Source organism: Lycium barbarum, chromosome 1 (assembly GCF_019175385.1).
Source record: "Lycium barbarum isolate Lr01 chromosome 1, ASM1917538v2, whole genome shotgun sequence".
Classification (NCBI taxonomy): Eukaryota; Viridiplantae; Streptophyta; class Magnoliopsida; order Solanales; family Solanaceae; genus Lycium; species Lycium barbarum.
In genome coordinates, this window is record NC_083337.1 from 161,966,687 (window position 1) to 162,088,667 (window position 121,981).

Consider the following 121,981-nt stretch of genomic DNA (forward strand, 5'->3'; position numbering starts at 1 on the left):
TCATTTTCGTAGAAAAACTATTTTCCAAATATTTTAACTAATCGATCAAACATGGAAAAATTGAAAAATATTTCTGAAAAATGTTTTCCGTCCTGCCGAACACGCCCATATATGAGACTTATCATTAGTACTTTTTTTTTATGAACATAGGGTTTTCTTTTCGGACTTAATCAGAGGTTAAAGATCACCAAAATGTGGTGCTTACAACAAGCAAAACGTGAAGTGTACACGTCTAGGTTGAAAGTCTACCGAAGAAATTGCCATCTCTTGATACATATATATGTGCATGGTTATTTGTAGATTTTGGGCAGCATGTCGACTGTTGAAAAATAGTACAAAAATTAAAGTGTTGATTAATTCTTTAATATATTAATTATCTGATATTCAAAATATATTAATCTGATTAATTCCCATTTAGTTCTCTATCAGAGATTTCTCCTTTCACCTAGAAACGAAGACCCGGAAAAGAGAAGTCAACAGTCTTATAAATCATTGTCCAATTATTGCTTGAGCTCTTTTCGTACATGTCGGGTTGAGCAAAGATATTTTTTCGTACATATCGATAAAAAATATCTTTGCTCAACCCTACATCTACGAAAAGAGCTCAAGCAATAATTTGTGAGTGGTTTCCACTTTTCCTTGATGTTTTCCTATGTCATGATAATTTAGCTCACAAATGACACGAGCTAATTGACTACACTAAATTAACACTACGGCATTCATCATCTTAAAGAAGAAAAAATTGTATTTCGAAGAATTACTATATATGTCTTGTAGTCTTAAGTAAAAAAAATATTTAATATACTAAATTTCTCTACGAATTTATAAGTCTTAGCCATATGAAATACTCCATTAAAAGTAATAAATATAGAAAGTGAACTTAAAACTCTTAGCGGTCGTTTGGTAGGTAGTCAAAATTATCCCGGATAAATTTATATCTTATACCAAATATGATATAAAAAATTAGTGCTGAGATATCTCAGCTTATACCATGCACCAAACGACCCCTTAAAGAGTCGCCAGCAATTAAATGGGGACAAATATTACTGCAGAAACCAAGGCGACGGTTTTGTCCCACTGTTATAAATTAAAAGTTGGGCGTCATGCAGATGACGCATGGTAAATGACGTTCATCCACCTTACGTCAACTTTGCAAAGTCAGTTTAATTTAACATGTACATCATAAAAATGAAAAAGAAACTCTATCCGCAACTCTTCTAATTGCTTAGTTCATGGTGGCAATTTTACCCATGCGTTAAATTTGAGGCGCCTTTCAGAGGTTTGGAATAGTGGCGGATCCAAAAAATTTATATCATGGGTGCTCAATAATTTTTAGTTTGAAAATTGCTACATAGAGTGGGTGCTCAGTTAATATATTTGAATGAAATACTAGATTTTGTATGTAAATAATTGTGTTAGTCACAAAAAGCAATTGATAAATCGAATTTGGCCTCGAAAACGGAAGTGAACATACAAGTGAAATGATCCTACCTCCCCGCATTACTGATTGCCACGATCAGAACACCAAGATCAAACAGAATAAGTATACTCCTGGCCCGCCCCAGATATTTATATCCAAATTTGCAAGATTGCCCTTACTCGGGGGTGGTCTTTAATTTTTGCCCCTCAAATTGTTGGTCTTTAATTTTTGCCTTTCGCCTAATATCCCGAGGTTCTGGGTTTGAAAGAAATATAAGCTAATAAAAGGTCTAAAATCCTATATTTTCTTGAATAAAGAATATTAATGACTTATAATATATATTTTGTTTTATAATATATTTGATTAGAACTTACAAGTATGGGTACATAAAATAATAAAAATATAATAAGTACAAATTAAATCTCATTTAATGTCATCTTGAACATTGTTGCAGTATTTGTTTCAAAAATTCAATTTAATTGTGGGTAATTTTTTTTACTCTCCTTGTATTTCCATTTTTTTTTATTGGAGTTGTGTACATTTTGATTCTTACTTATTAGATTATGTAAACTTTATAAGAATTGTTTGTCTTGATTGAAATATCTATTTTGTGATATTTAATTAAGTAATTAAGGAAATTGCTTTTGCTTTTTTCTTGAATATTTATGTACGTGCAATGTGTTAATATGATAAAATTGAGACATTTCTTAAAAGTTTCAAGTCATAATTCTCTACTATACGTAAGTCAGAGTGAATAAACTATGATTACTGATTTATTGTCCTGCACTTTACCGAAACCGAACTTACAAATATTGAACCACAACGATTGTGGTCATAGTGTAATGTATCAATCAAGATGGATCAATTCTACTCTAGGACAGATACGATCATCACGAACGACAAAATAAGAATAAGCTATATACAGAGTCAACCCTGAGTGTAGGCGTCAGAAAGTCTGCTATCATTTCATTACTCAAGCACTCACAGGAAAGTACTACTCAAGTTAAGACCCAAATATGCTAGTATCAAACAAGTCAAAACGGGTCTTTCTTCTCTCTCTTTTACTACTCCTTAAAAAAAATTAGTCCTAAATAAAAGATTATCCGGTTCAAAGCCCCCCTCGGGAAAGAATCGAGGTCATAAGAAAACCCAAGGAGTGGATGATCGAAGCCGCTAATGAGAAAAAAAACTATAAAAGAACAAATTAAAATCTTTTTGAATTTTTCTTGGTTTTCTATTTTTTTTAATATAAATATATAAGGCTAAGAAATAAAAAATATTGTGGCATAATCATCCTTGACCTCAAAAATCGGAAGTACCCACTCCACACTTAAAAATATGCATTATCCTCGATGCATGTATAACATAGGAAAAAATTAAAACAAGGGTGAGAAATACTCCCTGAGACCCTCTAGGGCGTAGCTAGCAGAATAATCCTCAATATTAAGGGTCGGGACAACCCCACACTTAAGCCCAAACATGCTCCTTAGCTTTCAACTTCAGGTACTTAGACTTCCCCCTAATCTGCAAAATAGAAACAAAAGAAAATGTGACACTATAAAAATAAAAATCTAAAATTATTACATATTGGGTTGCCTCCCAACAAGCGCTTTAGTTAACGTCACGACACGACGCCATCACGTTCACCACTTTTCCTTTCACTATGAGGATATAAATTGTGCCCCTAATTTTGCATCAATTTTTCTACTCCGCTCATGGGGCGGTGGTGTGAAAATAAAGGAACCAAGCAATAGGTGTTGCATTTTGCACTTCCTCGCCCTTAAGTGAGAAATCTCGTTGTCTTTTCGGTCTGACAAATTTCAGGATGTAAGGCTCTTGTTCCTCATCTATACACTTTTTCATCGGCGTGGAGGGCTCGATTTCCATGTCGCCAACCAAACATAATATAGAAAAATGTTTAAAATGAGGACCAACACACCCCAACTCCAAAACTACATTATTTTTTACATCCTCACTAATGCATACTCCCCCAACCTCGACATCATCAACAATATTCTGGTCGAATGGTTGGAATTCCTCTTTCTGCTTCACAAGTTGGCCAGTATCCACAACAATTGGTGGTTGGGCATCAGACAACTCAACCTTTTTATTCATTAGAGCTTGCAGGTCATGAATATCTGAGCCAAATTGGTCTATCTCTTGTCTGAGCTCAGTTCTGCCTTCTATCAATTGTGTCGCCATGTCTGTAAGTCCATCACGGAGAAACCTATGAAATTTCATTTGTTGAGCTTGTTCCGTTAGCCAAGGTTGACTCACTATCTCTGCTTCTTCAAATCAATCTCCTTGCAAGAACTCACTTTCTTCTTCTGTTTGAGGTTCGTCTGGGGTATTAGCTAAGCCTGTAACTTGTAGATCATTACATGTTTCAGACTCAGCCTACATCTCTATGAGATTTACACGAATCCTCTCTATGGCCTTTCTGCATTTTGCTCTCTTATTAATGTGTCGTGCTCCACTATTTGTTTCATCATATCTCTAACCCGAGCAAGACTTTGTGCGTCCTCCACTTCATTACTCCTGTTAACATCGCAAACAACAAGAGAATTATAATAGGGGCTCGAGGATGGGGAATGAGAGTTAGGACAACCATTCCAATGGCCATGTTGACCACCACATCTACTACAAACATTACACACAAAGGATTAGGTAGGTGCGCACAACCCATTCCCGGAAATATTATAACAGTGTTCCACAGGTGGGGTCCTCCACACATCAGACAAGGATCACCAAAATAAGAACAACCAATATTCAACCAAATTTTATTCCAAGATGCCATGTCAAGAAAGATAACAAAAATATTATATTAAGAATAAATATATTAAAAAAAAGCTTGTATAGACAAAAAGAAAATTCTAATCTAGGTAAACAGTTAATTTTTAAATCCCCGGCAATGGCGCCAAAAACTTGTTGCTCCCAGACGCAGAGGGACTTATGATTAATTATTTACTAAATTAAACTAATGCTAATTATCTAAACAAGAAATAAAATCCAAAGTTATATTTATAAATTAACTAAAAATAAAAAGAAAGCAAATAATGAACTTAAACCAAGAAAGATCAATTTTTTATCGAAGAAGAGAAAGATCTAGGGCTATGACCACTAACAATCCAGTTGAGTCTTTAAACCATTCTACCTATCAATTTCCTAAGTTACTAGTTGACGGGTTGATGTTAACTTTATGATATTCTCTCGAACTACTCACAAGCCTTTACATGCTACTGTAATGCCTATATCTCTATAGTTGCGAGAGGTAACAACAACGCATTTATTTCTCCGTAACCAACTAAGTAGGGCTAAAAGGTATATCTCTATCCTCAGTAGCGAAATGATTAAATCGAACAAACTCTATTTATTCTTATTACATATGTGAATTCCCTCTTTCAAGTTCAAATCACGCACCACAGATAGTTCTCAACTATTTCGTCAAATAATCAAACAATTAAGATCAAGAATAAATAATTAGCAACTCAAACATGGAAATCAATAGATATCGTCAAACCACAACTTTCATGTTTGAGCCAAAATCCTAGAACTAAAGAGTTTAGCTCCACATAGACATGAAAGAAAAATAACAAATCATCCGAATAAAAACGTCAAAATAAGTATTACAAAGAAGAGAAGGTAAAACCCTGTAACTACGGCCTCCACGGCGGCTCTAAGCTCTCTCTAGGTCAAAAGTTATGAACTCTGGATTTTAAGTTAGCCAAAGTTATGTAAAAATCCTGTCTTATAAACTATTTATAGGTGTAGAATAAAAACCCAAACATATTTTCCGCGTTCTGCCCATTTTTTTCTTCTCAATTCAATCTTAATTGCAAAGTGTACTCCATGATTGCTTAATCATTGCCATAATTTCCTAATCATAAGCCACCACTTTGTGTCTCCTTTCTTTTCCCTTCTCTTTAATTCGCTTTTGCTCCAAAGCTCTTCATTTTCACACCGCTTTATTCCTACATAGTAAAATATATTATAAGCACAAACATAATAATTAATCCTCAAAAGACAATTAAAAGTATTAAAATGTGAGGTAAATAATAGCTAAATATATGCAATTTTGACCGAACATTAGTCAATAGTACTTAAAACGTCAAGAAATTGACGGAAGTCTCCGGAGCAGATTAGACAATGCACCTTCCACTAGCTAACTGGATTGATGAACAAAAAGTGAAAGTTAGATGATCATAATTGTGACAACACCCACTGTTGGTCCTCTTTTATTGAGAAAAGAACAAAGGAATAAAATGGAAAGAATTGAGGTCCCGGAGGAAATAGAAGAAGATCAATGACTAGGTCATAGCTAGCCCCATTGTCTGGTATCAGCTGTTATATATCTCACGTTCTGTGGCGGTAATTCAGTAGGGATAGAGATGTTAGGTTGTATATCCAGAAAGAAAATATGGTAGAATTTGATAACCCATCAAATTATAATTCTGAATCTTCCTCTGATTATAAATATGTATGTATACTATATTAAATTGAGGCTTATATAAAAAAGCAAAATTCACTGGTACGGTTCTAGTCTCTTATATAATTGCTTGATTCGTCACTGATCAGGTCGATCAGGTCATTGATGCATTTTTACTGGAAAACACTCAAGAGTTCCTTCCTGATTTCTTTTCTATATTTTCCTGTTATTACGAAAGTAAATATAGCTGAGACAATAGAAATGTATTTCAGAAGCAAGAAGATTTTTACTCCAAGAGGTTAATTCACTGGCAGCGGATGTTTAGTAATTTAGGTGTGTTCGGTACAGAAGAACATATAATGTTTTCCATGGAAATTGTTCTCTTGAAATATATTTTCTAGAAAAATAAGTGGTTTCTTACTTATTTTCTTGTGTTTGGTATGTAAGCAAAAAATATTATCGTAAAATCATTTGTATATAATCTAGACAAATACTATTTGAAGGAGGGGGTGGTGGTGGTGGTGGTGGTTAGGGGAGTTGGGTGGGGGGATGGGGTCTATATATGGGGTGAAGTTACGAGGACACAATCAATATGAAATGTTACATGCGGAACTTGTTTTTCCTTCTACTTCCACTAATGAAATCATTTTCTTCATTTTTAAGAAACTAGTTTTCGTAGAGAAACTATTTTCCAAATATTTTAACTAACCGATCAAACATGGAAAAATTAAAAAATATTTCTGAAAAATGTTTTCCGTCCTGCTGAACACACCCATATATGAGACTTATCATTAGTAACTTTTTTTATGAACATAGGGTTTTCTTTTCGGACTTAATAAGAGGTTAAAGATTGCCAAAATGTGGTGCTTACAACAAGCAAAACGTGAAGTGTACACGTCTAGGTTGAAAGTCTACCAAAGAAATTGCCATCTCTTGATACACATGTGCATGGTTATTTGTAGATTTTGGATAGCATGTCGACAGATGAAAAATAGTACAAAAATTAAAGTGCTGATTAATTATTTAATTTATTTATTATCTGATATTCAAAATATATTAATCTGATTAATTCCCATTTAGTTCTCTATCAGAGATTTCTCCTTTCACCTAGAAACGAAGACTTGGAAAAGAGAAGTCAACAGTCTTATAAATCATTGTTCAATTATTGCTTGAGCTCTTTTCGTACATGTCGGGTTGGCAAAGATATTTTTTATCGACTTTGTTGTTATATCGATAAAAAATATCTTTGCTCAACCCTACATTGCGCTCAAGCAATAATTTGTGAGTGGTTTCCACTTTTTCCTTACTTGATGTTTTCCTATGTCATGATAATGTACCTCACAAATGACATGAGCTAATTGACTACACTAAATTAACACTGCGGCATCCACCATCTTAAAGAAGAAAAAATTGTATTTCGAAGAATTATTATATATGTCTTGTAGTCTTAAGTAAAAAAATATTTAATATACTAAATTGCTCTACGAATTTATAAGTCTTAGCTGTATGAAACACTCCATTAATTAAAAGTAATAAATATAGAAAGTGTACGTAAAACTCTTAAAGAGTCGTCAGCAACTAAATGGGGACAAATATTTCTGCAGAAACCAAGGCTACGGTTTCGTTTGGTTTGGTCCCACTGTTATAAATTAAAGTTGGGAGTCATGCAGATGACGCATGGTGAATGACGTTCATCTACCTTACGTCAACTTTGCAAAGTCAGTTTAATTTAACACGTATATCCTAAACCAGCCATATATGCCCGTGAAGTTGACAAAGTCAATTTAATTTAACACGTATATCCTAAACTAGCATATACCTAAACTAGCCATATATGCCCGTGAAGTTGACAAAGTCAGTTTAATTTAACACGTATATCCTAAACTAGTCATATATGCCGTGATGCACGGGCCGAACATGTTTATTCACTTTAATTAGTCTATTTTTAGGGTTTGTATTTTGTAAATAATTTTTAAAAATTTCATCGATGTGAAAAAAAAAATTAGTAAGAAGGTGAGGGAAAATTAATATTTTGATTCTAGATTTTTTTTAAGAGGACGAACAATAACAACACAAATTTGTTCCAAAAGTTATATAAATTGCACACTTTAACCAAATACTTTTCTATCCCACTTAGACATTTGTCAGAGTCTCTCTCCAATAGACTATTTTCAAGAATATTTATTAGAAAGGGTTAATTTTATTTTGGTTTTATAAATGAACAAATAATTTGGACACACACATATTATATTTTTCAAGAACGCGAAAAGTCAAGAGTGAACAAGTAAAAGTGCATGGAAGAAGCAAATGCGTCGGAGAATTTAAATTGAAGTGCATACGTCTATGGAATAAATATTAAGTGCTATGACATATTAGAAATGTCCACGTGGGATTAAAAAATAGTCGGGTAAAGTGTACACGTTAGATAGCTTATGGTACAAGCATTCATTGCGTGTACAATTTGTTAAGCTTTTGGTACAAGTTTGGGCAGCTGTGTTCGTACCCCCAAGCCACTTATATATATTAGAAAAGAAATATGGGAAGAAAATATCAGCAAAAACGTGAAAAGTCAAAAGTGAATAAGTAAAAATGCACGGAGGAAATAAATGTGTCAGAGAATTAAAATAGAAGTGTACACGTGTATACATGAGAAGAGAATAAATATTCAATAAATGGCATATATCCACGTCGGATTTATTAATTCTTAAAGAATGTGAAAAGTCAAAAGTGAACATATTAAAGTACACGAATGAAATAAATTTGTGTAGGAGAATTAAAAAACTGAAATGCATACGTCTATACATGAGAAGGGAATAAATATTAAGTACTATGACATATGTCTACGTGGAATATAAAAATAGTTGGATAAAGTGTACAAGTTATATAGCTCATGGTACAAGCATTCATTGTGTGTACAATTTGTGAAGCTCATGGGAAGAAAATAATTATTCAGCAAAAACGTGAAAATTCAAAAGTGAACAAGTAAAAGTGCACAGAGGAAATAAATGTGTCGGAGAATTAAAAATAGAAGTGCACACTTGTACACATGAGAAGAGAATAAATATTCAGTAGTATGACATATATCCACGTGGGATTTATTAATTTTTAAAGAATGTGAAAAGTCAAAAGTGAACATATTAAAGTGTACGGAGGAAATAAATTTGTGTAGGAGAATTAAAATTGAACTATATATGTCTATACATGAGAAGAGAATAAATATTCAGCTAGAATACGAAAAGTCAAAAGTGAACAAGTAAAAGTGCACGCAGGAAATACATTTGTGTAGGAGAATTAAAATTGAACTACATATGTCTATACATGAGAAGAGAATAAATATTCAGCTAGAATACGAAAAGTCAAAAGTGAACAAGTAAAAGTGCACGGAAGAAATAAATGTGTCGGAGAATTAAATTTGAAGTGCATACGTCTATACATGAGAATGGAATAAATATTAAGTACTATGACATATGTCTACGTGGGATATAAATATAGTTGGATAAAGTGTACAAGTTATATAGCTCATGATACAAGCAGTCATTGCGTGTATAATTTGTGAAGCTCATTGTACAAGTGGGGGCAGCAGTGTTCGTACCCCCACGTCACTTATATATAATGAAAAAATGAAAATGAAACTCTGTCCGCAACCCTTCTAATTGCTTAGACCTCATGGTGGCAACTTTACCCATGCCTTAAATTTGACGCACCTTTCAGAGGTTTGGAATCAGTGGCAGATCCAGAAATTTTATATCATGGGTGCTCAATAATTTTTAGTTTGAAAATTGCTACATAGAGTGGGTGTTCAGTTAATATATTTGAATGAATTACTAGATTTTGTATGTCAATAATTGTGTTTGTCACAAAAAGCAATGGGTGCTTAAGCAAGCACCCATAGTCCACTACATAGGTCCGCCACTGTTTGGAACCCTTTTGTTGATCACTCATTGATAGTCGAATTTGGCCTCGAAAACGGAAGTGAACACAAGTGAAATGACCCTACCTCCCCGCATTCCTGATCGCCACGATCAGAACACCAGAGATCAATCAGAATAAGTATACTCCCGGCCCGCCCCAGATATTTATATCCAAATTTGCATGATTGCCCTTACTCGGGGGTGGTTTTTAATTTTTACCCTTCGCCTAATACCCCGAGGTTCTGGGTTCGAACCCAGCTCAGTCCAAAAAAATAAAAATTGTAAAGCAGATTTTGTAGCAAAATTAGGCCTATTCGGGTAAAAGTTAGGCCTTAAGGCATAACCTCTGCCTTAAGGCAAACTTTTGCCCACAATTAGGCCTTAAGGCAAACCTCTGACTTAAGGCCTAGCTTTATGCCCGAATAAGCCTATTTTTGAGCAAATGTTAGGCTTTAATTAAGGCAGAGGTTTCACGAAAGCCTTACCTTGCGAATATATATATTTTTTTTTAACTGAGTGGAGGTTCAAATCCAGAACCTTGAAGTATTTTTGGCCACCTTTTAAAGAGAAGGGCAAAAAATTGAAGGCCAGCAATTTGAAGGGCAAAAATCATAAACCTGTGCGTTTGAAGGGCAATCCGACAGACTTTTAGTTATGCCTTAAGGCAAAGTCTGCCGCATAAGGCAGACTTTTTGCAAAAACTTTGCCTTGTGAATTTTACTTTTATTTTTATGACTAAGTTGGAGTTCGAACACATAATCTCGGGGTATTTTAGGCGAAGGACAAAAATTAAAGATCAATAATTTGAGGGACAAAAATTAAAGACCACCCCAACGAAGGACAATCGTGCAAATTGGCTCTCTCATTTAACCAATTTGATTCCTATTGCTTGAAAAAAATAAAAAAATATAGGCGGCTTCTCTAAACTTAATGTTACAATCATGCAAATACAAGCTAACTAGTCCATGTGTAAGTATTTTATTAATAATATTGATCAGTAACATAAAATGTTAGGTAAGTGACAGCCATGATTGATTAGAGACACTGTGAATTTTTTTATATTATATATACAACATATATATAAATTTTATAAATAACATATGTTCATTCACGTTTGGGCCCTATAAGCGGGTCATCAAACCAAATGAGAAAGGTCACTGGGCCATCTATTTGCTAGACGGATTTTATTGGTCCTTCTTTAAGCTCCGGAGGGCATTCTATTTTGGGAAAATGACACTACATGGCCATCAAAAATTTGTTTGACCCATGTTTGGGCTTAATGTCATGAGTTGGCCGTTCGGTCCAAACTATTGTCAAGGGCTAGCCCAATAACCTATTCGCCACAAAAAGATCAGACTTTTTTGTGGCGACTTTTTAAAAAATCATATTGGGCCTTCAAAAAATATCCCAAAATGTGTATAACATGTGTATAATTAGTAAGTATACGTTAATGATATTATTTCTGTATACATGCGATACATTTTATATATAACAATGATACAGTTTCTATCCATATGCTGAAATTAGTTGAAAAAAGTTTAGAAATGGAATTATTTAAAAAGGCTAAAAAAATGGGGCAATTTGCAGGATTGGCCTTCGCTGGGGTGGTCTTTAATTTTTGGCTCTCAAATTGGTGGTCTTCAACTTTTGTCCTTTGCTAAAAATCCCTTGATTTCGGGTTCAAACCCCCGCTCAGTCAAAATTTTAAAAAAAATTGCAAAGCCTTGCGATTTTTTTTTACTGAGCTGGGATTCGAACCTATAACCTCGGGGTATTAGGCGAAGGGCAAAACTTAAAGACCTCCAATTTGAAGAGCAAAAATTATAGACCACCCCAAATGAAGGACAATCCGCGCAAAAAATGTCTTTTAAGCTTCTTGGGCCATCCGGCTGTCAACAGTTTGGGCCGGATGGCCATTTGTGTACTTTTCCCCTACTTTAGTAGGAGTGAACGTTAAGACAGGCCATTCCTTTCGAAATGCTTTCTAGTAATTGCTAAACAAGATCCACAATTCAACTATTGACAGCTCCGTTCTTATGGAAATTCAATTTTTTGGCTGAAACTTGAATTTTGTTTGACTTTGTAAAATTTTAGAGGTATTTTGCCATAAGTGGCATGCGCAAAAGAACTCAACCTCCCTACCACTCTATCTACAACCTTGCTGCTTTCATGCTTCATATTTAAGCGGTATTATCTTAGCATGTAGCAAGCAATTAGAGGACCTTTTAGCTATTAACAGGATATATATTACTGTCCTTTGAATTGTTAAATCTTTCTAAGAGGTTCATGATTGTATAAGGAAATTAAAGGAGCCTTCTCTCAATTGAAACCATGCAACAACTCAAAAGAACAGACAATCTAATACTAGGAAACAAAAGGTAACGAATGTCTGGCCTCTGGGCACTGAAAACTCATTGATTGGTGAAGAATCAGAATGATCCAATTAATGTTTCCATCTATCAGTTGATTACAGAGCCCCTAATTGGATGATATATAATCAAAGAAAGATCTAGTAGAGGAGTAGAATCAACATGTTTATACTGGTGTTTGAACAAGCACTTATGTAATTGCATTTGAGGTAATTATCAAGGAAATATAACATTTTACATGATACACATTTCCTTTTGGTCCATTAAAAGAGAATGATACTTTAATTTTATTTTATTTTAAAAAACAATTTAATAATCTTCCAATTATATACTTAATGACATGATCTTTAATCAAACAATTGACTATAACAAATTTTAGATCATAACTTTCTGAAGTGTATCTCACTTTCTTAAACTCTAAACTCAATCAAATATTATCACATAAAATGGAACGAAAAAATAATTATGGCAGTATTTAATTAGATGGCCTCTAACGAGGCATGATACTAGACGAATAACTCATGCACAAAATAAATCAAATCAGACTCTTACGAAAATTGTGAGGCCCAGTGTGACCAAATAACTTGAGAATGGGTTGGTCAATCCATTTTTACCATTGAAGAGGCAAATATGAACACTGACTTTTTCTTTTTCTTAGTGAAATTTCACTAGCCCCTGGATGTGAAACAGTCCCAAACAAGAAAATTGCAAATGAAAAAATCAAGGATGGGCTGTGTCCTCGTTAGATGGGTAATGACAATCAATATTATCCATTTTGACATCTCCTGACACGTCATCAACTAGGATACATATGAGAAATGAAATTGGTCGAATGGGGACCAAAATAATTCTTACAAATCATGCAGATGTCACGTGTCAACCATCATCATCTCATATCGGATAACGCTATTCTTCATTCTTCTTCAGTCCCTAGCAATAAAGTACTTATCATCTACTCTCTTCTACTTAGCAAAGTTGGAATCTTTAATCAAGAACCCACTCACAAAATACTACTAGTAACTCAAATTCATCAACCCCACTTGACAATTTTACTCCTTAAATCAATTCATTGTTGACTCAGAAATATACAACAATGTCGGCTCTTTCAATTTCCCCCTCAACTTTTCACTGTTTCCATAGTTACCCACCTGGTTCCTCATCCTACTCTTCTTCTTCAGCTACTACTCCAAATTTGTCGCTGATATTGTCAGCAAGCAGTTCAGGATTTTTAAATTCAGCTTTCAAGAAGAGTGAGATTAATGTTGCTGTGAAGGTGACAAAATCCATGGGGATTCGAATGTCTTGGGATGGTCCTCTCTCTTCTGTTAAACTCATTCTTCAAGGCAAAAACCTTGACGTAACATTCCCTACTCTCTTCCTTGCTCCTTTTGTTATATGCTAAACTCAACTTCATATCAACTATGCTTAGTCGTTTCCATAATTGATTTTCAATCTACCCCTCTTTACCTGATTCATTACACTATTGCTATTTAGCTAGTTTCCTTATATTTTAGGAGTAATTATTGTTAATTATATATATATATATATAAAAAAAGATTATGACTTATTAGTAATTCCTTAGCCTTTTAAGTATGTAAATTAAAGAATCTGATGTCTCTATATCGTTCTAATTTTATCGGATCTACTATCTCTTGGAATACATACAGACCTAGCAAAATACAATGGAAGAAATGACATACCAATTTGTTGGGATTATATTTTTATCATGTTAGTAAAAAAAAAAAGAGTAGATCCTACAGTTTCTAGGAGTATTCTAGTCTTGTCCGAGATTTATAAGCCAGTAGAAAATTTTGGAGAACTTCTAGTACATTTTATTTTTATTTTGAATACAGTGGGTCTTAGATGAGCCTAAATGGAGTGATGTAGTCAATGAGGTTATGCTTAACAATAACTACTACTTGGCCTCAGTCCCAATTAGGTTGGAAAAAGAGTTTAATGCCTAAATTGAGATTAAAATATAATAGTTAGTTCACAATGCAACGAGAAGTCTTAGTAGATTAATTGTTCAAATGGAAATTGTTTCCTTGCTTAAACGTGTTCGTGGATGTGAAAAGCGGTCTCTTATTGTTGTGGTGCAACTACAGTTAACACCTGGCGTGAAGAGTTATGTGGAAGAGAAGTTGGGTAAGGCAGTTCAAAAGCACAGCCATCTAGTCAGGGAAGTGGATGTTAGGCTGTCTGTTCGAGGTGGAGAGCTTGGAAAAGGCCCAAAAATTCGAAGATGTGAAGTGTGCACCTAAAACTTGAGTTTTATGATAATGGGTTTCTTCTATTGTTCTTATTGTTCAAAATATACTTAACGGGCTTTCCTGAACTATAGGTAACTTTATTTACGAAAAGGCATGGAGTGATTCGTGCAGAGGAAGATGGGGAGTCAGTCTATGGAAGTATAGATATGGTATCATCAATTATACAGAGAAAATTGCGGAAAATTAAGGAGAAGGATTCAGACCATGGTCGGCACATGAAGGGCTTCGATAGGCTGAAAGTCAGGGACCCTGAGATGATGGTAGTTCCAGAGGATCTGGAAACACTTCCCCAAGAGGAAGAAGTTGAAGATGACAAAAGCGAGGGCCTTGTTAATGAGGTTGTCTCTGAACTTATATGTTTTGCCAAATATTCTTCTTGCACTCAATATATTGGTTACTGCTAGTCTGACATGGTTTTTTAACTTCGACTTGATTGAATTCCTAGCAACAGCTTTTGTCCTATTCTTCTTCCATGATACGCATAGAGTACTATAGAGTATAGAAGAAAAAGACATCTGATTGTACCATGATATATAAGATGGTTATCATCTTTTTGTTTGATGTTTGATGCTGGAGTAGACTTAGAATTGAAGGGTGGAATAGCATTTGTGTATCACAACCGAGGATGTTAATAAAAAGTTCATTTCATGTGTCAATTTGTTTAATTTTAATTCCAGTCTTTAGATTAGTGCTTGAAGGGAAAGGACTGGTAGCTGTTGTGGAGGTATGATTATAATCTTCAATCCCTCCTTTTTAAAGGGAGAAAAAGCTTGTAAATTTTATGGTAAAGATGGTGCACCTAGAAAGCATTTGAAATAACATTTAGAAATTAAGATTTGGTGGCCTTTATAGCAGTATGAATCTTCGAGCATGTGCCTCGATGAGGGTAGCAGGTAGCAGTATAAAATAACTTACAGGAAAAAGAATATGATGTAATGAATTATCCTAAAGGAAAAAGAAGTGTTTAGAGATGCATAATTCTAATTGTTAGGAATGCCAGTTCATGGTCTTAAGGTATGTGATAGCAGATGCATCGGTCCATTTATCTCCCAAGGGCTCCCTTTTTCATTTGGTCCATTTACTGAACACTGAGCCATGTACCTTAGGTTCATCTTTCCAATTACAATGTTATTTAATTTACAGGTTTAATATCCATACCAGATACAATAAGGTTGACCTTTATCTATAAGTGTTTCCTTGTATGACACGCCCTTTTCCGTTCTGTTTTTATCATTCGTCCTAGGATTTGTTGATAATTACCAACAACCGTGTTATAGGAAATTTTCCGCTCCAAACTTTTTCCATTTGTTTTATTTGTCATAAGTTTCAAACTTCCCAAAGTCATTAGCAACTGGGTTGAACATTAGTAACTGGGTTGAACCTTATTTGGGGGACCTGATCATTTCTGGAATCGGCAACTCGCTATCTGCAGTGGCCTTTCTCCAAAACTGGCCTTTTCACCTTGAAAGCAACTATTGCCTCTGGTAATTTTGGAAGTTTTCGTCTTCCTGCCATGTAGGTCTAAAAAGTCCATTAGCCTTTCAGCTATTGGTTATGCATTTTTTATAATGAAGTTAGAGCTCTAGCTGCCCCTTAGAAACTTGAAAGTTGAAATCCTCCCACTGCCTATCAAATGCCTGTCTTTATTCAACCCAAACTGAGTTGCTCATGCTGTAGCAAGATATTCTTAATATCTGATTTAAATGCCTCAATGGCTTCCTCACTCACTCAATACTAAACGATACACCAAGTCGTTGGCAGACTTCACCCTTGAAATCCTTGCTTGAGATTATTGATCTGATTGTCAAGATTTACTGAATTCACTTAAATGAGTATAAACACCATTCTAATGGTGTCCCCAAACCCCACTTGTGGGATCACACTAGGTATGTTGTTGTTGTTATAAACAACCATTCTAATGGTTAGTAATGTTTCAGATACAAGTTTATTGGGTCTTTGCCTAATATTTCTGCAACTCTGCTATGTATGTTTAAAGCAAGCTGTCTCTCGTTTCACATTTTCTTTCAGATTGTTCGCAAGAAGTTCTTTGACATGCCACCTTTAAGTGTCACTGAAGCAATTGAACAGCTGGAAAACGTTGACCATGACTTCTATGGTTTCCGGAATGAGGAAACTGGTACTGAGAAATGACTTTAAATCTTCATAAGCAATTTTCTGACTGCTTCAATGGTAATTTTCCGTTTTATTTGGTTTATGATTTTTATGCCATGCTGCAGGTGAGATTAACATTCTCTACAGACGAAAAGAAGGGGGTTATGGTGTTATTATTCCAAAAGAAGATGGAAAAACAGAGAAGTTAGAGCCCGTGGAGGTTGAACAAGAGAAAGAACCGTCGCTGGCAGAATAGATGGACTCGGTAAAAAGTGATAAAATTAGTCACTGAGTACATTTACTTAACATTATGTTCACTTGTTGAGAGTCAAAAGAGAAACAGTTGTGCTGAGGATGTTTTGCAGCTATCGTCTGCAACTTACTACTATCTTTCAGAAACTGTAAAGGTGAATTGAGAACATATCGCTAAAAGAGCTTCCTCTATATATGGAATGTAGATGTTTCTACCTTTATGATTTCGGTAAACTTTGTAATTATAACTTGAGAAAGAAAAAGGGGGAAATGCATGTCCGCGCACTGAATTTTACGTTCTAGTATGTGTGCTTTCTTGGATCTCTGTTCATTGAGTCGTTGTGCTCTCTTTTTTCTTTTAAATTCCATATCAAGATATTCTTTCCCACTTTGGGATAGTCGATATTTCAGGTTAAAATCGTTTAACTAATAACAAGCCAAAAAAGGTCGCTAAATTCCTTGTGAATTGTACGTAGTTCATCTTATTTGAGAATCATTAAGTGAATGTTTAATAGGATTCATGGAATTACACACGACTGACTGTTCACTGTATATTGGATAATCTCATCTATCAGGTACTTCTCTCCATTGCTGTGTTCTATTTAAGGACATCCATATTAATAATTGACAATTATGCCGACCGCTGCTATTAGGAGTTTACTTTTGGACATTATGTGAAAATTATAAATGTTATACACGTCTGTCAAGAGAGGCAAGAATGGACAGACATTAACACAGATTGAAGAGATGTATATAGTCGGCATCATTTAAAGACAGGCAGAATACATAATTTAATGGTACAAAGAGCCTAGACATTGTATGTATATTCATCATAAGAATCCAAATTGCCTTAGCTTTCATGTAAGTAGTAAGCTTTTGTTAATTAGTTGCTATTCTGTACCACTCAAGTGTTATATAAACTTGAAGGGAAGGAGTTTCTTCCAAAATCCTAAAGCCAAGTGTACAATGGAGGACATGAGGAAATTAGTATTATTGTTATTATTATACTTGGGATTGGTTTTTGGAGAAATTAGTACTAATGATCATGGCAAAAAAGAGAAAAAGTGTAGTTTTCCTGCAATATATAATTTCGGTGACTCGAATTCAGACACTGGTGGAAAATCAGCAGCATTCAAAGAGATGCCCCCGCCCAATGGTCAGACTTTTTTCGGCAGGCCCGTTGGGAGAGTGTGCGATGGTCGTCTCATCATAGACCTCATAGGTACTAACCCCCCCCCCCCCCCCCCCCCCCCATTTAGCTTCTACAGTTTGATAGTTTAATTCACCTAAGAAAAGGAGCTTTGGTGCAACGATAAAAGTTGTCGTCATTTAATCAGAAGGTCACAAATTCAAGTATTGAAACAACCTCTTGCAAATCCAAGTGGTACAGCTTTTTGCAGGACCCCACAGAGAGAGAATAGTGTGGGTTACCCATTATTTTTACGATCACTAAAAAAATTACATAATTAGATCGCTTAAAATATGTTATGCTATCAGTCCACCTAAGAAAGGGACCTTGGCGCAAATAAAAGTTGCCGCCTGGAAGGTCATAGGTTCAAGTCGCTGAAACAGCCTCTTGCATAATCACAAGGTAAGACAACGTAGATTCGATGTGGTATGGATCTTTCTCAAACCTCGCGCATAGCGAGAGATTAGTGCATCAGATGTCCTTTTTAATAATTAGTAAGGTATTTACATAATTAGGTCACTTGAAAAGCTAGTAAGTGATAAGTTTTAACCTGTTACAACAAATTAAAGTACAATAATAGTGTAAGAATCAAATCTTTACACTGTCCATACACATATTATTGCTGGAATCCAAAGAACATACAATAGTAGTTATATCTTGAATGGACTCATAACAAGAGAATTCGTGGTTGGTTATTTTTCTGGTGTGCAGCGGACAGGTTGGAGTTGCAGTACTTGAGTGCCTACTTAGACTCGATCAGTGCAGATTTTAGGAATGGTGCAAATTTTGCAACGGCAGGCTCATCTATACTCCCTGGTGGTTACAGTCCTTTTTACCTTGGTCTTCAGATTTCTCAATTTCTACAATTCAAGAAACGTACTATTTTTCTTAGTGATTTACGAAGTGAGTTGCCATAATTTCCTTTTTCTTTACGTCTCCCATCCAAATTACTTAGAATGAGTGTATATATCAATATATCATTGATATTATTATTCATGCAGTTTCAAACTCAAAGTGGTCTTCCTACAAAGTCAACATTCCAAAGCCAGAAGATTTCTCAAAGGCACTTTACACATTTGACATTGGACAAAACGACCTTTCCTATGGTTTTCAACATACCCGTGAAGCACAAGTCAGAGCATCCATTCCACACATCTTAGACAACTTTACTCAAGCCATTCATGTATGTTCTTTTTTCTTCTGGAAATTTCTTACAATCGCATCAATAATGCAGCCTCTGGAACTGGAGGAGGAGTTAGGATTTTAAGTTTAAGGCTCTGGATTATAAAAAGAACAGTTTATTGGGTTCTGAGTAAAATATAGTAAGTAGATTTATAAACAGATATATTGGGTCTAGACCAAAGTTAATGAATTCTGCCGGTTTCATAAATAGAACTGTAGCTCCGCCGTGTCTGGAACTGGAAGTTTACCCCATCGAAAAAGGAGAGCCCCTCCTATAGCGGGACGACTCTCCCTCCTAAATCAAAGGTAATCATTTTGTAACAGCTAATCTCACTAGTGATATTATCAGTTTTAGCCTACCGCCCCTCTACATCTTTAAAATGCGTCATTAGAGCCTAAGGCTTGCTTTTGTATAAACCTAACATCTTTTTGCGTTTAATCTAAGTGGGGTTAGCCTTAGATATTACACATTTGGGAGACACAGTTTTTTTACTAATGGTTCTTTGATGATGATATGAACAAAGCTTAAGTGAGCAGTGATTATTCATATACCCGACGTCAACTTGTTTGAGACTGAAGTATAGTTGTTATTGTTGACTGTTGGGTTCTCTTTTTTTTTTTTTTCTTTTTTTCTCATATCTTATGATTTGTGCAGCAACTTTACAATGAAGGGGCTCTGAATTTCTGGATCCACAATACTGGTCCCATTGGATGTTTGCCCTATAGTGTGATAGATTACCCATTGAAGCCTCAGGGCTTAGATGCCATTGGGTGCATAGAGAACCAAAACAAGGTGGCTCGTGAGTTCAACAAGCAACTCAAGGACCGGATATCACACTTAAGAGCAGAGCTCCCTCATGCTGCATTTACTTATGTTGATATTTATTCAGCTAAGTATCAATTAATTAGCTCTGCCAAGAAAGAAGGTACTAATTACTTATGTTTTTCTATTACTTTGTTAATAAACTCTGCTACTCTTGAATGGTTCAAAAAAGAACCAAACATAACCTATGTTAATTTCTTCCTAGAAGTGGCAACGTAGGAGCAGCCCGTCCTTTACGCGAGCATTAGTGACTAAGTGCACGAATGAACTCCTGACCTCTAGATCATGCGGGACAACTTTATTGTTGCTCCAAGGCTCTCTTTCAAGTAAAAAGGATTGGAAGTTGCACATACTACTAACACAGGCAAATTTCTTTTTACACTATCAATGATTTAACCTAATATACTAATTAGTAACCATTTTTTATCAGGTTACCAATTATCAATACTTATCATAGAGATTTACCTTCATGAGTAAGCTGATTGTATAATCAAAGGCGAAACCAAGATTTTAACTTTATGGGTTCTGGATTTAGAACGACGACTTCAAGTGTTAATAATTGGGTTCTACAGTTAATATTTGTATATATTTAATGATTTTTAACACAAATATACTATTTGAGCAAAAGCTATTGGGTTCAGCCGAACCCGTATCCATAACTTCTTCCTCCACCCGTGTATAATATCATTGAATTAAAGTAGATATTTTGATGGGCAAACAGGTTTTGGAGACCCATTGAAATTCTGCTGTGGATGGTACAACAATGGCACTGAAGTTGCATGTGGGCAGACAGCTACAGTAAATGGCACAGAACATGGGAAAGCAAGTAGTGATCCCACAAAGTACATTAGCTGGGATGGGATACACTACACAGATGCTGCAAATGTCTGGTTAGCCAAGTCCATTCTCAGTGGCTCTTTCTCAGATCCTCCAGTTCCAATTGAACAATCTTGCAGTCACTCATCCACCAGATTTTAACAAGATGTGGTTTTGTCTGGCCAATCATCCTGCAATTTCCAAGATTATTACTGCCATATGTATAGCTGCATATGCATATATTATATTTGTCTACCACTGAGAAACCATTAGGAACTTCTCAATCGTATCTTCAATGTATGATCACTTTAATATGTTATCTGCTACTCCATTGTCTCATTTGTCATATGGTTGTTAAAAGAAAAATGAGAACATGGAACATGATCTGAAGTTAATCTTTTATTAGTACTACAACAACTATTATGCCTCAATCTCAAGCGTATAAGCTGTAATGAAATTAAACAACTCAACAAGTCAAACACATCATTGCTACTTGCTTAACCAACCCAAGCACACGATACGTTGGGAAATTTTGGCATAATAAGTATATCATAAAACTAAATTTTAAAATAACAAATGTGATACTCCATAAGATTCAAACAGCACCGTCAAGTCTTCCACAAAACCGAGAACTGTTCATCCTATATGGTCCCTTAATCATTTCTAGCCAGATCATGAAAGAAACTTGTGAATGAAAGCTGATTTTCGAAATGCCAACAAGTCCACAGCTTTCTACTTCAGCTGATTCCACACGGATGCAAAATGTTATAATGAACTATAAGGTTAATTTCAGTAACAAGTTCATAGTCACTCGTTCAAGGTAAGGAGAAAGGACATCTTCCCTTTTCCCCAGAACATCACATCAGTATATACTCAAGAATTTAAGCTATTCATAATTTATAAGAAAAGGTTTCCGGGTAAAGAAGAAAGGAAATCTTGAACTTCATGTAACTCCCTGTCTGCACAATATATTTACTAAACTACTCTAACTCAACCAATTTTAGAATCTGTACACATCCTAAAACTTTCAGCTCTTTTAACCACTTAGCGGTTGAAGGGCTATTGGAGCATGCTTCACATATGAAAGGTGAGTTGCTAGTAGTATGCATTATGCAATCAAACTCATTTTCTTGTTTTGGTTTCTATTGTTGGTGACACTTGTGAGCTGCCACCACCACCACCACCAAGAGCTGCTGCAGCAGATTCCACATGAGTGAGAAGATATTCATAGATCTTCTTTCTTATCCTATCGATGGTCTCAGAATCAATTTTGGGACTTTCATCATCCTTGCTAGATCCAATCTCATCTAACCAGTCGTTCACACTCTTCAGCTGGGATAACATGCCGGCTATTTGACCATTATCTGATAAAGCTGAGGCATCCACATCAGCATCCAAGAATCTTTCTACAAATCCCAGGAACCAATCTTGGGACGCCACTCGCAACATCTCAGCTAAGTCAACGGCCTCTTCAAGACCATCTCCTTTGACCCAATCCGCTGGAGGGGGAGATTTGGGCTTCTGATTAGCAGATACCCCATCTGTTAAGCGCCGTTGAGATCCTGACTGAATCTTAGAACTGACTGTCGGGCGGGGTTTGGGTTGAGTTTTTGCAAGTGTATTTTTGGTTGAGTTGTCAAGGACTAGCATAGGTTGATTTAAAGCATTAGTCTTTGAGCTTGGCAAGGGAGCTGAAGGAGCAGTTGGACTTGAAGTTGCTTTTTTACTATACACTGAGAATGATGACAGATTGGTAGCCAATGCAGCATTGACCCATAGAGTTGCTTGTTTCCGTTTTTCTGAAACAGCCTTGAGTGCTTCTTCAGATGGGGTTTCTTCCTGATCTGATTCTGAACCAGCAGCTGAGATGGTCTTGGATAAAGTATCACCAACAAGGTGTACATTCTTCAAACTCGCATGCAGCGCCAAGAATTGCTCAACAGCAGGCTGTGCATTATCTTCCTTTGCCGAGGAGCTCAACTCAGAATATGTGCTGAACAAATGAAATTAAGCATTCAGCAGTTGTTGGTTTGCATAATAAAAGGATAACTTTAGTTAATGCTCTCATGAATTAACAAACTATAGAGCTACCACTGTTTGAAAGTTGAAAATAAACCCTAAACAGAACCATGGTATTTGCATAGAATGGCAAAGTAATCCTTAAACCCACACAATTTGATTTAAATTGCTAATCAGTCAAAAAGATGCAGAGCAAACGGAACAATTCCTTCCTCCAACATGTTTCCCCACACCCAGCTGAAACCTTATCCCTTCCTGGCACTTCCGTTGGATAACCAACGAGCATTATTGGCTGGAAGGGCCCATTGGTTGCTAGCAGGGAGTATTCCTTCCTTTTTGTTAAAGATTAGTAACTTAAAAATGGTATGGTCTGCAATTAGTAGGTGAAAACTGGAATCGGCTGGATTGCATTCTTCCGTCCCTTCTTTTACCTCTTTTCAGTATTTCTGATTGGAAATAAAACCTTCTCAACATGATTATCAGTTGTCACAAAAAGTTCAACATGACTCAGTCAAGAAACCCACAGCAATATTAAGTAATGGTGAATTCCTTCTAATTTTGGAAAACAGACATTTACATTATTGAAAAAAAACATTCAAGGGCATGAAAATCAAAATATATTTATCCCATATCGTCGTTCTTTAAAATCTATTCATGTCAGATTTCAAGCACCCTGATTGAGAAAATGCAATTGCTAGCATGAAACAAGAAATTTATAGATATCAACTCCAGTTTTACAGGACTAACATGTAAAATAGAAATTGTAGACACAAAGATCAAACCAGAAAATATTACTGAAAATTGCAAGGCAAAAGTTCTTAGGGAGGTCTCTTTTCTCATTCAATAACAAGAAAATTTCGTTATATTTGGAGTATAAATCCAGCGAGACACATTTCAAAGGGCTGTCTACCCCTGCACCCATTTCACCATTAATAAGGAGTAAAAGGAAATTCTCACTTTTGGCAATTGCCACCAAATACAAGGAAATTAATTTTTTTACAGGATTCAAGCATGCGTTCAAATGTGACGAAGGTGGCGAAACCATAATTGTGACATCTTAACCATCAGAGTATCCCACCTGAAGTACTATCCAACTTCATAGAAGGGAAAATAAAATTCTATTTGAACTGACTCTGAAATACATGGGCAAGGGCAGAAAAGTTCATGTCTCAGGAAGTCATTATTAACACCTTTTGAAGGAAGAATTAACCGATCAATATGATCAAACCAGATCTCACAGATGAGCCATTAGAAAACTATACCATTTTCGTCAAAATCTACCACGAATAAGTATGGATTTTGATGTCATGATAAGGCGATCTTCCCCCTATTTTCTTGATCGGGCAATTATTTTTTCCTTATTCTTAAGCTGAAGTACTGAAAAGTGAAGGAAACATCGGAACATTGACTTCTTTTTTTCAATAGGTAACAGGACTACTGAGACTAAAACAGCAAGTATAAAAGAATCAGTTCTAAGGCAGGATTTCATTGGCTTAACCTAATCAATCCTCCTAACATTTTCAATAGAACATACAGAGTATTAATACAGTCTGGCTCATCCAGTTGCATGCCAACTGTCCTGCTTAGAGTCAAAATCCTAAACTGGAGGACCAAAATCACGCATATGAACTGAAGCTATAACCTATACCCAATGAGTAGGTTGCTGAATAGATGAAAATAAGCTAGTTGAGGAATTTACAGTTGAAGTCGTCGAACCATAAATAGACACCCGATAGTCCCTTTTGGAAACTAGTCTCTCACCCCTATGATATGTGACAAGATTGTTCATTCTTTGTATTTTAGGCAAGAACTACAAAATGAGAAATTGACAGTGAACTGTTCTTACCCGAAAGAGGGTATATTCAGGTAAGGCTGTTAATCTTAAAAATTCTGTTGTCCAGTTTACCTCCCACAAACAATATCGGAACAGGCAACTAAAAACAGCAACACGATAATAAGATTATCAAGTTTAATGCACATAATCCCATTCAATGCTACACCATAATTGCATATCCATATCATATGACAGTGTCAGGCTCAAGATTCTTTCAGTTACTCATTGTATAGTCATTTCAGACAGGGTAATGTACAAAATTGTAAACTTATCCAACATCAAGGAAGTAACCCCCTATCACTTTTTTTCTGTTCAGAAAAAGATTTATCCCTTTCTCCCCACAACACCAATAAATATTACCTTATCAATACACACACACACACAGAGGCCTAGCTCAAGGGTCTTAACTTGAAGTGGATTACAGCACTTAAAATTCACCTTTTACTATGCCACTAAAAAAAAAAAAGGAAATACCTTAAATTCCTGCTTACCAAAAAAAAAAAAGGGAAAAAAGAAGCAGGAATACCTTAGACATCTGAGTAAGCTTTCAGTAGCCGAAGCCACCTGCATAGCCTCAATGGCTGCTATCTGTGCAGCATCTCTGTGCCTCATGACTTCCTATAACATGAAATAATATTTTTCCGAGATTAAATAAATACTCTGATCTCCGATAATGCACTTTTTTATTTATTTTGATAAAGGTAACAGTCCGATGATGCACTTTAATGATCCAATAAGAAAAGATGTCATGAGCAAATACATCGGCCGCACCTGCCTACTCAAAATAAAAAACTTTTAAACTACAGGACCATCAGGTGACTAGAAAAAGTGGGAAAATGGAAATGCCTTTCAGAAATATGTGACTAAAGTCACTAAACAGTACAGATACTATGCAAACTTAACTCTGAAACCATAGCATATAAACGTGATAGAAATTGCATTATCATGGTTAGAACTGTCTTTAATGCTAATGGTTGTAGATGCAATATACACGAATAACGCTTTAGGACAAAATGGAGAAGCCACCAAGCTGTAAAGAATGCAAGCACTTCAGAGTTCAGACTGTCATACCTTTCCAATCTTTGCAAGAGAGGATGGGAGTGAAGACCAGGCAACATTTCCATCTGCTAAAATTCTATTACTAACAGCAACTTTGACCAAGTCTTGTAAGCCATTATTGGCCTCCCCGGGTAGCTTTTTTCCCTTGGATGTTTTCTGCTTACTTGATTTATCAGCATCAACAGGCTCTCCGTTTGTGGAAGTCTTCTTTAGCGATGTATGAGCCTTAATTTCCTCTTTGGATGATTTTGCAAGTATTCCCCGGTTATCTTCTTTACTTGTCAATTTTTCACTGATTGATTTTCTTGGAACCTGCACCATCAAAACATTCAGATAAAGAGTACCAAAATCTATTAAAGGCAACAGAGTCAAATAGTTAGATGACAATTTAATTGATCAAATTTCACTTCAAATTGTTACAAGTCAACCATAGCCTATGCCTTGAAGCATAAAAGGAAAAGTGGATATATGTTTTATTCAGTTTAACCCAATACCGAAACCATCAGAGACTTTTTATAGCAAGGCAGAGAACAAAATACTTACAGACGTGCTCCTCGGTTCAGGCTTCAAATCATGCTTGCTGACCCTCAATCTGGGACTCTCTCTACTCTTCAAATCCATATTCCCTTCCCAGCTTTTCCTCAAGGCTTTAGGCTCCAATTCAAGCCCTTGAAGATAATTCTTCAACGGATTCCCACCCATCACTCTTTTCGGTGTTGGACTCGCCCCTCGAATAGAACTTGACTTCTCCAATCCAGGTTTAGTTGTTGCTTTCTCCAATCGATCCAAGCCCTTAACCTTTGCTTGTTGCTTAACCCCATTCGAAAACTTCTCAAAAGACGTTGGTAATGAATAACAACTTGTAGGCGAAGTCGGTATTGATCTTGAGCTACCAGAAGATTTCACTCTCGTTATGGAATCCTTCTTTTCAGATACATTTAATGCTAACTTCGACAGGTGAGACTTCGACCAAGTCAAAATAGGCTTCTTCTTTTCCACTTTTTCCTCTTTGGTACCACTAGTATTTGATCTAGAAACTGCAGCTTTACTGTCTTTCACCCCACCATGACTATTGCCTAATGCTTTTGAGGGTGACCTAGTTTTATCTCCATTGTTATTGAGGAACCCTAAAGAATGAGTTGCTACTATATCTTCAGGAGTACCAACACAAGGGTGTCGACCGGGGACCGGCCTAACCCCTCTAAGGATAGGCACAGGTGAGGCAGCTTCAAGCCTTTCAACATGAATAAACTGACCTAATTGAATCTTATCACTTAAAATAAGATCATCATGTTCATCAGGCAAAGATACATAAGTGGCATGAGAAGAATCTGATACCTTTAGGTAAAAACCTTGGTTTGGAAAAAGCTCACCACCTGCTAATGCTGGCACAATGCTAACCACTTGTAATAAAGATGACCTGTGCTCACCAGCAACTTTCACATCTGTGTTCATATGCTGAAGAAGCTTCAATAAAACACCAGGTACTAAAGTAGCCATACCCCAAATCTTCAATAAGCATTACCAGGTAAAAAACACCAAATTCAAGAACTTCAAGATTTCACAAAGGAAATCTAGCAAAAGGGCTTTCTTTCTTTCTCCCAATTTACAGATTAAGAAGAAAAATTACAGCTAACAACTTTCACACCCACATATATGAAGTTGGTTCTTCAAGAAGGGTTCAATCACACAAGTAAAACAGAAAGGAAAAAACCAACTCAAACAGATCAAAAATCAAATCTTTGCTACCAAGAATAGTTAATAAAATGAAGGGAATATGGTCAATGTAACCCTATTGAGATTTACTACCAAAAGTACAGTTCTTTAATGGGTTAATCCAACAAAGAATCCAACTTTCAGTGATTCAAGAACTTGGTACCATTAATGGTCAAGAGAAAGAGTGTATGAAAGCGAGAATGCCAAAAATGAATCAAGAAAAAGAAGGGTAAACTAAAATGGGGTTTGGCGTTTATACATTTAAGAGCCAAAATCTATATAAAAGAAAGTGATAAAATAGTACTACTCCATATAAATTATTTGCAAAACAGTATAAATATATGCTGTAAAATGTATTCACGTAATGAAAGAGTACAACTGAGGAAAAGGGTTATTAGCATTGATTGCTCAGTACAATTTGTAGAAAGCAGTTATATGGAGTAAAAAGGCAACTTTTTGAAGGGCAATTAATATGATTACAACCACTTGGCGTAGCAGATGAGACTCCTTCTCTCTCAATCAGAAGATTCGAGCTCTAGTATAATAAACTTGTGTTTCCCCTCAAATGGGTCCTACACGTTGCAAATCCTCATAGATGAACTCTAATACGAATATCGAACACCGGATAAAAAAAAATATGATTAGTTAAGTGTGAAAGATAAGGAGAGAGAAAATGAGAAAACTTGAGAAGTGTCCAAATTAAAAGTTGCTTCTGAATCTGAACTAAGAGGTCCTCAAAATGGGCAGAGAAGATTGTTTTTTTGTAGAGTAATATAAGGGGGAAGTGAACAAAATTGATGCCAGATATGAAGAAATTATCATTCGTCACATGATTGATACATTTCAACTATTGAATATGGTCCTGTAACAGTTGCTGACACCAATTTCATAAAAAAGTACAAAATATGTAGAAGCCAGCATTTTATAAGTTTTATCCAATAATAATGCCTTCTTTTTTCTTTTTTTTACTTGCAAAGAATAATGCTTTCTGTTGGGATAGGTTTGTTTTCCAGAGAATACGACAGGCCTAAGAATTGGGAGCTAATGGGAATCTAACAAGAAGAACATCCTTTTTAAAATTTATTTACTCAAATTTACCAGATGGAAAATTCGAAAATAAGAAGCTTATAGTTAACTTAATAATTTGTTTTGTTTTTTCTTTCTATTTTTCTCTGGACAGAATAGAAAAGGCAAAGAGTTCCCTTTGGCGATACGATTACGACCACACTGCACTATCTTGTGATTTCACTATCAAGCACAACATCAGTCCAATAGCTAATAGTTTTAAATTTTATCGTTATAAATTATAATCTTGGCTATATATATTCGGGTATTTTTTTTAAATAACTTACAAGCAGGCGTTTGAATCTAAAGTATAATCTAGCGGTCAGTAAAATCGTAACAAAAATTACAAAAGATTAGAGTTTGCATTACGATATGCATGGCGTAATTTGAATGGCTTTTTCTCTTTTAACTATTGCTTTCAAAGATCTTACTCTCTGTTTATACTTAATCAATGTATGAATTTTAATTAATACGATATTAATCATTGAGTGAGTTTATTTTTTAGGCAGCTGTGAATGCTAATCATTCATATCCCAATCATTAAGTGCATTTTTTAATAATCACTTAATAAGTCTAAATAGATCTAAATGATTGAGATTTATAATAGAGTCTTAATATCATTATATGTTACCAATTTGAATTTTTTATAAAGATGACATTTCACTACTACTCAATTTATTTTCATTGCTAATCGTCGCCAACCACCATCACCATAATCAGCTATCACTACTATTAGTTACAATTTACTGTCGTCACAGTCAACCACAATTACTAAAACAGTCATCAATTACTATGGCAATCACCATCATTAGCCACCACTATATATCACCTATTATATATTATGCGTATCGTTATCAGCTATCTGTCACTATCATCCAACAAAATCATCAACTGCCACCACCATTAATCCCTATTGTCAGCTATCATCACCACTAGGTATTACGTATCCACAACCACCACCAAACCAGTCGGTTCCCACAACCATCGTTTGACATCGCTGCCACCGACCACCATATAATTTTTTTAAAAAAAATCTTTTATTGATATAGTATGAGTTTTAATTAGTATTTTATATGAATTTTATATTTGTTAATTTTTAAATAAAAAAAAACTAGTTTTATATATCTAAACTTTGAAATACGAACAATCTTAATCATTTATTATTTTGATCTTAATACAACATCTTGCATATATTCAGATGTATTTCAAATTTAAACGTTTAAATGTGAATACATATTTGAATATCGTCTTAAAATGAAATGAAGCCTTAGTATCGATAGTCAATATTACTCAACGCGGTAACAGAATGTGCGAGTAAATTTACTCCATAGTTGCATTAGTGGTAAAATACCGTACCCATAAAATAGTCAAAAATATACGCACGTAAGTATATCCAGACATCACTTTCATTTAAGAAAGAAAGAAGAAAATTGTTACAAACAGATGTTTCATGCATTTTTTAAAATTATATTGTGTAGGTCATAGAGCATTGTGTGATTGTATGCAAATGGGTGCATGTGCTATGGTTAAGGTATTGTCGGTTTATAGAACTGTTTCAGTAGTTGGAGATTCTTTGCAAGTATATGAAGCACTGGCCTTAGTTGGCTTCTACGTGGACCCTCTCTCTTCTATAATTTTTTTCAAAAATTCCGAATTATTATCTATCTCTAATTCATTTCCTTTTTGTTTGTTTACTTTTCATGCTGAAAATAAACTTAAGAATAGCATTAATATCCTTACTCTCCTAGTCTTAAATTGTTGTTTTGTTTAAGTGTCCACTTCTCGAAACTGCAATGCAAAGTAAAATAGAAATATCTTTATGTTTTTCTTGAGTTAAAACATAGTAGATACTAAGTAATATATTAGTGAGTACATCAAAGATTACACCAAGTCACACTCTTGTTTTTTTTTTTAAATATAAGAAATTACTAAAATATTTGACATTTTTAAAAACTTTGGGTTGAGTGTACGCCTGCAAATGGTGGGGGAGAGGAAGATGGAAAAGGGCAGATATTTTAGTCCTTTTAGCAGGAAATTTTGTACCCACGTTCTGCAAGTTGGAGCGACAAAAATGAATAATAATTTAATGAATTTAATTATATACTTTGTTAGTGTAAGAATTTTAGTTTTACAGTACAATTTTTAATTGTTGTAATAGGTATTTCGTGTTATTTTCAAGATTAGAATTCTCATCTCAAGGAAATTTATCAGTAGATATCATTGGAGTAATTTGATAGTATAAAAAAATTATTTCTATTGATGATGTAAAGGGCAAAATTCGTGGACACCAAGTGGACTTATCAAAAGATGATACATGGTGATGGTGACAGGTTAGATTTGAGTCAGTAAGCGAGGGGCTTCGGGAAAACATAGACAATTCGGAGAAGTAATTTGATAACCGCGACCGAAGACAGAAACTATAAAGGACCCGGAACAGCATGTCAACTCACCGGTCAAACATCATTCAATGCACAATCGTTATAAGAAATCCCAAGTCTTCCTTGAGTCTTCAACGTGCATTAATAAGCCACACCCCTTAATTACCTTTTATTGTAGCATTAATATTGATAATTAAGAAGGCATGATTTGTGGATCATGCATCATAACTCTAGTATAAATAGAGGTTCTCATTCCATTATAAGATATCTAAAATCTAATAGAGAACAAATACTCTTGAAGCAATTTCTTATTCTTGGCCCTGATTGTTCTTGAGAAGGCTTTGACGAATAGCTTGCCCGGATACTCTAGCTCATCATTTCGTCAAGGCTCAGACTATTTACTTCAATTATTATTTTGTTTTATTTCAATAATCTTGCTTGTTAGTACTAATTTATCTCATATTTTTTATTACATTGATCCACGACGTATACAAATTCAACTGTACTAATTGACGAGTAAACAGATGATGCATATAACTTAATCAAATTTAGAGCAAAAGAACTCTGTGTGTGTATGTATAGATTAAAATAAAAAAAATGATCAGTGGAGCATTCAAGTTCATGATTACCAGCGGAAAAAGAAATTAAACTCGAGATCTGTCAATTACTTCCTTGTTCTCTCCGTCGTTTATTGGATTAATTAGGAACTAGCTACTTCACATTAGATAAGATCTGAATAAAAAATGTTGGATTTGAGATATCCAAACAAACAGATATTACTTAATTAAAAATTTCACAAGTCACTCTCATTAATCAAGTAGATTTTTTTTTTTTTTTTTTTTTTCAAAAAAGCCCTCATGCCTTCGAGGGGCTATAAATCAAATGCTAAAGTTCATATATTTTGTACTTCTTGAATGGCATGGGCAATATTTCTCTACAAGTCTACCCTAATTCTTTAACCATGTGTGTGTTAGCTATTCTTCTATACGGTAGGTATATTGCCTGTTACATCAACATAAAGAATGAATTGTAGTAATATTTAATTACGTGCTCGTGGAGAATATGAAAACAAATCAAGATTAGTTGTAGCCTGTAGGATTTACAAGAAATGCTTTTAATTATAACTGTGGTGTTGGGCTAATTTTCGCCCAAAGATACAAAATAATTCTCATCAGTATAAGTATCCGGAACTCTGTCCACCAAAACTTAAGTTGGTATAAAGAAATTAAATCTTCAAACATTTTATTTACATTAAAAAAATTAATTAAATTTTAGTTTCCTATATGTCACCCACTTGTTTTTTTTTTTTTTTTAGCGGTTAAACCATTATCGTAAGTGCACAAAAAATGCCAAATATATATAGCTAGTAAATAAATGGACCAAGTACCACAAACATTGAAGGAGTAGGAGTAAAGCATGCTTCTGTTCAGACTAGGATATCCGAACAAGTTTTAACTACTTTTTGCAAACCAAATATCACTTAATGAATTTAAGTGCATACCATATTCTTTGCTTCTATCTAAAGTAGCTAATTTTAGAGGAACTGAAATGTAGACATATGGATGGGTGGTGACTGGTCTAAGGAGGGAATATTAGGAGAAGGAGAATGTTCTTTTTTTTTTTCAAAAAATAGTTTACTGTTTTCTAAAACTGCTTGAGCAAATTTAAGTGATTCTTATGAAATAAAAATAGTTTAGAGATTTGGTTGCAATAAAAAATAAAAAAAGTGACCATTCGTGAAATTAACGGTGTTCATAGGTCAGCTTTTGGTAAAAACCAAACCGATAGTTTTTCAATTATTAAAACCAAACCAAATGAAATACAATACACATTTATAGGTATGCTAAATTGTTGTCAGTTTGGTTTGTTCTTTCGATTCTTAAGAAATTTACTTGTATTTATTTCTTTCTTTTTTTATTAGAAAAGAATTTTTCTTTCTTTGCCAACTCATAATAATTATAATCCTTTATTACCCTTCTATCATGGTGACTATATATATATATATATATTATTATTATTAATTTTTTGGATTATGGAGAGATTGTTTTGAAATTTATAAGCTTTAATTAGGTGAATAAAGTTTGTAATAAATGCAAAGAGGTCTGGGTAAAAATTTCAGGTTGTTTTTTTATGTAAATTGGTTCGGTTCATGTCGTATTTTTTTTTTATTAAAGAAATTGGCTTAAAGATGTCTATTAAAGACAAAAATAATGGTAAAAATAAAACTTTGATGAAAAAGACCACAGAAGTTTTTTAAATTTATTCACAAAACTTAATATATTGGACACATAATTTGTCGGTTTTGTTTTTTCTTCGGTTTATCTTTAATTAAACCAAATCAAATCATACAAAAGATTATCATTTTCTTTAAATTTAAAACCAATAAAAATAAACCGAAAAGATATCAATTTATTTAATTGATGATTCAGTTTTTCACCAAACCCTAAACACACCTACCTACAGTAACCGTTTGACGAAAGAACAAATTTTATAGTATGTTGATAAAGGAGGACGTGTGTGGCTCTGCAATCTAATTCTTACTTGCTACATGAATTCAGAATGATCACATGCACTCTTTTGACTTTTTCATTGCCGGCAGCTTAATTAAAGGCTGGAAAGAATGTCATATAGGCTGCCTTGTGGCAAAAGTTTTTGCATCACTAATGAAAGCTTTTTACTCTGGGACCATTAGTATGTTGTTTAATGTATTTGAATTTTGTACAAAATGTAAAAGTAGACATTTACTTATAAAACATTTATGATAAGTATATCACATATGGTATGATGGAACTTATTAGTAGAAGAAAATTGAACGACACACTCCTAGCACATCGATGGTACTGTTTTATCCTTTTACAACCATAACATGCTTGATATAATGTCCTAAAGCAGATCTGGAAATTTAAATACTTAACGCAGCTGCTATTTACGGTATACCAAAATAAATAATTTAATTAAAATGAACCAAAAATTAAAATGTACACAATATCACTTAATTAGAGTCGGATGAGCTCTTTTAATGAGTTCAACTTAACCAGTATTTTCGTCTCAAAATCTAATTTATTTGCCATTTATTATTTTTGGCTTTTATCAATTTCTATGCTCATCATTATTGAAAAATTATAAAAGTTACTACAACAAAATATTAAATTTTGAACTCATAATTGTGAATGAATTTAAAGTCGACCAACTTGTAGAGAAATATAGCAGAAGAAAAGTAAATCGGGGAGACCTTCTGCTAGCCCAAGATCGTTAACTAAGATCGGAAGATTCAACTAAAGAAGAGGAAGCTTTGGAAAGGAAGTGTTTACTTGAATTGATTTGAAGTGGGCTATGTTGGGTTAACTTGGCTTGATTATAAATGTTCAAGGCCACCCCTATTTATACTTATCTAGGGATGGTTCTAGATAGAATTATCTAGATATATCTACAAAATATCTAGTTAGCCTTATCTTCTAACACTACTCTAGAATATCTAGATTTTTCTTTAAGATATTTATCAAAGATACTCTACTAGGATATTCTAGAATCATTACTAAATATCTAGGATTTTTTGTAGTTCCAAAAAATCTACTTTATAATTTCACACTCCCCCTTAAAGTGAATTTTTGGAACTAGCCCAAGCTTGTCGCGAAAGAACTCGAATGAAGCTTTAGGAAGTGACTTGGTGAAGATATCAGCAATATTCTCCTGACTTCGCACTTCCAAAGTATTTATTGTTCCATCAAGAACTTTTTCTCTGATGAAATAATGTTCCACCTCAATGTGCTTAGTTCTTGCATGGAATACCGGATTGTTTGCGAGCTTGATGGCACTTTGATTGTCTCCGAAAACAGCAGTTGGCTTTGATATAGACAGATGCAAATCTTCAGCAAGTCTTTGGAGCCATACACATTCTTGAGCAGTAAGAGCTGCTGCTTTATATTCCGCCTCCGTAGAAACTGAGTCTTGCTTCTTGCTGCACCAAGAAACACTTATTCCACCACAAAGAAAAATATAGCCTGATGTTGGTTTTCGATCATCCAGATCACCACCAAAATCGGCGTCAGTATATCCAGTTAATACCAAATCATTCTTCTTTTGGAAGAGTAGGCCCATATTTGATGTTGAGTTGATGTATTTCAGAATCTCTTTGCAGCTTCCAAGTGAGGCTTTCTTGGTGATTGCATAAATCTGCTGACATATCCAACAGAAAAAGCAATATCTGGCCTTGTAATAATCAAATACAAAAGACTTCCAACAAGAGCTTGAAAAGGCTTGGGATCTGCAAGAAGTGAGCCTTCTTCACGCCTTAACCTCGTGCTAGTCTCAAGAGGAGTAGAACACTTTTTGCTTTGTTTTATCCCAAACCTCTCAACAAGCTTCTTGGCATACCCTTCTTGGGTAACAAAGATCCCTTTACTCGTGTTTGTCACCTCTAAGCCAAGAAAATGACGTAGCTCTCCCAACTTCTTGATATCAAATCTTATGGAAAGCTCCTCTTGAAGCCTTGCAACTTCATCATTATTGTTTCCTGTTATTATCATGTCATCTACATATAACAGAACAATAACATGCAAGTCTCCATGTTTCTTAACAAATAAGTTAGGATCTGAATGTGATGCAGCATATCCACAAAAATATAGATATTGTGCAATTTTTCCATACCATGCTCGTGGAGCCTGCTTGAGTCTATAAAGTGCTTTCTTAAGCTTGCAGACATAATCAGGATGTAAGTTAGAGACATACCCGGGTGGTTGATCCATATAGATATCTTTGTCAAGTTTCCCGTATAAGAAGGCATTCTTCACGTTAAGTTGCCATAATTTCCATCCGTACGAGGCTGCCATGGCTAGTACAACCCGAACTGAGATCATCTTAGCCACCGGACTAAAGGTTTCTTCATAGTCTTCACCATACTTTTGAGAAAATCCTCGAGCAACTAGCCTTGCTTTATATCTGTTTATGCTGCCATCTGCTCTTCTTTTAATTTTGTAAACCCATTTGCAAGATATGGGTTGTACATCTTTGGGCTTTGGTACAAGGCTCTAAGTTTGATTTTTTATTAAAGCCTCCATTTCATCATTCATAGCTAGCTCCCACTATTTGACTCCTTTAGCTTCTTCAAAGGAGGAAGGTTCTTCATCGTCAATTGGTCCTACAAAAAAGCAAGAATATGTACTAACAAAATTTTCATCTCTGAAGCGGGCTGGCTTAACAATAGTTCTCCTTGGTCTTTGTGAATCACGTGAATTATCTTCTTGTTGAGCTTCATATTGTTAAGTTCCCGGGCTCCCCCTTTCTCTTAGCTCCTCTGCAACTGTACTATCCGAGGAAACACTTGTGATGGGTAAGTTTGGAACTCCAGGATTCAAGATTTTAGAACTCCCTCCTTCTGAAGCTTCTCTATAATACGAGGAGACTTCATTAAATACGACATCACGAGAAACAATTAAGCGATGAGTTTTCGGGTCCATGTACTTTCAACCCTTTTTCCTTTCGTCATATCCAACAAAGATGCATTTCCTTGCCTTGGCATCCAACTTGCTTCGTTGAGAATCTGGGATATAAACATAACAGATAGAGCCAAAAACTCTTAGGTGTTTGATGCTAGGCTTTTCTCCAAACATTAATTCATAGGGTGACTTCATGTTGTTTGGAGAAAGCGGCATCCTGTTGATCACATATGTTGCACATTTCATACCTTCAGCCCATAAGGCTCTAGGTAATTTTTATGAAGCCAACTTTTACATGTCTCAGTTAAGTTTCGAATCTTTCTTTCTACCACTCCATTTTGTTGTGGTGTATCAGCACAGGTGAGTTCTCTTTTAATACCATGTTGACGACAAAAAGAGAGAAATTCTTCAGAAGTGAACTTACCACCATTATCAGTCCGCAACCGCCTTATTCTAGAACCGAACTCGCCTTCAACCGTTTCTTTGAACTCCATAAACTTGCTGAAAACTTCTGACTTATGCCTCACAAAGTAAACCCAAGTGAATCTAGTAAAATCATCAATGATAATTAACATATAAGAATAGCCGGAGAGTGAAGGAGTTCTTGTTAGCCCCATCAAATCACTGTGAATTAGTTCTAGAGAAGCATTGCATGTTGACAAGGATCTATCAAACGGAAGACGGTGTGCCTTTCCGTATTGACATCCTTCACAAATCTCTCATCCACCAAAGTTGCTTAAGTTTGGTAATCCTTTTACTAGATTGAATTTCACCATAGCTTTTAATTTATCCATGCTAAGATGCCCAAGTCTAGCATGCCACAGATATGTATTATCATTGCTATTCATCTTCTCAATATATGAACTAGAGATAGATAAGACATATAAATCATCAACTCTCTTACTAGTATGAATGATATCTGTCTTTAGTTCTTTGATATTTTAAAGGAACTTCACGTTATGTGGGCCAAATAATAGTTAACTTCCAGCATCTACGACATTTGCAACTGAAAATAGATTTTTCCTCATACCTGGAACATGAAAGACACTGTTCAGAGTGATAGAGTCCTCCTACTTCTCATTGATGACAACAGAGCCATCCTTCGCTACATGATGAACTAACTTATCTGCTGTTACAATGACATGACAACCATTGTATTTTCGAAAGTTGGAAAAGTTAGATTCATCTCCGGTGAGAGGTGCCCACATCCTGAATCCACAATCCAGTCTTTTTCAAAATTGATGGAAGCTATGGCATCTACTGCTCGAGTCTCAGCTACAAAGCACCTTCCCCAGTCTTCTTCTTTTTCAGCAACTTTCTCAGTTTGAGCCATATTACTCTCTTTGACTAGGCAATATCTTTTTATGTGTCCTATTTTGCCGCACCGATAGCATTTGGGAGGCTTCTTACCGTGATTGTTAGAAGACTTTTCCTTCTTTCATGGCGAGCTTGAACCACCTGAGGAGCGAGAGTACAACGTATCTCTTGCTTTTCCTTTAAAATTCCTCTTATCGGCTACAAGAGCATTTCCTTCACCTTCTTTGACAAATACACCAGGCAATTGTTTGGCTAATAGCTCCTGTGACGATAACAAATTCTCAAATTCCTCCAAGGATGATTGTTGAGCCCATCCTTGAATTGATGTAACAAAAGGAATATATGCTGACTTCAAACCACGAATGATAATTCTTCTCATTCGTGCTTCAGAAATAGCCTCGTCCGGATTTAATAGAGATATTTCAGAACATAAGTTTTTAATCTTCAAGAAGTACTCAGCAATAGAAAGATTACCTTGAATGGTGTTGGCCAATTCGTTCTCCAAAATCTGTAGCCGAGCTTCATCCTTCTTGTTGAACAAACGATCAAGGGTCCTCCATATTTCATGAGCTGATTTACACCTTATAATATGATCAAATAAACTGGGAGAGATGGACCTCTTCAGGATGAACTCCGCCTTGGCATTAATCTGCTTCCACTTCTTACGTGCGTCGTTATTTTCCGGTGCATCGGCAGGAGGATTTGTGTTACTCCCATTGACAACTTCCCACAAATCCTCGCCAACAAGGTAGGACTCCAAACAGGTCTTCCATACCTTGTAGTTGGACTGGTTCAATAATTCCATCCCCAGTCCATTAGCACGACCACACACATCCATTTAGAAAAAAACAATTGAATCGACCACTAACCCAATCTTGAAAATATATCCAGAAGCCAACGTATGGCTATGGCTCTGATACTATATAGAGAAATATAGCAGATAAATCGAGGAGACCTTCTGCTCGCCCAAGATCGTTAACTAAGATCGGAAGATTCAACTAAAGAAGAGGAAGCTTTGGAAAGGAAATGTTTACTTGAATTGCTTTGAAGTGAGTTATGTTGGGTTAACTTGGCTTGATTACAAATGTTCAAGGCCACCCCTATTTATACTTGTCTAGGGATGGTTCTAGATAGAATTATCTAGATATATCTACAAAATATCTAGTTAGCCTTATTTTCTAACACTACTCTAGAATATCTAGATTTTTCTTTAAGATATTTATCCAAGATACTCTACTAGGCTATTCTAGAATCATTACTAATTATCTAGGATTTTTTGTAGTTCCAAAAAATCTACTTTATAATTTCACACAACTCAAGTTTAAATTATGAATTAGTCTTTTCAATTAATTAAACATAAGCAAATCATGAAAAAATATATACAAGACACATGTCTTACGTTCTTTACTTGATATAAATAGCTAAGGATTTTTTTATTTTTATTTTTTGGTAGCAGCGGATCCTGCTAGAATTAAGAAGTGTTCGATTGTAATTGAATTCATATATAATAGTCTGGTCGGATATAAATGACCTAGAGATTGAAGATGGCCTAACAAAGATGTAGCGCTACAAAATTGCTGTCTTACATTAAATATTCAATGAATTTGTAAGTAATTACAAAAAATATCCCTTCGTTTAATTAAATGACTAAGGATAAAATCAATTCAAAATGGATAATCACAGACCCCCTTCTAACAACTATAATATCTTATTCAAATCAGAACGTTGATAGTCTGCTCCTGTCAATTGATCAAGTTGTACATTAAGGCCGGAATATTAGTTTATAAATCATTAGTTAGGAGCTGAGACTAGGCTCCTGATTTTATTCCAGAAAGCAATTAACTGTTAACATTTAGTTTTGGTAGATTTCGTCCCTTATAATCACAATTATCAGACATCGTTCGTTGACTAGAGAATATTACGTCATAATCCCGTGAATAAACATAAGAGTAAACTTGAATTCACATCTACTGTATATATATTTCTTAAAATAATCCTCCACATATATAGGTATGGAGGATTTTTTAAAACAGTCTCCCTATCTCCCAAGGTAGGGGCATGATATGCGTACACTTTACCCTCCCCGACTCCACTAAGTGGAATTTCACTGGATATGTTGTTGTATATAGGTATGTGGGGAATGAGATCATCATATCGTTGCAGCGATGTATTCTCATGATTTTTTTTCTTCTAAAATTAAATAATTCGACTAGAATTTTTTCTGTATCCATTCAAAAAATGTCAAAATGAGTAACGATTATTAACATATTACATAGTGCTTGCAAGAATATAGATAAAGGATAAATATAAGCAAATATGGTATTTCATATCCCTTGAGGGGAAAAAAAAGGCAATAACCGCATAATTGGTCCTCTATATTTATTATGAAAATGGTTTAAACTCTGTGCAAAATATAGAAAAGGTAAATTTGAGTCCCTTTATATTATGTGCACTAAATAACTGTTTTAGTTCAACTAATTATGGCGGACCAAAGGATTAGATAACCATTAGCTTAATGCCGACCGGTGGAGTTGATGACTCGTAACCTAATGATATTTTACCTGCTCTAAAAGATGTTTTAACCCATAATTATTTTTTAGAGAAAATAAATTAAGAATAAAGTGCCTACTGAACTAACTAATCAAATCTGAGAAAAGTGGTTGTACCAATGATTAACGTAAAGTTAGTTAAGATTAAGCATGAAGCTTCTTTTTCTTCTTATCTTTACTAATTGGTCATAATTAGCATCTCCCAAAGCTAAAAAGATCAAGATATTAGGTAAGTAATTAACTAAAGCGAATCTTCATTGTAACGACGCCAAGATTTTCGTTTGAAAAGCAAACAAATTATTTTAGTAGTTTAAACTATAACTAATAAAGTACAGTAAAATAATTCTCTACTTCTGGGTTCAAATGCTAAGACGCTAAACGCAGGGTTGTAACCAAAACTTCATAAGTACACTCTGTTGCATACAGTGATACAAAGAATAATTTTAATTGTGCATTTTATACATATTGCAATAGTGTAGTAGCGGAATCAGAAATTCATACAAGGTGATTCAAAAAATAAAATAAATTAAAGTGTCACATCTAAAATCTGAATCAGTGACATAAGACAATTTTGAACCTTTTAGTCATGTATAACCAAAAAGATTTGTTTTTGCTCTATTCAAGCAATACAATTTTTCCTCGAAGGAGATTTAATTGAACCCTGTTGGCTCCTGTTAGCTCTGCCACTACCAAGGCCATTCTAAATCTATTTAAAAACCTTTACACAATCGATAAAAGGCAAGTTTACGCGACATTTTTTTATATAATGTGTAACCTGGTTCTAAAATTTACATGATTTAATTTTCCTCACCTTTTTTAAAAATAAGCTAGGAAAAAAGAAAGCGATTAAAAATCAAAATGAACATCCAAATTAAAATCTAAAATACACGATTAATAAAGAACATATGTAGCGTTCTTTGACATCAATACTTTGGAGGGGAAGAGTCAATTATATGTTTGTACTTTGCACTGGGCAAACGTTTACCATGGAAGTGAAACGAGAGAAAAGCTTCTCAAAAAGAGATTTATTTTGTACTTTCAAGTTTTTCTTAAATGTTTTGATCCTCCATCGGTGATTAATTTCGAAAAGATTATAATGACAAAGGCTACAAATCTAAGTGCCGATCCTCATGTTGCCTCATCAAATAACATAAAAGTTGGCCAATTGATAATGACATGTAAGAAAGAAATTTCTGCTATTAATGCTTCGGTTGAACTTGGACCCTATGCAGTGTTTGGTTTTCGTTGCATAAAAATATCAAGAGGTTCACACAACAAAAGGGGTGAGATATACATATGCACGGATGCACCGACTATTATGCTTCCTATTTTTTGGTCAATATTTTAGCTTCCCAAATTAAGTAACTAATCATGGAAAAAGAATGTACTACCTCCATTACATATTAGTTGTCCACATTACTAAAAATATCCGTCCCAAATACTTGTCCATTTACAAAACCAAAATAGAATTAATTAATTTTTTCTATTTTGTCCTTAACATTAATTGTTTTTTAAAGTAACCACTATTAATTAGAGTGCAATTAATTGGAGAGATAAGAGTAATGTAGTAAAAATACAACTTTATTTATTATTTCTTAAAGGGTGTGTAAAGGAGAAAATGAACAAGTAATATGAGATGGAAGGAGTAGTTCTCATTTCTTGACTCAAAAGAATTTAATAGTAGTATAATAGAAGGATAATTAGAGGTCTCAGGTTAGACCAGGTCTTGGGTAATGAAGTTGTTTTTGTTAGGAAACATTTTACTTCTCAACTATATAAGACTTCTTGTTGCAAAAGTGGGCTAAAGGTACTGAACACGGAATGAGGAATAAAAAAAAAGGATAAAGAATTTGCTATATATTCCTCGCGCACATCCCTTAGTAGGTTTTTTTTCTACATACCCGAGAATGGAAATTTTATTTCGGGGTTAAAAGAAACACAAACTGGTGCTTTTAATAAATAGTACAGGACAAGGACACGAGAGCATTAAGACCTATGGACCATTATTCCTATAGTTCTCATAGTGACTTGTACATCAATACTGATATTATTTACTATTTTGATTTGATGAAAATTGCTAGTATTGAAAATCTAAATCAAGGTACATTCCGTCATTTCTTTTAAGAAAAAAAGTGAATTAAATCTAGTCCAATAAACGCTGTAAGTTGGTCAGATACTCAGATTGATTATTGACAAGCAAAAAGTACCAAATATAATTTGGATAGATGAATTTCTCTCTCCCTCAAAAACCCAAGTAGCAATATTATAGAGCCCCACAAAATGACTTGCTTGTTGTCAATTTAAATTTGGAAAACAGCCAATCATCTCTCATTTATTGGAATACATGATGAAATACTTTGTTTTATCATATGAATACTTTTTTTAGAGCCGCGCAAATCACTTGAATAGTACTTCCGCCTTGTTTTTTGACACTCCAAATGCCTATCTCTAGCTTCTCCTACTGTCACCACTAAAGTATATTAGAGATCCCTAATATTAGATAATTGTTTAAATGCACACGGAGTATTAAAATACATTATGAAACTAAATTAAGCATTTATGATATTGAGGATTCGTATAACCGACTTCTAACACAATTGTTGTTAATTTGATACGTACCCATAGAGGTATATTCAATGTAAAGTATTTAACATCCAAGCATAAGGAGGCTAACTAATACTAATAGTTTTGTCTAAGAAAGAAACAAATCGAGCACTAAGCTAAAATGCATTAAATTACAATGCTAACTCCTACTACTATTGGGACATAATGAACGTCAAACATGAATGATCACTTCAAGAAGGGTTTGGCTTATCAATCATGATCCTTGTCCTGATATTGATGTTTCATTTTCGACTCGTCTTATAAATTCATATTTCTCTAGTGGTTGAGACTGATGGCCTTTCTTGGACACTATTGGACAGAGATTTCTGTGAATGAGAATAGAGTTTTAGCTTGTGGGATTTCCTAAGAGAACGCATTACGTTTTGGTTCTAAGAAAATAATTCCAAAAATATCACAATCTCAATATACCAAAGTGCTTTCTCTTCCTTATGGTCGAACTATGAAGAACAGTAAATCTCTCAACATAACTTTTTTCCCCAAAAATAAGTAAATTTTAACACCGAAGTACAAAATAATTGCTGAACGATGGGTATAGCTGAATTATTTTTTTAATCATTATTTACAAGAGAAAATTAGGATCCAACTTTTGGACACAAATTGTCACCTTTGATAATAGTAAAGAAATTGAGTCTGTGACAAGATTGAGACGCTTAACCAAGTCCAATTGTTAATAACTCACACTATTCTAGATACAGCAATAAAGAAACTAGTTAAGACTCGTTTGTATTGGCATTCCACGTGCTATGTTTCTGTAATTGTTAATCCAATACACAGTAGTTACTTCAAGAGGAATGAAACTCAGAAGCTAATGTAGGTCCTCTATGATTTAATAAAGGATTTAAGTTACATAAGAGTTCAAAAATTCTTGTGCATTTCAATATAGTTCAACTTGGAACAGCAGGTTATTTATCATTGGTTATCAAATAGTAATACTTAAAACTTATTCACTCTCAGCCATCTTTAGTAATTGGACAAAGGCCCACCCCCATCAGAGTAAAAGTAAATTGTGTGTATTGCATTGCAATAGCGTAACATCAAATTTTGGGAGCCCAGCCCAAGATCAATCTACTCAAGCAGTGAACTGACTTTCATCCCTGATTTGCTTATTGATAAACTTGCAGTGTCTTTGAGCTAACTGTGCACAAAAGGGATTACCCTCTCTCCCATCCTCTCTCCCTTACTCTGAACTAGACACTGTTGAAATAACATTAGGTGAGTTAAATTGATGTAAATGTTAAAGTTGTTAACTTCCCTTCACTTCAGTAAAAAATCAACAGACAACAGCTTATACTAATTGAGACAACTCTTTACAAGTCTAAATGACAAAAAGTTTCAAGAGAAATACTGTTCTCATGGATTCTTTCTCAGGTTTAATTTACAGTAACATGTTATTTTCACATTACGAACAGATGGATTTACTGAAGAAGCTAATTTTTATATAACTATTCAACAACAGTAGGAGTGTAGCACATCTTTTACTTGGAATTCGAAAGAAAATATTCAGCTTCCTTTAACTGGAATATCCAATTCATTCTTTTAGCAAGTAGAAAAAAAAAATAGACCAAGTAGCAACAACAATCGACAAACTCTAAAAGTTTCCTTGTTCTACCATCAACTAATCATCACAGATCTATTCTGAAAAATTAGAGGCAAAATGAGTCACTTGGAGGGTCAACTGCTCAACTGTATTCTTGTAGGTGCTCATAAATTAATTACTTCTTCAAGACTCTCAAAAATAACTAGTATAGTCACCAAGTCCAGCTATACAGAGGAAGTAGCTCTGTAGCTGCACCTTGAAGTAAACAAAAGAACTGATGCCTCTACACCTTGAATGAGAAAGGCCCATTATCATGCCTACCAGGTAAGTTCTCTACATACTTGTGAGGAGAAACCCAAGCAAAAAAATTTGCTACAGCATGCAACAAACCTGTTATTTCACTAGTTTTCTTGCTCGCCGGGACGCCGATATGGCAAGAATCTGTGGTCTTTCGAAGCATTCTTGCGCCTTTTCTTCTCAATATATGCTTCCAGTTTGCCAGATGCTTTGAGTTCCTTGTATTTCTCAATAAGTTTGCGCTTCTGAATTTCAGAATTTTTAAGGTAATAAGGTTGTTTCCCTTGCTTAGCAGCTTCTCTCTCTTTCTTCTTGTGCTCTTGCAGAATCTCTTTCTCAGTGTGCTTTGTTCCGGCTGATTTCAATTGTTTGTCAATCCAAGAAATGCGACTTTTCAGTTCACTTATCTCTTCTGGATCATTTAATTTCCTCAGCTGTTTCTTCAGCTCCTCTTTTTCTGCTGGAAGATTATCCTCGTAAAGAAAATTGTATCTCTTTTTGAACCGTTCTACGTCGAGCTGGCCAGTTAAAGACTCAAAGCGAGGGTCACGCGTGGCCTTTTTAGGAACTTGGATAATTTCCCTAAATCTGCTCACTGGCTTCTTGCTACTCATCTCCATTGGCCTGTTCTTGTTTGCTCGGCTATTTTTTCCTTCTGAATTAAGCTTCCTATACACTGTATCTGACCCATCAGACCGTGCTCTCTGCAATTCCTCAAAGGTCACATCAGCAAGCTCCTCCTCTATTTCCTTTGCGTCCTCATCTTCAGACGAAGATTCATGTTCATCAGAGTCTTCAAATTTGATTTTACTTGAACTGGCAACAGCTGGCTTGTCTTTTCTCATCTCAACAATTTGATTCCGCTAGAGAAAAAGAACCTGAGAACTTTGCTGTAAAGAGAGTGAGAGGATCATTTAGAACCTCCATGATAGTGGCATATACCACAAACCTAACAAAAGAATATGTACTATGTCGGCATACAAAAAAGCCAATGCCAACTTTACATGACTAAAATGTAAGTAGTATATGCTCAAATTTAAGTTTCTTCTTTTGACAATGGTTCTCCTTCAAGCTCACAAGATACCTTGTCAGCTCGACTAATCCACAAATCACGAATGCCAAGTCTAAGCCTACCATACCACCAGAGTATTGTGACATGTAACTAGGATGTGAATAATGACATCTCCATGTTATTAATTTTAACTCTCAACTTCTTAGTTGTCCCCTTGGGGTGTTTAAGTCAATTAGTTCAGCAGCTAGTATTCATTTAAAAGGAGCAAAACTCAGACTTTCAAAACAAATAGTCTAATACATAACTCTAAACCCCAGAAAGGTCTACCACTCATCTTGCTAATTTTACTGATACGAATAATGTTTAAAGCAAAAGGGCAATAGAGAATCAGTTTTTTTTTTTTGCAAATTTATCGTCCTTCCTACTTTACACATACAATTTGGATATTCAAACATTTAACAGAAATACATACATACAGTGCAGAGCAAAACAAAACTGGTTAAGGTTTCATAAGAAACCAACTCAGATAAGGAAATGCAACAGAAACGCAGTTACATCGATCCAATCGTTTAACATGCGAAAGATTAAAAAAAAATATTGACGTGCTTCTTCTCTGGAATATGTAAGTATGAATTTATTAACAAACAAAATAAATATCAAAAAGAACGAAACATGATCCTAAAATTTCACACTTTTCTAATTCCAAAAATTGACGAAATTAGCAACAAAACCTAAGTAGATACTCTTTAATCACACTCCAAAAACCACACTTACAGTTTTGGATCTTAAGATTAGAAATTAATTAGTACCTTAAAGAGTGAAGAGCCGTCGAGGAGCAAGTGAGAGAAGCTTTAGGGTATTGTAGTTTACGGGTTGTCTCGGCCCAATTCAGACTTGGATCTTAAGTACAAGGTCCAAGTTCAAAAGACCAAAGTTTTCTGCTTTTTCTACACCTGAAAAAAACAGGTAGTATAAAAATAATATTCTCCTTCGAACTTTTATATAATGGTAAAATTTATTTAATTTCGTTTAACATATTTATCTATAATCTTTTCTATGTTGCATTATAAAGAAAAAAATCATGAATGTTTTGATTATATCTCTTCTACAACCTATTTATAATTTAGGCAGAAATTAAAAAAAACAACAAGATATAACCTTTTTATTGTCTATCATGGTTAAATGCTAAAACGTTTTGTACAGAAAGACCGTCTTATCTCAGCCCATGAAGTTATCTCATAATCAAAGTTCAGGTATGTTGCGATATAACTTAATTTTTACCAAGTTTTATGCGTTAGGCAACACAACCAATTTTTTCTCATGTAAATGGATAACATCGCCTTATTATATGATATATTACGATTTTCCAGGAAATGACGCATCCCCAAAAGTGTTTGATCTTGAATTTTTGTTCCCACTTAACAAAATCTTTAAAATATGACCTTACCTTGAGAAAATTCGCTAGGAAGAACTTTTGTTGCTTATCAGACATAAGTTCTAGCTTTTGCCTATAAGACAGAATTTATAATCAATTGAGCAGGTTCACCGTTCCTGAACTTCTAGCTTATATGCAAAAACTAATTTATGTCCACAACTTATGTCCGATGAAAATTTTTCTAAAGCAGAGGCTATTTTTTAAAACTTAATAAGTGGGCCAAAATTAAAGACGCCTCTTATGGAGGCCATTTGTGGCTTAACCCACAATAGCATATTATTGACTTGTGTTGAATGCATCTTTTTATCTATCTTGAACTATTTTGTGGAGAGTTAAATGCTTTTTATTAAGGTAGTAATCCATCGTGATTAACCATTAGTCAAATGCATAGTCTACGAAAAATGATAACAGAAGGGAATGATTCCTACAGTTAGCAAAGTTCCCTGTTAAACAAGAAAAAGAAACATAATCCAAAGATTAAACTGTGTCTTCTGCTATTCAGTGCCTCCATCCCTTTGAATGGCCATCCTCCATATAGGGCTCAAGAAAACCAATAAACTGCATATCCAATGGAAATTTCTTAGTCTCCACCAGCTAGTTTTTGAAAAAAAACCAACCTCAGCTACTTTTCACTGACAAGTGATCAGACACTCGTGGAAATTTCGTAACAACTGTTTTATGTTATATAAACTTTCATGAATGGTGAAACAAGAACATGAGCACTAAGCGTAGTATACCTTACTTCCATCTTTGGACCACCGTGCACCATAACCATTAGCAACCCTTATCTCAAAAACAACCCCATGTGGTGGAACAACATGCACATTCATCCAGCAGCAACAAGTTATCAAGTCGCTGATGACATCAAGGGCAACCCTATTTTTGTCGGAATCTGGAAAGTGAAAAAGATGAGACAGTAGCTTCTTACGAAGAAAAACTAATCGCACAAAGAGAATTCTTGCTAGCAATATATGATCTTATTCTATCTCCTTCTCCACAACAGAGAGGTACATCCTGCAGTGCATAAGCTTACTCCACGGAAAGGCAAAAAAGTCACAGATCAGGGAATAAAGAGGCTAAATGCACCCATGTACAATATATTAATGATTTGTCTCATGGGTCAGGTGATGACAGGAATTGCCTTCCAGAAGCAAAATGATACTCGCAAAAGAAAAATAACAAACATAGCTCAAGCATCAGAATCTCACATGCAACTCAAGAATATTTAGATTGAAGGGCCCTGGAATGAGGAACTAACCACTTCCAGAAAAACTACCCCAGTAGCTGTCGCTGCTCCTGTTCACATGCTTTGACAATGCCCTCGCTCCATCAGTCAAGGTACAACCTTTAGCCTGTTGCAAAGACAAACATTAGAGTTACTCCCGTATGCAAATATGAAGAGATCTCTTTTGTAATGCTCCTGCTAGCATCTGTCTAGCATTCAGTAATGCCAGAAAATAAGTAAAACCAATTGGCAGACAACAATGGAATATCCTGGGAAGAGGTTGCAACAAACAAGATCCATTGTTACTCTCCAAGCGTGGGATTTGGATGTGTGCGCTTAACTTCATTGACTGTTTTTCCAATTTTCTTCCTCTCTCCTACTTCTTTTAATAGGTCAACATTTTATCCACCATCCCTCAACCTATCCCCTCCCATAAACACAAAATATTGGTAACAAAAAATGGAGGGCAAAATTGCTATATTTTAAGCATAGGATCGGCATCAGCAAAGATTCCCAAACTATTTTAGTATAACAAGTTCAACTCCTGTCCTCTGGTTCTATCAAGTGGACCTTTGAGATTCTATCTAACTTGTCTTGCCTTACTGTTTGCTTCTATTAGCCAAGAAATGCAGCAACGAGCTTTATGGAACTTCAGAAGCAGCGAAATACAGTTTTTTCTCATCTAACTGTCATCTCAATTTACTTATATTAGAACAATGTATCTCATATCCTTTACTTTCGACAATCATAATAACATAAAGCAGCTTATTCACAAGCAAGCAAAATTGTTCCCAGGACTATTTCACAAGGAGAAAAACTAACAACATAGTCATCAGGTCATATCATACATTTGGATTATGTGGCAACAGAAATGATGACATTAGAGTAGATGCTGGTGGTGGAAGTGCCTCAGAAACTGTTCCAACTGTGCATACAAATCCTAAAAGCCTCTGAACACCTGCATAGCTGAGTTCCTGAATGAAAATAGAGACTCTGAATTAGGACTTGACAAACATCTCGGCTATCTATATATGCATCTGAAACAAATTTATGAAACTTTTCTTTTATCTTGTGAAAGAACTGGCACCATTACAAAAATAGTTGGCTTATGCATATCACTCTCTTGGACTAAAAAATAAGTTCCAAATACTTGCGGTAGTCTTCAGACAGAAGGGAAGGTCAGGAAAGTATTAAGTCGTCACTTTCTCTCGCGGAAAGTGACTCACTTTGGGGACCAGCATAGAAAGATCCTTATACAGGTACAACAAGTTATTGACAAAAATATCTCAAAGAATCATTTCTAACTTTCAGGAGAACACAGCTGTAATGGTAGCAGTATGTCATTTTGACATAATCTAAATACTGTACCTCCAATGTCAAGATAAGTAGAGCTGAAAGCATACTCACAGAAAGCATGGAGCCCAGATAAATGGAAGGCTGAGAAACCAGCTTCTTAACACCGATAGCAAGAACACCATTTGACCTTTCTTTCTCTTCTGAGTAAAATTTCCGGTAAACTTGGACACCTGCAATTTGCATGTTTATACAACTTAGCTTTCATATAAGGAACATCCATCATAAAGAGTTCCTTATTGATTATCCATTTTACTCATTGCAAGTATTAAGAAGTTAGCTACTAGCAGAAAGTAGCAAAGCCCAGTATATAATTAGCCTCACCATCTTTTCCTCCATATTTACAGATAAAAAATGGCTCTACCAAGTACCAATTAACAGAAAAAAGAGAAATGAAGGCTTTCACCTCACATATCAGTTATCACTTGAACATATAACTTTCTAAAGAGCAAATAGGTCTCAAACGGTCCAATTATATTACAGTTTCTCTGGTAGATTTCAAGAAACCAACTATCACTTGGCTTTTAAATTCTAGTCGCAGATAGCGCGATTAGAAACCAAACTAGGGATGATAATAGTTATTTAACAATACCTCTTTTTTTTACTCTCACATCATTAGAAACAGCAACACATTTACAGAGTTGAGGTAGTAAAATGATGAGCATCAGATGTATGGTGAAAAGAATAGGAGAGATTGAGAAGGGAAGCCAGGATATTTAAGATAGGGATGACAAACCGTGTACCGTCACTCATTACCCTATAGGTGAATTGCCAAGGAACGATTCAGGGAGGGGAACCCCCCTTTACCGTGGACAGTGGATCAAAGATAAACAACGATCTAACAGAAGATACTACTCTTAGATTCCAACATAAAATATTTGGTAAACATATAACCATAAAATATCCTTAATCGTCTTCCAAACATATTAAAAGTCCCTACAAACATGCAAGATATATGGAGTGAGAAGTAACATCCTCACCACCATACAGTAAGAGATATCTACCTTCTTCAGCGGTATCAACTCCAGGAAGAACTTCTTGAAGACTCTCTGCTTCTAACATCTCGCGAAATGAATGGTAATGATGGACATCCTGCAAATGGGCATCTGTTCAGTCGACTATAACAAGTAACCAAGTGATACACAAAAAAGAAATAAATGTACATGGCGAAAGTACCTGAACTTGAAGAACTAAACATTTGTTGACGAGGATGAAAGCACCCGGTTCAATTCTAACATCCAAAAAAGAAATCATCTGAGAGAGGAAAAAGAAGAACATATTCTTTTAGAAGATCAATGTATCAAAAGTACTTCCTGTCATTTTTAAGCAAATCCTTCTTTTAGAATGAAAGAATATTTCTCGAAGTTGAATCGTGAGGGTTCTGGTTTCAACACATTTGAAAATAAAACAGGACTAACTTTTCGGCACTGTACTAAAAGTGGTTTTATCATGAAATGCAATATCAAAAAGTCACGGGAGAAAAACAGTGAAATACAAATGTTACCTGTTTCAAAAAATAAAAGGTGAAATACAAGCAAACACGTTAAGCAAAAACTACTAATAAAGAATGTCCCCGTGATCTAAAACATTAGAGATGAAAATTCTTCCGGTGATGGAAACTTTGATGAGGGTCAGTATAAAACAACCGTACATGACTCCTTGGGCATCCTCTTCAGAGCATCTAAATTATCGCATACCACAGAAAATCAAACGCTAACCAAAGACGGTTTTTTTTTTTTGACAATGTATTCTGAAGATAGTATTTTGGCACATGACTTGATTGAGTGGACTTACTAAGGCACACGAACTTAACTGATTGGAGACTTTGAGAATCAGCATTAAGCACAACAAGTTTAACGAGGAGAGGGCAGAAGCAGTCAATAGAGTAAGCAAAATGCATGCAAGTCATACTTATTATAATGTCCAACAGCACACCTTCCTTCAATTGTTTTCTTTCCATCTGCAAATAATTTCAAACACCTATAAAATAATTCAACTATGAAATCAAAGGGAAAAATGCATTACAAACTAAAGGAAATTAAAATCTATAAAGGGCAGCCCGGTGCACTAAGCTCCTGCTATGCGCGGGGTCCGGGGAAGGGCTGGACCACAAGGGTCTATTGTACGCAGTCTTTCCTTGCATTTCTGCAAGAGGCTGTTTTCACGGCTCGAACCCGTGACCTCCTGGTCACATGGCAACAACTTTACCAGTTATGCCAAGGCTCCCCTTCAAAATTAAAATCTATGACAAGGTGAAAATTAATTTTGATATGAAAGCAATAGATCCGGATATTTTTATACTTCTAAGCAGGGAGAAGTAAGGCTCCTGAACATGGATTTCAAAGTCCACAGATTTTAGCACCTGTAGTTAGCAACATCCAATATATATTAACTTCAGAATAACGTATGAGTAACTGAAACAAACGGAAGAAACTCTATTACATGCTTAACTCACATTGAGCAAATGAGAACCTTTTTCCTTTATTAAACTAGCCCAGTCTTCTTCCTTTTGCTTCAAAGAACTACTTTCTTGCATTTCTGCAAGTTTGTTTTCTGTCCTTGGCAAGGCTTCAGAAGAAATGGCCTCATATAAGGATGCTGCAAGGTGCTTGTATAAAGGATATAACGGAACTCCTACGGAAAGACCTGTCTTAAACAGACAGAACAAGAGAAAGAATTATCAACTTGATAGAGTGTCAACTATCCAAAATCTGGAAAAAGTAGTACAAAATAATTCTCATTGCATTAGTCAGCACCTACTCTCGGAATAACACCCTAAAGTGATAGCCCTTTTTCCTATATAAAAGCAAAGATCCGTATAGACAATCCCATCTAGTTGGCTTAAACTAGTTATCGGTGTTTGAAATAAGTGACATTTTGGAAACCCGACTAAAACTGCAAACAAAGGACAACATTTTTCTTTATCCGAAAAAGGAAAATTCTTAATGTTTAGTATCAAGTTGTTCATGACTGAGTTAAACCAACTCCTACAGTTATGGCAACAATTAGGTTTAAACACTAGAAAAGAAAACTGTCAGCTAAACGCTTTATACATCCATTGTATGCCATATTTTTTAATGGCAAGGTAATCACATGTCAATTATTTAAAATTCAAGGATCATGCGTTTGTATTAATAGAGGGCATAAAAAAAATAAAAAAAAAACAAGTTGCGTAGCAAATGAGTTAGTTCCAGTTCAGTTGCTCAAAATGTGGTACCACAAAAAAGAGTAACAGAGATAAAACTCAGGAGAGGCGAGAGGCAGAATTACCACTAGTGGAATTGGGAAGTAGGTTGGAAGAATTGTCTTGTAATAGGGTGGAGCAGTAGTCTTTGTAGAGATCCAAGTCAATTTCAAGAGTGCTGTCTATGGAAGAAGCAAGTGTGAACCTCAGCAACTCTTCTATGCAGTCTTTCAGTTGCAGTGACGCTCCAAATCCTGGTGATGTTGGTTGAGATTCCATGCTTATCGACTTGTCCTGCTCTATAATCTTGATTTCATTTGACTCTGTTCATATGATTCTTCCTCTTCAAATAAGGAACACAAGTGACGACGTGATTTGTCTTTTATGGAACTTTGGAAATTGATAATCTAGGAAACCTTTGACTTTGAGGATATGCTAGTTAACAAGATTCTCCTTATATTTGGACTTTTAAGTGATTTACAAGAATGACCTGGCCGGTCCTTAAACTTTTGACACTGCTTGCCCATAAAAAAAAAAATTCGCTAAGTTTTGACTTTAGATCATCAAGATTTGCCCACGAAGCATCCGAGGTCAAAAGTTCACGGCAGCCCATTTTCAAATTATGTAATTTCCTGTTCACTTTTAAGGTTTATTTTTTAAAAAAAGATATTATTTAATCCTTGAACTTAATATAAAAATTCAGTTTAACAACTAATATAATTTATATTTATTTATTTTCTTAATAATTTTTATTTCAATTATTTATCATCCTAAATAAATAATATCATTCTTACAATGAGAGGTGTATTACACTTTCGCCACGTCATTGTCACATCGTTAGCACGTGTTGCCACGTCAAAAATTACTAACCCTTCAATTTTTATTTTTCTTCTATTATTTTTTCTCTTTCTTCTTCTTTCCCCCACGCTTCCTCTCCTTCTCCCTCTCCCTCTCCCTCGCCTCCTTCTCCTCCATCGTTTGAAGCTCACCACCTGCCGGTGGTGGAGCTATTAATAACCTAAAATAAATGATTAAATACCAGCAATATGGACATCAGATGAAACCCCACTACCCCCTCCTTTTGTTCTTTGCCGCCACCCCTCCCTTTCTTCCCAATTTTCTCTATTCATAATAATCTTCCTAAATTAGCTTACATACAGAGAAAAAATGGAAATGAGATTAATTTATCACTGGATTATTTTATCACTGCTTCCACTTGTTTTTCTGTAATTAAGAATGTCATTGATAGTTTTAGAGGTAATAATTTGTTAGGATAACATTTTGTCATTATGGGTGTATTGATGGTGATGGATTGAAGGGTTGTCATCATTTGGGAAGAGAAGGATCTGAAAGTGGTGGAATATGGTGAAGTAAAAAAGTGGGGTTTCGAAAGGGGTTATTGTTGGGGGAAGGTGCGAGTTGTGGGTTTGGTTGCTGATGATGAAGAAATGCAACGATGGAAGAGTGTACAGAGGCGGAGCCGTGTAAATGGCAATGTGATTCGACGCATGTTTCCAAAAAATGGTGAAAATTTCATCTCATTCCTTCTCAAATTCGTCCAAATTAATTATTTTGGTTTTTATTGTTGGCTATTATGATTATTATGTGCAATCCCATTTCTTCCATAATCATTCTTCCATAACTTTATTTTTAAAAGAAAACAAAAATCAAAATCAAGAAACCAAAAAATAATGAAAATGGTAAGAAAAGAATGATGAGAATATAAATAGAATGAGAAATTTGTGAAGAAGAAGAAGGAGGAGGAAGGTGGTGGGGGCGAGGCTGTGGGGTGGATGGGGGTTGTGAAGAAGACGAAGGTGGTGGGGCAGGGGCTGTGGCGTGGGGTGTGGGGCTGTGAAGAAGAAGATGGTGGTGGGGGCGGGTTTGTTTGGTGAAGAAGAGGGTCGGGGCCGGGGCTGTGGGGTGGGGTGGGGGTGCATTTTGATTTTATTTTTTAGTTATATATCATTTTTATTTTATTTTTTAATTATATTTTTTATATTTTTCACTCTCTTAATTTTTATTTTTATTTTACCACGTCAGCATTTGAGGTTGTATTTAATTAAGATGAAAGTTGTTAAGGGAGTAAATAAATACAAGTTAAGTCTAGTTGCCAAATTGAATTTTCATGCCAAGTTCAAGGGTCAAATGATGTCTTTTCTCTTGTTTTTAAGTCTTTTTCGTTTTTAGTTATCAGGTTTGGGCATGTGGTTAAATGGGTTTCATTTTTTTTTAGGGTGTGAGAGTAGAGACATGCCACTTACCCCCTGTTTGGATGGTGGTTTCCCGTGGTTCATTAATGTACGGTTTTTTACGAAATCATGTTTGTTTCTATTATTCTTAAAATTATGTGATATGATGTTGTAAACCCGTGGTTCATTTCATAATTATATAATCACGAAAAGTCTCAATTTTTATAATCACGGATTTGGTAATTTTTTCATAGTTTCGTACATCATTTCTCCATTATACCCACCCTCTACCTACCACCCCACCCCACCGTCCACCATCCATCCTACCCCCACGCTACGACTCACCCCCACGCCACCCTCCACTCACCCTTACCCCACCTCCGCGCTACCACCCACCTCTACCCCCAACTACCCCACTCTTCTGCCACCCACCCCCACCTACTACCTCTCACCACCGACCAACCCCATCCCACAACCACTCACCCCCACCCTACCACCCATTACCCCCACCCTCATCCCATAACCACCCACCTCACACCACCCACCCCTACCCACTACCCCTCACCACCACCCAATCCACCCCACAACCACTCACCCCCACCTTACCACCCACTCACCCCGACCCTACCACCCACTACCTACTTATTTTTTAAAGTTCCTATTTTATTCTTTACTTGAATTTTATTAATATATATAAACTAATTTTTAATTAAGAGTTAAAGATATTTTAGTAAACTTACGAGTTATTATACAGTACCATACAATCAAACCAAACAATACAAATGTCATTAAACCACAACAAACGATACAGTCTATCCGAACATTATGTTCATTAATACAGTATAATACAATACAATACCATACTGTACCATATCATACTGTACATTAATGAACCACGGGAAACAACCATCCAAACAGAGGGTTAAGTAATGTGCGGAATTTTTAACCGGATTTATCGCGTGAACGTGACTTTTAAATGGGTTGGAGTAGTTTCATCCAACTTAGAATTGTTTGCCACCTTTCACCTACATACAATAGTAAAGAGTAGGGAAAAAGAAATATTTAGTGCTTTACTACAATTGACAATACTTGAACACGTAGTTCTCGAAAAAAATTGATAAATAGATAAATCTCTTACTTCTTTGAATTTCATACATGCCATAGGGGTTTGTCCCCAAAACTGGCTTGTTTTAACTTAGAATATAGAATCTCCTATATGGCTATAGAGATCCCTTTGATCTCCTATATTTACTATTCTAGTCCTTACAATCTTATCAATCTGTACAATTCTCCAAGCTAATACCTAATTAGCTGCTATTTACCTTACTAAACCAGGATTAGTATCAGCCTTGTCTTCTTTAACTGTGCCTAATTCGAGCATATCTACTGCTGCAGAAGAATGAGGCTTGACAGAACTATCAAAGTCGCGATGATGATGATTCTGTTCATGGTGTGCATCGAATGTCCACACGAGGACTAATGCGACCGTTACTACTGATAGGAAAACAAGTCCTCCCCATGTCATACGCACGTTTTTCTTTAATGGTTCGCAATGTTTTTCAAGGATATCGGAGAACGAATCATACAATGTGTTACATTCTGCTAGACTTTCCATTCCGGGGTATACATTCAGTATCTTTTTAAGAGCAGTTGTGTATGCCTCGATGTTATTGAAGTCTCTACGAGAGATCAAGACTCCACCTTTGCAGTTTGTATCAGTGCAAGCCAATATCTTGATTATCTTCATATAAGAAGAGAAAATTCTGTCAAATCAAAGGTAAAGAAAAAACTAAGAACACTAACTATGGGAAAAGAAAATGGTAAATCATAGGCCTTTGAGCTATACCTGAGGGAGGTCTCCTATCCTGATTGCGCTAGATGGACAGTTCTGATCAGGCTCGTAGTTATACTCTGGTGGACCAGAGAATGGATTGCATATCTGTGCAACATTTGCATAATGTGTAGATAGCTCTTGATTTACCTGCAAATTTGCATGTTTTGTATACTCGTAAAGAAAACTTCATTGTTCAATATCTTTCATGAGTTGCAAAACCGAAAAGCTACTCAAAGCAAGATGGAAGAACTTGTACATATGTTGGTAACTTTTTCTTGTATTGGTTTGATTGATAGCCTAATTCCAAATTTGGTCCATGTTCTTTCAAACTTAAAATATTTAGCCTCTAAATAATTAAAGAATTGAGTAAACTTAAGTGTTTTTGCTAGCTGAATCACCAAAATGAAGAAGACATTCTATAACTTTACAGGCTTTTGATGCTTTCTTGGATTTATTCATCACTGTCTTTATCATTCTTCTACAGACCATCCCTTACAACCTGAAAATTTGTTCTTATCCTAGTAACACCCTCTACAATTCCATGGTCACTTGTGAAATATAATTATTACTTCTTTTGCTGTGGTATCATTGGATAAAGTCAAAGGGAAACAACAAAAGGAAAAAAAAAAATCAAGATTACCGTGTTCACTACTCGATGAATCCCTTCACTGACTTCATATAGGATTGATTCTGCAGAGAGTAATTCATCACAGGGAAGGATTGAACTCAAGCTGTTGTTGTAGGGATTTATCTGGAAACTTTCTAGAGCAGTGCATGTGTCTCCAGCAAAGCTGCAATAAACAGATGCAATTTGATCGTAAGTATATATGCCAACAAGGCTATACAATATTGAGATGAACTAGAAAAGTTGAGAAAGTAGAGGTTGTTTTCATACCTGTCAATGAAGAAATAGATCCCAAAAAGTAACCAGCACAGAATCATAAAGATCCAACACACTGCAATCAGCCTGCATGGATCAGAAAAATGTTTCAAAAATTAGAAACTAAGGATTGTTGCCAAAGAATCTGAAGTGTTTAAATATACAGGAGGCTAAGATCATTGACATGATATACTTACAGGTGAAAAGATCTCCGAAATTTGAGGATTCCAAATACTGCAATGAAAAAGATTTCAGCTTTAGTCAGAATTAGATATTTCATGATAGCTCTACTAAAGAATTACTACTATTTTTTTCCGGATATTAGGCTCATTTTCTTCCTCTTTGCAAACTAAATAAGAGACAATGCAAATTTTGAAACTTCCCTTTTCTTTCCCTTACTTTCTCTAGCTCCCAAACAATGGGTTACTTTGTACTTCCTTAAAGTTCTTATTTCAAGATTCTTTTAAATAATACGGAATGAGGATATAATATAGAACAATTGGAAAATTCAAGTTGGATTTAGTACACTCACAAGTTGGATTTAGTACACTCACCTGTTAGGGCAATTACAGCAACCAAGTTGAGTGAAATAACCAGTATAGTTACTACATACCTGCCAGCAAAAGGTAGTATGCATGTCATCAGTCTTTTTATTTCCAGTCACATTAACAGCCAAATCTACTTCCTTCTAGGGATCACAATGAGCGCAAACTTGCTGACTTACTTATTTCAATTATCATGAAATTGCATGGCCTGGAAAGCACAGCCGGATCTACGACAGGTTGTGTTGGTTCAACTAATTTTGTTGCTTTAGACTCGAAATACATATTCATATGCAGAAAAAAATATGTACATATAATACGATCACACTCATTCTGAATGTACTAACACTAGATTCTGGATTCAGGAGGAAGACTTACAATGTCTCGAGGCCTTTCTCAATTAAATGCTTATTCTTCATGGCTTCCCTATGTATATCAGCAGCCTGTCTGTCAAGACTATTAGAGGTGGGAATGAGGAAATTAGCAGCCTCATCACCTATATCAGTAACTGCTAAGTCAATGCTCATCTCTCTGAAGGCTCCAGTAGTAGTATGTATAGTATCTGATGCTCCATCTGCTGTATCAATTATAATGTCCACTACTGTATCTGCTCTTGAACGAAGTTTTGCACTGCCTCCTAGTACCAGGCCTGTAGCTGTTCTGCAATGATAGTTAGAGTGTCTCAGTTTTTTCAACCTTCCACAATGAAATGAAACCGCTTTATTGAAGGATGCGGTATAGACGGGGCCATATACAGTCAGCACTTTCTATAACAGTCATCCCCTATAACAATATTTCACAATATAATAGTTTGTCTTTTTTTCTTTGAACTGATTTTTCATCTCATGTTATATTATATATTCTCTACAGAGTCATAAAATATACGGACAATCTACACCGTTGTAGAGAGGTTTGACCATATATAATTTTTTTTTTAATCCAAGAGTTAAAAGGCGATTCCATTTCAGGGCTCGACTCAAAACCTCTGGTCAAGTAGAATGATACTTACCATCCCATCACAACCTTTGGTGGTGGGGATGTAGTACATGCAGAAATAAGAACCTTAGGTTAGTTTCTTTAATGGTTAGTTGAATTAAACACATGATCTTTCGCAGTAAAGTTACAAAACTCAGATTATTTGGTGGAAGAAGTGTTTGAGGGGGGCGGCGGATTTAAGTGAGGTAACTTACATAGCTAAAATTGTCAAGAAAATAGCTGAGAGAGTAAGCCAGATATAACAGTGTTTATAACAAGTTGATCTCTTCTGAAACTGCCTGTGTTTCCTTTTATAGCAGGGAAATAGTCCATATCCTAAGCCACACAAGAGCCATAGCACTGCAATGGCATAGCCATATATACCTGTAAAAATGGTGGACTGCACAGTAAAGTTAAAATTTAGTGCTTGAAATTATTTCAAAGTCATACTAACTACAGTTATTCTTTTTCCCCTCCTAGTGTATTAATAATAAAACGGATTTTTCCAATATATAAAATTAAAATTCCAATGGCTTGGCTACTCTAACCTTCCCGACCTCAATATCAAATCAAACATTTAATAAGCAATGTAATATATTTACTGTTATATTATGTGATTCAAAAATCTCAACATCATGTAACCATATACCAAAAAATAACAGACATATGTTTCTGAAGTAATTAGTACAACTTGCATAAAATAGGTGAAAGATATTCTTTTTTAAGTATAAAAGTAGCTAAGCTATAGAGTAGTATTATGATGACTCTGCTTAAAAATGCGAAAAGTTATAAAGAAAAAGAAAAAAAGCAATTTAATGACGTTTCATGTTTATAAGACAAATGTATAACATAGAGGGATATTATTATATGTCAGGGATCAAGAGTTGAAGAACATTAGGAGCAAACTCACGCTCCAATAATGTTTATTTGTAATGTCAAATCCTCCTCTGTATTTCTTGAAATTGTCCAGAGGATCTATTCTCACTGTATCATCGGATTGCTTGGCTTCTGAAGCATAATCTAATTCAACTAATCTTCTTTCTGCATAATCAAGAAGTCATTTTATCAATTAAGGGCATTTAATGAATATTAAGCTTTGAAAAATCATACAAAACCAAAATCTTAGCTAAAATTCATCCCCATTATTATTATTATTATTATTATTATTATTATTACTTTGTGTGTGTGTGTGTTAATGGGTTTTTGATCCCATGAACTTTGGATTAGCTCCCACATAGGAATGAATGGGAAATGAAGGGTCTTTGTCCCACATAGGAAGAAGGAAAAGAATTTGTTATGCATAAATTGAAAAACACTCTTACCATCCGTTTGAAGAGTTGAGGAGGGGGCAAGTCTCTCCCTCCATCATTCTATTATTTGAAAATCCTGTTTTATTTCCTTCTTATCTCCTAAAGGTTTAATTATCTATAGGTGGCAAGTTGGACACGATACAAGCTTTAAGTTGACAAAACTGTGTAACTATACCTTGTACTTGTCACGCTTCCCCTCAGAAAAATTCACAAAAATTGGTGGATGGATTCAAGATTTAAACTACTTTTGAGGAGGTTAGTTTGGACGAGAAAGAATGAATAGGTCCGGGGTTCTTCCTACATCAATTGGTTGGAAAGGCGAAATCACGTACTTCTGAGGAGGTTTGACTGACAGAGCTTGGTTTTTCTTCCTTGACTCGAGACCTCTTTCACTGAGAACTAATTCAATGTCTTTACGCAGGTGAGCAGTCCTATATTATGCCCTTCAATGACATTGTCTTTCGACCGTACGACATTACTGGAATTCCTTTTTGGTGATCTAAATCATCGTATGTAAGATAGCGCGTAGCATTTCGCTAAGAACCAAGACTCACGATCTACTAAGCTTTATATTGATTCAAATCCCCAAATCGAAGCGATGAAATTCGTTCATGCCACGACGATCTATATGGAAGGGCAGTTTTGTTGATGCATTCCTCTTGAGAATGAAGAAGAAGAGAGATCTTCTTTTTCACAGGAAAATTTGGTCACGTAGATTTTCTATTTCGCAGGATTTCGTTGATTGCTCTGTACGAATTTACAATAGAAAAACTCCTATTCGTTATAAGATTACTGAAGGAAAGGTTGGTCATAAATTTGGAGAGTTATATTTTAAAAGTTATGTATCCATGTCTGCTATTTATTATAATTTTATTAAATTTTTACACATAAATTGATGTTCTGCGTGGAAAGTTAAGGGTTCAATTGAACCCCCACATGTCATGCTACATCCGCCACTAACAAAAATTATCACTTTTCAGCCCTTATAATTACAAAAATAGTCATTGATCTGGAGTTTCAAGTTCTACCGGTGAAAAATAGTCAATATCTTGAAGTGACTAGTAACTATTTTCCAAAGGCGGGGCCAAAAATGACTAGTGAAGCTATTTCTACCTCTCCCTTAATCCAGATTACTACATTCTACATCTCTGCATCTCTACAAGCCCGTCAAAGAACTAATAGTCAGCCATACAGCCAAAGCACTGGCCTATAGGCTCAAAACGAAAAATCCAACAAAAGAAAAAAAAATAGTACAAAAGAAAAAAAGGAAAGAGAAAAGGTTGTTACCTGGTCCGGCTGATAATCCTTCAAGATGAGTGAAGTTAAGGATAAGGAGGACAGCAACTAACAATAGGGATATATCTACTTTCCTTCTATGCATAAACTCCATCTTCTAACCTGTCAAGTAACTAAAAACTATAGTTAATTGGGATATTTTTCTGTTATCCAAATTACATTTTATTTAAAAAATTTAGTTCTGTTATCTTATCGCGAAATAATGAGATACACCTTTGGAGAGTAAGGTAAGTTAGTTTAGTAATATGGACTTTTTATTATAGAAAAATACTACTAGTATTACTAATGACAACAACATGACAATATCAACAAACTTCATGAGAACTTGACACAGAGGGTGGAGGTACGCTTTGAGTTATGGGTTCAGTTACGCATACGTATTAAAAGAATCACCCACTAAATATATACAAAAATTAAATTTAGAATCTAGTATACTAGGAAAATTTAGATTACTGAAATCGCGAAGTTAAAATCCTGAATCCCTCCAACATGAAAAGATGACCAATGTAAATTAATGTACTCAAAAACATACCTTCTCGATCGTATAGTTGAAAAAGAGATTGAGGGAAGAAGAAGAGAGTAAAATAATAGAGTTTGCAAGGCACTTATTTAATGAGAACTACAGAAGAAATATAAGGATATTTTTTAAAGAGGAGCTGAATGTGCACGGGGAATTAAAGCTCTTCTAAACGAAGACAAAAAGGCAGTGTGTGAACACTTTTAAACTGAGAATATATAATATAACTTCCAATTCAAGTAAGGAACCATCACTTTTAAGATGAATGATCCTTATTCATTATGAACACTATTATCCTTCTCCAAGATTAACTAAGATTTCAGTCCTTTTAGTATTATGTTTTAAGTCCAACTAACTTTTAAAAAGCTTAACCGACCAAATACCCGCGCAAGACAAAGGTTTTCTTTTTTAATGAAAGAATATTCTCGAATTAAAAATTCGTTTCTGATCAAATTGCTTTTAGTACAAAATATCACGGTTCATTCAGAAGGGAAAGTACCTCATCTTGACATTTAATTTCTCCATTATTTAATATATTTGAATTTTCTCGAATTTCTATAAAACATAATGAGAAATCAAGGAACTATGAAGAGGCGAATGTGGACGACTTTAAGTACTAATAATTGAATTGTAAATTTAGAATGTGTACATATTTAATAATTAAAAATACCAACATAGGGGTTAGAATAGAGTGATTAGATTTAGCCGAACAGGTAAGTTGCCTTCTTGCTTCGCCCCTGGAACTATAAGAGCTTCTCTTTTTTTATCTTTCTCATAGCGTCTCATCAAATAACAAAGGATTCTTGATATTTTAACTAATCATTAATGGTGCTCTTTCGATGTTGTCTTGGAAGTGCATGGAACACTTCCATTTTTGTTTGTTGCAATTTATCTAGAGAAAACAAATAGAAACAAACATAAAATTAAAGAATTCTTACCAGATAAATAGCTTGCAGTTTGTTCAAGGTTTCTTCTATGAAAACTCAAGCTAGAAGAAGCCTTGAGTATATATGTTCCCAAAGTATAACGATATGAGTATATTTGGCTCAAAGTATAACGAGGGGTACATTTGACCCTTTTTCGATAGTACAGGGGTATATCTGGCCCTTTTCCGTTTAATTTATTCAGGTACACAAATATTCCAGCTTTGTCTACAGAGCTTCATAAGAAAAAGGAAAGTTCAATTTCTTATGAAGAGGAAAGGTCAGTAAACCAAATGGTCTTTTCATTATTAACAGTGTACAGTGTACATACAGCAGCCTCTCTAATTCTTCAACCCCATTTTGTGAAATTTGTATAGAAACAATCTACAAAATTTAGAATTTTCAACTTAGTTAAGTCACCCTTTTGGAAATTTATGAACAAGTTTACGTACGAAATATCAACTCATCCAAAAATATTTACTTATACGGGATTTTATATAGGATTTCAAAAATGAAAAGAAACTTGGCGTAATAAACTTGGATAAATGTTCCCCTTAAGTTTCTTGGTTATAGCCGTGCACAAGGATCTAGTAATATATATGAAGTGAAGAAAAGGGGTTGCTTAGTTTACTCCAAGTATGACAAACAACTCTTTAGTTAGCTTTGTGTTTCGTCCAATCTAAAGTCTAAAGTCATCGTCTTATTTAAATGACAACTTCTCCTTGCTTAAAGAACTTTGTCGATTGTCAACCAAGAAATAGGGACAGAATAATATTCTCTTTTCTTTTCTTCTCCTTTTGGTGGGTGGTGTGAGGGTAAATTTTTTAGTGATTGTCAACCCCAAAGAATAGATCAAAAAACAGAATTTTGGGACTAAGAAAAGAGATAACTTTAAGTACCACGCAAAGATGAGGTTCAACATGAAATTATGTGCAAATTTGACGGTGATGAATGGAATATTTAGAATATAGCCCAAATATAAGAAACAACAGAGTGATGAATAGAATATTTAGAATAAAAAACGTGTCAAATATCAATAACAGTTCATAAAATTAGCCCCACATTTTTCCTAAACCTCGAATGTTGTACAGAATTTTGAACTTAAAGATTTGAGTATTGCGAGACCTACCTTGTACATATGTCTACTTTCAGAAGGTACAAAGAGATTGGTACGTAAATATTCATAGTCATGTTCTCAATACTCGAATACACAAACTCTGGAATACAAAAGCGATATATTTTAAGTACCGTAGAAAGAAAATAAATCTCATAGGAATTTATGTCATATTCCATGCCCATGTGTCTGAATATATCTCTATAGTAAGGGGATTTTTGTGACGCAATTAATCCACCATAAAGTCCATTAAAATTGGCGTGATACAATCTTATAAAAAGTCATAAACACTATTCTAAAACATGGCTAATATGATACTATATGTTGTGTACATTGAAAGTGAAGATGTCCAATCATACAATTCATCATTGAAGACTGAAATTTTCTACTATCAAATTTTCCGATATCTTAGACCAGTTTTAACAAATACTGTAACTGTCGAGCACTGGAATAATAGCTTCCAGTTAACATTGGTCTTGTCAACAAATAATGGAGAAAAAAATAAAGAAAATTACTCTGTAATAAAAAGGAAAACGAATAGAGCATTAACGAAACTCAGAATTCTGGTTCTTACAGATATCAATGGTTAATGAAAAATTCAGATTTACAACAGTTACCATCTCAAACTGAAAAGAGGTGAACATCTTAATCCCACTGTCTATTCAGAAAAAAAGTAGTAGATTGAAAAATTCAATTAATACAATATCTCATCAGATACTGGCAGAACAGTAATTCCGCTAATGCTCTGACTGCCATGAATAATAGACGTTTGAAACAGTAACCATGCTGTTGTGTAGAAATAAATAAACAGAGTAAGATTCTAAAATTGTGCTGCAAACCTCAAAGCTCCAAGAGGCTATTAAGTCAAATAGTTGCACGAAATGCAATTCAGATGTATCTGTGGAACTATTTTTGCCATGTAGGCAGCTTATGTGGATGCTTACATGGAAAGGAGGCTAGCTTATGTGAGAAGGTTCTAGAGAAATATGGAGATTTCTCATAGAAGACCTTAGAACCTTATGGAATTGCATGGAAAGTCCTTGGAATAATTTAGTTGTATAGAGATTTTTAGAATAGGGGTTTATTTGTAAATATGTAGGGACTTGTACAATAATTATTATTTACATACTAATCCCTAGGTGAGTAGTATAAATAGGAGGGTCATTCATTTGTAAATCGTCAAGCAAAAATTAATCAAGTCTTCTATAATAAAAACCTTCCTTCTTCATGTCTTATTCACTCTAGGCTGACTTGGCATAGCAAGATCTGAGCAAGTTGTGCAAGAATGTGAGCGATTGTCAAGTGTCGTACGTGTGTTTAGTTGAAGACTAAGGACGTGACAATACGCATATAACGACGCGTGTATGTTATGGAGTCTACATTTTTGTTTTGGGCTTTGTTTTTGTAAGGAAATACTAAACTAGACTGATTTTACAATTGTCGAACCAACAAAGAGATGAGGCGGTGGTTGACTTTGAGGATTGCCCAGTTGTAGATATGACATTTGAGCTCGGTACATTTAAGATTCTAATGCTTAACTTTTGGTATATTGTGAATGCTTTTGAGAAAGTATTGAGTTTAAAAGTACTTTATTATTGATTTTATGGAAAAGGGTCAAATATATTCCTCTACTTTAGTTTATTTGTTAAATTTATCCTCCGTTAGTCAAAATATGCAAATATACCCCTCTGTTAGCCAAAGTATACACATATATTCTTGGATGGATGGAAATCCCAAATCAGCCAAAATTATCCAATTTCAATTAAAATTATCCGATCCGTCTATTATAACCTGACCCGCAACCCCATCTCCTCTCCCGCTTGCTCCATAGCCATCATGGCCGGCGAGCTCCGGCCACTATCACATCATTTTAGCAAATGACACCCACATCTTCACAATGCAAGACGAAATAAATGATTACCATGCTCTCCCAGAGGTACATAGAAATCAGAAACTGCAGCTGCCTGCAAGATAGAACTTAGCACTAGGACCAAGGCTTCTAAAAGATACAGCTATCATCCGAAGAATCTGTTTAATATATCATTCATATTGATTTAGGAAAACAAAAGAAATAAAAAAAAAACTAGCAAAGACACTGCTAGGATCTGAAAAAGTAATATAACCAAAATAAATCAGCTTGTACATTAAAAGAAATGCACAGCAATATTGAAAGATCAGAAAGAAAAAAAAAACAAGTACCTCTAAATATTACGTGTCTTATATATCAGACAAAAATTTCTCCTTTCCCACTATGCTTAAAAATGTTATCAACAATGTATATTTCAAGATGAGTGTTTCTTTCTGGGTGATAGTGGCCGAAGCTCCGGTTTCACGAGTTCACCAGCAATGATGGCTATGGAGCAAGCAACAGTGAGGGAGAGGAGATGGGGTCGCGGGTCGGGTTATAATAGACGGGTCGGATAATTTTAATTGAAATTGAATAATTTTTGGCTGATTTGGGATTTTCATCCATCCAAAGGGTATATGTGTATACTTTGGCTAACAGATGGGGGTATATTTGTCTACTTTGACTAACAGAGACCGGAGGATAAATTTAACCAATAAACTAAAGTAGAGGGGTATATTTGACCATTTTCCCTTGATTTTAACTATCTCTGTCATCCTTAAAGCTTTCTAAATTCATTGCTTTGAATTATGAATTAGTTGTGGTGCTTAGGGATGATGAAGACTATTTATAATTCTATCTACTGAGGAAAGAGACACTTCGAATGATAAGATAAGTGGGTTTCTTGGTATTCTGCTTTTCGCTCAGCAATAGTGTGTGCTTGTTTGCCTCTTCACTTCATGACTATCTGAAGCTTAAAAAATATAATTATGAGTAGAACCATATTTTAGGATATACCAAAAAAAAATAAAAAATTAAAGCCCCATAAGGTTACCAAATTATTTCTACAGTTTTAGTTTTAAAATTCTTGAATTTTTTGTCGATAAGTGTCTTATGATTTGGGCATAAACTTTCCAAACATTGGAATTAAAGAGATATGCCTAGCAAAAGTAAAATCTGAAAAGAAAAGAAAAAAACTAAGGCCATTGTGTAATTAACAAAAAGAGAAGTAGGGCAGGAAAGATCAGCAAAGAGAAAGAGGTGCACCTATAAATAGAGTTGCAATATTGATTTTCTATTTTTTCTTTGTTGTTAACATTGTACTGGGTGTTTTTCTTAATTTATTAATTGATGTTCTATTCTATTATATGGAACTAGATTTGGAATATTAAAATTTATGTGTTTGACATTGTACTTGATGTTTTTGCTAACGTTCTTTGTTATGAAAGCAAATTGCAACATTATGTTGATCGTATTTCTCATACAATAGACGAGGTTAATCTCAAGACCTCCCTCTTCATTCGAGTATATTCTATATTGTTTTATACAGTATGGTAATGATTCTTATTTCACTTTTTTAATAAATCAAATATATTCCAATTTCAGTGGTTCGGGTAAATAACATTAATGAAGTGATATTCAGTGAGAAATAATGAGAAAAGAAAAACATTCCCTCAGTTTAAGTATGTATATGTGTTAAGATATGTATCTGTCAGATGAAGCCTGCCAAATGAAGCTAGAAGTTCAATATGAAAGTATATTGTTCGGAAGTTTAATACTAAGACTAAGTTGGAAATTACTGCATATTTGAACTTGAAACTCCATAAATCCTTTGTGTAGTTGTGGTGCAAAATACAAGTCAAGTGGACACCCATGATGATGAGCATCATTGGCGTAAGTACGGGCAAAAAGTTGTTAAAGGAATTCAAATCCAAGGTACATCAGAACTACCGATTTTGACTTGTGAAAATTCGCTAAAAATAGTGTATTTCTCCTTTGCCAGAAGATACTATAAGTGCACAAGTGGTGGTTGCAATGTCGGGAAGCATGTTGAGAGGGTCTCGCGTGACCTGAAGTCAATGACCACCACTTATGAAGGAAATCACAACCACGATGTTGCTGCAGCTCGCCACAGTAGTCATGTTCATTTAGAGGTCCCCAATACTCTTCTAACTCCAGTAACTGCTCCTGCTCAAAAGGCCCGAGCCTCCACAACTTCATAATGATATGGCACGATTTTACAGGCCACCTTCAATGGGCTCATTTGGTCTGGAAAGGAGGCAACAGTTTTTTTTTTTTTTTTCCATAAGCCCCTAGCTTGGACCTGTAACTAAATGTTTGTTTGAATCTTTTCTGAATTATTTATGAGATATCTCATAGTTTACAGACTGATATAGACATATATTTGTGGTCCTATATATCACTCTTTCTATCAAGAGGCATATGAGTGCACAGAGGCTGGCGGAAGATGCGACTTTCCCATTTACGTTTCTTCCTTCACAATATTATGTTATTGAATATAAGCGGCTTAAATCCACCTGCATTTGACGGCAATATCTTTAGTATTAGAATCACACATTTGTCTTGGTACCATTTGAATGATAGACTTGATGTGTTTAGCGACAGATATTTTGAGTGCATTGATTCTTTATCAATTTGAAGGAGTTGAGATTTAAATTTGATTAACTTGAGGGACTTCATGCTATTCGGTCTGAATTGGTTGTTTTCATATCGCGCGGGTACGTATACTAATTTGGTTAATACACAGTTCTTATGTTGAGCTCAATCTAGCTCTTTTAAAGTAGGCGAGAGAACTCGAACTAAAAAGACACAATGTCATTCATAAAAAGTTTGAAGCAGAAATGGGCAGTTCATGATTTACTGTGATCCCTTAGAGACGGGTTTTTTCTTAGAGGAACACCAAACCAAACACGTCAAAATACTAAACTTTTAATTAACAATAAGGAAAAGAAGTGAAAGGCAAAATCTTCCGTCAAACGGCAATGGACACGAAATCTCGAAGCCAATCACCGTAAACTTTCACCTCTTTGGAGCTACATAATAGAGTCAAAGTTGTATAGTTAACTGCAAAAGGAAACCTAAAGTTGCACCAAACAGATCTACATACGGATTAATAGGGTATGAACTTCTCAGGTTTCGATCATGGGCTCAGGCCCAGAGGGTTCTCCTTGCGACTTGCCAGACGGACGAACACTATTGAAAAGAATGTCTTTAATTACCTGTAAACCAACGATAAACACATGGTGTCAAGGCATTCCTATCCAGCAACGGAAATGTTCACAGAACTCAAGCTAGAAGAATGATATGCAACTAATGTAAGAATTGAACAGTGTGTACCTGCGACATTAAGCCATGAACTTGCTCAACAGTAATCTTAGCACTATCACGTGTAATCTTAGCAAGCTGAGATTCTTCCTGCAACTCAGAAGACCAACACATTAAGTACCACTATGCTACCAAAGTTGCATGATGCATGTTGTATTTTGCAATTTAGTAAAAAGCATGCACAAGTAACAAGGTAAAAAGAAAGGCAAAAGACTACTGAAAGTTGAAGTAGAAATATCATAGAATTCAATCAATATCCTGAAGTTGTATATCAAGACTAGGCAACTACTGCATAACAAGCCCAATAGCGCAAAAACATGGGGTGAAACAATGTGGCCTTACTGCAGCAAATTACTGATTTTATGCTTCGGAAAACACACAGGAAAAGGGTATTGCAGTACAAGAAAGTGAAAGGCTCCACCTGGTACCTCTATCAAGCTCATCCCTTTCTACAAGTGCTCCTAATGCAGTAATAGAGATAACAAAAATTGTGATTATCAACAGCCAGACAATACGTTGTTGCCTAGTCATTTGTGATCCTCTATCTTCTTGCTCACGACAATGGATCTTTAACTTGTCACAAGTGTTCAAGGATACTGTAACTTCCACCAATACTTTTGGACAAATGGTTACATGCCCCCTAAGATAGACTTCGGAAATGGGGAAAAATGGCTGATTCAATGCTTTCGGGATCTATTTTCCTTGGTATAAATATTGCATGTGGAAAGGGAAGTAGAGAGAAACATAAAGACTGATTGAAAATCAGCACCCGAGGTCTAAGACTGATATACCAAATAAGTAATCACAAAGCTTATACTCAAATTTCGCAAGGTCAGTTGCTAATATAAACCTCTTAACAGAAAAAAAAAAAAAAAAAAACTCAAACCCCTAATTTAACAATGAAAATACAGGCACCTGTTGGTATTAAACAAATATATTCAATAATGATTGCAGGTCCTCTCTTTACACCTAGTTCTAGTTCAGAGATCCGACATTTGGCAAGTGACTATTTTCCACCACTCTTAACCAAAGAAGCACATGCCTTTGTTCCACAGGTCTACTATAAGAGGACCAAAACCATTCATAGGCAAAGATAGGATCATATTGGTACATTATCATAATGAACTAGTTTTCTATTTGGGATGATATTTCAAACACATTCAGAAGAGAAGGAAACTTCTCCTCTGTCCACTATACCTTTTTTTTATATCCCTGTTAATCTAGTAAGAGAACTCTTCGTTCTTACAATCTTGGCCGTTTCTCCCTTTCATAAGGGTTTCATGTACAGCTGTTGCTAAGAGTTGCATGAACCTAATCCATAATCAATCGACAGCTAATCATAGTTCCACATTTTATTTTTATTTTTTTGATGACATGGGAACCCGCAGCCGCTACCCTTCGGGTACGCACAGGAATCATAGTTCCACATTTAAATACAGAATATATCTTTTTTCTTCTTGTACTGCGCTACTTTCTCCTAGTTGATCTTCATAAGCACGCAATAGGTGCTACAGTATATAGATTTTAGCGAACTCTCATCATTGAAAAAAGAAGAAGTAGAGAAATGAGCATGTACAATTGGAGGCAAACATATATTTTGTTCCCTTTGCATATCCTTGCATTTATTAATTGTAAGCAGTTTCATAGTCTAGCAAAATATGATCAAAACGCATAGTATGCTATCATCTACAAAGTTCCAAAATAGCCACTCTGTAAGCACAAAATATTATCTGGGTTTGATAATGTCTAAATAGGAATCACAAGCCAAAAAGATTTGAAGATAAATGGCTTCAACAACAAAAGACCAAAGAACTGTCAAACTAAATGTTCTTTTTTTTATTGGTCAAACTAATATTCTCAAACAAAGTAAGAGATAGACTTGTAAGTTATATGCATTGTCAAGACTCAAGAGAAAACAAAAAAGAAATTACCTCCTTCTTCCTTTGAGGGGGTGCCATTAAGGGCCCAAAACGTGAATGGGACAGTTGATTTTCAGCTTGCTCCAACTTTTCAGCTGCATGATTTAATGGGATCAACTAATTTTGAGGTGTTTCAATATCTTGTAAATTCATATGAAGGCATCAAATAATTATGATGATAAAAGGAAGTGGAAAATGTAGGCAACAATGATATTACCAAGATCAGATATCTGTCCAGCAACATAGTCTCCATTTCCAAGCAAAGGAGAAGAAGAAAGTGTGTTTACCCAATACTTGTTCCATAGTAGGTCCAAGAGATGGCAATCGAGAGAGGACTTAAAATACGTAACATCCAATGAATAATACTGCAAATTCAGAGAAAAGTTGGTGAGTTAAGAGGCCAAGTAAAGCTGAAGTTGAAGTCCTAGATTTTAACATAAATGTGTGAGTGCATGCGCTCAAGCCAAAGAGGTAACCTGCTTGCAATGTACTCCAAAGTCTTCGATTTTGTTCAAAGGAATGGTCTGGTACTCTGAGATGGGGTCATCTGGAGGCTTATATCCGTCAGGATATGTTCGGAAGGCACCAATATCAACTTTTCCAGCAGAAACAGTTCTTGTTGGGTCAATAACAACTGCAAGAAAGGGTTCCTGATATTGCTGGTTAAGCATTTGTGTAGTTACATCAATGCCAGAGAGCCAGCATCCATAACCAGGATGGGAATGGTACCACCCGACCACATTTTCCAGCCGACCAGCCTACACCAAAAACTCTGAATATGAGAATAGTCTGAACAAACTACAGTGACAAGCACACTCCAATTCAGAAAACCAATTCACACACAATGTATAAATCCTATATAACAATGTATAAAGCTTAAATATAATCAGCTCAAAAGCATTTCTAGGTGCAGCAAGATTGAATTTTCTGCCTATGAAAGATTTTTGACCTGAAGCTCAAAATAAACTGCTAAGGTTACTAAGTCCTGAAATTATAATTATAAATAAAGACTCCAAGAAGATGCTTAGAGAAACACATATGAAGCAAGGATCATCTAAAAGCATTGACTTTTTGCTGATGATTCTCTAAAAATGTATGTGAAAAGCAGTCGTGGCACGTTCGCAAGAATCTCATGTGTATGCGCATGATAATGGAAGTAACCTGCGCAACATATTACAGACTACTAACAGGTTATGACTATGTTGCTCAGATCCTTCAAAAATGTTGCCATGTATGTGTCGGACCCTCCAAGGGTTATACTCCCTCCGTCCCAACAAAAGTTTTGCTTTAGCTCATTTCACGTCCATTAAGAAATTAATAAATACAAGGTATAGTTTACCAAGCTACCCCTTTTTTATTAAATGTTTCTTGAGAATTGAGCACTATACGAAGTAATTCTTCACTATAAGGGTATAGTTGGAAAAGATACAAAATTTTTGGCTTGAATTCCTAAAGTGACTGTTATTTTGGGACAAATAATTTTTGCTAAAACGACACTTATATTGGGATGGAGGGAGCACATTTTTAGAGGACCTGACAGGGGCACAGTGGCATTTTCGGGGGACCTGAGCAACAAAGGTTATGACCAAAGAACTAGGAATGAGTGCCCCTAAGATGTCATTCCGAAGCAACGGCATGAGCATGCTAACATGTAATTGGAGCGACCAACAAACTCTATTAACTTCAGAGACCAAACAACAATCTGTTTGTAGCAGCATCCTGACCTCGAATCAAGCAGTTGAGCCCGCTTTTATGTAATAAGATCAAAAACACAGATCACAATAACCATATTATGTTGTAGGTTACAATAAAGAGGAAATACACAAATACTAGCACACCAACGAATTAAACCCTAATTTTAGACAATGCAACAGGATTTTCTTCTCAACTAAACAGACTTCCACTTAAGTCACATGGTACAACTTCCATCAATCATATATTCTGTCAAAATGCCACACAACCCTCTAGGAAAATCAATTAACTTAAGCTTGGCAATATCATACATTATACCGGGGTCAGGGTGAAGCATTATACATAATGTATCAACCTTGTGTAAAAGGTGTCTAAACACAAATATTGGACTAAACCGGGTAACAAACTCAAAATACGGGCTACACCGGAGTAAATATTTTCTCCCAGTGGACATAGAGCATAATTTTCCCTAATTTTTATATCATATTAACCTACAGTTCTCCCCCTTGCTGAACCCGTTTTCAATATTCATTCAATCTGAAAAATTCATCGTAAAATTGACTAGTTTTACAAACATAAAAATTACTAACCTGCTTATTGGTCTGTGAATACTCAACCATATATTCATAAGCATCAGCTTGAGCATTAACCCTAGTTTCAGTACCTTCAACAGGAAGGGCAAAAGCGTCCATAACAATAATAGCATCACCATCAGTCTTCCCTTGCATTAATCCCATTACTTCAATCGTACCACCAGAACGCGCGTGTACAACCATCTTTAAAAGTGCGAGTGCAGAGATCTTCACGCGCTTGAAGAAGTGTGGGTCACTCGCCCACGGCTTCTCACGTTGGAACTTCGTTTGCGCCACCTCGTCGTAGTGGAATATTGCGTCTGATGCCGCCGCGTTTTCAGGTGACGCGCCTGACGGCGCGTTGTCCATTGTGACGATGTTGTTTTCTAATTCCCAGGTTTGTTGTGCAATCGCTGCTGATGATGCGTAGGAATTTAGAGCGTCCATATTGGAACTCTTTGGAGAAGGTGCAATTGTTGAGCTCTTTGGTGTAATCTGGTTTTATGAGTGAAAAATCTACAAGGGTTAATTAGAAGAAAGGTTTTTCTTTTTTCTTTTTTTTTTAATTAAAAAAAGGTTTGAAAAGAAGAAATTAAAGAAATTAAGAAAGATTAAATTACTTAATGGGATATGCTTCAATCTGGTTTTATAAGTGAAAAATCGACTAGGGTTAATTAGAAGAAAGGTTTTATAAAAAATAAAAAATAAATAGAAAAAGGTTCGAGAAGAAATTTAAGAAATTAAGAAAGATTAAATTACTTATAGCCTATTATACCAAGCTTATTTTTCTCCACGAGTATTTTTTTTTTTCAATAAGTGCTTATTTTAAAAGAAGTGAGGAGTTTGGCCAAGATTTTGAGGGAACGTCAATGCTTCTGGGGAGTAGTAGAAACAATTTTTCAGAAGTTAAAAAGAATAATTTATGCCCAAAAGCACTTTTGAGAAAAATACATTAATTAGAAGTACGTTTTAAAAGTTTAACCAAACACAAATTGTTGCTCAAAAGTATTTTTTAAATTAATTGGTCAAACACAAACTGTTTTTCGCCAATATTAGTTTAACCTGTTTGTACAATGGAAATTATATACAAATACTAGTTTGTATATATTTCTATTCTAACAAGGTGTTAAATACTTACAAAAATACTCCCTCTGTCCCATAATAAGTGTCACCTTAACCAAAACACCCATATTAAAAAATCAATAATGCAATGTGAAGTTTACTAAACTGCCCTTATATAATAAAAATAAATTACTTTTTTCTCTTGATAAGAGCATGCATGAGTAATCCTTTTGATATTGGAAATCCAACAATATTAAGGGTAGAGTTGGAACAAACTAATCAATTTATGTCTTGGTTTCCTAAGGCGAGACTTCTTATAGGATAATTTATTTATTTTTTAAGGTAACACTTATTATAGGACGGAAGGAGTAATATAAGGTGACATTAAAAGTATTACAAAATTATACCAAAGACATTTTAATTTGTGAATACAAAGTTCATTTGTGTGAAATTTGGAAAAGTAACAAAAATGGTCCCTTATGTCTCGGTAGATTTAAAGTAGTCTGTCAAATATATTGTAAGTTTGTAAAAGCTGAACATCTTTTAATTATGTCAAATATTTAACAAATTTCGTCCGTTAGATTTCACTAGTTATTTGACCTTCTCCGGACCAAAGTTTAAAGTTCTTTTTCATTGAACCAATTTTGAGGTTTTGAAGTAAGTTTGAAATTTTAAATCTGATTTTTGTGTTTATTTTGAAGTGGGTGTTGTTTGAATGAAGTAGTATTTAGAGGGCGAATACAAAATTTAAGATCATTTGGAGTTGATTTAATTTGAGTTGATTTGGAGCTGAACCTTTTCTTCATGACAATATGCTATATCATCTTCAATGGATGTTTAAATACCTCACATGGTGTTTAAAATATTCTGCGAGATGTTTAAACTTCTCTTCACACTCATATTTCAAAACATCTCTTAGGATGTTTCAAATATTCCGTGAGCTATGAATGTTTCAAGTATTCTGTGAAAATGTGAATGTTTCATACATTAAATATCTCTCGAGATATTTGGTGTGGAATAGAAATATTAGAGTTCACTGCATCCGAGTTCATTTTTGCAATTTATAATTGAAGAATTTACTGGTTGAGTCATATTCCAAAACAAGTATGTTAACATTCATGTTCCACTTATATTTCACGATGGTTCAACTTATTAATCAATCCTTTATACTATACTCTTTTTTTGACAAATAAGCTAGCAATCGTCGACGTGTTTCAAATTAAAAAAAAAAAAAAAAAACACTCTATTAGATAAAAACTCTTTTTTTCTTTCTTTCTTTCTTTTTTTTTTTTTTTTTTTTTTTGCAATTCTTAATCCGACATATATGAGAACCCGAAATATTACTCTTGCATGTAGACAATGCTTATAACACTCTGCCTCAACTGTTGAAATGAGCTGCATGGAAGAATAACTTGGATTAATGCAAAGTTAATTTGTTATAAATACAGTTGTGTAACATTCAACATTTATAACACCTTTATAATAACGGAACTTGTGTGAGATTAATAGTAGAACATTTATAAAAGGTTTTAGTTCAGTACTTCAGTTGCATTAATTGTTGTAACTTGCAATATATCTTCGAATAAGATTAAGAAAAACAAGAGTAACACAATATGCAGGTTACTATAGCTTTGCTACTTTTTGCTGTAGTTGGGACTTTGATGAAATCAGTAAATTCAGAGAGATACATTGTTGGAGAAGGCTATGGTTGGCGTTCTGCCCCTTACCCTACTTACTACGAAGATTGGGCTAAAACTGTCAAGCTAAAACCTGGAGATGAATTAGGTATAAACTTTAATTTCATGTACTTCTTTTTTTAATGAAATTATTTTATCTCAGAAAATTATTTGGTTATCGATCGATTTCATTGCTCGGAAGGATACAAAGGTACTGACTATTAGGGTTGTACATATATCCATTTTCTGGTTCAGTTTATTCATTCAAACCAAACCAATTATGTTGGTTTTATAACTGCATAAACCAAATCAAACTAACAAAAGTTCAGTCTTGTTTTTTCTCGATTTTTTAGCGAAGGGGTGTCAATTGATTCCCTTTAGACAAAAATAGAACACTAACATCTAAACAGCGTACTTTGAATATGATTCATGACTTTATTGAATAAAAACTTATCACAAGCATATATATATATATATATCTGGACCTTTTTGATGACCCATTATATACTGTTTTATTTGTAGAGTTTAGATTCCAAAAGCCTGACGAAGTGCTGGAGATTGGGAAATACGACTATTATGCATGCAATTCCAATACTCCTTCCAGGCATTATAAAGATAGTCCAGCAATAGTATTCTTATTGGTACCTGGAGATTATTACTTCACATCCAGCAACAATAACAACTGCATCAATGGCCAGAAGCTCTATGTATATGTACCAGCTCCAGAAGATGATGGTAAGATTAACAACAAGGGTTAGATGGAAGGTGGAATGTTAAGAGGATCACTAGATTAGCATATTTCCTTTAGACAAATAACCAAGAGGCAAATCTAGAATTCTAGATCCAGTGAGTTCAGAATGAATGTGATCTTACTATATGCATGCATTTTATTCCTTTTTTTTTTTTTTTGGGATAGTTCGAGTCAGAAACAATAAGTTCGGCTGAATTAAATAAAATGCCGATATATCGTATGTATTACCAGAAAATCATTCCCTGGTTTATCCAAAAAGAATGTTAACAAATAATAGAATAAATGGAGCAGCAACTAAAACTAACACATGTATGGGCTTAAAAAGAAAAGAAAAACTACGCTCTCTACTCTTCTGGCCAAAATTTCACAATCTTCCGTAAGCCAACATTAACACCATGTTCATCAGACTGTATCTCCTATACGAATCAATAGTATGTCTTTTCCGATGCCTGTGAGACCAAAAAAAAAAATTTGTGAAAAAACAAATACAAACATGCCCTCACTCGATTAAGTTTCAAACTATACTTACATGTAAGCATATCATCCACATGAAATGAATCTCCTTCCAACGACAATGATATCATGGTCCCCGCTAGATATCATCCCCGACTAAATGTAGCAAGACTTCTATGTAAGTAAGAGTTTGAGCTATGCTCCAATCAATGACTCAAGGCGTCAGAACCTACTTCAAGCCCAACAACTCCTTCAGTTGTTCTTTACCACTGCATGTAGAATCCGCCAGACAACTCTGGATTAGTAACAATAACAAGTACATACCATAACACAGAAATGAGAAATCTAACACAGAAATCTAATAAGGTGATTTGAGTTACTCTTTTTAGTTCATAATCAAGAATTCCAGGATGAAGAAAACACATTCCTTCCCTTTTACTAAACCACAGGCAGACGGGAGTAGTTTACTTAGACAAATTGAGTGAGCTCGCCTTCTTAAATATAAATACTTAGTCCTCGCTCACATTGGCTATTAAATTCGCAAGAGAGGGAGTTTACACAATATTATGTTACAACTTGCTAATACCAAAAAATAGAGTGGTCTCTATTTAGTGCTGCTAATGGAGACTGAAAGAACTAGTTAAAGCAGGCATAGAGGCAGAGTTATTTTTCCTGTCAAAACTAAAGATGATTCTCAATCATTTCTCTTAAGATCAATTCAGAACGTTAATATTGATAAACCTATATCGTACAATCATTTTATTTCCATTTGTTATCCTCCGTCCTTTATCAATAACACTGACGTTTCCCTAAACACTTGAGTCCCTTTACCAAATAACTTGAACTTACCCAGTCATAACATCACGTTTATGCACCGAAATCAACAGGCCATATTTTGCGCTAATTGGTCATAATTCTGCATTTGGAAAACACTCTTTATTTCTTTTAGGATGAGTGGGTCATTTACAGTTCCTGGGAATAACTCTATAAGCTATTATTGACGGATATATATAAAGCAAAAAGAATCTATTAGAACAAAGCAGTTTCAGGTTCGGCCACAGGATTAGACTACAATAACTGTCTGGTCATTGGACCTGTCAAGTAGGCGATCTTTTTCTTTTGGATCATAAGTAAAAGATTAGTTTAGAAATAAGCTTCTCTGAGTCAAACAGCTTCCGTCCTCATGTTATTTTACCTTCCATGTCAAAATAAATAACACTAGATAATGTGTAGAGGTAATGTTAATTTATAAAGAGACCAGCAGACTCAGAAGTACCTGTTTGAAAATGAAGGAATTATCTCTTCAAGGACATGGACCATAATGGAGTTAGTGGTCTCATCACAAGAGCTTTGCCTGTCCTTGAGAACTGTAAGTGAATAAAAATAGCTAGTCAATCACAACAATTAAAAATACAAAATTTCAAAACTTACCAAGGATTGGAAAACAAGAAAACTGGTGAGAGGCACATATATTTGTAAAGGTTCATATTTCAACGACTATCAGAGGGATTTTGAATCATGTCAAGGTGATAGCGAAATTGCATTAAGTCTGACACTTCCCTGACAATCACTATCATAACTTCTATGTTTCTTTCTTTCTTTTTTCTTTTTTACAACTAGAGAAGACTTTTATTAATTAACAAATGTATCTGTACAAAACCACCGGGAACTAACCAGTACACACTTCACTAAGAAAAAACAAAAGCCTTTGATGTTTCTAGGACTCAATAATAACAAAGTACGACAACAACATACCCAGTGTAATCCCACAAGTGGGGTTTGAGGAGGTTGGGGTGTGCGCAGCCTTACCCCTACCTTGCGGAGGTAGAGAGGTTGTTTTTGATAGACCCTCGGCTAAAGTGATGCATATCAAAATCAAGTACGGAAAGGAAATACAGTAATTAAGAAGCCATGCTAAAAAATAAAGGAGAAAAGAATAGTAGCAACAAGCCAACAACGAATAATATGGTAACCAGAGCAAAGGAAACAGCAATAACAAAGTAACTTGGAGAAATTTACAAGCACTTTCCTTTTAGAGATTACGAAAGAAGCAGCATAAGAAAAGAGTTCAGTGTTCAAGCACCTTCAAAACTTTTGGGATCTGAAGTATTGCCTTGGAGATATGATACATCATCCTTAGATAACTGTAACCCATCCAACTGAGCAAACTTATTCAACATACAGCCGATAAGACTATAAGCAACCATACTTGTCTCATCAGAACCTTCCTGGATAAGAAGATACTGATTTCTACTCGAGTTTTGTCTGTGAAGTGATACGTTTTTTTCTTCTGAACAGTCTGCCAATGTAAATTTTGGTGGTCTGCATCCCACGTTCCCTACAGTTCCTTTTTCCTCAGAAAATCTATTTTGATCTCTAGTTGACGTAGATCTGCATGAATCCCTTCCTTCCTGTTGGCCTATGCTTCTTAACTGGTAATCTATACCACTCATACTATTTGCGTCTTCAGAATCCTTTGATTCTAAGAATGATGAGGAATTGTCAAACCAATTGGAATGAACCGAATCTATTTCATCAGTATACATTGACTCGAGTTTGACACTCGACTTGAGTTTTGGTGAAAGCGGAGAGGATAAACCATCATCTCGACTAGCAGTGGTTGGCGACTTGGAATTGCTTTGGTTTATCTCGCCGACACTTTCTGCTTGGCTGTATGAGACATTAGGATCAGACCTGCAATTTCGAGGAAGATCAGAAAGATCTGCATCTTCATCACCACCTTCATAATAACTTTCCTCTACATTCTCCATGTAAGCTATCGCAAAATCTTCACTGACAATACAATCAGTGAGTAAATCCCAAACAATTTGTTTTATCTGAGCACTAATAATCAGCACACATTCTACTTCTTCTTCTACCTCCTTGTTTGAGTAAGTTTTCCTAGATGCATGCCTAGATGTTTTGTTAACAATAGCTAGACTTTCTAGTAAACTTTCAGGGATAGACTGCATGTCGCTGCACTCGAGAAGATATTCAGTCAACAGTTTCTTCACTTTCACACGCAAACGACCACTTCCTTTGACAGCTTCATCATTAGAATCCAGCACAAGAGGCAAATTTCCCAGCTCTGCGAAACTAATTTTATTTTTATCATCTAGAATCCTAATTGCTTTTGCTATATCATTCTGCAATGCTTCTACATCTGATGAAAGTTTTTGGAAAACCATCTGAGAGGGACAATAATCAAGTTCTGGTTTTAACTTTAAGGCTGCTACGGACAAAGCCTTGGCCAGGGGTTCTGGTGGCTCATCCCCTTCTTCATAGTCTGATAACATTTTCAATGATTTTTTCCTGATTTGTTTAACTAAACTTTCAATCTTCCAACCTATTCTTGGAGGTTGTATGTTGGGGATGTAACCCGTGACATTGCTCAGATTCCTACGCATTTTACTCAAAATTAGAAGAGGCAGCTCCTCAAGTCTATCTAGTACATAAATAGCAGAACTGCGAAAGGATTCTGAGGTAGAACAAGAAGCCCCATGATTAACACGAAAGTATTGAGGATCTTTGAGGAGTTGAGAAATTTGTTTAATTCGACTTTGACTGGAATCATCATTCTTATGGAGAATTTTGGGAAGAAATTGCTTGATTATCCTTTTCATTTGCCAATTGGTTTTCTCAATAGTAATTGAGCCACCAGTTACAGTCTCTGCAATACAGCATAACCCCTTGTTGTTCATCTTATCAAGCATGGAATAAATGCATCTCAAATTCTCAGCTGAACTAGAGAGCAATGTGGCTGGCGCACCATGATATGTCCTTTCATCCGTATACACTCCAAATGCCTTTGCAACAGAAGTTCTAATGTTCTCATAATGTAACTGTAATTAAGACACAAAGAAAATATATCAGCAAAAAGAAAATATATCAGCTTAGTGGGTGAAAACACTTTGGGATTGAGTTTTACAACAACAGATAATGTTCAATACAAACAAAGAAACAGGTTTTCCTGAAGGTTTCCCTGAAATAGGGAGTGTGTGATACTAACTCTTTTGATTTAAAAGTTACATGTTAGCAGTATCATTTGGATTATTTTTTTTCCAAAAAAGAGATATAGTCGGAAATGTTTTATCAACTTTGAATTGAAACATGTCATACATCAGAAGCATTAAAAAGAACACTTACATCATCTTCTCTAAGCAATGATTCAGGTAAACTCCTGCAGATACAGACAAAAGAGTAGAGGTTTAGTTTGAAGTGCAAACATTATTTGCAAACAACATGCAATCTATGCTAACACAACATGAAACCAGATAACAATATGCATAAACAAGTTATCAGATATAAGAGCAACCCATGTACTAAGCTACTGTACACTTTTAATCAGTATGTAGAAAGAGTATCGGAAAACAACTTTCGTCAAGAAAGCACAATGCTATAAAAGAGCCAAGTCAAGGAGATAAATATGTTGCTTCATCTTCAATTATAAAAAAAATTGCCTGAAAAACATGTCGCAACGTAAATCACATATAAGATCTGCAGTTTTTGCATGGGAAGTTACTAAGGAAGTGCATTTTACTGGTGATAGTCTGTGAAGTATTATGCTTAGTAACTGTGGTGCTCTTCACGGAGGGGATGAAGACAGTAACTATCTGCTATTGCATTTTCCCTGAGCATCAGCATGCTTGCCTTGTGTTTATGCTGGCAGGGTGAGAGTCCAATGGATATGCCCTAATCAGTCAAGAAGTTGCTAATGGCTGCTAAAATGCACTTCAGAGGAAAATATAGATGAATATGGGATCCTTGTTCGGCAACGGAATAATCAGCATTCAGAGAAATTGAAACGAAACTCACTTCACTTCTATCAAAACCTGATCTCGCGTTCGTCTTTTATGTGAAATAAGAAGTGATTATTAAATTCTGACATTTGTGTATTTTTGCACAATTTATCCTTGGCATTGGATTTTCTGTAATTTCCTTTTGTCCTTGGACTTGCTAAGGTGTCACGTTTTGATACACTACTAGCCTAAGAAAAATATAGTCCACATTTGTAGAAAGCTGAAAATAAGGACCACAAACACATGTTATCGTTCAGCTTATTTCCAAATATCAAGATTCAGTATTCCATGAGCTACATAAACCATCATTGAAGTATGATTCATTACATTATCGTCTGCAAACCAATCGATGGAAGAATCTCAACATTCAGTAGATGTAAAACAGAACTTTTAGATCTTTAATACGAGTTCTCTAACTTTGTCAAAGCTAACAAAAGAAGGAAATGCCAAAGGGATAGTCCAAAAACAATAATGAAATTGACAGACATCGCATTCCAGTACCCACCCTTGCAGTCAAATGAAACAATCAATTTTGCAAATATTCAACATTACAAAAGCAGTGCAACCGCTAAAAGCCTAAAATGCCTTTTCTAGCGAGATATATTTTTACTAACCAGGACAACACGTATACAAGAGGCCAAAAGAAGAGTTTTTTTATAAAAATTATACAGTAGTTACCAGGTTCAAAAAAAAAAATATACAGAAAAGTTAAAGGAGAAAGAAAGTTCTCACATATCACTGGGCGGTTTGAGTCTTTCCATCTTTTTTTGCTCTCTTTCGGATAAGTGCAAGTCCATTAACCACCTGCAAAATTAATTCCGTATGCCTAAAATAACCCTCAATGATGATTATTCCCACAAACACTTTGTCATGCATTACATATACAAAGAAAATTGCGCCCTCTATCCAATTTTATATGACACTCTACCTACTTCAGAACATCCTAAAATGTTTGACAATATTCTCTCTCTACGTAATCTAAACAAATTTACCAAAACTAAAATTCATTAAATTCTTCTTCTCTTTTTTGGCCAAGTAAATTTTATTCAGTGTGAACACTGCACAAAGGTTTGTGCACGTATTTACAGAAATAATACATATTTTATATTTTGATGTTTTGTCTATCAAACTAACACTCTCACTTTAATATTTTCTCCACTACCACTAATATAATATGCAAGTCAATTTCATCTCAAACCGGTTAGGACTTCGGTATAGTAGTAAGAGCGCAACCCACATGTGTGGGTTATCACGTCAACGTTCGGACCCTATCACAAACAAAAACATGGTATTTAAGTGGAGAAGGGTAGAGGGGTCTAACTACTGTCCCTCAGGGATTTCTCGGTTATTACAAAAAGTCAATTTCATCTCTAACTCAATATCCAATCAAACACTATAAAAACAAAAAAACAAATCATAAAACCTGTCAAACACAATCATATAAAATGAGACCGAGGGGGTATTAAACAAAGAAAGGTAAAATCAAATTGGAAAAGATCATCAATGTAATGCTAACACTAATGATGAAAATTCAACTGAAGCATACTTCGAATGAAGAGTTAAACTGATGTTCACGAAAAGAAAAGGCTTACCTTCTCTTGAGCCTAAGTTCTTTTTCTTGCTGCTTCAATTGAGATACTAATACTTTACAATCCTCCGTGTAATATGCCTCCATATTATCCTATTCTTTCAGAACACAAAAAATGGTTTTAGGGTTTAATCCGATTCTTCAACTCCATGTGAAACTGAACGACTTAGAGCCTGTTTGGATGGGCTTATAAGCATAAGTCCTGGCTTAAAAATAAGTGCATAAAAGCACTTTTCTATATTTACCCGAACACTACAAAAAGTGCTTAAAAGCACCTAAAATAAGTCAATCCAAACAGGCTCTTAAAAAAAGGCTATGTTTAGTCATTTAGATTTTCAGGAAACTTATCCCAACTAATTAATGTAGGCCTCCATATTATACTAATTTTTAAGAACGCAAAAAATAAATTGCAACCTTTAATTCAATTTTTCAACTAAATCCAAATTAGGATATAATCACAACTTCGAGGGATTATCACACAAAAGCATATTAATTTGTAAACATCATAAGGAACTATAATAGAGTATCATATTTGAAGATTTGTCAAACACAACAATATAATCCAAAATTCACTAAAATTTGTGTTTTACCTTTAAAAATAATAAATAAAAAGAGAGAGATGAAGAGGAGGCAACAACGGCGGGGAAGGACTATCAAGTATGAGAGAGTGGGTTAAGTTCGAATTTGGGTCTATTTATTTTGCTGTTTATCCAGCCCGCTACAAGTGATTTGACCTTGGCCCAACATCCTCCCAAGGTTCCTAACTAAGGGATCATTTGCACTTTTGTCCTTATCTGGTCTTTATCCTTCACCAAAAAAAAAAAAAAGGGAAAAATTTCACTTATAAACAATTTATGGGTCAAAATTACATATTCATAGCCCATATTTTAAATTACAAAACGTATAGCCCAACATTTCATGACCAACTCGAATATTCACCTTTATACAATAATATACAACTTTATACACCTATTGTAGATAATGTATACACCTTGTATAAAAGTGTACAATAATGTATAAGACTAGTATAAAATATTATACAACAATATATAACTTTATACATCTACTGTAAACAATGTATAAACTTTGTATAAAAGTGTATAATAATGTATAAGACTAGTAAAAAATTGAAGAGGACAAAAATGGCTATGGCGGGTAATTAAAAAAAGATGGGCTAAAACGGGTAAATATTTTGCCATAATTGGCATACAGTGTAAAATTCCCAAAAAAAAAATAATCTAAAAACATAATTTTATATTTTTGTATCATAATATCCCACAAGTTGTGCCCTGACATGACTTCAGTTTCTAAGGAACTTAAGCCCCATTAGGCCTATGTTTGGTTGCTAAAGGGGAAAATTACAAAACCATCCCATTTTTAAAATTGAAGTCCAACCTATTATGAGGGAAAACGTGCAATTTTATGATGTTATTGAGTCATTTGCACTTTTGCTCTATTTTGTACTGGTCTTTAATTTTTTGTTCTCATAACAAACAATTTTTTTTGCGGGCATAAGTTTATATTTTTGCATCATAGTATCTCATAAGTTTGATTTTAATGGGGCAAAAATTAAATGCCAGCTCATTTGAACGGTAAAAAATTAAAGACCAACACATTTGAAGGATAAACCGTGCAATTCCTTCAAGAATTAATCTAACTAAGCATTCATCCAACAGTTAAAATTAAACATAGTCAGCGGATATATGAATATATGTATAATTCATTTATATTTATAGTTAATTATGTATCGTTAGTATACATATATGTCGGCTCAAAAAAATAATCCAGCAAGATATATGTGTATTATCAGATTCCTTTAAACACAAAACTGAATAAAATTCACGCTTTAATTACACACAAAGTTCCACTTTTGAATAATTAATAATTACATTAGAAAAAAAAAGATCTTAATGTCAAGTAAAATCAACTAAAGAGGAGAAAAAGGAAATAAAGGGTACTTACAACTCGATTATGAAAAGGAGCTCGCTGCAAAAACAAACGGAGAAGAGTAAGTTTGCGCAGAAGGGGGAGGATGAAATTGCACGGTTTCCCTTCAAATGAGCTGGTCTTTAATTATTGCCCTATAAATTCAAACTTATGCCTAACGGGGCATAAGTTTTTTAAGGATGAGACAAAACTTGTGGAATATTATAATGAAAGATATAAACTAATATCTGCGAAAAAATGATTTGTTATGAGGGACAAAAATTAAATACCAACACAAAATAGGGCCCAAAAGTGCAAATGACCCAAGGTGGAGTGCCGTTAACTGGGCCGGAGAAGAAACTCTGGTTTAGGAGAAGTTGGGCCTGTCATCATCTGATCTTCATTTTTTTGCGCGAATTGGCCTTCGTATGGACTGGTATTTAATTTTTGCTCCTCAAATCGCTGGTCTTTAATATTTTTCCCTACTTCTCATTTAATGAAAATTTGTGGTTCAAAATACTCTTATTCGCTAGTCTATGAAATTAGTGATTCTGGGTCCGAACTCCGGCAGGGTAATAAAAAATCCTTTCACAAGCAAGATTTTCATAAAAACTATACTTATTCAGGGTTAAGTTGTCATAATGCATAATTTCTTTAGTATCCTACAGAAGTATGTCGGACAAGGCATAATTTCTATATAATTACAAAGAAACAGTGCCCTTAGTTCTGTAGGATAACTTAATTTCTACCTAACTATGCAGGATAAGGCAGAATTTCTATGTAATTGCATCTAATGTAGTTACATAGAAACTATGTCATGTGTCATAGTTCTGTAGGATAACTTAATTTCTACATAACTATGCCGGACAAGACATACTTTATATAGAAATTAATAATGTATAAGACTAGTAAAAAATTGAAGAGGACAAAATGGCTATGGCGGGTAATTAAAAAAAGATGGGCTAAAACGGGTAAATATTTTACCATAATTGGCATGCAGTGTAAAATTCCCAAAAAAAATAAAATCTAAGGACATAGTTTTATATTTTTGTACCATAATATCCCACAAGTTGTGCCCTGACATAACTTCAGTTTTTAAGGAACTTAATCCCCATTAGGCATGCGTTTGGTTGCTAAAGGGGAAAATTACAAAGCCATCCCATTTTAACGGTAAAATTGAAGTCCAACCTATTATGAGGGAAAACGTGCAATTTTATGTTGTTATTGGGTCATTTGCACTTTTGCTCTATTTTGTACTGGTCTTTAATTTTTTGTTGTCATAACAAACAATTTTTTTTGCGGGGCATAAGTTTATATTTTTGCATCATAATATCTCATAAGTTATGCTCGGCGCCTTGAAAGAACATATGTCCCGAGGCATAAGTTCGATTTTGAAGAGACAAAAATTAAATACTAGCTCATTTGAACGAAAAATAAATAAATAAAGACCAGCACATTTGAAGGACAAACCGTGCAATTTCTTCAAGAATTAATCTAACTAGGCATTCATCCAACAGTTAAAATTAAACATAGTCGGCGGATATATGAATATATGTATAATTCATTTATATTTATAGTTAATTATGTATCATTAGTATACATATATGTCGGCTCGAAAATATAATCCAGCAAGATATATGTGTATTATCATATTCCTTTAAACACAAAACTGAATAAAATTCACGCCTTAATTACACACAAAGTTCCACTTTTGAATAATTAATAATTATATTAGAAAAAAAATGATCTTAGTGTCAAGTAAAATCAACTAAAGAGGAGAAAAAAGAAATAAAGGGTACTTACAACTCGATTATGAAAAGGAGCTCGCCGCAAAAACAAACGGAGAAGAGTAAGCTCGCTGAGAAGGGGAGGACGAAATTGCACGGTTTCCCTTCAAATGAGCTGGTCTTTAATTTTTGCCCTATAAAATCAAACTTATGCCTAACAGGGCATAAATTTTTTAAGGATGAGACAAAACTTGTGAGATATTATAATGAAAGAGTATAAACTTATATCTGCGAAAAAATGATTTGTTATGAGGGACAAAAATTAAATACCAACACAAAATAGGGCCCAAAAGTGCAAATGACCCAAGGTGGAGTGTCGTTAACTGGGCCGGAGAAGAAACTCTGGTGTAGGAGAAGTTGGGCCTGTCATCATTTGAACTTCATTTTTTTGCGCGAATTGGCCTTCGTATGGACTGGTATTTAATTTTTGCTCCTCAAATCACTGGTCTTTAATATTTTCGCCTACTTTTCATTTAATGAAAATTTGTGGTTCAAAGTACTCTTATTCGTTAGTCTATGAAATTAGTGATTCTGGGTCCGAACTCCAGCAGGGGTAAAAAAAATCCTTTCACAAGCAAGATTTTCATAAAAACTATACTTATTCGGGGTTAAGTTGTCATAATGCATAGTTTCTGTAGTATTTTACAGAAGTATGTCGGGCAAGGCATAATTTCTATATAATTACAAAGAAACTGTGCCCATAGTTCTGTAGGATAACTTAATTTGTACCTAACTATGCAGGATAAGGCAGAATTTCTATGTAATTGCATCTAATGTAGTTACATCGAAACTATGTCATGTATCATAGTTCTATAGGATAACTTAATTTCTACATAACTATGCCGGACAAAGCATACTTTATATAGAAACTATGCAGTAAGGCATAACTTTACCTCGAATATATATAGGCATAGTTTCTATGAAAACCTTGCCTTGCAGTTCTTTTTTTTCACTCTGCTACGGTTCGAATCCAAAATCTCAAGGATATTTTCGACCACTTGTTCATTACTTAAAGTGGCTACTTAAAGTGGCGAAGGGAAAAAAATAATACAATTAAAGACCACCCAAGATGGAGCAATCGTGTAATTGTCCTCTGAACTTTGGATCTAAATGTTGAGCCCAGTCCATTTTTCCAAAAAAGAATGGCGGTGAACTGCACAAATAACAGCTTTTAGGACCACTATTGATAACACGGGCAAAATTTATAAAGTAATTAAAGTTTAGCACGGCGGATCTGAAGTTTCAAACTTGAGAAAATGAAGTTCATAGTCCACTCGAATTTTAAACTACACGGGACATTATTTCTAGAAATTGGAACTCAGAAAACACGGGACTCTCATGAATTGTGGTTATAATTTAAATACTTTACAAACCCTGAATATCTCTTAAACAGCATTTCGAATGTTTTCCATAAAAATATTATTTTTTAATTCAAAATAGGTTCCTTCATACCAAATAGACAAATGTTAAAATTAGACATATATATAAAGAAATCATAAGCTGGGTAAATTATACTAGTTTCAACATGAGAAGCCCTTCAATTATACTATATTAATCTTAATCTGTGAAACTCTGTTACTATTTAATATTGTACCGTGCCTTTTTTTTTTTTTTTGGGTAATTCAATTTCATCTAAAGAGCCATTATCATAAGCCGAGGTAAATATAATATGGAATATTGTCTTAATGCATATGCAGCCCCCTAAACTTGCCTCTTTTTTTCATTTTGGCACCTCAACTAAGTGTTGTTCCCATTGAACCCCTGAACTTGGCCTCAAGTGTGTCAATCAAACGCAATCCAACTTACATAACATATATGGTGAGTTTCATTTTCTTCAGCCTTGCGCGTGAACGTCAATCGCATCCTGCGTGGAAAATTCAACCAATTAAACCCCCCCCCCCCCCCCCCCCACGCATTTTAATTATACACATCATTAAAATATGTGTATAACGACCTTTTTTCAAGAAACAAGCAATCCGGCCAACCAGGAATTGAAGACCAGCCTTCTGAGATTGATTTTGAAGTTTTTTTGGGATTCTGGAATAACATAATAGGATCTGGATGGTTAATATTTTTGGCTTCTTATTTTCAGTTTTCACTTTTCAGTTTTAGTTTCCAATTTTGATTTCTTATTCCAGTTTTGTTATTTGATTGGTTTAAGTGGTGCTTCTTCACTTATATAACATAGTAGCACACTTCTTTCTATCTGATGTGTATAATTAAAATGCGTGGGGGGTTTTAATTGGTTGAATTTTCCACGCAGGATGCAATTGACTTTCACGCGCAAGGCTAAAGAAAATGAAACTCACCATATATGTTAATATGTAAGTTGGATTGTGTTTGATAGACACAATTGAGGCTAAGTTCAGGGGCTCAATAGGAACAACACTTAGTCGAAGTGCCAAAATGAAAAAAAAAAAGACAAGTTTAGTGGGCTGCATATGCATTAAGCCTTTTATATTTGTAATCTAAAATGCCTGAAACAAAGGATGCTCCTTCTATCGCGTATGCTCGTCGACTTTAAGTAGGCGTTTGGCCATAGAATCCAAAAACAAATTCACTTTTTTTGGAATTTTTGAAGTTTGGAGTTGGAGTTGTGTTTGGCCATAGTATTTGAAAATAATATTTTGTTGTTGAAATGTACTTTTTTCAACAAGGTTTGGTTGTGAAAAACAAGTTTTGGTTGTTTTTCAAATTCCAAATACAACTTCAAGTTGTATTTGAAATTTTCATGGCCAAACACTGATTTTTAAAAAAAGTGAAAAAATACTTCGGAAAAAAGTGAATAATTCTTATGGCCAAACGGGTCTTAAAAAAGTTCTTACCTTCACTAGTGAAATGTTTACCAAATTTAAATTTAAAATCCATTTAAAGTATAAATTAAGTATCTTTTGATGAACTTGTTCTAAAGTCTATCATTACTTATTACCAAAGCACACTCCTCTTCTACCTTCCACGGCCATAAAAAAATACTTTTTTAAAAACAGAACTAGAGGATGATTTAGAATAGAGGAAGAACATCCACGGCATGAGTAGTTAAATCGAGTGAATGATTTAAAATTCGAGTCATTTGATGGAATAACACTCATATTGTTGCCCATCGAATTCAATTACACAAAATGAGAAGAAAAAAAAAACTTATGTCGATTAGGAATCGAAAGTAATCTTTCGTTAGACAAGGCTGACTAAGGCTGCCCATTACCCCCTTGCTCTTTTTTGAAGATCCTTTCAATACTTTTTCTAGTATGCTTCCCCCATAAGTAGACTGAATGCCCCGGTCTTGCGATTGGGACCGCCGAGCCCAACAAAAGAGACTCTCGAAAGAGAGCTTTCGAACTTTCTTTCTTCTTTTGAAAACAGCAAAGTTAGAGGGATGTCTTGAAAAGAAAACTCAACTTGAACACCGCGTCAAATGTTCAAGTGTGAAAGAGAAACTTCTGCATTTAAAGGAGTTATTATAAAAGCCCATAAAAAGAAATAAAATCATGACCATAAGATCGTGTATGTATTTCATTCAAATCAAAGAACTCTTCATAAACCTTTGAATCCATGTATATATCCAACATTCTCAAATCTCTCTCTATCTTCCTTTCATGTAGAAGACTTATAAAATAACCATAAAATAATATATCACAATATCAAATGCTCCTTATCAAATAATCATTAATATTGAACCCAACAGGTACAAAAAGCTTTTCACGTTCCCACCTCACACGATCTGCTTTATACAAATAAGGAAAATTTGTCACACTCCAAAAGCATTTGGTACATTTGGATCTCACATTATAAGCCCAAAAGAATCCATGTGTACGTGGATTAATGTACAAATAACACCATCTCATAGGAAATGCAATTTGTGAGATGTTGAATTTGTAATTATCACCTGGAGGAAGCTTTGTTAAGGTGTTAATTGTGTCGAAATCTCTGCACATGTAATAGATTGAGAAATTGTTGTCGTTGGCTAATGTTACCTCAATTGTGGGGAACATGGTATTTATGAAACTAGTTTCTTTTTCAGCATTTGAAAGTAAGGGTGAAGAAAGGAAAATTATCAGAACAATGATGAAAAGAGGACAAGAGTTTGTAATGGGATTAATGTATTTCGCCATGATGATAAATTTTTCATGGCAATTGTTAGGTTTAATTTTGGTAAGGGATTATAAGGGGTTGTGATTTATGAAATTGATGGCTTTCCTAAGTTTTCGCTATTTGTGAAAGATGTTTTTAGAGGGGTGTGTTCGTCAATAAGAAAAAGAAGAGAAAGAAAGCAATTTTTTTTTTTTTGTGTGTGTGTGTGATGAAATTTGAACCTTTATTACTTATTTTAATAGAAAGTTTCTTTTGATGAGAAAATAATACTTTTGGTCTCTAAATTAATGGTAAATTTTGATTTTGGTTCTTGTAATATATGACTCAACACATTTGACCTTCAATTAATTAATATGTGTGTTTTGGGTCAATTTACGTAGGAAATATATATGTTACATTTGGATTGTTTTTAGAAGTATATTACAGTACAAGTTTGACATAACACATGAGCAATTAAATGATAAAACAATCAATAATTCTGAAAATTTGTGAATGTAATACAAATGGATCAAAACTGCATATTTCAAGTAATTAGAGATTAAACATGCTCAGTCAGATATCATAACGATTAACATTAGAATTTACCAATAGCGGAAGACAAAAAATATTGCTATTAACCCCTCTTTTGATTCCTTATTTTTTTGTTTTTAAAAAAAGTGAGATCCCAAATTTTACTTTATATCCTTTAGTTAGGGATATTCCAAATAAATTTTAGGTTAGTACTAATCCATATCATTTTTTTTTTGCGCGGATTGCCCTTCCTCTGGGGTGGTCTTTAATTTTTGTCCCTCAAATTGGTGGTCTTTAATTTTTGCCCTTGGCCTAATACCCCGAGGTTCTGGGTTCGAACCCAGCTCAATAAAAACAAAAAAAAAGAATTTCGCAAGACAGAGATTTGAATTCGCAAAGCAAAATTTGCCTTCAAACTCTGCCTTAAGGCAAAATTAAGGCATAAGTGTATAACAATCTTGTACCCATGTCGGTTAGTATAACTATCTAATTGAGGGATTTGTTAAGCTGTTGTTTAAGTATAGTTTATGTAAAGATCCCAAAATTAAATGTACCCATGTTGCTTCGTATGCACATTAGGATAATATAGCCTAACTACCTTGCAGATCAAGATAGTTATCTTTAATGCAGAGGACTACTATGGGATCATGGCAGATGATTGCAAACTAACACATATACTAATGGGGCAGAGTTTGCATGCCCAATGGGGCAAAGTTTCTTGCAAACTATGCCTTATCAGGTAAAGTTTGCTAAGGCATAGTTTGCCTCCAAAACTCTACCTTAAGGCATAGTTTGTAGGCAAACTCTGTCCCAACTATGCCTGGGGCAGAGTTTTGATGAGGAGAGTGATATTTTGATGAGGGACATGAGGCGATGCTTTAATTTCATGCATAAATGTTTAAAGGTCGGTCATCCAATATTTCTCTGTCAATAATCTTACAACTTCAGACAAAAATATCAAAGTTTGGCTTGGTAATATCAAAATTTTATCCGTGTATGTCAGAAGTTTGTTTGCTTCCAAATTATCTGAAGTTTTGACAAGACCAAACTTCAGACGCATGATGTCGGAAGTTTGCTTCCTTTCAAGGAAATTTACATGGCATAGCTGACTTCTTGACGTATTTATGGTTAATAACTATTTAAGCTAATTACATTTCGTAGCTATATGCAGTTGTATATATGTATTTGAATGTATTTGGTTTATGTACTCCAAAAGCTGAATACAATTATATGTGCATTTGTATACATATATATATATGACTGAATACATATTCTGACTATATCATGACTGTATGTTTGCCAAATGAATTGAATTTTTAATTTTGTTTGTTATTTGTTTCATTTATATACACATATGTATAGGGTTGAGCAGTGTACTCAAATACACGCGGGGATACTTATAACCTAGCTACGAATACAACTAGAAAATGTATTCAAATACACATAATTACACGCGAATATACCTAAAACCGAGCTACGAAATGTAAATATACAAAACATAACTACGAATTGTTAACAACTCTAATTATATAGTCATTTATGTAAGTTCCTACTTTCAAATTATTTGAAGTTAGCCTTTGAAAAAACAAACTTACGTATGTAAAACTTCACAATTGCACACCTAAAATTATTTTTAAAACGGCTAAACTTGCAAAAAATTAGAAACTTGGGTTATACCTTAAAAAATGGCTATCGTTCCCTGAATATGGATCTCCTCTGTAGGGGCTGGATAGGAATGCATTTGATTTTGACCCATAAAATTTCCGGGTCAAATATTTAGTCAGTCCAAAACTTGTGATTAGCACCACAATATCTTTATCTGAGATTACACAGACACAGGAAAAATCAAAGTTAAACTAACACAGTTATGGGACTCTCAGCTTCCAAGCGAGTTAGTAACTCACTCAAAAACTCATCCGAGTTCAACTCAGCATGTGACTCAGTCTACAATGATTGTCTTTCCCTATCACAACACGCTTTCCCTGGAGTCAAACCCTACCAACTCCTCTCCGCCACAGAACGCCTCCACGTGTCACTCTATCCCACCGTCCCTCTCATAACCAATTGGGTCAGATCGCCCCCGACCCGATTACAAGTGGATAAGGCCTTGAAAATCGTGTCTAAGGAGAAGAAGGAAGGTGAGATTGTGCTAGGGAATAATGAGTTTAAGGAGTTTGCGGTTGAGGTGTTTAAAGATGCTGTCGTTTTAAGTGCGGGGAAAGAGTTAATGAAGAGGGTTCCGCTGGGTGCTTTAGGGATTGCTGGTGTTGGTGCGGTGGTGAAGCCTGGCAAAGAATTGATTGTTGCGGCGATTGGTGCTTACGCGCTTGGTGTTGCCACTTCTGTATACGTCAGTTTGGCTTGATTTTTAGCTTAATACATAGTCCATATTTCATTGAGACACTCAATTTAAATTAGGTTTAAATTGAACACCTTAATTCCCAATAAAGTGTTTTAATCAAATATTTTTGGTTTAAATTTTTTGTTTTGCATGTGTTCTCATTCGTCTATTTTGGATAGTCTTTTCATTCTAATTTATGTGACATTATTTGACTAAAGATGAAGTTCAAGAAAGAAATAAAAACTTTTGAAATTTATGGTCCAAAACAATTCTTAGATATTTGCGTGACTATAAATAATCTCATAACGTTAGTTTTTTTTCTTTTTAATATAGAAAAGTGACCTTTTTTAGACAAATTAAAAAAAAAATGTCATATAAATTGGGATGAGGTGTTCAATGGAAACAGGCTTTTGTTTGAGTGGAATATCCGGACAAGTTTATAAGGGGCTGGCTCTGTATTAAGCTATGTTTTTTTCTGCAAAAGTAAATAAAAGTATTTTACTTTTTCTGTCTTACATTTGAAAAGAGATGATTAAAAAGCTAATCTTGCCTAGAGGGTACATAAATAGGTTTTGTTAACAAATTTGTTTAAGCTAAAAGCACAAATCAGTCATTTACACTGTTGTAACCCATCATAATAAGAGACTGAAAGCAACTAAACTATTCATGTTTAGTTTTAAAATTAGATTATTAGTCTTAAATAGGTTTTGTTAACAAATTTGTTTAGCTAAACGCACGAATTAGTTATATTACGCTATTGTAAGTTGTAACCTGTAATAAGAGACTGAAAGCAACTAAAATATTTCATGTTTATTTGTAATTAGATTATTAGTCTTTATCTATATTTCATTATCAAATAGAGATATTTAAACGATCAGAACTCATTTTGTGAAAAAGAAAGTCACGTGATAGAATGCGAGGTAGAAAAGACTTCCTCTTTGTAAAAGATAAACAACCAAACAGAAAATTTGATGTAATAATTACCCCTTTATCCAAAAAAATTATCTTACTTTTTTTATTTATCTGTCTCAAAAAGATTAACACATTTTTATATTGAAAAATAATTTAATTTTATGAGATGATTTATAACCATACAAATATCAAAAGCTTATTTTGAACCATATATTTTAAAAGTCTTACTTTATTTCTTAAATTTTTTGTCAAATCAAACGAAGACAATCTTTTTAGAACGGAGGGAGTATCGTATAGGTTTTGAGTAAATTAACAAAATCACCCAAGTTATATCTCTAGAGATGAAACACTTAAAATCCCTTATCCTTAGATGAGAAAGAAAGTCTGAAGCAAAAAATACTTCTTGACATATATAAAATCAAACATAAAGAAGCACTCGCCTAAATTTTGACAGGTAAGTTTATCTTGATATAGCTTCGATTTCGATTTGTTCAGCTCAAAAGCTCCAACAAGCCCTAAAGTCTCGTGCTGACTAATACTATGCACGCTTTAAAATTAAGCACTCAACTCTCTGATTCTTTAACATGTTATAGAATTCAATGCGTGTATAATTCATATAATATATGAAGAGAATTAAGAGCTTGATTTTGAAACGAGGAGCATAGCCGTAACTAACTCATGTTACAGATATGTTTAATGTAATCTTAGTTTAAAGTTTAATATAAACATTACATGTTGTTATTCATCACAACAGATGGTGTAAATAATTGTACACTAATAATTTATTATTTTGAAAGTTAAAATAAATAAATAAATAAATAAAAAGACAAAGTTTATCAAGTGTTTGCTTATATGGTTATTGTGGGGGCAACTGAAGAGATAAATGGTTGGAATAACTGGTGGTTGCAATCTACAATTCATATTCCAAAACTAACATAGTACGATTTTGACAACATCTTAATAAAAATCTTCTAAATTGTTTCTTTCAGAGCATCAAATTCGTCTTCTTCCATCATCAAAATTCCTTTAATAAATAGTAAAAATTAAGTTCATAGGATAATCATTGAAAATTCGCACGTGTGACGATATCTTGTTCCGAATACTATTAAGTACCTAAATATTTAGAATATGGATCATTGCTCTTGCACCTATAATAATGCAGGATAATAGTCATACATTAGCATGATTTACCTTAACTGCACATTTTTACCCGCATCTAATGTTTAATTTATTGTAAGAACTTAATTCTAGCAGGATTGGTAGACACGTCTATCCCTGGTAAAGGATTCAACAATCCTCTTCAACGATCATATGAAGCAGGATTGGCTTCTTACTTGAATTCACTCCTAAGCTCTCTCTACTTATTTTCTCTTATGTTAAGCATCTTTTTTAGACAGTTATCTATTATTACTTGAAACCAAGATCATCCTGCTTTCTCTTTACATTTGTCTTAATTACTTGAAACCCCGATCATACTGATTTTTTGTCTATCATTTAGTTCATTTATATGTAATTTAATCTTTGTTCAACCGTTGTCAGTATTTAATACATCTAACCAATACAGATCTTAACATCCACACACTTAAAGGCTGCTGTGTCGACCAAATGTCGACATATCAAATAAGTAGAGTAGTACTCATATTGAAGATATTCTCGATTGAATTTATATCGTCAACGAAACAAGTGGAATAAAGAGAGGGCTTAGAAAGATCTCGATTACGGCCAAACTTGCATGATGCAAAAGAAAATATCTATTAAGGATAATTTGCAACCACAGAATTTGGAACGTCATGACCGTGAAAAGACATTACTATTTCAAGAATGATCTTGACCGTTCTTAGCCTATGTACTATGAATCACTAGAATTCAATGAGTATTAATAAAGTGAAAGTAACACTTCAATCCAGCTACATACAACTCATCAGCCATCGATCACGGGACCAACTTTTCAGAATCAAAACAATCTCAGATGAAATTTCACTAATTTGCCCACAAACCAATAACAATTTCTATTGTTCTCCCTCCCCCACTCCACCCTCAGTCTATGCTCAAGTCCTTACCTAAGAAGTTTTGGTTTTTAACATTTGATTTCCAAGATTTAATCAAGCTTAAATAATAGGGTCATTACATTGTTAGTAACATTATCCAGGTAAAGGAATTAGTCTCATCATTTGTAAGTTATCATAAGTATACACTATAAACTCTATTATGATTATTGATTCCTTTTAGTTCTTTTTTTCACATGTTTGTTTTGGGATTATAATTACGCTTTATTCTAGTAAGGTAATTTTTTGTCTGTCTTGTATTCCGTTCCTGGTTTTATTTTAAAAAGCTTAAAAGCCAATGAACACTTAAATAAGCAATCCAAACACCCTTTAGGTGGCGTTAGTGCATGTAGCAAATAATCTGTCTGGGCTTAGCTAACTTAAATTTGCACCGTAAACTTCATGTCTAGAACTAATTAGGTAAAGTCTAACCATCTTTACTGGTACTTTTCCATTTGAGGTTTTATTTGTAATGTCCACACAAATCTAACTGGTATTAGCTTAAAAATACCTCACTGAGCCTAACTAATTTGAATTGGCACCCTAAAAATTCCATTACGAGGTTTTAGTGCTTCTCGAACTGCTGCTCAATCGATGAGCGAAATCATTTAATTTTATTATTTTCAAGTTTTTATCCTTAATGATATGCTTATATAACTATAAACGGGACCGGATGCACAATGAAAGATACATATTCAACTGAAACCAATAACTCTAGCTTAGACCAAGTATATGTGTCAAGAACTTTTAATTTTACCACCAATGACATGCTTATATAGACGTGAACAGGAACAGATGCACAATGAAAGATATAGATTCCGCTAAACTTAATAACGATAACTCAGATTCTGTATATGTGTTAAAAAATATTCTAAATATATACAAATATTAAATAACGAATTCATTAACTCAAACGATCAACAAAACTTAATAGTAGCATCTTAAACTCATAAACTTCAAATTCTATGATTCCCTTCAGCAATAAAAACATCATGATATATTGAAGGAGGGAAGTACGGAAAATTGCAATATTTCCCAAATCAAAAGGAGTACGTAAGCCCGTCAACCGGTTTCGACCGGTTCCGGTCTACCGTTTAATTAATACCGTCCGGTTTCGATTTTTTTGGAATCGGAACAGGTTAAACCGGTAAAATCGGAATCGGACCAGTTAAACCGGTCGAATTATATATATATATATATATATATATATATTTTTTTTTTTTTTAAATGTAGCCGTTGGGCTGTGGGTTGGACCGTTGGCCAACGGTCCATTTGCAAAAATAACCGTTGCCAAACGGTTCCAAATCCCCATTTTGCCCCCCCCCCCCCCCCCCCCCCCCCAACCCCCCAAACTTTTTTAACACTTTAACCCATCCCCCACCTCTATATAAACCCCTCTCCATTTCCATTTTAATCCACACCAATTCATTTTTCTCTTTCTCTCAATCTCTCAATTATAGTTACTTTGCAACAATTAGTCACTTTATATTTCTCTCAATTAAATATTATAAAGTCTTATTATAGTTTCAATTATTAATTTTGCAATTATAATATTGTTGGTGGAGTTGGTGATTTTGCAACAATCCGAAGTAGCTTTGGTGGATTTGCAATTCTAGCCGCCTTCACTTTGTTGGAAATTAGTCCGGCAATTTGGTACCGTCGTTCCAACTCTATCTTTATTTTTCGCAATTTAATTCTAGCAATTTAATTTGTTGCAATTTATTTTCTTGTGATTTAAATTAATTATATTTAATAATGGCGAAGAGATTTAGACGTGGTGCCGGTAGTAATGGTATTGTTAGGGGTGAGTGTAATGAGGAAACATTTGTGGAAGAAACACCTAATTTAGGTATTGATGTTGGTGAAAATAATCCACTTTTAGATGATGAGGCAATGCAACAACATTATACCGACACTTTTAATGAAATTGATGATGATGATGAAACACAAGCCTTCGAAAATCCCATAGGAGATACATGTCCTGCACAATCACATACACAAGACAAACCGTCTAGAACTCATAAGCCAACCGCTAAAATTTGAAATTTTATGACTAAGGATAAGGAAAGCCAAACAGCTAAATGTAACATATGTTGACAAGTATTTGCTTTTAGGCAAGGAACTAGTAAGGAGGGTGGAACGGGTACATTGAATAGTCATATGAGAAAGAAACATATGGATGTTTGGGGAGAGCAAACGGGTTCAAATGTAGGGGGTATTCAAATGACGATAGACCCATGAACCGGTAAAATTTTTAAGTATGACAAGAAACAATAGAGTGTAGAAATAGCTAAAATGATAGTTTATGATTGTTTACCATTTTCCTTTCCTTCGGGTTTGGGGTTTGTTACTTACATTCAACGTTGTTATAGTCCATTATTTGAGGGTATTCCTAGAAATACTTGTAGAGCGGATGTTATAGATTTGTATAAAAAATATAGATTTTATTTGCGCCATGTATTTAATTCTTTAAATTGTAATGTTTCTCTTACCGCTGATTTGGGTCTTAGTCTTAACAAGTTAGATTTTTTTACTATTACATGTCATTGGATTGATGATAATTGGGTTATGCAAAAAAGAATTATAGCTTTTTTATATAATGAAGGGAAAGGTCATCATGATAGAAATTTTTTAGCAGATTCAATGTCTACTATTATGAGATTTTTTAACATTTATAGAAAAACACTGTGTATTGCTTTAGATAATGCTTCTAATAATACAAAGGCGGTTGGTCTTTTAAAAAGGGAATTAAACCCTCTGCTAAAAAATATTTTTCATGTGAGATGTAGTTGTCACATTTTAAATTTAATTGTTAAAGATGATCATGCGTGTTTTGAAGATTCTATTCAAAAAGTTAGAGATGCGGTTGCGTTTCTTTTTTGTAATGCTAATAGGGGAAGACTTAGAGATTTTCAGAATTCTTATGTGGAAAATAACCTTGACCTAGGAAAATTCAAGTAGAAATTGAGACTAGGTGGAACTACACTTACATTATGCTACAACAAGCATATGAGTATAGGATTTCCATACAACAGGTTCACAACAAATATAATATTAATAATGATGATTGGTTAAATTTTACGGATTGGGAATATGTTAAGGAATGTGTTGAACTTTTAGAAATTTTTTATAATGCAACTCTTGCTTTTTCTAAACAATTCTATCCCACGGTAAATGAAACTTTAGCCTACTTAGCGAAAATAGCTAGAGTTTTACAAAAGTATAAAAATAAATATGGTTATCAAGCGGCTATTTTTAATATGACAACAAAATTTAAGAAGTATTTTTTTCCCATCCCAACTTTATTTATATTGAGTTCTCTTTTAAATCCTTGTTTAAAAATGCCTTATACTAGAGCATTGGTCAAATTTATACATTTTTAGAAATTGAAGAGGGAGTTGAACCATCTTTAGCTGACGTCGAGCTCGCGAGTGATGCCGAGTTTGCAAAAGTTTTTAGTCATTATTCTAATTTGGAAGAAAATGCTACACCCGTTGGTCCACGACCTACTACTTCTCAAAGTAGCAAAAAGGACTTGTCGGGTTTGTCGCATTTAAAAGTTTTACATTCACACCCAATTCCTTCTCATAATACAAACTTTGATGAATATCGCTTTTATTTGATGCAGCTAAATGTGGATATCAAGGAACTAGATGATTTGGACGTCTTAGCATGGTGGAAGAAATACAAGGCAAGTTATCTGATACTTTCAAGAATAGCTCGAGATATCCTTACGGTTCAACTATCAACCATGGCTTCGGAGAGTGCATTTGGCCAAGGAAGACAACAAATCGGAGACCATAGACACTCATTATTCGGATTTAGCTTACAAGTACTAGTGTGCATTCGCGATTGGATTAGATCAGTGCGATGCAACCAAAACTTAGAAGCGGTGGAAGGAGAAGAGGAAGAGATTGAAGATTTGATAGCAAGTGGAGCGGACCAAATGGAAGACTTTGAAGATATCCATGGTCGAATATGATATGGGGAAAATTAACCAAATGATTAACAATTGGTGATTTTATTATTCTACTATTTCTTTGCAAGCCATATATTATTTGCAAGTTAAAAAAATTTACAACTTGCAAATAAATGTTATCCAAGAATGAATAAAATATATGGCTCATTGAGCTTTCTTCTATTTACTTGTGTTCATATTTTTACTTATATTAAGTTAGGAATATACCTAAAATATACTAAGAATATTCTTATAATATACATCTACTTAAATTAAAAACTAGAAAGTTATATACTTGAAAAATAACTAAAATATACTAAGAATATACTTATAATATAAATATACTTAATTTATAAAATACGAATTTATAAACTTAAAAAAAAATTAAGCTATAAATAACTTAAGTTATAAGTATGCATATAACTTAAACATATATATATATATATATATATATATATATATATATATATATATATATATATATATATATATATATATATATATATATAAGTTATAAGTGTATGTATATGCTGTATTGCTATTAGTCAGTAAATATATAAACTTTACTTATAAACTTATATAACATATGTAAATACACTTACAATACATTAATAAATACTATAATATATATATATATATATATACACTATAACAAAAAACAAAAAAAAAAGAGATTTTGAACACGTTAGAATCGGACCGGTCCGATTTCGATTTTTTAACTGATAAATTAGAACAGGTTAAACCAAAATCGATGGCCTATTCCGATTTTTTAATCAAAAATCGACTGATTTATTAACCCGTTATCGATCTATTCGAACCGGTTAACAGGCTTAGGAGTACGTTGAATCTGAAATTTCAACTCTCACCAACCAATACCATATGGTAGATGGAGGGAGTAAATAAATAAAATAAGACCCAAATATTTGTGGCCACTAATATTAACGGCAACCCAATAGCCACACAAAAAGGCAGGAACTAGGCCCCATTAATGCTGTGTTGTCTCAGCAGTAGTCAAGTATTTTATACGCACATCCAATTCCCTTATCCACACAGCTCCTCTTTAAATCTACTCCAGTCATTTTATTGTCTGAAAATTTGCCTTCTTTCTTTTTCTTCTTATACCTTCTAAGTTTCTTTCTTATTCTTTCTCCCATTTTCCCCTCTCTCTATGCATACCAAATTTCTGTTTGTCATTTGAAGTTTTCTTTGACTGGACTAATCAACTGCTTTTTGGTTCTTGATTTTTGTAGACACAACGTTTGGTTTTTGTCTTTGACTTTTTACACATACCAGAATTTGAGTGTTTTTAAAATCTTGAAAATATTCCCTAAAGCTTCAAGACACAATTTTTCCTCTTTGTCTTGAGCTAAACTCAAAAGGGTATGTCCTGAAATAGTGTTAGGAAGCAAGAGTTGAGATATATTGGAGGAATTTAGTAGTAATAAATAAAGATGAAGATTCAGTGTGATGTGTGTGAGAAAGCTCAAGCTACTGTGATATGCTGTGCTGATGAGGCAGCTTTGTGTGCAAAATGTGATATTGAAGTTCATGCTGCTAATAAATTGGCAAGTAAACACCAAAGGCTTCATCTTCAGTGCCTCTCCAACAAGCTTCCTCCTTGTGATATTTGCCAAGTAAGGAAACCTTTTTTTGTACTTCACGTGTAGCTCTGTTCATGGATTAATTTGTTCTAGTCTAGATTGTGTAAATAAGTTGGTGGTCATTGACTAGTGAAAATTTTACCTTTCATGTTCCTTGATTATACTTCTGCTTAGTTTAGTAGAGGTAAACTGGTCAGATTTGTTATTACTATTTCTATTACTCCATTACTTAGTCTCTCCCATTTAACATACCTTTAATCTTGCACTTCTTTCTCACTCTGTTTCAATTTATGTGTTTTCCTTTCTTTTTTAGTCTGGTTAAAAAAGAATTTTAACTTTTTATATTTAGTATAACTCTTTAGTTCAAACATCATAGACATGTTTAAGACCATAAAATTCAAATATAATTTGTTACATTACACTACTTTAATTTAGGAATACAGGATTCAAAAATCTCCCTTTACTTTCTTAAACTTCTTGCTTAGTCAAACTAAGACACAAGATGACACAGATGGAGTATGGTAATGAAGTTCTTGCTTTCCTAGCGAAAGAAAAAGGGGGGAGAAGGAGGGACAGAGGCTTCCCAAACCACAGATTAACCTCATTCCATAACTGATAAGCATCAAAGACAAAAAAAGAGTTAAAGACTTATAGGTGTAGATTGGGAATAATGAAATGGTTTCAAGGCTATGGGATGGCATATGTTTTCAATTGCCAGAGGGCTTTGATTCAACATCAAAGGTAGTACAACAGAGAATGTGTGGTAGGCGCACGTCACAAGTGTTGTACCTCGCTGGGGAACTAAGTCTTGTATTGAAGTGGAGAAAAATAGAGGAGCTGATTTGTTATCAACCGAGTTTCGAAGTTGGAAAAGAAAAGATTTCTCGGTTATTAAAAAAGTTTATATTTTCAACTGTTACATTTTCTGAAAGTAAGAAAGAACTGAAAATAATCTATGATGGTGTGACCCTTTTAAGGACCGGAGAACTCAAATGAAATTCCATGTCTATCTTATAGATTTCTAGTTATACCTTTAGAGATCTTGGAATAGGAATATGCTTATGTAAGTCAAGTGATAATTCTAATTTGGAAAGCGTTGAGAAGCAAGAACTAGAAATGATTTTTCTAAATATGGTTATACCTGTCAAAATGATGTAGACTGACCAGGAAAAAAAATTGGAAGTAAATGTTGGAGACTTCATTGTTGCTTATGTACCTTGAACTATCATCTATGCAGGATAAAGCAGCCTTTATCTTCTGTGTTGAGGATAGAGCTCTCTTTTGCAAGGACTGTGACGAAGCAATTCATTCAGCCAGCAGCCTCGCTAAGAACCACCAGCGCTTCCTAGCCACTGGAATTCGTGTAGCCTTGAGCTCAAGCTGCAATAAGGATGCAGTAAAAACCCAACTGGAGCCACAACCACCTCAGCAGAATACCCAACAAGTTAGCTTGAAAATGCCTCCACAGCAATTGTCCGGTATCACATCACCATCTTGGCAAGTTGATGACTTACTAGGATTTCCTGATTATGAGTCGAGTGACAAGGTAAAACAAACTTATTCCTTTTACATTTTGCGAGCACCCTATATTTTCTAGGGGTAATTACATTTTTTGGCCGCTCAAAAGAATAATAGCCAGTAAATGTACAGGTTTTTGTATATCGAGTATAATATACATATTGTATATGTAAAATATACATATAATATAGTAATAATTAGTGTATAGGTTTTATATGTTTTGGCTAGTGCCCGTAATTAGTTTCGGCTGACGGGCCAAAAATGAAAAAATACCCTATTTTCTGCCACTTTGGTTGCTGGAGGATTGATGTGTAGGGGACTTCTCTAGATGAGAAGCTATCAATTCTATTGGTAAAGCAGCTTATGCATTGAACTTGAAACACTCAAATACGCAAGACTTTCTTACATTTCTCGATACATAGGAGCCGTTTTATAACCATTACATGTATATGAAGTTGGCCTAGAGTTCAGTCTAATCTATGAAATTGTGGTGACCCTTGATTCAATATTACTGTGCCATTGTCTTTTCATATATTAAGTAATGAATAACTTATATTGATTGTTCCAACCTACACAGAAGGAGCTACTTGAGCTGGGTGAATTTGGGTGGTTGGGAGACATTGATCTATTTGGTGAACAAACAGCAGCTGAAGTACCCGAGCTGTCCGTACCTCAGCCGAGCAACACAAATATTTACAGGACAACCAAATATAACATGCAGCCTTGCAAGAAGCCTAGAATTGAAATCCCAGATGAAGATGAGTATTTCACAGTCCCAGATCTTGGTTAAACTCCGACTTCAAGAAGTTCCTACTTAAAAGTACATGTGTGCTTGCGTGTAGTACTTAATCAGTGCACTCATACTGTCAACAGATATGTTCAGTAAGTAGAAGAAATATTATTCTGCTTTAAGATGTTCTTTATCTTACTTTTGCAGTGCACTCATATTGTCAACAGATATGTTCAGTAAGTAGAAGAAACATAATTCTGCTTAAGGTGTTCTTTATCTTGCGTACTTTCGCCTCTTAGGCCGGGTTGCATTAGTTTCTTATTCTTGAAGTCTACAATAAATTCAACCGAAAACACATCAAGACATTCTTTTACATGTTATGCATATTGCTAGAGCTGAATGATTGTAACACAATGCAGTGTTTTCCATTTTGGGAAACTAATACTTTTGACAATTTGACATTTCTTAACTTGAATTCTTGAATTAAAATGCAGTGTGTTCCTCTCTTTCTTTGAGCCGCTAGTAAAAAACCTTCTTTTGTTATGAAAACTACCAGGTCTTTTAAGTTCCAAGCTGCAATTATTCTACAGGCCATCGAGTTGTTATCAATCCAATTTCAATCTCCTCCAATTCATTACTCTAACTGTTATGATTTTACCTTGTATCCTCAGACCTCAGGGACAAATTTTCTTGGCATTCACACAATTTCTCTGGACAACTTCCCTATCCCTAGTTGTGAAATAGCAATTGATATAGAAATTTTGAGCTTGTTACACTAAATTTAAGCAAATTACATATTCCTAGAGCCAATGCCTGATACTACTAAATTTGAGATTAACTCACCAGTTCTATGACCTTCTGGCAGTCTTACTGAGGCTATTGAACTCTCAAACTATATGTTTCCTGGTTATGATTACTGCACTTTTCAGCTTAATGATGAAACACATAATGATGAAAAAGAACTTAAAAGGAGGAAAGAAAGCTACAAGTAAAAATTAAAATTGCACCGACAAATCAAATAGGAAAGCTTAGTTTATTAAGTGCCTTTATGCACAGTCTTTGATCATCACAAGAAAACATTAAAATCCGAAACCCCAAAACTAAAAATTGAAAAGTTGCTACTAGCTTGATAGATTGAAAGCAAAAACTCATTAAGGGGCGAAATACATCGAGATGTAAAAGAATTAAAAAAGGGTAACATCATCATCATTCTATGCTCCTCCCTTGAGCAAAGTGAGGGCTTCAGATTCAGTAGGCAGAGCTGGGATTGCTCCTTTCTTGGTGGTCGTGATGGCTCCACATGCACATGAAAACCTTAGTACTTCCTTCAACCTTGCTTCATCCTGCATTTTGTTTTTTCCACAAAGTAAATCCAATATCTTATAACAAGAAAGCTTAATTAAGGGTAAGAAATTATAAAAGGTAAAGTAGTTATTATATTACCTCAAGAATGGCTTGGTTATCAACAATCTTGGTTAGAAGGGCACCAACAAAAGAATCACCAGCTCCGGTGGTGTCAACAGTCTTCACATGGAATGCATCAACGCTTCCATGGAATTTCTACACCCCAAAAAAATAAACAAATCAGATCAAGTTGTCAGACCAATTATACAAACTTTTCTCTAAAAACAGGAGTATTTTATTATAGAGAAATTTTTACCAAGGAATTTCAGAAATCAATCAACTCTACTTTCATTTTTCCTATTCCAATTTTCACTTCAATTTCAAGTCCAGGCCCAATAAACTACTTAATATTCGTTCAGGAATTAATTCGTAGACAAATTTCCAAGTATGGCCTACTCCATATTTCTCTATTAAACACTGACTAACCATATGACTATTCAACCTTGTCGGTATACGGAAATAACAGATTCTAATTAAGAAGACAATAAAAAGATAGGCGTCCTTATTGGCCATGAGAGGACACTCAGCTTAATTACTAATTAGCAGCACGGCCGAAAGTAAAAAATACTTTAAATTATGTCATAACCTTTTGGCTAAGAGTGGTAGAAATAAGATTAGGCACACCAATTATACTAAGTGCCGTAGGGGTCCACCTTAGCCTACTTGCTACCACTTTAATTACAAATTAACAACAGTGGGTTCATTTCTTCAAGTTCTCACCTACCCCGTTTACCACTTTACAGCTATGGATGGACTGGAGAATTCAACAAGAAGCAATCAAATAAAATAAGGGACATTCATTTAACCAGTTGTGATACACAACTATGTTATCTGTCTGGTTATTATTCCCACATTTTTATGGATGATTACATTTAATACGGATAAAGAAATAAAAGAGTAGAAGAAAGATATACCTTGGTGTAATAGTTGCAACCCTTCTCACCAAGGGTGACCAAGAGGAGCTTCAAGTTGGGATGCCATAAAGACATGGCGGATTCATCATCAATCTTGTCACTTCCAGTGAGGAATTCGAGCTCGACATCACTGACCTTGATCACATCAGCCTTGTTCCAGATGCTCTTGATTTGGGTCCTCGCCTCCTCTGCTGATGGCCACAGTGGCAAACGGAGGTTTGGGTCATAAGAGAGCAATGCTCCAGCCTCCTTTGCTACTTCCATTGCCTTCAAATGTGCTGATCTGCATGGCTCCACGATCAAACTAATTGATCCGTAGTGGAACACCTTAGCCTATAGATAAAGTATTCAAAACAAAAATCAGAGAAACAATAAGCTATAATAAAAAATCACAGCGAGATATTAATGAAGAAAACAAAATTTTGGGTTCCTTGGGGACCATTTCTATCGTCCTGTTTTAATCAATAAATAAAATAAAAACTTGATCTTTTATCAAATTTGACATTATTCAATTCCAACACTAACAATGAACGCATTATCTTCCGAATTGAAAACTGAAAAACTATATTTCACTGTCATCAATGAAACTGCGTCATCTAATTTCAATTAAGTATGAAACTAAGGATTGCGTTAGAGTAACTATACGGAACTTGAGGGGCCAAAGGTCAAATATCCAGAACGAAAATCAAGATAAATTAGTTTTGATTAATTAAATGTGGAGCTGACCTAAATGGGTGACAATTAATGACTATATGGATCCATGATAATGACATCTGACATGAATTTAACTGTTCCACCCACCTACTCCTTGGAAGTAAAATTGTTTCACTCTTTGCTAGTGACAGTGCCTCTAGTATCTCGGGTGATACACACTACATATTCCTAGTATATATCGTCATTATACACTTTCTGACTTTCATGAGTTCTTTTGGCTTGATGTATTCATTATTCTTCTGTCACATTTTACGTGACCGTATGCACATGTTTGTTTAGTAAGAGATGAAACTAATTTCAGTCCCAATAAATCAATTTGGTTTAGCAAAACAATTTTCTTTGGTAATAAGAGAGCTTATTAATTCTCTACGAAAAACCCAATATTATAATAGTAGCAACTTGTTTTCTTCCAAATATTATGTGAACTAAAAAAATCTAAGAAGATACTCCTATTTTTTTTAATTTATTCCTAAGACAATAGATAGAAACAAAATAGGCGCGCGGAAACAAAAGTGATAATGATATGAAGGGAAGGAGACAAAGTATAGCTCATTCAGATTTGAACACCTGAAAGAGAGGAAGATTGCTACTTGCCAGCTGACAACACCCACTCTCCAGAAAAATCCGTGTCATTAACAACCGCCCCTTGCATGCAGATTGTAACAGGACATAAACTAGCTTTAAGGATCATTCACTCTTCTTTATCCCCTAATTTCCGCTCTAAACAGAATTCCAAATTAACAAAATTATAGCTTTATCTGTTTAATGAAACAAAATGAAGGTGATAGGGATCATCTTTTTGCTTAAAAAAGACCCACCGACCGATCTCATATAAGTATATGATAAAAAGGAAACATGCTATTTTTACCTATCTTTTGCGTTTTAATTTGAAATACTATTGATGATGGGGGGATCAATTTTGTTTCATTCTCATTCTCCTGGAAGGTTCTTGTAATAAGATTAAATACACATAAAAATAAATCAAGAAATATCCCACTTTTTTATGCAAGAAATTATCTTGAAACGGACTTTGATCTAACCAACTTAAGGTATTTCAGGTTGGATCTAACCAAAAATAAAAATAAGATCACATCCAATTAGTCAAACAAGTGGGGCACATAATAATAAAAGAAAAGGCACAGGATGACCACCTACCACCAGTACAAATGATATATAATGTCCTTTTCTATTTAAAAAAGTTAGCAAAACTACAGTAAAGTCAAGAAAAAGACACCAACCAACCTACCTAAAAATAAAAATAAATTTCACGTCCTTTTTCGATTAATTAACTAAACTACAGTTGCGTCAAAAACAGACAACAACAAACTCACCAGCCTTCACCCATAACCAAAAACAAGATCACAAAACTACGAAACGACACGTGAGAAAGACGCACAATCATGAAAATCCAATGCGAGTCGGAAAAAAAAAATACTCCCTACGTCCCAATTTATGTGACATACTTCGGATCTCGCCAGTTGAACTCCTTTATTTTGAAAAAGAAAATATATACATATTTAGACATAAAAAGTAATATAAGTCATAAAAATTAACTATTTTAAAGAAATCGCAATTAAAGGTTTTCTTGTTTGGATTAAAAAAAATGAAATATGTCACGTAAATTGAGACATAAATAGTAAAAAGATGTGATGACGAAGATACTTACAGATCTAATAAGATCAAGATTCAACTCATTGGGTGTAAGCAACATATCAGCACTAGGATTCCTATAAAACATGAACTCACGCTCTCCATCAGCGCGTAGAGTCACGAACGCCAACGCCGTTCTAGCACCCTTATCAAAATTAATCCCATCAGCTTGAACACCGTTCTGTTTCAAAATCCCAGCAAGCATATGTCCAAACTCATCATCACCCAATTTCCCGACGAACGCCGATTTACCGCCGAGTCTTGTGACGGCGATAGCTACGTTAGCCGGCGCGCCGCCCGGAGCTTTGAGAAAACCCGGAGCTTCGGCTAAGGATACGCCGGAAACTGTTGGAACGAAATCGATTAACATCTCACCGAAACTAACGATCAAACCACCTGAAGAAGCACTTCCGTTAACTGCCATGGTGATGATGATGAAGAATATAGAGAGAGAGAGAATATGTGTATGTATATATGGTTATGTAATAGAGAGAGAGAGAGAGAGATGGAGAGAGGAGATTATGGAGCTTTATATAGAAGGTGGTTGGAAGAGTTTGAAGAAGCAGAGGAAAACTAGTTAATTTCGGTGTAGGAAAACTAATGGAAAAAATTAAAATAAATTAGTACGGTATAACAATTATCCAAAAATAAATTCTCCCTCTCCGTCCATTTTATTTATCCTGTATTAACAATCGCAGTATCACCCTTAATTATTATTGAATCATTAATGACTGAAAATCAGTTGAACATACTTTAAATTAGTACGGTATAACAATTATCCAAAAATAAATACTCCCTCTCCGTCCATTTTATTTATCCTGTATTAACAATCGCACAGTAACCCTTAATTATTATTGAATCGTCTGATGACTGAAATCAGTTAAATATATTATTATTTAAAGTTTTTAATTTAATAATTAATAATAAAAATAAAATAGATAAAAATGATAAGTTATCTCTTAGTTTTAAAATTGAAAAGTAAAAATTTATTTTTTTTAAGTAGAAAAAATGGACGGAGGAAGTAAAAGCAACTTATACATTCCTTTATATTCGGGTTATGATTATTATCAGGAATGGCGCGTCACTTTTTGATGGATGTGGGGTCATTATTTACTTTGATTGAAGACAAGAAAAATATATCTTTTAAAAAATGAAGATTTTGGGAAATATTTGGTCCTATTGGAAAATAAAGATTTTGGACTTTGTATATATGTAGTTTGTTAAAATTGAAATGTATTACTAGGTCCCATGTCAAGCAATAAGCTAGGATTATTTGAATTTTTTTGCTTGTTAAACAATTATTGTGAATAACTACCCAAAAATAAATGGGGAGAGAAAAATAAAATTTTGAAGAATTCTCGTTGTTATTTTTTCTAACTTGGCATTAGCTTATGGTACAGGTTGTCCGAAGAATGTTTATTACACGATCCACACACCCTGTCTGGTTGAAACCACGCGTGAATGTTTATTACACGATCTACACACCCTGTCTGGTTGAAACCACGCGTGAATGTTTATTACACGATCCACTCACTTTGTCTGGTTGAAACCATGCAAAATAATCTCCTTAAGCAACTAATAACTAACTTTTCTAGGGTGTTAAAACATTCTCTAAGTTGAAAACTAATTAATTAACTAACTAGATTATTGATGGTTTAGTTATTTTCGGTTTAAATTGGGAAAATGTATACGAGAATTCAGTTATATCAGATGCCGCCTTTATTAAGGCCCAGTTATTATAATGAATAATTTTAATTTTATTATCTTAGAATCTCAGTACAATTATGAAAAGAATATTAACTTGAGTTGGAGTAAATTGTGAAGATATATGAATTTTAGTTGGACTGCATTTGGACAGAAACACCGGTATAGAATGTAATTGCAAGAAGGATATAATTCTTACGAATGGGTAAGGTCAATATGGAGTTCAGTGGGATTTGGATTCAACTGGGTAAGGATATAATTATTACATTTAGTTTTAAATAATTTTGATTATTTCAGTAAAATTATTTTGTTATTTATCTTCTTTCCCCGTAAAATAAGTAATTGGAAACGTACATATAAGTAATTCGAAACGTACATATACAACCTACGTATAGGACTAGTTCGATAAAACAAACAATAAAAGAACAATTTGTTAAAAATAATGAAGAGAAATTAAGAAAAATATTCAAGTTTGTCCTTAAACTTTGTGAAATAATTCAAATTTGTCATTCATTAAGTATCAGATATTAACCTTATTGTTACAACTTACAAGACTTGTTCTTAAATACGTCGTTATTCACTGTTGGAAAAAGCTTCCAACACATGGGCCTTTTTACAAGGAAATGGATCAAATATTCATATGTTTGCCCATAATCTTTGAAGAAAGTGGTTATCGTTTCAGGGTAGCAACATCATCTTCTTCACCTATGTTGGGACTCTATAGATGCAACTCCACCACCACCACTCTTTCTCAAATCATCAATAGCATTGTCAAAGCTCCACATCAACCTCCTCATGCTAATAAATCTAGGTACACAATATTTATCTTCTAAAGATGGAGAACAGACTTAATAATGGTGGTGTTCAAGTGGTGTTTTTGAGAATGGAGAGAATCAACTGTTATATTGGTGATTGATTTAGAGCGATGATGAATGCGAAAGATACATTTAACCCCAGCTACTAACGTATAATAAATTTAAATATTTCACAAAGTTCAAGTGCAAATTTAGATATTTCCCTTAAATGATCTCGAAAGAGCTTTAAGAGTTTTGTAAAGATCAAAATCCATTACAAGTCCAGAAATGAATCGATTACGTATCAAAAAAAATGAAAGAAAAAAAATTGTAAAGATCAAAAACCAATTTCTTAATCAAACAAAGAAACAATCTATGTAATTGAAACCAAACAAAGCTGACTTTATGCTTGAACTTTGAACAACAAACTTACTTATCTTCTAAAGGATTACGATTTAATTGGAGTTGTGAGGCTATTATATTTTTTTATATTTTTTTTTTCTGTTGGAAGCTCATATATATTATTTGAATATAATGAACAGTACCCCCAAAACGCAGTTTAACTACTTCATATAAGTAATCTCCAAGAATTTAATAATGACAACTTGACAAGTTTAAAAACCGCAACTTAACGTTGATGTGAAGCAAAGATAAAAATATGTATTGTATGCTGTTTTTTATTTTATTTTATTTTATAGAGACAGCAATCTAGTAATGCTTAATCTAAGAGCATGGACTAACACTAACTAATAAACTAACACTAGCTTAATTGCAATTATTTTATATAAGAAATGGCAATCTTCATCCATCAAACGCACTTATCCATGCTGAAATTTAGATTATTAAATCGTTTTTATATAGTATTTTGGTGGAACATAGTTTTCGAGCGCCGCCCATCAATATCAAATTTGGTATGATGGATAAGCAAAAATAGTCCTGAGATAAAAATTTAGTGTCGCCTTATCCCACGTTTAGTTGAAATAAAATCACAGGATAACTAATCTCGGGATTATAATGTTATCTTATCCCACATTGAGGGTGGGATAACAATCCCGGGATTAGTTATTCCGTCCGGGACAACTTGTTTTCTAACCAAACGAGAGTTGAAATTCAAGAAAAGAAAATTGTTCTTGATTCATTTAAAATCAGGTGAGAAATATTATAAAGGCCACGAGTGGTTTTCAAAGATTATGTTCAGGTAGCTGATAGCAACCCACGGTTTTAATAAATGTCCACTTGTTTCAAATTCAATGTATCTTTTTCTTTTTCTTTTTCTTTTTCTGTTTATTAAATACTAAAATTTTAATTTGGGTTTTTGCTAGATACGAATAAATCGAATACTGGTATCACTGACTATAAAATTTAAACAATATTAATAAAGTCTAATCCACGTGAAATCCTATCATATGGTTGTAATCTGTGGGTGAATAAATTTTCTTATGAAACCAACAGCACTGCCCTTTATCATTATTTATTATTTAAGGATAAAATACGTCGTATTCCCTGTATTTTCGTAAAAACATAAGCACAGTTAGACACTTAGACTTACTTGGTCTTTGTTAACTGCTTGAGAAAATGTAATATGGTTTATTTTATAATAGCAAGGACATGCGGAATAATGAATCTATATGTACTAATTTGGATCTATTCATATTTTTTTTCAGAAAATATTTGTCCTTTTTTTTCCTTGCCAGCGACATCGCCCTGTATATATTTATGCATCAAAGGCAGGTTAATCATTTGATGTTTTGCAGAATTATATGGTATTTTTACTTTAAACAACTACACTTTGTGAGACTCTTTGTAAATTTCTTTCTTAGATATTGCTTTTTATCTACTAAAGGCGAACTTTGGTGTAATGGTAAAATGCTCTTTGGCGAGGGACATTTGCATATGGCATAGAGTACTCTTTTCTACAAAAAACATTGACTTAGTTCACTAAAAAAATACGTATTATTTAATATAATTATATGCTAAATTAGGATGAGGATACAAACTAATTAATTATGGTTAAGTATGTATAAAAATTTATATAAAAAATACGCATCATTTATCTGTCAACTCAATGTAAACAGTGAGTATGTATGTGTCTTTCTCCTGGCTATCTTAGACTTTCTTTTTCCATTTACTCTGTGAAGATTATTAGATAAATATATGAAAATAATTTAAAGTCATGTACTCTCCATTTGCAGCTGGAATTATCTTTTTCAATACCACATGTCTATTAAAATAATCTTGACGTGATTCACGTATTGCTTTATCAATTGCCTAAAAATATTATCCTTAGGTCATTCCAATGAAAAATAGTCTTCTAAAACTACCCTCGAATGTTAATCTAGTTTAAATCTATAAATAAAAGTAGAGGACTTGAATATTAAAAAATATCATAAAACATACTATAAGGGATAACGAGTGTTTCCTAATATTTTTTTTGATGCTCAGTTAACGCCCATTCAGGGGTAAGAGCGCCCATTCAGGGGTAAGCGCTCACTACCAAGGATTTAAGAATTTTTCCTAATTAACATTGACATGACATGATAATAGCCATTTGTTTTGTTATTAATTGGCAATGAGCTTGTAAATTGTAGGAGTAATACCTAACAATAATACTCAATTGACAAAGTATATGGTTGTAGCCGGAAAAAAGAAGACAAGTATTATAGGACAGTCTGATTTTTGGAGACACAGATTTCAATACGAATGGATACTGCTTATCCATCAACGGCTTAATTACAAGGATTATAGGTACATTATTGACCCATTGCTTTTCAAGTTTCTCAACAAAAATATCACGGGTGGAAAGTGAAAACGAGCAATTTGTTCATAAAGCAAAGTCAAATCATTCCAAGGCAGGTTGCCTCACCAAATCTTGTCTATTTCTTTGTTCGATGATTATACATATCCAACTAACCTTTATTCTAAAGCAATTAACTCTACCTGCTGGATTATTATTTTTCAGATATTCTTAATTTGAAATCCACATGCCCATTTTGAATAGTGATTAAAAAAAGGAATCCCACAACACTTCATTTTTTATTCATACAGGAAGCACACTCACTTCCGTACTCTTTGTTTTTCGTTATACGTGAAAAAAATACTCCATTTGTCCTAAGTTATTTGATCATTTTCGCTTATCGGGAGTCAATTTAACTAACCTTTAAAACTAAATTGGATTAGATCAACTTGATATTTTAAAACTAAAATTCATATATTCAAAAACTTTACGAAAAAACTATAAGTTGCAATTCTCCTCATGTCAATATGATTAAAAAAAATATTGATCAAAATTCACAAAATTTGAATCTCAATAAGCAAAAAGTACCTCATAAATTGGAAGTGATGCAATAATAGAAAACTAATTGTGAGGCGTTACTGAGCAAAAGCAAAAAAAGTGAAGTGTTCTCAACACACTCTTTACTCTTATGCTAAGTCAGACTTGGTATCCCCAAAATATTGCTGCAAAATGAAACCGAAGACCAAGAAGTTGAGCAATATTGTATATTCAACATTCTTCTCACCGTTAGATCTAATCGTCTAAATCAATTTGCTTCTTTAACTCAATCAATGGGACCTTTAGAGTCAACTTCTTTTTCACGTTAGGAGTGTAGTGTGAAAAGGAAAACGATATTGTATGAGAACTCAACAATTGCACCTACTTATTCGGACTAAAGAGAAATAAAGAAGTTTATTTTGGGTCAATCGATTTTGTAGTCCATTGCATTCTTTTTTATGTCAAAATTTTAAAGGATTTATATTATTACACGTAAGACATTTGAAAACAAAACACAAGAAATCTTGCAAAATCATTTTCTTCTGTTTAAATGGTAAAGGATTGTGTCGGACCATTTCTTCAAATACTCCTTCTGTCCAACTTACGGAAAGCCCAAGAGATTCTTCTTTGATCATTGTTTCCTTATGTATTTTTAAAATATTTAAATTATTAATTATTGACAGTACTAATTTTAATAACTATGTAAATTTTATTTTCAAATGCTTAAATTTCTATGTTTTATAGGTGTGGCGGGCGCGGGGGCGGGGCTGGGGGTGGGGGGCGCAGGTTGTTGATTTTTTTTTTTTTTTTTTTTTGTATTTGTTTTGGTACTAGGCATGAATACGACGTAACTTGAGGGGCCAGAACTGGTTGATTAGTCTATACTCTATACACGTATCGAACATACAAATCCGTGCTCATTAGCAACAATGAAGCAAATAAATGAGTATACTTGAAGCAATGGGAGGAAGGTTGAGAAAAAAGACAAACAATCAATGAATAATTGAATATTTAAGATTAATTATTTAGCCACCAATTTTTTTCAGCACTGAACCTTAAGTGAAAGATTGAGATATGATTTTGTTAGAATAAATAGCGGAGTAAGAACAGCATTGCGTACATTTTAGAGCAGCAAAAATCGTTGAATTCACCACCGAAAAGTTATCGCAAGTCAAATTTCGATTCATTAGGAAACAAAATTTAATTACCACAAACTAGATGCCTTTTCTTTTGTGTGGTTTTTGTATTGGATAGACAGAGAAATTTCTCTGTGTTAAGAGAAGAGCGTATCTTCCTTTTTCTGTAGAGTAAGGAAGAAAACCACTTTCATTAACTGCATTATAAGTTTATAACAACTACCTTGTAGTAACTACTCTTATTCTTATCTCCTGACCAAGTAGGGTTATAGCCCATATGGGCCACCCGCAATCCAATTCCAACAGATTAAAAGTGAATTTCAAGTAAAATAATATTTTCTACTTAAAATATTTTTTTTTTTTGAAAAATTCCAAGTGAACTAAGGTTTTCTTTTCTACTCACAAATATTGGTTTGAGGGACTCATGTGATTGCTAGTAGAACTTCTGGCTTGTGTCAAATCATGAATGGGCTTTAAGTTTATTATTATTATACCAGCTTACTGGTTGATTACGTAAATGTCCCTTATTAGGTTATTATTTAATTTTATCTTTATTTTTAAAAATTGTATTTATATACCGAGACAGATAAATCATTAGACGATATGTTTTTAAAACTTTAAACCACGATCTAATGTTTTGTAAATTAATTTTCGAGAAAAGAGCTACAAATATCCTCCGAACTTATTTTGGGTTAAAAATAACCTTCCCATTATGAAACTTTTCAAACATACCCTTCTTTTAAGAGAAATATCCATTCCCCCCAAAAAACCAGTTTTTGACCCGACCCAAATAAAATAGTAACACCTTAGTCCACCAAAAAAAACTTAAAACTTCAAATCCTCTTCACCAACATTACAGAGAGAGAGAACATTAGATAGAGAGAGAAGTTCATGCTGATAATCTGACAAATTACTCGATGAACAGTGTGCCCTATAAAATACAAAAATAAGATGAAGCCTCAGGTGCTTAGCCAATTTATTAGTAGCATGAACTTCAATATCACATTTTGCACACAAAGCTGCCTCATCAATACCACATTAGCTTGAGCTTTCTCATACACCTCACACGGAATCTTTTTTTGTGATGACAAGAATAGTTTGTGATGACACTAAAAAAACACTCAAATTTTGGTATGTGAAAAAAGTCTCGTTTGTGCTAAGTGATAACATGAATAGTTCTCTCTCTCTAATGTTCTCTCTTATCAACATGAACTTTTCTCTCTCTGTAATGTTGGTAAATAGGATTTGAAGTTTAAGTCTTATTTGGTGGACTAAGGTGTTATTATTTTATTTGGGTCGGGTTAAATTTGAATGGGGTCAAAAAATGATTTTTGGAGGGAATGGATATTTTTGTTAAAAGAAGGGTATGTTTGAAAAGTTTCATATCGAGAAGATTATTTTTAACCCAAAATAAGTTCGAAGGATATTTTTATCCTTTTTCCTTAAGTAGAGGAATATTTTTATCACTTTCCTCTTAATTTTCAATTTATTAAAAAAAAGTAACTATACCATAATCTAAAAAATTATATATTATATAAAAGAATAAGACCATTTGCCAAATAGCTGGCACAAAAAGTTACAACTTACAAATTTTCTAAAAGTTATTTGATTGGCTGATGGACTCTTATGAAAAAAGAGGATTGTTACAGGTTTAGAATTCATCACTTGCACAGGGAAATATGGAACATGAATTTTGTGTCAATACCTAATCAGTCAATAGTTATGTCGGAAGATGTTTGCCTGCATCAATGGCGTAATCAGAATTTTTATCTAGAGGATTAAAAAATATAAAGAAGTAAATATACGAATAAGTCAATGAGATTCAACATTACTACATGTACATAAAAAATAATTTTAATCTTATATATACACTGTAATTTTTTATCGAAAACCCCCTAAAGTCTACCTAGCTCCACCCCTGAGCTGCATCACATGATAAGAAGTGGTGTTTGAGTGAAAGTGTCAAACAGTTTGACCCATAACATTCTCCTTGCAGGAAATTCTTTTAAAGATGTTTTTAATAATTTGAATTAATTCAATTGTAAGAATAATTCTATTTTAAAATATATTTGACTGTATGCTGAGTTTAAAATGCTAATTTGACTTGACCTATGTATTAGCGGTGATTAAAGAAAATAGTAAATAGCTGAATTATAGTTAATTTGATAAATAGAAACCTCCTCAAAATTTAAAACTTGAATAGTTAAATAAATCGGATATTTTAATCTTTGGAAAGTTGTATAAAATTAGATTATCAATGATATCAAATATTGAAGGAAATATGTAATTACAAAAAGATATCTAATTTGGTTGTGTCAATACTTCCATTTAGCTAACCTTATCCAACAAGAACAAGGAATGATTTGAGAATCTAAAATTTGGAAGCCAAAAAAAAAAAGGGGAGTTTCTATGAAGAATTAAAATTGAATAGTCAATCAATTACAAAAAAGAAGAAAAAGAAAAGGAAAAGGAGAAAAAAAGAAGAAGAAAAGAAATAGAATACGCCACAGAGCAAAATAAAGAAAGATGCTATAAATTGTCTAAAAACATCAACAAAAATATTATTGGGTGTGCGAACAAAGTATCACATTGGTAGTTGAAAAGAAAAATGAGCTACTTATAAGGAGTTGGATACTCTTAATGATGTGAGACATTTTGGGGAAAACCGTGCGGGCTTGGCCCAAAGCAGACAATATCACATCATGTTAAAGAAGTATCTTTGAGCCATTTGGCCCAACAACTAGTATCAGAGCCAACGATTTGGCGGGACGAGTATGAAGATGGTGGAGTGTGGCGTGGGGCCTGGCTTAGTGTCTTTGCCCGTCTATGAGCCGGTTTACAACCTTTACCCATAGCTTTGAAGGCGCATACACATCCTTTGGCTTCGGTGACTGTAAATACTCTGACGATGTGGGCGGCACATTGACACGTTGAATCTCTGACCCGTAATAAGTCATGTGGAACTTAGTTTGAGGGGGAGATTGTTGGGTGTGCGAACAAAGTACCACATTGATAGCTGAAAAGAGAAAGGAGCTACTTATAAGGAGTTGAATACTCTTAATGATGTGAGACCTTTTGAGAAAAACCGTGCAGGCTTAGCCCAAAGCGGACAATATCACATCATGTTAAAAAAGTATCTTTGGGCCGTTTAGCCCAATAAATACTCCCTTCCAATCAAATTTACTGATCTCACTAATTGGACAGGCAAATTCGTGCTTATTAGCAATGCCGAGAAAATCAAAAGAGTAACTGAGTAAACAAAGACAATAAGGAGTATTTTAGGATTAATTTCACTTATGATTATTGAACTTACCTACCTAGCAAGTCACATAATTATTTTGTCACATTATAGCTACTAAAATTCATTATGAAAATAAAGTAAGATTTTTTTTTTTAATTACGACGAAGTAACTAACTAGCTAACACAACTCACTAACACAGTCAAGCTACAAAATTTTAATCAATAAAAATAAAGTTATTTTGCTAGGTACATTTTATCGGTTATGGTGAATAAAATTCAGTGAAGACACATTCTAGTTACAATGGAGCTTCAAAATGCGAAGTTTTGATCAATTTGTTATCTGTGTTAATATCTAAGTTTCACTTTCGCTCTTCGAACAACTTATTCCAAAATATTATTCGATTTTTATCTTCAATAATCTTCAGCCCCTAGCTAATTCTTTGGTGCATGCATGATGCAACTTTTATATTCTTTTGCTTCACAACATCAACCACCCTGTCTATGTCGAATGATTAGGGCTTCTTCCAGTATAAAGTTACAATTTTTATCTAAGGCCTCACAACTCTTCTTAGAAGGACGAAGACTATCTTCTTTGTTTTTATGATTATCTCAACTTGTAAATGTTTTCTACTGTAATTTCTTATTTTTTAAAAAGGTGACAGCTAAAATTAAACTGTAAGTTAAGGCAAAGTATTTTTCCTTTAATTCCTTCTTTTATTTTCGGTGTCATAATCATATTTTCTGCCTATTAGGTCAAAACAATCACTATATCTAGTTACGTGTCCAATTAAGATCTCCCAAAAAAAGACTCGTTGACCATGGCATCCCTTAGACTAAAGTATTCATATCTTCACAAAATTTAATTGTAGTTTCAATATTTAATCCTATTTGCGAAGCATAGACCCTTGTGATATCGATCATCTCCTCTTTCCATGTCATTAGTCCGAACGAGCTAATCGTTTTAACAATTCTCTTTGTTTCTACGACTTACGTTGAGATTTGTTTTTATTATGATTCTCAAATCTTGAATGACACATGTTTCAACTAACATTCAAACGTTCATGCGGTGGGGATTAACTTCTTAACTTACACCAGATATTAAAAAGAAAAATCCCTATAAAATTCTCGTTGAAGCATAATTTTTAACTCTCAAATACTCTTTTTAATGTCTCTCTCAAATTTACTTTATAACATAAATCAAACCTTGTTCAAAGGTCCACTTAAACAATGAACACTAGCAGTAGCTTCAAGGTAGACCCAGGAAGAAATTGCATGGTTTATCTTGGTCTTTAGTGTTTGCCCTTCAAAACTGAACTTATGTTTAGCGATGCATAAATTCTTTAAAGGCACGTGACATAACTTATGAGATATTATAATGTGAAATTTTAAACTTATAGCCGCCGAAAATTTGTTTGCCATAAAGGATATAAATTAAAGATCAGCACAAAACAGGGTCCAAAGTGCAAATGACCCTAGACCCGGTTCACATTTTTAAGCCCGGACTGTTGGCCGGTCCAGAAGGAATAATAACACACAGTCCACTCCACAAATGTACAATACGTGTCAGATTTTTATTGGAGGGTGCCAAACTTGCTGACTTCTTATGTTTGTTGAACCCAATCAAGTCTCAACATCTCACA

At 34.3% G+C, this 121,981-nt stretch overlaps 12 protein-coding genes and 1 long non-coding RNA gene across 22 annotated transcripts; 6 read left to right on the forward strand and 7 right to left on the reverse strand.

The window, feature by feature from the left end:
• The first annotated feature begins 13,025 nt into the window (after positions 1-13,025).
• Positions 13,026-17,081, forward strand: LOC132602995 (ribosome-binding factor PSRP1, chloroplastic). Its single transcript, XM_060315830.1, has 5 exons — positions 13,026-13,483; positions 14,232-14,375; positions 14,468-14,734; positions 16,425-16,533; positions 16,634-17,081. Exons 1-5 carry the CDS (start codon positions 13,220-13,222, stop codon positions 16,762-16,764), a joined length of 915 nt encoding a protein of 304 aa, XP_060171813.1. The 5' UTR covers positions 13,026-13,219; the 3' UTR covers positions 16,765-17,081.
• A 645-nt stretch (positions 17,082-17,726) lies between these two features.
• On the forward strand, positions 17,727-21,505 carry LOC132602986 (GDSL esterase/lipase At3g27950-like). Its single transcript, XM_060315826.1, has 5 exons — positions 17,727-17,982; positions 18,661-18,852; positions 18,951-19,132; positions 19,787-20,057; positions 20,676-21,505. Exons 1-5 carry the CDS (start codon positions 17,727-17,729, stop codon positions 20,930-20,932), a joined length of 1,158 nt encoding a protein of 385 aa, XP_060171809.1. The 3' UTR covers positions 20,933-21,505.
• Positions 21,506-21,533: 28 nt separating this feature from the next.
• On the reverse strand, positions 21,534-28,134 carry LOC132602980 (uncharacterized). The gene is made up of 4 exons (XM_060315820.1): positions 26,226-28,134; positions 25,695-25,994; positions 25,150-25,241; positions 21,534-22,763 (listed from the first exon to the last, which is right to left on the reverse strand). The coding sequence occupies exons 1-4, from the start codon at positions 27,180-27,182 to the stop codon at positions 21,893-21,895; spliced, it is 2,220 nt and encodes a 739-aa protein (XP_060171803.1). The 5' UTR covers positions 27,183-28,134; the 3' UTR covers positions 21,534-21,892.
• A 15,458-nt stretch (positions 28,135-43,592) lies between these two features.
• Positions 43,593-46,578, reverse strand: LOC132603007 (uncharacterized). 3 transcript variants are annotated; one of them, XM_060315874.1, is made up of 3 exons: positions 46,423-46,578; positions 44,695-45,491; positions 43,593-43,961 (listed from the first exon to the last, which is right to left on the reverse strand). In XM_060315874.1, exon 2 carries the CDS (start codon positions 45,444-45,446, stop codon positions 44,706-44,708), a length of 741 nt encoding a protein of 246 aa, XP_060171857.1. In that variant the 5' UTR covers positions 45,447-45,491; positions 46,423-46,578; the 3' UTR covers positions 43,593-43,961; positions 44,695-44,705. The 3 variants fall into 3 exon arrangements, with proteins under 3 accessions (XP_060171857.1, XP_060171843.1, XP_060171850.1); XM_060315860.1 differs by lacking the exon at positions 43,593-43,961 and having other exon boundaries at positions 44,232-45,491; XM_060315867.1 differs by lacking the exon at positions 43,593-43,961 and having other exon boundaries at positions 44,232-45,491; positions 46,388-46,457.
• Positions 46,579-47,368: 790 nt separating this feature from the next.
• Positions 47,369-53,375, reverse strand: LOC132603001 (uncharacterized). Of its 2 annotated transcripts, XM_060315856.1 has the most exons (11): positions 52,897-53,370; positions 52,082-52,272; positions 51,928-51,988; positions 51,538-51,586; positions 50,803-50,857; positions 50,631-50,718; positions 49,681-49,799; positions 49,122-49,247; positions 48,307-48,400; positions 47,786-47,940; positions 47,369-47,606 (listed from the first exon to the last, which is right to left on the reverse strand). In XM_060315856.1, the coding sequence occupies exons 1-11, from the start codon at positions 53,087-53,089 to the stop codon at positions 47,547-47,549; spliced, it is 1,191 nt and encodes a 396-aa protein (XP_060171839.1). In that variant the 5' UTR covers positions 53,090-53,370; the 3' UTR covers positions 47,369-47,546. The 2 variants fall into 2 exon arrangements, with proteins under 2 accessions (XP_060171839.1, XP_060171828.1); XM_060315845.1 differs by lacking the exon at positions 51,928-51,988 and having other exon boundaries at positions 50,803-50,880; positions 51,440-51,586; positions 52,897-53,375.
• Positions 53,376-53,732: 357 nt separating this feature from the next.
• Positions 53,733-58,759, forward strand: LOC132603045 (uncharacterized). 2 transcript variants are annotated; one of them, XR_009567965.1, is made up of 5 exons: positions 53,733-54,334; positions 56,398-56,779; positions 57,533-57,653; positions 58,409-58,497; positions 58,624-58,759. It is a non-coding gene; the product is annotated as an uncharacterized LOC132603045 (long non-coding RNA). The 2 variants fall into 2 exon arrangements; XR_009567964.1 differs by having other exon boundaries at positions 56,398-57,653.
• On the reverse strand, positions 56,052-63,742 carry LOC132603026 (uncharacterized). Of its 3 annotated transcripts, none has more exons than XM_060315887.1 (11): positions 63,295-63,742; positions 61,831-61,941; positions 60,144-60,274; positions 59,449-59,633; positions 58,637-58,918; positions 58,271-58,329; positions 57,914-57,950; positions 57,732-57,803; positions 57,477-57,627; positions 56,849-56,983; positions 56,052-56,743 (listed from the first exon to the last, which is right to left on the reverse strand). In XM_060315887.1, exons 2-11 carry the CDS (start codon positions 61,931-61,933, stop codon positions 56,321-56,323), a joined length of 1,578 nt encoding a protein of 525 aa, XP_060171870.1. In that variant the 5' UTR covers positions 61,934-61,941; positions 63,295-63,742; the 3' UTR covers positions 56,052-56,320. The 3 variants fall into 3 exon arrangements, with proteins under 3 accessions (XP_060171870.1, XP_060171876.1, XP_060171883.1); XM_060315893.1 differs by lacking the exon at positions 63,295-63,742 and adding an exon at positions 62,372-62,526; XM_060315900.1 differs by having other exon boundaries at positions 56,630-56,765.
• A 5,311-nt stretch (positions 63,743-69,053) lies between these two features.
• On the reverse strand, positions 69,054-74,308 carry LOC132603052 (COP9 signalosome complex subunit 5a-like). Its single transcript, XM_060315919.1, has 6 exons — positions 73,786-74,308; positions 71,980-72,261; positions 71,721-71,868; positions 71,516-71,598; positions 69,597-69,674; positions 69,054-69,478 (listed from the first exon to the last, which is right to left on the reverse strand). Exons 1-6 carry the CDS (start codon positions 74,212-74,214, stop codon positions 69,389-69,391), a joined length of 1,110 nt encoding a protein of 369 aa, XP_060171902.1. The 5' UTR covers positions 74,215-74,308; the 3' UTR covers positions 69,054-69,388.
• A 2,134-nt stretch (positions 74,309-76,442) lies between these two features.
• Positions 76,443-77,263, forward strand: LOC132617310 (early nodulin-like protein 14). Its single transcript, XM_060332287.1, has 2 exons — positions 76,443-76,614; positions 77,028-77,263. The coding sequence occupies exons 1-2, from the start codon at positions 76,443-76,445 to the stop codon at positions 77,261-77,263; spliced, it is 408 nt and encodes a 135-aa protein (XP_060188270.1).
• Positions 77,264-77,352: 89 nt separating this feature from the next.
• Positions 77,353-84,761, reverse strand: LOC132603057 (uncharacterized). 4 transcript variants are annotated; one of them, XR_009567978.1, is made up of 7 exons: positions 84,101-84,665; positions 83,241-83,312; positions 81,856-81,889; positions 79,793-81,551; positions 78,986-79,076; positions 77,786-77,978; positions 77,353-77,705 (listed from the first exon to the last, which is right to left on the reverse strand). XR_009567978.1 is itself a non-coding variant. In XM_060315934.1 (7 exons), the coding sequence occupies exons 2-7, from the start codon at positions 84,181-84,183 to the stop codon at positions 77,621-77,623; spliced, it is 2,124 nt and encodes a 707-aa protein (XP_060171917.1). In that variant the 5' UTR covers positions 84,184-84,194; positions 84,687-84,760; the 3' UTR covers positions 77,353-77,620. The 4 variants fall into 4 exon arrangements, 3 of the variants coding, with proteins under 3 accessions (XP_060171917.1, XP_060171928.1, XP_060171912.1); XM_060315934.1 differs by lacking the exon at positions 77,786-77,978 and adding an exon at positions 84,687-84,760 and having other exon boundaries at positions 84,101-84,194; XM_060315945.1 differs by lacking the exons at positions 77,786-77,978; positions 83,241-83,312 and adding an exon at positions 84,687-84,761 and having other exon boundaries at positions 84,101-84,194.
• A 9,301-nt stretch (positions 84,762-94,062) lies between these two features.
• Positions 94,063-94,871, forward strand: LOC132603074 (uncharacterized). The gene has a single exon (XM_060315957.1). The coding sequence runs from the start codon at positions 94,276-94,278 to the stop codon at positions 94,771-94,773; it is 498 nt and encodes a 165-aa protein (XP_060171940.1). The 5' UTR covers positions 94,063-94,275; the 3' UTR covers positions 94,774-94,871.
• A 7,868-nt stretch (positions 94,872-102,739) lies between these two features.
• Positions 102,740-105,778, forward strand: LOC132603089 (B-box zinc finger protein 24-like). The gene is made up of 3 exons (XM_060315978.1): positions 102,740-103,298; positions 104,503-104,811; positions 105,361-105,778. Exons 1-3 carry the CDS (start codon positions 103,116-103,118, stop codon positions 105,571-105,573), a joined length of 705 nt encoding a protein of 234 aa, XP_060171961.1. The 5' UTR covers positions 102,740-103,115; the 3' UTR covers positions 105,574-105,778.
• Positions 105,779-106,532: 754 nt separating this feature from the next.
• On the reverse strand, positions 106,533-110,711 carry LOC132603083 (fructokinase). Its single transcript, XM_060315968.1, has 4 exons — positions 110,212-110,711; positions 107,832-108,164; positions 106,957-107,073; positions 106,533-106,856 (listed from the first exon to the last, which is right to left on the reverse strand). Exons 1-4 carry the CDS (start codon positions 110,617-110,619, stop codon positions 106,725-106,727), a joined length of 990 nt encoding a protein of 329 aa, XP_060171951.1. The 5' UTR covers positions 110,620-110,711; the 3' UTR covers positions 106,533-106,724.
• Positions 110,712-121,981: the final 11,270 nt, after the last annotated feature.

Excerpts from the sequence above, each read along its gene's own strand:
- LOC132602995 (XM_060315830.1), top strand. The coding sequence starts at position 13,220 with ATGTCGGCTCTTTCAATTTCCCCCTCAACTTTTCACTGTTTCCATAGT. Across the intron at positions 14,376-14,467 it reads CAAAAATTCGAAGATGTGAA|GTAACTTTATTTACGAAAAG; the intron begins GTGTGCACCTAA and ends CCTGAACTATAG. Across the intron at positions 14,735-16,424 it reads GCGAGGGCCTTGTTAATGAG|ATTGTTCGCAAGAAGTTCTT; the intron begins GTTGTCTCTGAA and ends ATTTTCTTTCAG.
- LOC132602986 (XM_060315826.1), top strand. The coding sequence starts at position 17,727 with ATGGAGGACATGAGGAAATTAGTATTATTGTTATTATTATACTTGGGA. Across the intron at positions 17,983-18,660 it reads TCTCATCATAGACCTCATAG|CGGACAGGTTGGAGTTGCAG; the intron begins GTACTAACCCCC and ends TCTGGTGTGCAG. Across the intron at positions 19,133-19,786 it reads ACTTTACTCAAGCCATTCAT|CAACTTTACAATGAAGGGGC; the intron begins GTATGTTCTTTT and ends TGATTTGTGCAG.
- LOC132602980 (XM_060315820.1), bottom strand. The coding sequence starts at position 27,182 with ATGGCTACTTTAGTACCTGGTGTTTTATTGAAGCTTCTTCAGCATATG. Across the intron at positions 25,995-26,225 it reads CTGAACCGAGGAGCACGTCT|GTTCCAAGAAAATCAATCAG; the intron begins GTAAGTATTTTG and ends TTGATGGTGCAG. Across the intron at positions 22,764-25,149 it reads AGCTTACTCAGATGTCTAAG|CACATATTCTGAGTTGAGCT; the intron begins GTATTCCTGCTT and ends TCATTTGTTCAG.
- LOC132603007 (XM_060315874.1), bottom strand. The coding sequence starts at position 45,446 with ATGAGAAAAGACAAGCCAGCTGTTGCCAGTTCAAGTAAAATCAAATTT.
- LOC132603001 (XM_060315845.1), bottom strand. The coding sequence starts at position 53,089 with ATGGAATCTCAACCAACATCACCAGGATTTGGAGCGTCACTGCAACTG. Across the intron at positions 52,273-52,896 it reads ACTTCCCAATTCCACTAGTG|GTCTTTCCGTAGGAGTTCCG; the intron begins GTAATTCTGCCT and ends TGTTTAAGACAG. Across the intron at positions 50,881-51,439 it reads ATTCTCAAAGTCTCCAATCA|ATGATTTCTTTTTTGGATGT; the intron begins GTTAAGTTCGTG and ends TTCCTCTCTCAG.
- LOC132603026 (XM_060315887.1), bottom strand. The coding sequence starts at position 61,933 with ATGGAGTTTATGCATAGAAGGAAAGTAGATATATCCCTATTGTTAGTT. Across the intron at positions 57,951-58,270 it reads TGCTGTAATTGCCCTAACAG|TATTTGGAATCCTCAAATTT; the intron begins GTGAGTGTACTA and ends TTTTCATTGCAG. Across the intron at positions 57,804-57,913 it reads TTTCGGAGATCTTTTCACCT|GCTGATTGCAGTGTGTTGGA; the intron begins GTAAGTATATCA and ends TGATCCATGCAG.
- LOC132603052 (XM_060315919.1), bottom strand. The coding sequence starts at position 74,214 with ATGGACGCTCTAAATTCCTACGCATCATCAGCAGCGATTGCACAACAA. Across the intron at positions 69,675-71,515 it reads CCCCTCAAAGGAAGAAGGAG|GAAGAATCTCAGCTTGCTAA; the intron begins GTAATTTCTTTT and ends TCTGAGTTGCAG. Across the intron at positions 69,479-69,596 it reads TTCATGGCTTAATGTCGCAG|GTAATTAAAGACATTCTTTT; the intron begins GTACACACTGTT and ends GTTGGTTTACAG.
- LOC132617310 (XM_060332287.1), top strand. The coding sequence starts at position 76,443 with ATGCAGGTTACTATAGCTTTGCTACTTTTTGCTGTAGTTGGGACTTTG. Across the intron at positions 76,615-77,027 it reads AAAACCTGGAGATGAATTAG|AGTTTAGATTCCAAAAGCCT; the intron begins GTATAAACTTTA and ends TTTTATTTGTAG.
- LOC132603057 (XM_060315934.1), bottom strand. The coding sequence starts at position 84,183 with ATGGAGGCATATTACACGGAGGATTGTAAAGTATTAGTATCTCAATTG. Across the intron at positions 81,890-83,240 it reads CTCAAACCGCCCAGTGATAT|GAGTTTACCTGAATCATTGC; the intron begins GTGAGAACTTTC and ends CTGTATCTGCAG. Across the intron at positions 77,706-78,985 it reads ATTCCTTCATTTTCAAACAG|GCATCGGAAAAGACATACTA; the intron begins GTACTTCTGAGT and ends TTGGTCTCACAG.
- LOC132603074 (XM_060315957.1), top strand. The coding sequence starts at position 94,276 with ATGGGACTCTCAGCTTCCAAGCGAGTTAGTAACTCACTCAAAAACTCA.
- LOC132603089 (XM_060315978.1), top strand. The coding sequence starts at position 103,116 with ATGAAGATTCAGTGTGATGTGTGTGAGAAAGCTCAAGCTACTGTGATA. Across the intron at positions 103,299-104,502 it reads CTCCTTGTGATATTTGCCAA|GATAAAGCAGCCTTTATCTT; the intron begins GTAAGGAAACCT and ends TCATCTATGCAG. Across the intron at positions 104,812-105,360 it reads ATTATGAGTCGAGTGACAAG|AAGGAGCTACTTGAGCTGGG; the intron begins GTAAAACAAACT and ends CAACCTACACAG.
- LOC132603083 (XM_060315968.1), bottom strand. The coding sequence starts at position 110,619 with ATGGCAGTTAACGGAAGTGCTTCTTCAGGTGGTTTGATCGTTAGTTTC. Across the intron at positions 107,074-107,831 it reads GTTGCAACTATTACACCAAG|AAATTCCATGGAAGCGTTGA; the intron begins GTATATCTTTCT and ends TTTGGGGTGTAG. Across the intron at positions 106,857-106,956 it reads ATAACCAAGCCATTCTTGAG|GATGAAGCAAGGTTGAAGGA; the intron begins GTAATATAATAA and ends AACAAAATGCAG.